The sequence below is a fragment of the Sinohyriopsis cumingii genome, chromosome 10 (assembly GCF_028554795.1).
Source record: "Sinohyriopsis cumingii isolate HCF-2022 chromosome 10, ASM2855479v2, whole genome shotgun sequence".
In the NCBI taxonomy this organism is placed as follows: Eukaryota; Metazoa; Mollusca; class Bivalvia; order Unionida; family Unionidae; genus Sinohyriopsis; species Sinohyriopsis cumingii.
The window spans coordinates 68,049,446-68,186,945 of record NC_142970.1 but is presented as its reverse complement, the minus strand read 5'-3'; the positions used below and the strand labels follow the sequence as shown (position 1 = coordinate 68,186,945).

At 36.8% G+C, this 137,500-nt stretch overlaps 2 protein-coding genes across 4 annotated transcripts; both read right to left on the bottom strand.

Moving 5' to 3' along the window:
* Positions 1-9,830: 9,830 nt before the first annotated feature.
* Positions 9,831-29,012, bottom strand: LOC149790335 (neuronal acetylcholine receptor subunit beta-3-like). The gene is made up of 7 exons (XM_089973449.1): positions 28,916-29,012; positions 25,195-25,346; positions 24,295-24,339; positions 23,927-24,039; positions 14,829-15,067; positions 13,754-14,047; positions 9,831-12,613 (listed from the first exon to the last, which is right to left on the bottom strand). The coding sequence occupies exons 1-7, from the start codon at positions 28,959-28,961 to the stop codon at positions 12,165-12,167; spliced, it is 1,338 nt and encodes a 445-aa protein (XP_089829575.1). The 5' UTR covers positions 28,962-29,012; the 3' UTR covers positions 9,831-12,164.
* A 34,752-nt stretch (positions 29,013-63,764) lies between these two features.
* LOC149790334 (obg-like ATPase 1) lies at positions 63,765-120,282 on the bottom strand. 3 transcript variants are annotated; one of them, XR_016423826.1, is made up of 13 exons: positions 120,113-120,282; positions 117,558-117,678; positions 108,549-108,631; positions 103,949-104,009; positions 101,884-102,011; positions 97,054-97,229; positions 91,029-91,103; positions 88,076-88,173; positions 83,026-83,166; positions 80,689-80,785; positions 68,627-68,749; positions 64,555-65,841; positions 63,765-64,515 (listed from the first exon to the last, which is right to left on the bottom strand). XR_016423826.1 is itself a non-coding variant. In XM_089972383.1 (12 exons), the coding sequence occupies exons 2-12, from the start codon at positions 117,659-117,661 to the stop codon at positions 65,719-65,721; spliced, it is 1,209 nt and encodes a 402-aa protein (XP_089828509.1). In that variant the 5' UTR covers positions 117,662-117,678; positions 120,113-120,282; the 3' UTR covers positions 63,765-65,718. The 3 variants fall into 3 exon arrangements, 1 of the variants encoding a protein (XP_089828509.1); XR_016423827.1 differs by having other exon boundaries at positions 64,596-65,841; XM_089972383.1 differs by having other exon boundaries at positions 63,765-65,841.
* Between the last annotated feature and the right edge of the window lie 17,218 nt (positions 120,283-137,500).

Below are 137,500 nucleotides of genomic sequence, written 5' to 3'. Positions count from 1 at the left end.
GACGTTCATGTCAACTTAAAGTTGATCTTGTTTCAACAGACGCTCATGTCAACTTAAAGGTTAACTTACATTCAGGTACTAGTGTTAATAAAAAAAAAAAAATCAATAAATTTCTCTTGTTGCTCCTGCACATCGCGTTTCATTTTAAGCTTCGGTGGATGAGTGGTTAGCGTGCCAGAATTGCCATCGAAAAGGCTCCGGTTCGAATCCTACCATTGAACAAACCCGGTTAGTCTGCATTAGTGCATCTGTAGGCATGGCACTTTTCTTTAATTACCTCGGCACCAAAACAACAACTTGTATTGCTGTGCCGTACAAGACCAAAAAAAAAAAAGTAAACCAGTTATTTTCATGTTATGATTATTCTGGACATAATTATATTATCAAACGAGAACTGTGGGACAATACTATAGTGTCTATACACCTTTCTTTTCTAATGTTTACTCTATAAATTGAACTCGTGTTACCGATAATTGCCCGATATGACACTTGAGATATTTACCCATTATTCCGTACATCATCGAATAGACAAAGAAGAGCGTAAGACGCCATCGATAACAGACGAGATATTTCTAAATATCGATATTTTGTTTACGAAAGTCAGGTCAGACAAAAGCAATATCTATTACTAAGGGATTTGTTCAAACCTTCTTAGACAATTGGACCACCGCGAAATGCTAAAGTAATTTGATAAACTAATGTTGGTCCACTTTTGGAATAAACGTTTAGGAACCACAAAGCAGCCAATGTAAAGTTCTCTTACGTACTGTGATAACTATTGTATCAGAACAGTACACAGTTCTCAGATTAAGGGTTTCTATTATACATGCACAATGCATCCTTACATACAGAAAGACAAACAGAGATACTAGTTTAGATCACAAATGCGTGAATACACAAAAGTGTAGACATTTTGCCCATTTAAACGCAGTCAACAAGATTAGAAAAATTAAAAAGGCTAGAAACAAAAGACGGAAATAATTTATGGGTATGCCCCTTTCCATCAAAAGATTTCACATAGGTATTGTATTCGTCTTGAAATATGTATGATAAAGATATGATTTAAATGATCTACGTTCCACTGAATAATTGTCGGTATAAACAAATTAGAATCTTTAATAAACAAGGACGCCTGTCTACTTTTGTATATTCATCGTCAAGTTGGAGAATGTGATTCGACTGAACGGCTGGAATCAAAGCAGGTATGATAGCACGTCAGTACCGAGAGTATATCATGACAATATTTCAGATTAGAGGATTTACGAAACTTGTGATCCTAAGCTCTCTGAAGAGGGTTTAACACTGGCAACGACTCGAATTACTCATAGCTTTCTTTTCGATCAAAATCGTAATACTACTACTACTACTACTACTACTACTACTACTACTACTAATAATAATAATACTATTACTACTACTACTACTACTAATAATAATACAGTCTTTAGTTTATGAGGGTGACTCAATTAGTACAACAACCATCTTTCTTTGCGGCCCTTAATTATCTATATATGTAGGGGCAAATATGTAAAATATAGATGGGAAACACACATCATACAAAATAGGTATAATGGATTAGTGTACACACGATCAACAAGAACATTGTGTATATCAGCATGCATGACTGAAAACTTGTACACACACACTGGATAACTCAGAGACATTTTATATCATATATACATGTAGAAATATACTACAATATTGACCATAATTTCCAGTTATAGACATTATCTGGATTGCATCCATTTCAGACCTCTGTGATGAATGGAAGGCACTGATGATGCCCCTTTAACAACTTTAGGTAGACAGTTCCAAATGGTCGGACCTGAGAAAATCAAACTATTTGTATACAATTCAGTTTTCGGCTAGGGATAAAGAAAGGTATTATATATCTTTGAGTGTTACATACTAAAAACTGTATTAATGATATTTGTCCTTTTACTGACTATATCATTTACATAGTTGGGCATATAACCATTATAAACTTTATGCATATTTGTGCCTTTCTTAAACATATTATCTAATAGATATACATGATCTTCAAATATTTCATACATTTGTGAGCATTATCAACCCCCATCATCATCGTCATCAATCCCTTAACCCAAGATGTCGTTGGCGGCACCACAGTTGACTTTACAACCGATTCTCTCCATCTTTCCCTGTTCTCTACTGCCATTCGGGAATCTCCAAATCCCATGCCTGTCCACTCCTTAATGTTGTCTTCCCACCTCTTTTTTCTGTCTGTCTCTTCTTCTTTACCCTCGCACTGTGCCTTGCAAGATTGTTTTTGACAGTCTAGATGGTCTTGAGACATGACCGTACCACTTCAGTTTATACTTTTTGTACAGGGGTCAAGAGGTCTTCATTTTGTCCGATGGCTCGTTGGATCCTGTTGTGGACTTCTTCATTGGTTACATGGTCAATGTATGTGATGCACAAGATCTTGCAATAGCATCTCATATCGAAAATTTGAATCCTTCTTTGTAGATCTGATGTGAGCGTCCATGTTTCACAAGCATACAGAAAGAGTGCTATAACAATCGAGCGCATCAGCCTTATTTTGGAACCAATATTTTTTACAATAGAAAATGCCCTTATTTTGGAATCAACTATGCTGTCATGGATAATGCTTTTGGCTCGTTTTGGAAGTCTTTCCACTTTTAACAATTTCGTTCTGAAGCATTATCCCATGTGATGTTGCAGTAGTCCGGATGATGTTGAATATAAACTTGTGTACAACTGATTTCATGTGGTTTAAGATTGAAAATGTGATATTTTTTTATTATAGAAGCAGCTATTCTTAGCCATCGTTTTGGTAACATTACTGATATGTTCTAACCATTAAACATTAACATTTCTGATATGTTCTAACCATAACACATTAACATTACTGGTATGTTCTATCCATACCACATTACTGATATGTTCTAACCATAACACATTAACATTACTGGTATTTTCTATCCATACCACATTACTGATATGTTCTAACCATAACACATTACTGATATGTTCTAACCATAACACATTAACATTACTGATATGTTCTAACCATAACACATTAACATTACTGGTATGATCTATCCATACCACATTACTGATATGTTCTAACCATAACATATTAACATTACTGATATGTTCTAACCATAACACAATACTGATATGTTCTAACCATAACACATTAACATTACTGATATGTTCTAACCATTACACATTAACATTACTGGTATGTTCTATCCATACCACATTACTGATATGTTCTAACCATAACACATTAACATTACTGGTATGTTCTATCCATACCACATTACTGATATGTTCTAACCATAACATATTAATATTACTGGTATGTTCTATCCATACCACATTACTGATACGTTCTAACCATAACACATTAACATTACTGGTATGTTCTATCCATAACACATTACTGATATGTTCTAACCATAATTCATGAACATTACTGGTATGTTCTATCCATACCACATTACTGATACGTTCTAACCATAACACATTAACATTACTGGTATGTTCTATCCATAACACATTACTGATATGTTTTAGCCATAACACATTAACATTACTGATATGTTCTAACCATAACACATTAACATTACTGATATGTTCTGACCATAACACATTAACATTACTGATATGTTCTAACAATAACACATTAACGTTACTGATATGTTCTAACCATAACATTTTGTTATTAACTTGAAATCCTACAAGTTTATCTTGCGTAACATCTTTCTGTTCCACGTCATTACAATAGAAGTGGAGAACATTATCGTTAATTCTGTTACCTCCTTGTTGAGTACCCATCAGAATCAATTCGGTTTTGTCTAAATTAATAACCATTCCATCATGTTTACATAATTTAGAGAGTATTACAAGACCATTATGTAAGTTGTTCTCAACAGTAGTTTTAAAAGAGCTATTATCATATTAAGTAAGTTTAAATTCTTACTGTATGCAGATACAGATAATTTATAAACATAATAAATAGTAGTGGCATTGATCTATGCTAGAAATCAATAGCCGCATGCCTCTCCGTTTACCATAATAAACAGGTGATAAATACAGTTCCGTTGGGCGGTCAAGTGCATATAAAACCTTACTGATGACTGTTCTAAATATGGAAAACCCACATATAACAGATGTGGTTTTGCTGAAATTAATGATACAAGTCAAAGGCTTCATACCAATGCTCACATACATATTCAAAATAGTCGTCAAATAGTCGTCAAATAGTCGTCAAAAATACGTTGAAATATTCATATTTAAATTATTCTTAAAAACCCATAACTTATCTTCTTCTTTTACACTACAAGACGGTCGCCAAAGAAATCACACAAAGGTGTTACTGTCTCAAAGCTTCAGTATTCTTGGGATTTATATACCATAAATTAGAAATAATTATGACTATGCAAAGTTGGTATATTTCTACACCACTTGACAACTTATTTATGTGAAGAAAACAACACCAGGGCAGAACCTTTTGACTGAATTATTTCCAACCGAAGAGCGCAACTGAAAAGAAAGAAAAGCAATATGGTGCAAAATTCCGAACAGATTCTTTAAAAAACTATAAACAAAAAACATGTGAAATTTACATGTAAATGATATTTTGATACATTACACTCTTTCTAATTCTACTTCTTGTACATATAATTAGGTGGATACTGCATGCTCTTTCTGATTCTACCTCTTGTGTTTTGAATTCGAAGGATACTAAATGCTCTTTCTGATTCTACCTCTTGTGTTTTGAATTAGAAGGATACTAAATGCTCTTTCTGATTCTACCTCTTGTGTATTGAATTCGAAGGATAATAAATGCTCTTTCTGATTCTACCTCTTCTGTAATTCATTAGATGGATACTAAATGCTCTTTCTGATTCTACCTCTTGTGTATTGAATTAGAAGGATACTAAATGCTCTTTTTAATTTTACCTCTTGTGTCTTGAATTAGAAGGATAGTAAATGCTCTTTCTGATTCTACCTCTTGTGTATTGCATTAGATGGATACAGTTATGCTGTTTCTGATTCTACCTCATGTGTATTGAATTAGATGGAAACTAAATGCTGTTTCTGATTCTGCCTCTTGTGTATTGAATTAGATGGAAACTAAATGCTGTTTCTGATTCTACCTCTTGTGTATTGAATTAGATGGAAACTAAATGCTGTTTCTGATTCTAACTCTTGTGTATTGAATTAGATGGATACTAAATGCTCTTTCTAATTCTACCTCTTGTGTATTGAATTAGATGGAAACTAAATGCTGTTTCTGATTCTACCTCTTGTGTATTGAATTAGATGGAAACTAAATGCTGTTTCTGATTCTACCTCTTGTGTATTGAATTAGATGGAAACTAAATGCTGTTTCTGATTCTACCTCTTGTGTACTGAATTAGATGGATACTAAATGCTCTTTCTAATTCTACCTCTTGTGTATTGCATTAGATGGATACAGTTATGCTCTTTCTGATTCTACCTCTTGTGTATTGCATTAGATGGATACAGTTATGCTGTTTCTGATTCTACCTCATGTGTATTGAATTAGATGGAAACTAAATGCTGTTTCTGATTCTGCCTCTTGTGTATTGAATTAGATGGAAACTAAATGCTGTTTCTGATTCTACCTCTTGTGTATTGAATTAGATGGAAACTAAATGCTGTTTCTGATTCTAACTCTTGTGTATTGAATTAGATGGATACTAAATGCTCTTTCTAATTCTACCTCTTGTGTATTGAATTAGATGGATACAGTTATGTATATTCAATTTTCATTGTTTGTTAGTTTTTGTTTATTACTTTTTTGAAAAATTTGGTATACATGTTATTATAATCTAACGTTGTATGTTGGACTTACCTTGTCCAAAATTGCGGTCATTTCTGCTTGACCCAAACTGACTTTTTTTTAAACATTCTGTGTAAACAACTAATACATGGTTAAATTATTCCCTGTATGTATGGAAATAAAATCAGTATTATTTTATTAATGGAAGTAAATAAGTCTATTTGGGTCTAGGTCTACGTCTAGGTTTTGGAACTTCATAAATGATTTTGACATAGTCCAGGTTATGGATTTTATTTTGTAAACATTATGATCATTCTAGAAGGTTAATGCCCAATTGTGACCTTAGGTCAAGTAGGGAACTATATCATTTTGTAACTGAGAGGATTTTTGTCACTCGTACTTTAATATATAGCACTTTGAAGTTGTATTATATGTTGTAGCCAGTTGGGCTGAATTTTCTTTTTTCAAATTATTGAATTCAAGTAATTATTTTCTCTGAAAATATAGAAGTGCTCTGATGAAATTTTTAGAGATATTCACAGGAAATTTATATTGAATTAAATCCTGGAATTATATTACTTTGAGTCAACAAAAGACTATTGACACATTAAAACTAAAAGCTACCACAGATACGTCATCGCCTTCAGTTTTTAGATTATTCCACACTTCTACTGAATTGTATTGAGGACTTTAAATTATTAGGACTTGTTTCTGTAATTCTTAGATTGTATTGAGGACTTTAAATTATTAGGACTTGTTTCTGTAATTCTTAGATTGTATTGAGGACTTTAAATTATTAGGACTTGTTTCTGTAATTCTTAGATTGTATTGAGGACTTTAAATTATTAGGACTTGTTTCTGTAATTCTTAGATTGTATTGAGGACTTTAAATTATTAGGACTTGTTTCTGTAATTCTTAGATTGTATTGAGGACTTTAAATTATTAGGACTTGTTTCTGTAATTCTTAGATTGTATTGAGGACTTTAAATTATTAGGACTTGTTTCTGTAATTCTTAGATTGTATTGAGGACTTTAAATTATTAGGACTTGTTTCTGTAATTCTTAGATTGTATTGAGGACTTTAAATTATTAGGACTTGTTTCTGTAATTCTTAGATTGTATTGAGGACTTTAAATTATTAGGACTTGTTTCTGTAATTCTTAGATTGTATTGAGGACTTTAAATTATTAGGACTTGTTTCTGTAATTCTTAGATTGTATTGAGGACTTTAAATTATTAGGACTTATTTCTGTAATTCTTAGATTGTATTGAGGACTTTAAATTATTAGGACTTATTTCTGTAATTCTTAGATTGTATTGAGGACTTTAAATTATTAGGACTTGTTTCTGTAATTCTTAGATTGTATTGAGGACTTTAAATTATTAGGACTTGTTTCTGTAATTCTTAGATTGTATTGAGGACTTTAAATTATTAGGACTTGTTTCTGTAATTCTTAGATTGTATTGAGGACTTTAAATTATTAGGACTTATTTCTGTAATTCTTAGATTGTATTGAGGACTTTAAATTATTAGGACTTATTTCTGTAATTCTTAGATTGTATTGAGGACTTTAAATTATTAGGACTTGTTTCTGTAATTCTTAGATTGTATTGAGGACTTTAAATTATTAGGACTTGTTTCTGTAATTCTTAGATTGTATTGAGGACTTTAAATTATTAGGACTTGTTTCTGTAATTCTTAGATTGTATTGAGGACTTTAAATTATTAGGACTTGTTTCTGTAATTCTTAGATTGTATTGAGGACTTTAAATTATTAGGACTTATTTCTGTAATTCTTAGATTGTATTGAGGACTTTAAATTATTAGGACTTATTTCTGTAATTCTTAGATTGTATTGGGATTTTATTCACAATGCCATAAGTTCTCTTTTCTCATTTCACTTTTTACTCTAGGGAAATAAATTATTTGTGAAATTTTGCAAAGCCTGTTTTCTTTCACTCTTTTCTGTTACATATTTGACGAGCATAAACTCGTAACATGAAATTGGGAAGAAGCTACAGATCAGTTTCCTTTACAAGGATATCGATGCTTTGTCAGAGCAAAATCAAACGTTAAAGGAAAACTCGGGATTGATAGCCATATATGTATGCGAGTCCCTTTCTATACAATAGCAAACTTTTCAAGAGCGTAGCGTTCCAGAAACACGTTTTCGTTACTCAACACTTCTAATTCTAACATATTGTTCAACCTTATTTTTGGATACGTGTATAATTTCGCAAGGATACTCACTTATCTATTTACTCAGAGGGAGACAGGCAATTATATAAATAGAGCCAAAGTAAATAAGATGTTAAGAGATGAATTTATACTTTGTGGTGATTTTAACGCATGCACATACAGAGAACTCCATTTTCCTAGGTATGCTTTCACTATTGATTCACTTCTTAATTTTAACTATGCGCATGTTTGATGACGGTACAAAATCGTGCCAAAAGGGAGATAAACCATTATGAAGGAAAACTAACTTTTACAGAATTACTGTGCTTATTAGGCTGATAAAGGCGTTAAAAATGCATGTAATCCAGATAAATCTGCTACTACACTAGACTGTGTTTTAGCTGATCAACCAATTTTTTAATATTTATCTTCATTTGATGTGGATAATAGAATCGACTCAATACATCCGTCAATATTAGTCTCCATTAAATATTTATACATATATGATTGCAAGGGCGTGAGGGACGCTGTAATTATTACTCCACATCTGCTGGTGGGAAATAGTTAAATACAATATTGGAGGCCGTACTCACATCTGTTAGTGGGAAATGTTTAAAGACAACGTTGGAGGCCATAATCACATCTGCTAGTGGGAAATATTCCAAGACAACGTTGGAGGCCATAATCACATCTGCTAGTCGGAAATATTTAAAGGCAATATTAGAGGTCATAATCACGTCTGTTGGTGGGAAATACTTAAAGACAACGTTGGAAGCCATGATCACATCTGCTAGTCGGAAATATTTAAAGGCAATATTGGAGGTCATAATCACGTCTGTTGGTGGGAAATACTTAAAGACAATATTGCAGGCCATAATCATATTTGCTAGTGTGAAATACTTAAAGACAACGTTGGAAGCCATGATCACATCTGCTAGTGGGAAATATTTAAAGACAATGTTGGAGGCCATAATCACGTCTGCTTGTGGGAAACGATAACGTTGGAGGCCGTAATCACATATGCAAGTGGGAAATATTTAAAGACAACGTTGGAGGCCGTAATCACATCTGCTAGTGGGAAATAGTTAAAGACAACGTTGGAGGCCATAATCACATCTGCTAGTGGGAAATATTTAAAGACAACGTTGGAGGCCATAATCACATCTGCTAGTGGGAAATAGTTAAAGACAACGTTGGAGGCCATAATCACATCTGCTAGTGGGAAATATTTAAAGACAACGTTGGAGGCCGTAATCACATATGCAAGTGGGAAATATTTAAAGACAACGTTGGAGGCCATAATCACATCTGCTAGTGGGAAATAGTTAAAGACAATGTTGGAGGCCATAATCACGTCTGTTGGTGGGAAATACTTAAAGACAATATTGCAGGCCATAATCACATCTGCTAGTGGGAAATAGTTAAAGACAACGTTGGAGGCCATAATCACATCTGCTAGTGGGAAATATTTAAAGACAACGTTGGAGGCCGTAATCACATATGCAAGTGGGAAATATTTAAAGACAACGTTGGAGGCCATAATCACATCTGCTAGTGGGAAATAGTTAAAGACAATGTTGGAGGCCATAATCACATCTGCTAGTGGGAAATATTTAAAGACAACGTTGGATGCCATAATCACATCTGCTAGTGAGAAATACTTAGAGACAATGATGGAGGTCATAATCAGATCTTCTAGTGGGAAATGTTTAAATATAATATTGGAGGCCATAATCACATCTGCTAGTGGGAAATATTTAAAGGCAATATTAGAGGCCATAATCACCTAACGTAATTTCAGAGGATCAGCGCATAACGACCGAAATTCAATTACAATTATCCAAACAAAACATATAAAATATTTTATTCATAAACTGTTCAGTGGCGACAATCTTTTGCTTTCTCATGACACTGAGTAAATAACAAAGATCATTAAGTAAAAATAAAGCTAATAACAAATAAAAAAATATACATTTCGTTCAGTAAGGATTTCAAAAATTATAAATTCATGAAAAAGAGACGAAATAATAAAAGAACAATTAGTTTTTCTAGATTTAGATTCATAGAGTGGTCAATATATATATATATATATATATATATATATATATATATATATATATATATATATATATATATATATATATATATATATATATAAAGCTTAAAATATTGAATGATTAAATATTGAAATATCTAAAAACACACTGAGACAGTTAACAAATATACAGTTTGGATATTTAAGAAAACAATTTATACATATGAATACAAATCTAGGTTTGAAATATCAAATTAAACAGAAAATACCAACCAAAAGAACAAATCCATTCAAGTCTAAATTACCGAAACATTAAATGACAATTGCTATTATAAACATTTTGAAACTTCACACACCTACAGACCTGAATAGCTATTACAAAAAGAAAGAGATTAATTCTATTTGACATTTGTTTTTAAAATGGATTTTGTAATCTCTATTTATGTTATTCGCTGAATAGCTATTTACAAAACGTCTTTTAGGATTAAGACCTGCCCGGTGGCCTAAGTCGTTAGAGCGTCCGCCTCGGATGTGAGAGGTTGCGGTTCGAAAGCCGGCCGAGTCATGCCAAAGACTTATAAAAATAATACTAACAGCTGCCTCGCTAATAGCCCAGAACTAAGAAATTAGTGTTAGGACTTGTCGGCCTGGTGTCAGGATCATGTGATTGGGAGAGACATGATGCCACGTGTCTGCGGCATGATGTCCCAGTGGCAGACATCACTATAAACTGCTACACTGCATACATCGTAGCAATATCACTCAGATTCTTAGAGCTAAGTTATAACTCCAAGTAACACATGCACCCTATTAACATTATGTCCTAACTGAACAACAATATATTAGATTCATCGTTGAACTGGCGCAAGTCACAACTGGGTGAGTTCAAAATGTCAGACGATTCCATTTATGTCATTAACTATTTCAAGAACTCATTGTTATCTCCAAAGAGAAGAATTCCATATGAGTATGACACTTACAAAGGAATGCAAAGAATTCCATATGAGTATGACACTTACAAAGGAATGCAAATGCGCAACACCAACAATTAGAAAACTATAACGTGATTGAAAAAGAAAAACAGAGATGGGCATTCATTGCATAAATATGGAGCTTTACATAGAGTTAGGTTATTTTTAAAACTGTAAAAGATACATGAATTTGTTTTGTTATATCAAGAACTGTTGTTTAAATCCAACACTGAAATATATAAAAGTCTAAGGCAACAAGAACTGATTCTGAAAAGAATTTGTAAACTGACGAATAACGAGGTATTTGGTAAACGGATGGGAAATCTCCGAAGAAAAATAAATAAAAATAACCAAATTAAAAACCTACAACTATCATGTGTTCAGTGACAAGGAAAGGTAAGAGGAAAATAATTGATTCAGCTTATATTACCTTAAGGTGTACTACAAAAAAAGAACAAAGTTATTTTGTCATGTATGAAGACAAGGGTTATTTAGTTGGTTGAAATATGTTGCATTATGGACAGGTAAAATCTCGATCTGCTGTATACAGTATTAACATCATGAATCGATTGTCATTTCTTTATTCAAGTCTCATTAAAAGTGGGTTTCCTTTGCTTAATTTAGCTTATCTACAATTTGTCCCTTTTATTTCCTATGGAGTAATATGGCTTCCATTACACGTTGCATTGCTTTTTGACCTTGCTGTAGAAGATAATCACAAACTATTTTCTTATCTCTGACATCTGTGATTGCTGAGTTGTATTTCTGTACAGATATTTCAAACTGTCCGTCACAAAGTGTTAATTTTGTCAACTTCGTTGCCTTCCTTTTTCATGATCTACATTCACAGAATCATTCATCAGAAAATAAAAATATTTGTTCATTGGTTAGCATCAAACAGTAATTTCTAACCATTTGTCAAATTTATATTCTGTTTGCACTCCAGTCCGCCAAAGAATCTCCACCCCACAAAAACATAACAGAAAAACTCAAACCCTCCAAAGATAAATGTATGAATATATAACAGCCATCTACACTAAATAATATCTTTCTAATATTAACTAACTTTGCATTCAGATTTGTTTTGTTCGTCAATATTCATGTCAAACGTATGTCTGTATTCGTATAAACGTCAAACGCCTGTTTGATTCAATGTGGCAAAACAAAAAGAAAAATCAGTACTTCGCTCCAAGAATAACAAATATTATTAGCGTCGCTAAAATCACAAGAATCATGAACATATAAAGACAGCATTTGTCCATTATCAGCGCAATTTCTTTCCACGAATATTCCGGAATTGTGCTATCGTCGGAACAAGTTGTATCCATTGACAGTTTCCTCTTTTTCTCAAGGCCTGCATTAGGAATCACTTTCTTCTCGTCAAGCTTCAATACCGTATTGCTAGATGAACACACTGTAACCTCGTCGGTAGGTGTAACTTCGTTTTCCCTGCTAAAGCATGCATTTCCCTTCCAGCACGAGAATTTGACCATCACGTTATGCGTGAACCGGTTGAGCCAGGCGGGAACTTTATCTCCTTCGACGTTGAAGTAGAAGTCAAGGATAAAAATAGTTAGCAAAATAGAGAGCGCGCTGAGGAATAGTATTATGGTCAGGTAGATTGCTGTAAGAGACACAAAAAGGTAATTTAGAATTTTAGCATCAGAAGACAAAAGTTTCAGTCCACGTCCATGTATGTATGTATGCATGTATGTATGTATGTATGTATGTATGTATGTATGTATGTATGTATGTATGTATGTATGTATGTATCTATGCATGTATGTATGTATGTATGTATGCATGTACGTACGTACGTACGTACGCATGCATGCATGCATGCATGTATGACTGACTAACTGACTAACTGACTTTCTTTATTTCCTCTTCAGAAGAGATTTCATTCAGTGAATTTTTTGATAATACAGAAAAGATAGGAACATAGCTTGACATTAATGGACTTACAGTACACTATATATATATATATATATATATATATATATATATATATATATATATATATATATATATATATATATATATATATACGCACATGCATACACACACACACACACACACACACACATATATATATATAAATATATATATATATATATATATAAAGAAACGTAATGAAAACGCAGTATCGTAACACATGAGTGAGAGAACTCATTGCAAACAAGATATATATGCAACATAGATTAAGAACGGAAAATGAAGATATTAAAATTATTCAAATTCGACTGTAACGATTTAAATGGATTATCATGTTCTCTCTCACTTTAAACACATGTAGATAATTTATAAGATCAAAATTAAATGGGTCCATTTCCCTAATTTACTGAAGAAGCATAGTATCATATATCGTTTTCAAGGTCATTTATTCTTCTGTACATTGTGTCTATTCCATCAGCCACCACACTCACGAATGCCTGCCATGACTGATCATCCATAGAATCAAAGATGTCCACTCTCTTGCCCAAAATGATATGAAGTAATGAGTCATTGTCCTGACCAAAAAGCCAGTGCGAGTCTAGAATGTCCATTGCATCTGTTAGTTTTTCAAACATAGTATTACGTTCGTCATTTAGGGCTTGGCAGTATAGTAACATATACTTGGCTGTCTGTCTGTCTGTCTGTAAGTAAGTATGTATGTATGTATGTATGTATGGATGGATGGATGGATGGATGGATGGATGTGTTTGTGTGTATGGATGGATGCATGTTTGCGTGTGTCTGTGTTAAACATATTTAGCATACTTACAGAGAAGAGATGCGGCCTTTGACGTTTTAGGAATGTTATCTGATATAAGTGTGAGGTAGACCGCGTATGCCAATAAAGCCGTCAAGGACATTCCTATTCTCTCTCCAGAGTCCGGAGGTAGTTTGAAAACAATAACAATCAGTGTTGCCATGATGAATACCGGTATAAACGTGTTCAGGATGTGAAACAGAGGGCGCCGTCTTAAAGTTAGGGTGAATTTGAGGCGGGAAAAGCTCTGGGACTCTCTGGTAGTTGAGGTTGCTGTACCAGATACGGACAAAATCTCCCATTCACCTGTTGGAGAAAAAAATTAAGTAATTTATGCACACAGCATGACCAAATTTATATATTTATTTATTTGGCTTGGTGTTATGCTATGCAGTGTAAATCAATGTATAGTATTCAGACTGTATCGACTAATTCACTAAGCAATACCTGTTAAGAAAGTATCCGCAACTAGTACTGTATCATTGTTCTAAATTTATTTTGATTGATTACTTGGATTTACGTCGCGTGCACTCAAAAGGGCACGCGCGATGGGTTTATTTCCGCACAGCGGGATGCTAAATGTTCCTGGGGGAAGGAATTAGTGCCACATCCCACAGGCGTTTATGTGCTCAAGGAGCATCGCTAATTTAGCTGTCAGTTCGTGGGACTATATTTCCCTAACGACCTGAATGAAGGGCTTTCATGAGTGGGCATGGGCCCAACACACAAGAGTTGATTTCAGTTCGTTATTGACTGTACTAGGTGTCGACCCTTTCAGTATGTAACGACCATTGCGATTGGTCAGCAGCGATGACATCACATCGGGACACCAAGCTTTAGGCGGGTGGAAACTGCTCCGCATATCAGCCGTTCTGCTATGTCAGGGAGATTGTCCGAGAGGGCAAGGAACTCGGCAAGCCAGCCGTGGACTCTAAATATTCATATCAGGCAAGGTATTATTGAAAATGAAGTGTAGCGTCAAACGCATTTTTCGTTGAACTGTTAGATATTGGTTTTAAAGAAATGTCTCACAGCATTAACAAAGGTAATCTTAGTTTTTTCTACACACAAAAAAAATTCAACATACCGTTCTCGGAATAGTAAGTTCTATCGACGACCGAACTACTCAGGCTGAGTGAAATTTCATTGGCTGTATAAGCCCACGTACTCAACACTACGCTACAAGTCTGTGTGTCAAGGGGATAGTAAGTGACGTCACAGTCACAATGGGTCTGATAAATTCCACCTGGTGTCCATGTGGCGCTACCGTCACTGGTGATCCGCATGTACGTGTTGGTGTCACTAATCACTGACATATCGCTGACACTATAAAAAAAAAGATAAAAAAATAAACTGTCAGCTCAAATGGTCAAAAGAGGTTTTGCGAAGGCAGATCTTCGGCATCCAGCGTCCGGCATGGTCCGGCATGGTCATAACGACAAGGGATTTCCAATAAAACATTTCCTATTATATGCGGTTAAAAGTTGACAATGGTCCCTATTTGACAGATAAGAAGACTGCGCTGCAGCTGTCTAGACAATTGACACTTCTCCTGAGCAAATGATCCTGTCAACATCGTGCTTTCGATATATATATATATATATATATATATATATAATCACTGAACATATATGCACCCTATTAACATAGAGAATAGTTGTTTTATAATCAGATTTAACATGTTTGGAATTCTCAAGAATATACGAGATAGTTGCAATAATCAGCACTTCTAAAGAGACAAGGATTTATCGTGGATTTCTGGAAATTCGTTTCGGCCAGTAGAGCTTCAGACGCTCTGAGAGCTTCTATCGTAATAAAAATAAAAAATCTCACTCCCCCTCCCCTCTCTCTCTCTCTCTCTCTCTCGTGCTCATCACTGAGTGCCTCCCTCATAAATGGGCATAATCGAACTGTGGTAAATGTTTGCAACATATGTGATGTACAGCTTGCTCGTTTTGTAATACAATTGTAAATTGATTTTATAGAATTCAAAGCATATTTAAGCTGGCATGGTATCTATAAGAGAAACAGATGATGATGCCTAAGCGGAACGCATCTAGGACGTTAAAAAGGCACGAGGGAATTAGACATGGTTTTGTACAACCTAACTACAATAGGAAAAATAAAGTACTGGTATGATTTAACTTGTCCTTGTAGTTAGAATAACTTTTTCATATTGTGTCACCTTGTGTGGCACCCAAGCAAAAATCAAGTTATGTCTGACGTGTATATCCACCAGATGACACACTATGCGGCGTATGATCACATATTACAACTGGCCATATGGATGCGCATCTCTTCTCATGCCAAACTCTGTAACATGGCTTTTATTCTGCTGGATTAGAAGTCATTGTTTACGAACATGGCGTCTTATCCCCCCTCTTCCTCTCTCTCTCTCTCTCTCTCTCTCTCTCTCTCTCTCTCTCTCTCGCCTGAGTGTTTTGCTATGTATAAGAGACCTAGACTGTGGATTATATGTTCAAGAATATTGTAGCAGTAAGCGCTTGATAAAATTGGCCGGAATTAGAATGGATTTCCACTGTCACGTTTCTTACTAACGAGGCAACTTGTGCCCTTTCCCGGTCTTTTGTTAACTTACTTAGCTTGATAAGTGCTTGGAGGGTGAGTGCAGGAGCGAGCTGAGTTGCCGTTTCATGCAGCATTCGGCCGGTAATATATCCCTGAGAAATTTGGAAAGATCGTTTATGGATACTGCCGTCTTATCGCCAGGATAGATAAAATCATCATCAATTGTGTGCATCATGCTTCGCTAATTATTTACGGGATGTATTTTCTGTCCGTCCGTCTGCCTGATTCTCCCTCTTTCGTCTGTCCGTCTTTGCTCTTTTTCAATTAAAATGTAAAGACTCTATTCAATAGAGGAATTTAATGTCTTTTTTAAGATTCAGTCAATCGAATTTATATCCATGTTTACAGAATAGACACCAACTTTTCTCCTTTTTCAAGTTTTCTCTATTTTATCTGTGTTGTTTTTAATTTAGCCAGATTGCAAATGTATATGCCAGACCCTGAGGATAATTATTCGTTTCATAAATGTTGCGAGTGTCAGCCTTGCGAACAATGAGTGTCAAAGCGATATGTACACAGCTGGCTGGTCGGCTTATGTTACGATAGTGTAAGTCGACATCAAAAGGACGGGTGGGAAGCCAGTTGTATATAACATGGCCATAGGAACTTGTTACTGGTACCATATTTGGCTGCTTGCGATTCACAGGTAAGTGGCATGAATTACCGGTGTTGGGCTCGAAGAAACATCAAGTGGGGGTCGTAAATCCACTCTTGACAAACTGACGGGGAGGGGGCAATGTCTGCTAATTATGTAGACCATGGGTAAATCGACATCCACTCGGAATTGAGCAAGGCGTGGCCACCATTGGAATCGCAAGTTTAAATCTAGTGTCTTGAAGCTAAAATGTCAGTAGTCGCTAAACTATCTTGTGGGAATTACATAATGAAGTTATATGCTACTCCGACGTCATTCAAAATTGGCTGGAAACATTGTAATTCTGGGAATTACAAAGGAGCTTCGGACAGGTCAGTGACTCATTCGCTCGATTGTCGCAATCTATTACGGCAAGGTAATTGTACTTCAATTATGTGCAGTATGCATACTTCATTACTAGAATCGTTGGTACGTAGAATGACCATTTGTAGGATTTGATTCATTTGTAGTTTTGGATCTACATGCATATTTTGAGATATGAGCAATGTTTATGTAAATAAGTAATATTGTAATTAGCTATTTCGTTATTTCGTAGTAACCTCGTGCATTTATTCATGTGATATTCTATATCTGCAAATGTTGAATTGAATTATAACTTTGTGCAATGGTTGCAGTGTGCCACATTAGTTGATAGGGATATTTGACTATTTATGTATACTTTGTAGGAGTATGACGTGTAAGGATATATCAGCGCATGGATATGTGGATATCTGTGTATACTTTGTAGAAGTGTAATGTACAGAAATGCGCCTGATTATGTGATATTGTTCTGTATATAAAGATTGAGAATCTATATATACCGATGTGATGAAATATATTGATATATGCATGATAAGCAGTTGATACCATGTGTACCATACCAGAAAGTATGAGTATTTCGATGTGCACGAATGTTTAGTGTGAGACTACATAGCTAGAGGAATATACTAATGTTCTTTTGTGTGTTCGGACAGGAAGCTTTTACGGATCGGAGGAGCTGTAGGAGACAGATAATGGAAATACCCCGCTACAATTGGTCCCAAGTCTCTGGGAGACAAGAAAAGGAGCGAACGGAAACGGAAGAAGTGGAAGGATGAAGGATGTGGTTGTTGGACTGAAGGGGTACTGGGTACCAGTCAAGAAATAATACATTTGAGTAGCAACACAGGACAGGAGGAAAATCTCTCACACTAAGTTAGATGATGAAATAGACCGTTATTTGGTCGAGTGAAAGACGAGTTACATGTTTTTTATATTGAATTTCATTTGAGGAAGGACTAGCTGTTATTGAATGGCATTAAATTAATTGTTTATTTGAATTTCACCTTTTGTGTGTTCAGTAATTTAACTGTTGGCATCGCTGACTGGGGGCTCGGAGCTTTGCATCTATATCACTACTTCAATTTCTAACAAAAACGAGCCAGGTTGGGTCTTCTGTAATATTTAAAGTTAATACTGGGAGCATCCCACCCAATCCGAAGGTAGTCTACGAGACCTTTACAGGAAGAAACTGAAAAATCTAAGCCTTCTACAATAAACCATAACTGACTTAATTTGTCGGTTGGTTTCTACAAGAATTAACGGACACCAAAAATATGAGCGAGAAAAAAAAGAACTTGTCTTGGCGTGATAAGAAGTCAATAATTGCGTAATATTACACATACATTTAATCTGGGTTTGATACAGATCTTCATTCCATACTTTCATATCACACCTACAGTGGTGTCTGCTCTAACGTCCCCGTGTCGACATTTACAGACACGATGGAATTTGTATAAATCCCAAATTGTTTGGAATTTCATTCGTACAATGAAACCTAAATACCTACAAAAGCGTCAAAGTAGGTAATAAATAAAGAAATAGAGAAATAAATACAGAACTGCATTCGAGCTTTGTTCAGAGTAGAGGAAATAATTCGTTAAATATAGTTCAATAATACGTATCCATACCCTATATCAAACTCATTATTCCGTAGAATCATAACCTAAAAAGTAAGCATTTTGTGTATATATCAGCCTCACATGCCGACGCAACGATGAAACGAGACTCAACGCTCGAACCATTCGAACATAAGATTCAACGATTACTTCTCGTCTATGTGTTTATGAAAGAAAGACAGTAATAGTTTCAAAATTTGGTTATGTATATTTGATTTAATTTATATCTAATTTGTTTGCAAGCTTTAAAATCTTTTTATGTTTTTACACTAAGATATAAAGGCGTTTCTATTGTTGTGTCATTTTGGGAATTAACATTATTATGTTTATTCAAATGATTTGGATTCAAAAGGATTAATTCGTTTTCTGGAAATATTTTGAGTGCTCATACAGAATATATTTGAACAAAGACATTTCTTAAAACTTTTATTCCTATTTCCAAAACCGGAGTGATATTTCTTGTTTCTACACAGAACTGTATACTTCAACACAGTACAGGATACAGCATACCTCATCGCCTTCCATCTTGGATTCTTCGTCGGGACTAGAACTTGAATTCATTTGAACATTTCAATATTAGGACTTCTAAAATTTTATTCGTGGATTATTCTTGAAATTGATTCTTAAAACCGTAAGTTCTGTTCTTTTATTTGTACGGTATTTTTCAAGGGAAATTAACAATTTATAAATATTCTGAAAGCTTGATGTTTTCGCTCTTTCTTGTATTGCTGTTTATTCGTCCGGAATTTTGAGTTTTGGCTAGACTATTTCAAATGTTTTAAAATTTGAATTCTCCTAGTTTTCGAAATCTTCAATGAAATCGGCAAGCTTTTTCTAAAATGTAATCAAAAGTGGAAATATTTCTTTCCAGTCCTACTCAGGAATAATTAGATCTTTTCAAGAAAGATGAATTGATTCAACTTGCCAGAAAATACGATCTTTCTGAGGTATAGGCTTCCTTAGCGAAACAAGAAATAATAATTATTTTGGTTCATTATTTGGTAGAATAGAATGTTTTGGATAAAAGTGCTTTGGTTTCGATCAGTAAATCGGTTATCAGACTCTGACATAAAAATGAAGGAGTTATAATTAAAATACAAGATGGAAAGAAGACAGAGGAAAATAAATGTATTTACAAGCAGACAAAAGAAGAGAGAAAGAAAGACAAATTCAGTTACAAGAAAAACAGACTTATTTACAAGCGGAAGAAAAAGAGAAAGAATGCAAACGCAGTAGCAAAAAGAACAAATACATTTACAAGCGGAAGAATGAGAAAAAGAGAAAACAAATGCAGTTACAAAAAGAACAAATTCAAAGGCAATTAGATAAGGAAGAACGAGAGAAGGAGTGGGAATATCAATTTAGAATTAAAACAATGGAGTTGGCAAGTGAAAAGCATATTCAAACTTCAAATCGAAATTTAAATTTTCAGCTTGCAAAGGATATATTAGATTAGTGCCCCCTTTCAGAGAAAAAGAAGGAGACATATTTTACTCGTTTTGAAAAAGTTGCTGACAATTTGAGATGGCCAAAGGAACATTGACCTCAATTATTGCGATGTGTACTGACTGGCCAGGCTAATGATGTCTACAATTCACTGTCAGTTCACCAAAGTGGTAACTATGAGGCGGTTAAGGAATGCATCTTAAAGGGTTGTAAGTTAATCCTTGAAGATTATCTGCAAAAATTCAGAAACTTTAGAAAAGAAGATGGACAAACTCTTGTCGAATTTTTATTGAAAAGAGCAGTTATTTGATAGATGGTGAGTAGCCAAGAAAGTTGAACGAAATTGTGAAAGTCTCAAATAACTTCTATTACTTGAAGATTTCAAAAACTGTGTCCATAGTGACATTAAGTTTTATCTTGACGAGCATCAGATTGAAACCTTGGAAAATGCTACTCAAGCTGCTGATGAGTATTCATTAACTCATAAAGTTCCTTTTGTAAATAAGACTTCTACTCTGTAGTCTTCTGGCAGAAAAGTATTGCAGCCTAATACAAGCCCTTCTAAAACTCAAACTGGCACAACTTCTAAACATCAAACTTCTGATAAGCTTGATTCAAGATCATTGTCTCTTCCTACTTGTACCTATTGCATGAAAATAATGACACGTTATTTTTGATTGCTACAAATTGAAAAATAGGCATCAGAATCAGGACAGACCTATTCCAAATGCTCTGATTTCTAAGAGGTCAAGATCACGGACATGTATTGAAAGCAATATATTTGTTGGGTCTAATAAATGATTTGATTATGGAGAATTATGAACCATTCATATCGAAGAGTTCTATATCAATCGTGGGTGATTCGGCCAATCCTATCCCTATTAATAGTTTAAGGGACACAAGAGCTTCTTACAATCTTTTATTGTCAGGTACTTTGCCTTTTTCTGAGAAGTCTTCTTCTAACGAGAGTGTTCTTATTCAGGGAGTTGAGTGCGGCTTTGTTAATGTTCATCTCCATTGTGTAAATTTGTCTTCAGACTTAGTCTCAGGACCCGTGACAGTCGGAACAGTGACTGTTTTACAGGTTCAGGGCCTTCATATTGAACTAGTCAACGATCTAGCTGGAGACAAACGGTTGTGGTTAATCCACTCGTAACTGACAAGCCTTGCTTGGATCAGAAAGTCGATGAAATTGAATATTGATTCTCTGATGTCCCAGCTTGTGCAGTTACCAGAGCTATGGCAAAGAAATCTCTTGAGAATGATGTTGATGAGGAAAGTATTCCTTTAGCTGACACATGTATTGGTCAGGCATTTGATGAGGTCACTTTTACTCCTTGTTTGGACCAGTCAAAGGGTATTGATCACAGTGACCCTCATTTAACTCCTTATTCTCTTTATCCTAATCAGGGTGACAAATGACAATCACTTGTCGTCGAACAGGAAAAATATCCTGAAATAGCCTGTTTGTCTCAGAGGGCCATTAGTGAAACTGAAGCCACTGAAGTTCCTGTTTGTTAATTCATTACAAATGTAATTCTTATGAGAAAATGGAGACCTCTCAAGGTACTGCTGATGACGAATGGTCAATGAACTATCAAATTGTAGTTCCAAAACCTTACAGACAGTAAAACTTAGTCTGGCCACGAAACTCCTTTAGGGATTAATTAAACTTATCACAAGATATTTACTCACTTTTATTGGCCATAAATCAAACGTGATGTTTGTAAATACTGTAGATCTTGTCATACTTATCAAATGGTAGGAAAACCCGATCAGAAAATACATAAGGCTCATCTACAACCTATTCATGCCTTTGACGAACCATTTAGTAGAATTATGGTAGATTGTGTTGTTTCCTTACTTAAGACCAAGTCAGGAAACCAACACATGTTGACCATTATGTGTGCGTCTAGAATGTTTTCAGAGGCATTTCCTTTGAGGAATATAAAATCTAAAACAATATTAAAAGCTTTGATAAAGTGTTTTACTAAATTTGGCCATCCCAAGTCTGTACAGTCTGATCAAGGTTCAAATTTCATATCTGTAATTTTACAGCAAGATATGTACGAATTAGGCATTCAACAATTCAAATCTTCTTCCTATCACCCTGAGAGCCAATGGGCATTAGAAAGATTCCATCACATTTTGAAAAATATGACTTGATCATATTGATTTGATACGGGTAAAGATTATGATGAAGGCATTCATTTACTATTGTTTGCTGTTAGGGAATCAGTTCGAGAATCTTTAGGCTTCAGTCCCTTTGAACTGGTTCCTTTTTGGACACACTGTGTGTGGACCATTAAAGTTATTGAAACAGAAATTTCGTTCTAATGAAGATTCTGAAATTAATCTTCTTTATTATGTTTCTAATTTTAAGCACAAGTTGTCAAAGGCTTGTGAGGTCGCAAGAGCAATCTGCACAATCATAAATGAAGTCAATATATGATAAAACTTGAAAAGAAAGGAGCTTTCAGACTAGTGGTAGAGTCCAGGATCTCTTGCCCATACCAAAGGTTAAATCTTCACTGAGTGGGACAGGTACAACTAAATTAATTGCATGTTTAACCGGGTTATATCTTGCAATATACTGGAACTTATTTACATCCCAGGAGCACTATTATTATCATTTAACTAGTACATTTTCTTCTTAACTTTGTTAGGGCTGTAATATCTAATCTGAAGAAAAGTTGAAGAATGAGGAAAAGAGATAGAACTCTATTACCTGACTCATAATAAAATGTTCCCATCAATTCAAGTTCGAGTCCCTACGAAGAATCCGAGATGGAAGGCGATGACGTATGCTGTATCCTGTTCAATTTTGTTGTCTACAGTTCCTTGTAGAAACACAAGAAATAATCCTCCGGTTTTGGAAATCCAAATAGTTTTTTAAAAGAAATGTCTTTGTTCAAGAATTCTGTATTAGCACTCAAAATATTTCCAGATAAACGAATTAATCATTTAGAATCCAAATAATCTGAAGAAAAATTAACATATACCTCGAAAACTGGCTACAGTAGAAGGAAAAGACTTAACATCAAGCGTTTTTAAGCCCAGACTACGAGATCTCTCGCTAAGCCTCACTATTAAAACTAAGTAATGCGCAATTTTGGAAATACCTAATTGCGAAAAAGAGGATCACATGATCATGTTTACATATACAAAATCACGTAGCCCCTGTATGTCTTTGATAATAACCGTTCATTTTACTCCGAGAATAAAAGTTGTTTACTTCACTAAAAACTATTTACAAATATCCAACACAGCCTCGATCTCAACTTTATTATTCCCACATTAAAAAAAGAACTTATTCATGTGGCTGCTACTAATTTTGAATTAAAGTTGGGAACCAGGTCAGTATTATGTGTTTACAGAAATGAACAGTCAAAGTCAAAATATTTCCCAGAAAATTACTAGTTCCTAGTAGGCAGAACTACATTATTTTGACATAAAATGAAATTAAAAAATAGAAAGATTTTAAAACATGTAAACAATTAAATCAGATATAAATAAAATAAAATATACATAACAGAAGAAAGAAACCACTTTTTTTAAAGAAAACACAAAACAGCTTACGAATTTTCAACAATGACGGCGGGTCTCCACATGTAGTTTTCATTGCTGAATAAAAACTGGATATTGCTATAGGTTGTGTTGCTAGCCCACGAAAGTCTAGAGTCTGTCCAAATCTAGAATTATATATATATATATATATATATATATATATATATATATATATATATATATATATATATATATATATATATAACAATTATTTTCTTATTCACAAATAGCTAATACGCATACCTACCTACTTACCTACCTACCTACATCCATACATACATACAACCATACATACAACCATACATACATACATACATACATACATACATAACAAATGTGTGAATATTGTTTTCATCACGATGACAAATGAAGAGACTCACCATGTAGAAATATCCAGATACAGAGAGTTGTTGTTCTTTAATATCCTGGAATGAGAAACAAAAATAGACTCACATAGATATTACCTTACACTAAATTCACATCATGTTTATAATCCTAGTTAACATTGCATTTTTAAATTAATAATGGCATCTTTTGCCTTGTTTTCGTTTCCCGAAAGTCCTGAAATCTAAATCCTAGTAAATGTTACCAGGTCTTTCCTTGCATAAGTATCCAGAGTTTGGGTGTGATAAAGCTTTAACTTCCACATTTAATGAACGATTCAATTCCTCAGCTGTCTAACACTCTGCCATTTTGAAAGACCTATAATACAATTACAGAAGATCTTATCAATTTCTCGAAGGTGGGAGTGGTCTTATGCAAGATTTTTAAAAAAATGAAGTTTTCTAAATTTGCGATGGCAAATTATGCATAAAAACTTGTACAGACACTCTTCCAAATGGTGGCTAAGTTGGTCTTTCAAGAAATGAGAACCAGAGAACTCTAAAAACAAAACAACACAAATGATAAATGGGTGGGTTCGTACCTGTGCAATTGATTGCCGACAGGGCTGAACCCCTGACTTCTTGAGGTGCGTAGAGCGGGCTTCAAATAATACACTTATTATACAGGGGTATTCTCATTCGCCAGATAAAAGAGACGCAAACCAGGGGCAACAAAAGTTATAACACTTTTTATGGAAGAAAGCAAGTTTCAGATCCATGTTGTTAGGCATAATTGCAGTGAATGAAGTTACCTTGATGTCCAGAATATCACATATACGAAAAAAGGAAATAACAACAACAACACACACAAAACCAGTGAGAAAAGCTGAGAGATAAACAGAGAACACGATGTGCTTACAAGGCTGATAGACAGACGGCGAGACACGCTGTACTTACCAGGCTGTTAACTGTCAGCAGATTGAGAGTGACCTGCGTACTGACAGTCTGATTCGGTCGTTGTAGCGCATCATAGCCGGTGAAGAGATAATTACGCAGCTCCGTCTCCAATTTAGTGCTGTATGATTGTTGTCCTGACACAAGACTGATCACTGTATAATAATAATAATAATAATAATAATAATAATAATTTTCGAAAAGTTCATCTTGAAAGATTCAGTTTGTTGAGGGGATGAAAAATGTGGCCTTTAATTCGTTCTTTTTTTAACGTCTGATACTTCGTCAGTTCCTCCACTCATTGCTTCAGTAAAAAGTTTACATTTATTTTCTTGTACATAGTAAACCTTGCTTACATTAGTCATAATGATAATTATAAAAAATATCGTCTCATAACTATAACCAGAGACGAATTTTGTTATTCTTCAGTAGCGGTGCCTAAATTCGGAATAAAAACGAAAATGAGTAACAAGATAAATACAAATACTGAAATACTAACAAAACAGAACGAAATACAAAATGAAAAGAAATGACAACAATGTTCGGGTCTGTATGTGGAACCCATGCTCGAAGTACTATACAGCAGTAAAATGTATGACCTTGGAAACACAGTCAAAACGGAGAGTGAGCATGTAAGACTCAGTTGGTTTAACATCATGATTATTCATCCCAAGAATGGGGGCAATATAAATACACGCAAATTGAAAATAAGACAGTTAAGCAAAACCCTCTAGTACATTTTAATATCTCTGACGTTACATCAAAATCAGACAGCTCCGGTGGCCTTAGATAGAGCGCCCGCCCTGAATGCGGGATGCTGCAGGTTCGAACTCCGGCCGAGTCGTTCCAAAGACTTATAAAACAAATGCTACTAACACCTGCCTCACTAGGCGCTCAGCATTAAGAGGGTAGTGTTAGGACTGGTCGGCTTGGTGTCAGGATAATGTGACTGGGAAGGACATCGTGCTACTGGTCTGTGGCATGATGCCGCAGTGCTAGACACCACTATGAACTGCCACACTGCAGACATAGTAACACTATGAATGAATTGTTTTATTAAAGTTAAGTGAAAAATCCATATCACATATTCACACAGGAAATAAATGCGAATGAAAAACGTAAATAAAAAACCGTAACGAAATGTTGAGGTGGCCGCTAGCGCCAAAAAAAGTAAGTTATATCCAACTTTGCATAAGCATGGGGTTGAGAAAAAAAATTAAACAGTGTATGAGAAATAATTTGCAATGCTGCATATTAAATGATGCAATGATACTATTCACAAACTTAATATGCAGTAGTTTTAAATAAATGTGTTAGAAATTTGCCATGCCTATTAAGTATCCAGACCCCCGCCCCCCGCAATCATCAAATTACATTAAAAATGATTAAGCAATGAATTGTACCTTTAACCCTTGCCGGACATCTGGGTGGATGTGATCATGATGGACCTGAGTGCTCAGAAAGCGATCGATTTTCGGTAGGAAATCTCTTGCAACTTTACGTTTCTCCGCCGCCCGCCCCCCCCCCCCCCCCCCCCCCCCGTACAAAGAGGATATTCCATCCGTTACGTAACAACGTAAGAAACGAATATCATAGTCGACTCAAGTACCATGATAGTGTTTGGTAAAAATGTGATTTGTAAAAACGATTTTAAAATACAGGGTTACTTATAATACGTATATTGCCCTTTAGTTCATCATCGGTTAAGTTCTCTTTATTCTTTGTTCCGTTTTCTTTATTTGTTTCATTGGTTTTTTTTGTTTCTTATGTTGTAGTTTTTGTAGATTTAAAAAAAATAATTGGTGCGGTTAATTTTCCATTTCAGATTAGTGGAAGTAAGATTCCCAGAGTCTTACAGAATATATAATGGTTTACAGTCGTTGGATTGCTGTTGTTTTACTTCTTGTGATAGTATCAATATCAATATTATTATTATTATTATTATTATTATTATTATTATTATTATTATTATTATTATGTAGTGATGTTATTAATGATGATTGGATTACGCTGATGTTATGATGATTATGTTGCGGTTGCTGTGATTTCCGTGGTCTTCATTGGCAAATAGTCGCACGTGTAGAGTGCGTACTCAAACTACAATGTATGCATTTAAAGCAGCCATGTTTAGCGTGCTTACTCCAACTATAAATCACGCGTCAAAACAGTCGTACGTGTAGCGTGTCTACTCGAACTACGAAATGCGTATCAAAGTGGAATGTACACGCTTATGTATTATTAGCTATCGCCGCCTTCTCCCGTTACTTTTCCCCTTTCTATTTTCTCCTCACTAAATTCCTCTGCCATTGCTACCTTGAAGAGGACGATCATAACTTCAAAAACAATCCTTAAATTTATTTTGAAGGTATATCTTTCATAATATCATAGAAATACTTCGAATTTCTAAAAATAAATGTAGGAACACTTAAACGCATAACAAGCACGGATCTACGCGGAACGAAAGTCTTGCAATTTTATACGCATACAAGCTTGTAAAGACAGACAGACGTGACGTCTAATTTCATCATTATTTTGTTTATATTTGGATTCAATGATTATGCATTCTTCCTCAATAAACGAAAATAGAAGGTAATCAAATTTCAATCAACTACTGTCCCAGTAAACCCCAATGCTTTTGGTCAAGGGGGTCAGAAATGGGACATATGATCATCGTATTACACTGTTTGGGTGATACGATTACATCGCTATTTATGAGAAATGGGGAATCTTTTTCTACAAATATTAAATCTTTTAGACTGTGAAGGAAAGTTATATATCTCAAAACACGATAAAATAAGATCCAAGCACCGTAATAATATAGCATATGCTGAATGACGTTACATTAATATATGACGTGTTGCGGTTAATCATTTTTAATAATTTATTCGTTTACTTGCCATCGATTTATTTTCTTTCATTTGACGCCGTGCGGTTAATGAGATGATACTGGATAATTAAATGTTTTAGGTCGAAATTGAGGAAAGACTTGGACAGCGATTTGTTCTCTTTAAATTGTACAAACGCCATAGTTGTTTACATCAGGCAGCGAATTTAATCAGATCTGATAGATTTTGATGTAGGCGCATGTTTGCTTTTGATGGTATTTTCACAAGGCCTTTTTGACGTGGTTCATATTTAATGGCTGAATAAGAGTCACTTGCATTTGTTGCCCACCACAAAATATATTTGATAAATTACAGTAAGTCAGAATATGTGTGGAGGAAAGAATTAATATTTTATTGAACGCCTTAATTTTGCTTCTATTATTTGTATCTCAAAAATAAATTTAAGTGTCAAGTCAATCCCTCTTACTTTATTAGTCTCATTTTCGTCCTTATAAAATGACATAATCTATTTGATATCAAGGTTTTCCTCCTAAATTTGTTGGCAAGAGTGGGTGAAGGTTTACTATTGTTTCTGACCTTTGCCTTCACAGATTTATTTAAATCTTGAAAAATAACGAGAGCAAATACATCAAAATATGCTTACCAAATGCTAGAACATGTATAGCATAATACGTTGCTGATAAGTCATTTTAATGATTACTTTTAAGTCCTAAAACCAGTTCGCGCGTTTCTTATGCTATCACAATGATTTACTTATGTCCTATAACTAGTTGTATCTCATAGTATATTTTTTTAACCGTTTTTATTTTCTTTCTTCTGAAGTTAGTTTCACTGATTTCACATAACAATCATAACAGTAAAGATTAAAATATACTTACCAAATACCAGATATGAGATGATAAAATAAACAGCTGATAAATTCATTCTCAATTTGCTGCTCTGGAGTCCTAGTTCTCTAGTTTTAGACTATGCCAGCTAGAGCGTTCCTTGCTTTCCATAGAATCAAATGCATATATCATGTAGCAAGATGTATCATATTACACTAAAGACGACATATCCGTTCCGTGAGGTTTCGAATAGAGATCACGTGGTCTCAAACAAAGTATGTAGAGTACGGCAATTATGTTTAGTCAATGTTATTATCTTGAAGCATTTATTTTGTGGAAAGAAAGAAGACTCGGCGAATATTCGCCTCTAGTGAAATACAACGTTATAGAACATTAATGGAAAAAGTTTGATTGCCTCTTTTACCTGCCAATGAATTTTACAGAGAAAGACACACACACACACACACACACACACACACATATATATATATATATATATATATATATATATATATATATATATATATATATATATATATATATATATATATATATATATATATAAGAGAAATCAAGACAGTACCACGATATGATATGCGGCAGAAAACACATGAATATGTGGTTGATTAAATTAGAAATTATGCTTATTGACCATTTTCAGTAAGATTATTATCTGAATTTTTTTAAACAGTACGTATAAATTTACCATTTCAGACGATAATTACCGCTCCGTTGGCCTGGTGGTAAGAGCGTCCGCCTCGGATGCGGGAGGTCGTGGGTGCGACCCCCGTCCGAGATACCAAAGACTTACAAAAATGGAACTAGCAGCTGCCTCGCTTGGCGCTCAGCATTAAGAGGTTAGTGTTAGAACTGGTCGGCCTGGTGTCAGGATAATGTGACTGGGTGGTACATCATGCTACCCACCCACCCATCCATCCACCTACATCAATCCTAGTTTAAGCCAGTGTTAGGACTGGTTGGCCCGGTGTCAGGATAATGTGACTGGGTGGTACATCATGCAACCCACCTACCCACCCACCTATATCAATCCTAGTTTAAACTGGAGACAACCGAGACAAGTCACACACTTAAGTTATATGCAAAAGATCCGATAACTACTCCTAAACGAGGAACTAACAGGGTGGTGAGGAGGCAACTATTTAATAACACTGTGATATATGAACATGCATAATGTCGAAATATTAACTTTAGTATCATGAGGAGTGTAATCTATTGAAAACAACCCGTACCATGCAGGACGAAATCAGGCTTCGGACAGGGATGAAACCGTGCCGCACGTTCTACCTGACGATTTCGGTCAACTTTCCTTTTCATAATAAGATGGATCGTCTTCTACTGGAAATATATGAGCAGCTAAGTCTGTCTTTTTTATCTTATATATTAGAGTTTCAAAGTATTTATCCTTAATAAGAAATAGAGAATTATTCTCGATGTTATGGAAAAGTCTTTAGATTAAAATGTTGGTACCTCATAGTTTCCAGAATTAAATCGGTCAAAGATGTATGTTTTTCAAAATAACACCTACTCCTAATAAACAAAAAAAACTTAAACACTTATCACTTAGATACCTGAATGTAAGTAAAATAAATGAGTTGTAGACAAAGCTTTTATTTAGCAACGCCACCCCCACCCTACCTAAAATCGCTCTTCCATTAATACACGGTGTACTAAGTTAAACTATGTAGTAAAACGCAGATGTTGCTGAAGAAGAAAATGTTAGTTCTAAGCTGATGCTATAAAATATAAGGCACCTCTTTTAAGTTACCAGGTGTTTAGTATAATTCACTGATCACAGGTCAACTTTAAGTTCTTCCTTAACTGTGATGATATTAAATAGCAGACAAATATCATGTTAAATGACACAGTTGCATTGAAATGCATTCCATATTAATATGAAAACTACAAAACTTGTATTGTCATGTTGGTGTTCTTGAGGACGCTTTCGTACACTAACCTCTCATAAAATTGATGTTCATCCCGTGAACAAATTAGCATAATATATTCTTTATGATTTGTGTTTCTCGTGTGAAAAATGAACATAATTGCTTCCGACAGAAGATTATAAAATGTATGGCAACATGTTTATGAAAAATGAACCAGAAATGCCGAAGTGATAAAAAAATTAATTTATAAATATTGAAATTTTACATATGATTCAGTGCAAACTATTTTGTTGACTCAATCGACAAGTGTCTTATTGCTCAAACAACCAAAACCACACGGAAAAGTACTCGATTAGGTACATATTTATGACTAGCTGTCTGTTTTGACCATTAAATTGTCGGCGAAAGGTAAATAATAGCAGCTGCGCTGGGCCAAGATTTCCAATAAATCATACTTTTATGTAAATAAATTCACGTGCAAGTTAATTTAAAATCAGAGAGTTACTATCATCAGGAAGATTTTAATGAAACTAGTACAGAATCAAGACCAATTTTCAATGTAGATATCTAAATTTTAAACTAGAAAATGTATAATTTTGAATGGATCGTTAAGATGTTCATTTACCTGTATCCAACTTTTTTGCTATGAATGAAGAGGACATATTTTAAAAACAATCTGAAACTCGCCTGCTTCGTACGTCGATGCGTCTGCAGGGAAAGTATAAAACTTAGATAGCTGGAAATAGTCTCTACCGATGTGAAGCTTCCATTCGCGTGTTTTTTGAGGGTCTGTCTGTAAAGTGTAGAAATGTTCGTGTTCCTGTTTAGGAACGATAACAAATGAAAGCAAAACACATGGCACTCATACAGAATGATTTCTATTCTCATCAAGATAGGAATAAACTCTGCCATTTAGTCAGAATCACACAAACTGAAAGTTTTAGGTTTTCTTATCTCCAAGCTTTTTTGTAAAAGCGTCTTGGATATTGTGGTACACACCGTATGTCCGTACATATGTCCATTTAAAAATATCCTCCTCAACCGTTATGGAAATCCAAGAAACTTTGTAGACATGTTGCCTATGTCGTAACTCTGGGGAGGGGTTAGGGGGGTAATTATTGGCTACCGCGCCCTCGGAACCTTGGAGAGGTGTGTGTGTGTGTGTGTGTGTGTGTGTGTTAAAGGTCAAACGTACTAAATGTGAGTATCACGTTCAAATGTTTTTTGACAGAACTGTTTATATTCAGCCATGGCATAAACAATAATATTACATTGGTGACGCATTTTGCACGATGTCCCTGCGCATTGTTGGTGGCTGGAGGTGTGAAAGGACTTTGAAATATACAGTGGAAATCACTGTGATGGTAAACCATTGCTTATCTTTGTCATTACATTAAGGCTGTCACATCTGAAAATCTGTCATTCATACTATTTCTCCTACAAAACGATTTGATGTTTGGAGATAAGTATGTCTGCCTGAAAATGTAATATTATTCACAGGGGTATCTTTGAGGCATGACCAAGTCACTATTGTGTACTTGAAAAATGTTTACAGGATGCTTACAGGAGTGCACTTCGTGTCGCAAACACAAAGTCTTTATGAGTCCGATATACCACTCTGTACCGCAGCAATTTTCAATTCGACGAGGAATAGAGTGTTAACGAGAAATATAAAAGAAACAAAGAAACATGAAATAAACAATGCTCAGTAACCTAACGATAAATGTTTGTTTTGATTATGCGTGTAGTAACTGTATGTTCGTCCGTTGTTAACGGAAGTACTATGCTTGTAGACGTATGTATGTATGTATGTGTGTGTGTGTGTGTGTGTGTGTGTGTGTGTGTGTTATTGCATACAGACCTTAGAACATGTTCAGGATCCGAAAAACGGCGTATGTATGTATGCATGTATGTATGTATGTATGTATGTATGTAAGTATGTATGTATGTATGTATGTATGTATGTATGTATGCATGTATATATGTATGTATGTATGTATGTATGTATGTATGTATGTATGTATGTATGTATGTATGTATGTATGTTGTGGGGTCTAACGCCATTTCTCAGCACACGATAGGCTATGCATGGCGGCCAGTATTAATGGTGAATGAAGAACCCGTGAAAACCCCGGGAAGAACCACTGACCCACGAGAAGCTACTGGCAAGCTTTCTTATATATCCACATTGGCTATGTATGTATGTATGCATGTGTATGTATGTATGTATGTATGTATGTATGTATGTATGTATGTATGTATGTATGTATGTATGTATGTGTGTGTGTGTGTGTGTGCATTACAGGTAGGTAGGTAGGTAGGTAGGCAGGCAAGCAGGTAAGAAGGTAGGTAAGTTAGTAGAGACGTAGGTTGACATGTAGATCTTGCATATACAAGAATATACATAAACAGTGCAATCCAGCAAAATCAGCTAAGAGATTGTTTGGATAGTATTACTCTTCATATGTGCTATGAAACAAAATACAAATAATATTCTCCAACAAAAGTGTTCGAGAATACTTCAAAATGTCCTTTATTCAAAATGTATCGCCATAACATGACATCTTAGTCACGATTCCTTTACAAGAACGTTGACCCGCCGCTAAAAAAAGAATTCATTTATAAAGGATTGTTTTCTAACAACGTACTGTATGTAACACACCTCCATGAGATACGTACCAAATTAAAGTGCGATCTTTGTTGTTAAGCATTCAGTCAAAACAAACAGTTATTATCGCCCTAAACCGTGACATTTCAGATCTCGCAAACGTAATTTCCTTTTTTGTTCATTCCGTTATTTTTTTTCACTATTGACCGACAAAATCATTATTTTGTTCCGTAAATTTTCATACAAAAGTTGATTTTTGGTATCATTATTTTCTCTCAAGTGTTAATAACAAATAATTTCATTATGATAATAAAATCTTCGCATTTTAATATTAAAAAAAATACGGTAAGACTGCTTTCACAACAAGACGGCTTTGATTGGGATATAACATAATGCCTCGTTGTTGGCGCTGATCCTGAACCAGTCTGGAAACCATGTTCTACTAAAATCACATAATCGAAAAGATGAAAACTACGGGCCAAAAAATGAACTCGTCAACACAATATGTAAAAGTGATATCTTAAGCTTCTCTTGAATAAAATATTTTGCACACACACAGATATATATATATATATATATATATATATATATATATATATATATATATATATATATATATATATTGAAAACAGCCTTGATGTATAGCTATATAATCCAAAATGTCATCGAATGAATTTACAATAATCCCAAATAGTCATTTTTACAATAATCCCAAATAGTCATTTAGTCTGAAAATTAAATAGCACTTTGTAATTCCAGTGAATAATTTTAATAAATAACTACTAAGCTCAACTGCCACTCGAACAAGCACACTTAATCCTTTTTGGGGTTTTAAGTCTTCATAAAAGTTGACAAAGCGATGACAAATTTAAAAATACTCGCATCCAGTTCTTAATTGGCCTTTAACTTGTAAAACTGAGGTTACTCCCCCGTGGCATCAGTGCCCTCTATGGCTTGATCAGATGACCAATATGGTGCGTATAATCTCGTACATTTCCGGAAGATGTTTTAAAGTACATTTAAAACGATTTGGGCTTCTGTCGTTATATATGTGTGCAGTTTTGTAACGTAAAACACATGCTTCTTATTGGGGCGCTTGTTTCAACATGTTTCGTGTTTGTAATTACAATAATTACAGTAATGTAATACATGTACTCGGACAATTAGATTCAACCATGCGTTGTTTTTGATGTGCTCATCTGAAATCGTATGGTCCAAATACATAGTGTAGTCATCAAACAGGCACAAACTCTAATGGATTAGACGGGTTCGAGCCTCCTCTGCAGCCTGGAGAGTGCAAAAAAAAAAAAATGTTTTCATAGCCCTGTTGTAATATACCTTTATTTATATCGACGAGCTATAGAAATGCAGCACGTACTCAAGATATGGTAACATGGACCAGAAATAATATTTGAGAAGGCAGATTTAAAATAAAACGTTTGCCTCAAGTGACCTAGCTGTTTGGCAGTAGGCTCTATTCTCTAAAGGCTAAGGCCATAGTGAAAGCCTCGTTTTGGTGGATTAGCGGTTGGGTCTCAGCCTGACTCATTTCCCATCTCAGGGGCTGGGACTATCCGAGACCTTTAAAATAATGTCATGCTCCAGGCAGCCTCTACTAAGTCACATGGTTTCATCATACAGATTAATAATGTACTTATTTATACTGACAGTCCTAATATAAAACCTTTCTGGTCATACAAACAAAACTTTTAAATATTAGTGGTTTGAATCTAATGTGAGCTTCAATGTCTAACCGTCTTTACTCTTTCAAGCGTGTAACCGCAAACCATGTTATTAATGGGTCGCTTACTTAATTGAAAGCAAGGTGTTCACATGATATTGCAGCAATAAAAACAATATGTAACATTTTGTTGGCTAGGTTGTGGGACGATTTTAGTTTATGAAGAAATGTTGAGAAAAGGGTATGATACTTCGCGCAGACATGGTTCTTCAAGGCAAATAATTCACTTATTTATTTAAAACACGCGCTTGATTGAAACTTGGAAGCAAACTCCTGTGTGGAGAAAACTTGGTGAGTATTGTGGCACGCATATGACAGACTTCAGAAGAGACCTCGCGTCCATCCATATTGGAAGTGGAGTCATTCTGAGATATATGCGAGTTTTGGTGGTAATCACAAAGATTGAAACATAAAGAGAGCAGAAAACAGAGCAAGGAAACAGTTTCAAGTCCTTTGTGAGCTTCATTCAAATTAAAATCGTGTACAGAATAGGGATTGCATGTATAGAACTTAATGTAAGCACTGCATAATATAATCCGATTAAATAAGAGGGATTATAGGTATAAAACTTAACGTAACGGCAGCAAATTAAATATATTAGAGATTACAGTTAGCATGTAGAACGCTTGACCTAAACAACAATACGCATTATACTTTTGAGCGAGCTACTCCAGAGAGGGCAGATAACTCCGAGTGAATATGACACACTGATCGTGCTCTATGCAACTGCAGCAATTGAAACACTTCTGGCAACCATACTGTGGGAAAGACGAAAACTTGTCTCGCGGTCAGTTTGGCTCCCCACCCACCACCCGTCGCCGAATCGGCGAGCGGGTGCGGCAGCCTAAGACAGTGCTTGAGGCACGGCTAGAGCAGCAGCAGCATATCGCTCTAACCGATGACGTCTTACATAGAATTATTGAGGAGTATTCATGATCTCAGACTCAGACCTATTCCACCACACCGTCAAATTGGCAAGCGATGGCAACTGCTTGATTTTGCAGAGCGACATGGTTGAGTCAACGAGGATGTGAAGGACTATCGCGCCACTGTCTGAAAAGCACGAGCCTGATACACTAATGTTTCGGCAGTGCTTGATGCTATGGCGCCTTGGATACAAAATATTCTCTCGAGGAACATTAATGGACAACATTTTAGCCTGATCCCAATGGTACAGATGCAAACTGCCATGTCTGGTATAAAAAAAAAACAATGCTAAGGATAAAGGAGATGAGATGACAACCAAAAAGGTGACGGCTTGGTCTATTACCAACACCGTTGTTGTACTGCATAGCGATAAGATCGAGCTTAAACTAGTGACTTGATACTAAGAAATATCGAAAATGACACGCGTGAGGGTTTTGGATGGGAATTTTCCCTCTGTCATGCGCTCGATCTAAGTGTGTTACAGTATCGTCCGTTTCCAGGTACAGCACCAAAGTTACAAACATGAAAAAACAAGGACAGTCGCTGTTTTGAGTGGTATATTCTGTCGGTTCTATACGCAGAAGACAACAAAGACATTTCCAGAGTAAGCAAGTAACGCCAAAACTTAGGTCAGATTGACTTTATAGGCGCTGGCTTTCCTGTCAATGCTAGTGATATTGCGAAGTTTGAGCCAATCAAACGAAATGTGCTCGGTTAATTGTCTTAAGACGGAAAATGACCTATATCCGCTATGTGATAACGAGGAAGTCATGCATCAAACTTTGGACCCCAAGCCGTATGCAGGAAACACAGGAATAAGAAGCAGCACTGTTGCTGCTGCTGCCTAAACGTATTCAGCCTGAACGACCTAATGGGAGACAACCACAGACTGCCGCGATACAAGCGAAAAAAATTACAGCGAGTGTTCTTAACCAAGGACGGCAAGAACACGAAATCTTCCAAACTCACTATAGATAAATGCATGACTTTGTAGAGCTTAACGTTCCTGTCGAAGGCCCTGCCAACAATCCAGATAAAAGCATCACCCCTAACATTACTGACCATGTAGGAGATATAGTCATATGCTGTGACCCAATAAACCAGTTTAATACCGAGGTAATGAGGCTCTGTCTACTTTCATCTAGAGCCTCGAACGTAAATTGGTGGAGAACCAAGAGGTGTTATGGGAATGTTGTTAAGACGACCTACCCGCCGAAGATGAAACCATATTTATCACCATCGATCCGTTCTTCGATTATACTGAGGATGTAAGCGAATTGGAAGATCGCCTGGGTAGTTTGAGTTGTGCATACCTAGCAGTACTGAAAGTCAAAATTCGATGAAGGTACGAAGAATTCTATAAAGTAAATGACCTGAAAATGGACATATTTGAATCCATACTTAGAGGTCAGGAACGGAATATTGCATGTCAGAGTTAAATATGATTCCAAGGGGAAAAGGCTCCATACAAGCTGGGCTCGATTAAACTCTGGCGTAGCATAGACATGAACATATATCGTATGAATGGTGTAGAGAGATGACCGAAGAGAGTTTTTTGTTGTTGTTGTAGGGTTTAACGCCATTTTTCAGCACGCGATAGGTTATACATGGCGGCCAGTATTAATGGTGGAGGAAGAAACCGGGAAATCCCCGGAAAGAACCACCGACCCTCGAGAAGCTACTGGCAAGCTTTCTCACATATCCACATTGGCCGAATCCGAGACTCGAACCCACGCAGACAGAGGTGAGATGGCAGTGATCCGTAACGGTGAGCGCTTTAGACCACTCGGCCACTCGGGGCCCCCCGAAGAGAGTAAGTAATATGACCGCACAAAAAAATATTAAATATACAGGAAGAGATCCCAATTGAAACAAAAGAGGCTGCGTGATCCGACTAAGAATAGATAACAAAACATTCTAGGAAGCGGTAGTACAGGAACCTAGAAGACTAAATATTGCAAGATATCTTTAGTTTTAATGCGGCGTTTCAAAAGGATGCGTGAAGAGCTTCTAAAAATACACTTCTGACCTTGCAGAACAAGATAACTACATCGATGTAGAAAATAAAAGCTGACCCGAATATCTAAAGAAGAAAGAGAAAGAATGAATCAGGAGATACGAGATCGTATCAAGACATAGAAGACGTATACTGCCTGCGGCTAGGGGCTGCTAGCATTAACGGAGGTAACATTTGCATCCAGTTTAACGGGATCAGGGAGACCATCAACATAATCCTCCAGGAAGGTACAACACACTTTCCCGCGCACAGGTAATCATTGTTTACTCGCTTTTTAGGCCGTTGGGATCCAGCATGAATACCATCGTACTTTCATAATTGCGGTCATAGATGAGGTATGCACACCATCAGACCCAACGCCTAAATCAGAACACCACTGCACCCATCCTTCGTGGCCATGGTTGTGAAACGAATGGGTTAAAAAAAAGAAACTGAAGCCACGGGTTGGATGTTAAAACTGCTTGCAAATAAATGCCCCAACGGCTTTGCCAGGACTTATAGGTTCAATCATATCACTCTTGCTGAGGACCGCTAGCAAAGCAATCACCAGAAACCTCGTGATCCTTGTCACCATGATAGGCGTCGCATGTTTCTCCGCTCTCGCTATTAAATATACGAGAAAGCTATGACTTCAGCAGACAAACCCCCCATATCAACACTTCCCACGACAACGGTCCTTTTATTGGCTTCGTGATCTTCTGATTTTTAACAAATGATCTTTTTGCCTAGTGCTTGTACGAGTGCTAGTTTGTGCCATTGCTGTGGCCTACCCAGGCGGATCGAAGACCACTACTTCACGCTTCGTCTTCTGATGCTGTTGCGCTCTGATTCAGATATTTATCATAACACTTGTTCTGGTAACTCAGCTATCCAAGTCCCACACGATTTCTTCCTAAAAGTTGAATTTGAGGCTCAAACCTCCTTAAGGGCTGAAGCTGAACAGCCGCCCGCCATCTACAAAAAGTAGATGCGTGTCGCCAGTATGCTAGATAAATCGACAACGCTATTAAAACTGTCTCTGATTACCATTATGGCGAATATTTGCAACAATCGCTTCCGCCCCAGTAGTAATACCACATGAGGTTGCAGCCACTGGGTGCGGGCTTATCTTCTGCATTGGACGGCAACTGTCCCTGAAGGCCCAGAAAGATGATGAAATCATCATTCTGGATGAAGCAAAGCTCAAGACCATTTTACACCACATATCCCACGTGCTAAGCGACAATAACCGATGATGAATTTAAACTTATCCCCGATGGATTCGATAATATACGGACATGAAACACAAAATAAGGACTGGGTCACACAAGAAATAAACTACGATTGTCACCGCCGAGGTGGCAAAAAGTGAAGTGATAGCCCGAAGAAAAGTGAAAAGACGCAAAGAAATTATAAAAGGTCAAACTGGAAATTCTCAACAAGCAGTGTTTGGTCTGCGAAAACAGCTGAAACAGCGAAAACGGCTTATAAATAGGGCCATCAGAACGGTTGAAACGTTTCCTTTCTTGTTTTGGCTCAAGAAATAAGTATGAGGCCCATCTCCAGCATACCATCACCACATGATGTATTGTGCTCACCGTATCGCCTGCTCTGCGGCAAATATACCTTTGCCCTTTTAATGCCGTTTATATACACTATGGGATTACAAGAGGGTCCAACGGCATATATTCACGCTGCAGCTGCTTTGCCAGAAACACCGGATCAATTGCTAGACATGGCGTGACTTGTGGCATAGAATATAGTGCATTTCCTTGTTTTCGCAACAAAACGTCTTTCTCATCCACCGCCAAACCTGTACGCCCCTCGGGTTGATATATGATTGAGAGAGGATATTGGATATTTCCAAACAGTCTGCTGGTTAGAACGTTTGTATTACTTTCTGGATTATATTATTATTCTGCAGTAAACAGCACCTATTCTATTGAGCAATAAAAGTCTCACGTGTCATCTCATCCTTCCATATCTTTTTTTTTTGCCTACTGCAGCAGGACGTGCGCCACCACGATTAGTCTGAGCAGTTTAACTTGTTGCCCCAATCACTATCACAAACACAGTTCCCATAACAGTAAGTGGTGCAACTGTCAATACAGTCAGCACTGATGCATTAAAAATAAAGTAGCCCATACGTATTTTTTTTCTCACCAATGGGAAGCTTCTTAATCGTAACAGATAAATGCGTTAAACATGTGAAACGTCATGTGAACAAATTACATTCAATCAGAGAGTTATTCATTAACTAGCATTATTCATATGTGCTTGCGGTTACACTCTGGGGCCCTGTGTGGCCGAGTGGTCTAAAGCGCTCTCCGTCACGGATCACTGGCATCTCACCTGTCTGCGTGGGATCGAGTCTCGGACTCGGCCAATGTTGATGTGAGAAAGCTTCTCGTGGGTCGGTGGTTCTTTCTGGGGTTTTCCAGCGTTCTTCCTCCACCATTAATACTGGCCGCCATTTATAGCCTATCTTGTACTGAGAAAAAAAAATGGCGTTAAACCATATAACAACTGTTACACTCTTGACATGGTAAATGGAGATTTTCCTGTAGAAGTTCACAACACGTAAAAAGGTATATTTAGATAAGTTATATTTAGATAACCACCATTATTTAAAATCATCAGTTGTGCTGAGTTCAGTTAGGAACAGCAGTGTATATAAGTATAATATACACCTGCATAATAAAATAATGTAGCCTAATGGGGAATACCTGGAGCAAGACAGCACTTTAAAGGTGTCTGATGTCCCCCGCTTCCCTGAAAAAGGCGCTGAGGCCAAACCACTAAATCACTCGAGACAAAACCAACTTTCTCCAGTTTGACCCCAGCCCCTGAAGGTGCAAGGACCAAATTGTTAGATCACATAAGGCAGAACCCAAAATTACATTTTTGCCGTAAAACCCCAAACCAACTGCTTTATGCAATTTTGGACCAATGAAAAAGTGGTGTGAGCCAGAGATAATTGATTTGCAATAAAGTTTAAAGTCATTTGATAATTAAGGAATTCAATAGATAAGTTCTGAGATGCTACACCATACGTAAAAAGTTTGGGCATTACACTTAAACAAATCTTAAGATGTATGCAAGATGAGAGGGATACAAAAAGAGATAGATACATACATTCACGCTTCAGCTATTTCGCCAAGCTAGAAAGCTAATTTAAGATTTTCAAGCCAAATAAACCAAAAACCATTACACTACTGTATGTTCATTTAAAGGCAGTGTTTTAGTGACGTCACAAGCTATTATTTGTTGTTGCTTACGACTGTTTCGTTGATGCGGCCAATGACCATGTTTAGAGGATTACGCACCACGATTGTGACAAAAAGTCCAGTCAATGTGCCTAATTAATTAATCCACTTGCATTATATTGGGACAATTTATAGATATTTACTTTCTCCCAAATAACTTTCATACATCTTCTCTAACGTAGTACTAAACTCACATTTTTTAAAATCAGTATAAGAATCATTTAATGGGGGGATGGGGAGGAATCGCTGATCTTTCTTCGGGTCACGATTTGTTTGCTGTTAACTCAAGACGATCAGATTTTTCAATATTATAATGCATAATAATAGTTATTTTACAAATCAGAAAAAGAATACCGTTTCAGACGTTCTGTTGCCCAGATATTGTTTCAATAAATATCCCAGCAGTAGTGAAGTGGGGCACTAGAGCGTCAATGGGACTTAGCATTAAAAACACCCCCTGGGCAAATATAGCGTCAAGGGAAATTTAACATGGAGAAAAATCGTGGGCAAATATAGCGTCAAGGGAATTGAACATGGAGAAGAATCGTGGGTAACTCTAGCGTCAAGGGGAATTGAACATGGAGAAAAATCGTGGGCAACTCTAGCGTCAAGGGGAATTGAACATGGGGGAATAAAATGTGGGTCTATCTAGGGACAAGGGGAATTGAACATGGGATTTTTTTTAAAAATTTTTTTTTAAAATTTAAAAAAAGGGGTAGGCAATTTGAAAAGTCATTCTCTTTTCGAGAAATATGGGTGGCCCTGAAAAGGGCCTTTGGCTTTCTTCTGCTTCTTCTTCTATTTCCTCCATTTCCTCATCCAGCCCCTAATCTTTCCCCAAATTCCTTTGTTCTTCCTCTTTTCTTTTTCAGGTAACCAGTCTGGGTGACCCATAGCCCTGAACTTCTCTTGTATCTTGATCCAATTTTGATTGACTTTGTCAAAGGCCTCTTTCTTCTTTATTGTTTCCTTATCCTGTTTTTCTTGACTCCATTTTTCTTTTATCTTTTTCACCTCTTCAGTCATCACTTGTTTCATTATTTCTTCTCCTTTTTTCAACCTGTTCAGTCCCCTCTTCATATGTGACAACTCCGTCTAATACACTATATGTTCTAGGAAGCACCGGACTTGGATGATATAATCCAGTGCTTCCTTTAAACTCCCCACTCTTACATAAGGTGGGTCAATAAATCCTCTTGATTTGTTGACTTCATCTTCTATCATTCCTTCTATTATATGTCTGGCGGTCTTTATATGTTCGACTTGACTGGTTACCAAGTGTTCTTTATCTTCATACTCCCATTCCTTTTGTATCCTTTCTATAGCATATTCTGCATCTATTATCCAGAAATAGATATGCCTCAATTGATTAAATAAATCAGTCACTTGCGTCATCTTGTCTAGATTATTCTTTGTAGAATGGTTTGAACGACGAATACTGTGGGTTCTTATACGAAAAGCGCGGACGTGAAGGAAAACATCCCCCTAAAAAACATAAAATTGATCTTACCTAGATCATGACCAAACATCGCGCGGACGTGAAGGAAAACATCCCCTACTTTTCTCATTTCATGTAATATACTATCCACATAAGTGAAGCAACATTTAACAAACCCCAAATCTACTATTTACACACGCAAATCATTAAAACTAAATCCATAATCTACTATCCACACAATCGTACGTGAGCCGTTACAAAACCCAAACTATACTCTCCACATACGCTAAGAAACAATAAAGAAACCCATAATCTACTATTCACACCAACGTACGTGAGCAGTTACAAACACAAGCACAAACACACAAACACATACACTCGCACTATGAAAAAAGAGTTAGTGTTTATATTCACACTACTCTACCTACACACATTGGCAAATTGATGGTTATTTCTTTTCTAGAGTATTGGGTAGCCCTGAAAAGGGCTGTTGGTTTTTTTTGAACTCCAGATGCACCTATCTAATGATGGCATCTTCCTGGCCTGGCGCCACACACGCATCTTCTTCCCCAGTCTCCTTTCACCTTTATTCTTGGGAGTGCAGAGGCGGGATGATTGGCTTCAGCACCCCAATCCTCTGTCTCTGGTATCTTGTAAGTCATCCTCTCTCCTATTTTCTTTTCCTCCTCTTCCCTCTTTCTTCTCTCCTCCTCTTCCTTCTTTATTCTTGCCTCTTCTACTATGGCTTCCGCGGATAGTTCATTTACTATGCGCCTGGCATATTCCAGGTGCATCTGGAGTTCTAGCAGTTTCACAATTCTGGTGTTCATTCTTCTGGTGGTGTTGATCAATCAACAAGGGTAGCTAGACTGCCGAGCGAGTTTCAATTTATACTGAAAGCGCGGACGTGAAGGAAAACATCCCTCTAAAAACATAAAATTGATCTTACCTAGATCATGACCAAAAAAAAAAACAACGCGCGGACCTAAAAGAAACACTCACTCACTTTTTTATGCTACCCATTCCTATTCTAAAACCTTTTTTCATTAATCACTTCAATAGACTATCCACATACGCAAAGCAATCCAATCCAACTCCAAATCTACTCTCCCCACACCTCAAACACCAAAAAAAACCCAAACATCATATTAATCTACTATCCACACCAACGTACGTGAGCACTTACGAACACACAATCCTATACACAAACACATACCCTCACATTTTTAAAAAAGAGTTAGTGTTTATATTCACACTACTCTACCTACACACATTGGCAAATTGATGGTTATTTCTTTTCTAGAGTATTGGGGTAGCCCTGAAAAGGGCTGTTTTTTTTTGTTTGCTATGGCAAATTTTTTAGTTTCTAAGAATGCGATGTCCTCTGAGGATAGACTTTCTGGCGATAGGTCTACTTCTTCGGAAAGAGAAGAAGAACTCTTTGGTGTCGATACGACAATCGACAAAGCCTCTGTCAGGTTCAGGTTGCTGCTGCTGCTGCTGTTGTTGTTGTTGTTGTTGCTGTTGCTGCTGTCTCTGAAGTCTGAACTTCTCTGTCCATTCTTCTTTCTCCCTGTTCACTTCTCCTCTGAAGAGCTCTTCTATCAGGTCTTCAGTGACTTTTAGCATTCTCACATTCTCTATCTCTTCTGGTTTCGGTATCAGACTGTGTCTGACCCTATGCAAATTCACGTAGGCTTCGTTTAGCTTAGCTAGTTTGGAGCACATCTTCGTAGGAGGATGAGTCGACAATGGATGTTTAGATTGGAAACAACCCGGTTCTTAAAGTCAAAGCGCGGACGTGAAGGAAAACATCCCCTTCACGGTTTTCGAGTCGCAACGTTCAATGAGTGTCATGAGAGGGATAGTAAGAAATTAAAGAGCATCAATCAAACAGTCTTATAGCTAAACAAACCACAAAGGCATTTTTTTCAAAACACAACATTTTTTTATTCAAAAATCACTTAACACTAACCAACAACAACTCTAACATATTTTAAACAATAATCCAACATTATAACATCAAACATTTTTTTCAATTTACAGTCTACTTTAAACAGGGCTGACAACGTTGTGCATGAAATTGTGATTTCCACTGTTGGAAATCATTAGGCCATTGATGGACACTACGTTTCCTAGCTTGAGACAAAAGATAAGCATAATGGTCACAAAACCATCGATCTACTTTCACATCGTTTCTAGAAGAAGAACGAGGATCAAAATGAGTCACTAAATGTTCTAAGGAATAGCCCAGGCTGCGATGATGCAGAAAATACACACAATATTGTCCACACACCAAGGAATCTGTGCCTTGTAATTTCACATTAATGAATCGGGTGGTTTGAGCATTTCTTCTCATAAAGTCGATGATATCGTCTTCCAAAGGGGGCAATCCGTACGAATCGAAATATTCCACACATCCTTCTTAAGGAAAGTAGACGGCTACCCAGTGGGTTCCTGGGAGATGACTGTCGTCCGTGTTGATCACGTAAGCTTGATGGTCTTTAGGTTTGCGATGAGGGAGTTCATCTTTAGCACAGACAACAGGATTCCAAGAAGCCGTATACGAACTGTGGTTCAAAAGGTAATAAAGTTCCCAGGTATCCATGTTTTGTGTGTTGTTTTTTTCTTCTTCTTCACAGGTAATAATAAGTCATCAATTCGATCCTGACTTTTTGCTTGAAAATGTCTGACAAATAACCGTTTCTTCGTTTCGTCTCCTCACTCTGATTCAGGAGAGCTTCGATACGATGGATCTCTTGAGTGGTTAATAGTGGACAGGAATGTTCACGCAAGTCTTTATACCACTGATGCCACACGTCTTCGTCTGAGATGAGACTCCAAGCCTCGTCCAGATACTCGTCCATTTTTTCTTCTTGACTCAACATTAGGCATTTATCGTGTTGAATTTGACTGGGATGATCGTTTTGACATCCATAACACTCTTTCTTGATCAATTCCGTCATTTTTTCGGCCAAGTGTTTGGCAAAACAGCAGACTAAATGGGCTTCTTGTTCTGGCCATCTTGACTTCATCATGATATATTCTTCTTCGTCTTTGTCTTGGGATTCTTCTTCCACAGTTTCCTCACATTCCATCTTTAAAGTTTCTCCACTAGGTAAAGAGGAATAACAGTCTTCCATGGCTTCTAGTAATCTAGAATGACTTCTCTTAAACTGTTGATTTCTATGGTATTGTCAAATTCTGCATACAGGATGACGTTCACTGTGTGCCCTGCTTCCAGTGCACTCGCAAACTGAATTTCCACACGAATCTGGCCAGATTTTATAGGGTGGAAATGTCCCTCGTCGCTGCCTTGGTCTGGAGTGAAATCGAAAGCCCACAAAGCATAGCCTCCTTCATAATCATCGTACGTAATACCGTGACTGGTGTTGGTTCCTAACTGTCCGGTGGCTTCGTACAGGGACAAGTACGATCTCAAGTAATTTTTGTTGGCAAAGTTAGGCTCGAAAGGTCGGGTACACAAGGTCATGCCATGCGACTGACTTCGATCTTGGACACATTGTAATGCTTAAACTCAAAAGGATTTTCGTTGTAGGCTCCGTTGAAGGCTGAATTCTTGACGATACCAAGGATTAAACGCTTGGGTAACTGTCCTTGGAACAGATGATCTTCGATCATGGATCGCTGTTCAGCAGGAATGGTGAACGTTTTCACTTCCACTCTTCGTATCGGATACTTGGCGGTCGTTCTGCTCAACGTCTGACTGATGTCGTTTCCCACTTTAGGCAACACTTCCACACGACGCACGTAGAGTCTGGCTTCTTGAATGATAGTTTTGTAGGGGGTATCACCAGGAGCCATCAAATGGAAAGCGGCACTGCTACGATTCAGTCTCAAGCGGATATCCACCCCGTTCAGCAAATATTTTTCTTGTAACCACATGTCCAAATGCAAACGATCCATCAGTTCTAAACTACGACTTTGATGAATTTTCATTCGTCGTTCTACAAATCCCGTTGGATTTGAATCATTCCCAGCAAGTGCAATGCCGTTGAACTTAGTCGCTTTGTCAGGTTTCCATGCCACGCAAGCATCCAGATGAGTGTTCTTGGCCTCTTTTCCGTACGTCAAGAGATTTTCCAGGTACGCTCGGTAAGGGTAAGTATCCATGCTGCTGCTGACCAGTTTGTTATTCAAGTACAAGTCCACTTGGCGAAACAAGGAATGCATGAAATTGTTGACGGGAGCTACTAAATCATCATTGTCTAGGTTAGTGTTGGGTGGTTCGATCACTTTCACTTTCAAATACAGGTAACTGCTATTCAGATCGATGTAATCTTCGGGCTGTCCTTTGATTTCAAACTCGATGGGAGCGGAGTCTGTCAAAGAGGAGACGGGGTGAAATTCCACCCATTGGGATTCTTGCATGGTCATCATGGTGGGGGGCATGGCAAACAGGTCCAGTTCCGACTTGGAACAAGCACATGACTCTCGGTGCATCATTTCTTTTTCTGTGTCTCAATAATCGAAAACGTCTAAGTCTCGAACGGTTCTTCTTTTCTTGGCCTTTCTCGCTTGAAGTCTGGTGAAAGGGTGTTTTCTTCGTCGTCTCTTTCTGCCTTGTCCTTGCTGAATGCCTGACTCGGTAGCGTGCAGGGCATTTATAGGTGTGTCTCGGCGGCCCAAAAGGTCTTTGCCCGTTTGCAGCAAGACATTTTTGCCTGCCCTCATGAAGGCTTCTTTAGGGTTTTGTTTGTCGATGATGACATTTTGGAGAAATTCTTTGTTTTGCGTCAGTGCCGCATCTTTCAAGGCGTGCAATCCGCGTGTCACCATCGGTTTCAACACCGGGGCCACCGAACGAAAGGCCGATTTTAACATATCTCCTAAACCGTGTCCTCGCTGTCGTGCAACCCCTCGGTACACTGGATACATGACTTACGAGTCGTAAGAAAACCGTTTTCGAAAATGGAGTTTCACCGTGACTTTTCCTTTGGTGAATGGAATATTTTGTCCCAAATCTCCTTTTATAGCAATGTTGACCGTGTCCAAATACGACTTGCTGACGGGTAAATAATGAGGATGGACAAATTCGCGGTGGACGTGGTAAGTGTTCCCACCTTCCTCGTCATTGGTTGTGGTACTATCCACTTTGAAAGGAATGACACGCAGTAACGGTATGGAGGTGTGTCCCACCACGTTGTACTCCACCACATCGGAATACACAAACATCAAATTCAGTCCTTGATTCAGTTCTACTGGGGCACGAAATAGCTTGGCAAAAGACTCGTTGTCGTAAACGATGGGTAATTCCTTTTTGTTGATCATGGTCATTCTCATGTTCACGTCTCCGCCCAACATGTCAAACAATTCAGGACAAAATAAGAAAGACAGGATTTTACCCCCTCAGGAAATTTCATCAGGAAGCGACGAGCTGCTTTGTGGTACTCCAGGGTGACACTTTTTCTGACATTCTCCAAAGCTCTCAAAAAAACGGCATTAAACCTGGTGGCTATGGTGCTGACTAAATGTTGACCACTAAAATAATAGCTTGGGGGAATGAACAAGTGATAGATGGTGTACTTTTGAGTTTTTGTGGCAGGGGTTTTATTGTCATATTTGACACTCTTATCCAACTCCTGTTGCAATTGCTCGTCATAAACGTCCACATCAAAAAGTTTTGATTGGGAAGGACATTGAGGACTTGGGTCGGGTGAATGATTTCCACTAAAGCCACTTCCCAATGGGCTTCGTGATCTAAGGGGATGGCTTGAGGTAATTTAGCCGTGTAACAGCACAACGTGTTCTTGGGAAACACCTCCATGGAACTGTCACTGGGTAAGGTTAAGTAAAATTGGTTTTGGTGACTCATAATTCCAGAGTTCTGTGGCTGTCCGAGGGGTTATTACTGGACGTCAGAGGCGTGTTTCCGCCCAAAATGGGGTTCTGGTTGTGGTTGTTGTTGTGGTTGGAGTGGTGACTGGCACTGGCACTGGACACAAGGTTCCCGTGGTTCCCGTTCGAAGAGAATTTCAGGGAGGGATTGGGAAGCAGGTAACCGATGCAACTGCTCAATAAAATGGTCCACAATTGTTTGTCTCCTTGTTGCAAACTCAAATTGGCAATGGCTGCCCCGATGACACAATACACCACGAATATTTGGCAGAAAAAGACGATTTGCGTTTTAGGCACACGTTCTCCACACCACACCCACAAAGGTTGTTTTTGTAAATCTTGCACAGAAGAACTAGGTGAAGGAGGAGTGGTCGACGTAGCTGCGTCTGTGTGAAAGGGCATGATGGTCACTTCTTTTTATAGTCGATGACTTGCGAAACGTCGATCCAAGAATCAAAACTGGGTGGATATCCTTTCCAACGTACTTTGACTTCTTTGACACGTCGTTTGCCCACTTTACGGGTTCTGCATTCGAGAATGCTTTCGATGTCGTACACGTCGTCTTCTTTTTTGGTCACACGTTGTAACTCGGGCAAATAAAACGTTCCTTTGAGCACTTCTCCGTTCATGTCTTCCAATTTATAGACGGCAGGATGACGGCCATGCACTCGTCCAGTGACGCGAAACAATTCGGTCGTCCAGTTAGGTAAGTAACCTTTGTCGAAAGTGCGTTTGGTTTTGCCAATGCGCACCCAATCTCCTACGGCCAAGTCTCCACTTTTCTTGGGGACAGCCCTCGTCGGGGACGTACCAAACAGGCGCTCAAACACCAACACTTCGTTGTCGGGAATCACGTCTTGCGGGGCACGTCCGATGCTTCGATGGTAAGATTGGTTGTACGCTTGTACCAGGTGCGGTAAGATGTCGATGTACTTCAGAGTGTGGTGATGCGTAAAATATTTCCACATGCGTTCTTTCAAAGTGCGTTGAAAACGTTCCACGATGCTGGCTTTGGTTTCGGGATTCTCGGTGGTAAAAAAATGAATATCACGTTTCTTTAATTCTTTTTGGAAAGCTTGGTTCAGAAATTCGGTGCCTTTGTCCGTTTGCCATCGAAGAGGGTGACGACCGCTTTGTTTCAACACCCATTGCAGGGCTCGCACTAACTCGCTGCTCGATTTGGAAGTCAAGGGCACGACCCAGGCAAATTTGGAAAAGACGTCGATGACACAAAACAAATATTTGTAGCCACGATTGTAACTGGCCAAATGAGAGACATCGGCTAAATCGGCTTGCCATTGATGATCGATGCCTTCCACTCAGGTGCGACTTCTGGCAAACTTGCGTCGAATGGGTTTGTGTAAAGTGTAGGTAGCTTGTTCTTGTAACCATCGTTGCACTTGAGGTAAACGGAGACTTTTCAATCGACTTTTGGCAGCACGACACAATTTTTGAACTCCTGTGTAACCTGCAGGATGGGAGGGATCGTAGTAAATGCTGGCTAAGACTTTTTCCATTTTTATTTTTTGTGTTGGTTGGTGTGTTAATAAGTCACCCACTCTTCGATGATGCTACTTTGGGTGGGTCGAAAGGGTGGTTTAGAAACGGATTTACGTGTCCGATGGGCTACGGGAGTAGAAGTCGAAGGTAGTGGTGGTGGTGGTGGAGGTGGCAATGGAATGGCTTTGGTTTTCTTTTCTTTTTTCACTTCTGGTTTCCCTTCTTTCTTTTTCACTTCTGTCGAAGGAGGAGTGGACATCATCTTTTTAACCCAAGCTTTCATTTCTTCTCGTTGGGGTGTGGGGGACGGGGTCAACAAGGATGCTGCAATCTTACTCGAAATGGGAGCTGCTGACGGTGTTTGAAACACTTCTCGCATCTCTTCTTCCTCAGGCCTTCGTGGGGTAGCATCTCTGGTGATTCCTGGGGATGGTAGTAGTGGTGGTGGTGGTGGTGGTAATGATGATGGTGCTGGACTTTTCATCAAGGTCTTAAAATCTTTCAGAGTGGGTAGAGCTGTTTCGTCTAAAGCTTTCTGGTGAAAGAGTTGCAGTCGTTGCAAGAGTTGACCGTAATTTTGCGATTTTTCTGTTTCGGACAAATCTTGGCGATCCATCAAGGACTGCAATTCGTGTTGTAACTGGGACATCTCGCTCAAATTGGGATTGGGAAGTAAATGCGGGGTGCGTTGTTCTTGCCACCGATGGTATTCCATCCATCGTTTGTAAGGCACTAAAGCTAGTTTTCGTCCTTCCATGGGGTTGTCAGGGGTCGATTCTGAGATCTTGGGACTTCCGAGGACCTTTCTGTCTTGCTCCCACCAGTCCTCCCAACATGGTTCCCAAGACTCCTTTCAGTATGGGGCCTAACAAGAGGGGTAAAATACCTCCACGCTGGACCAACATCTTCTTCTTTTGACGAATGGGAATTTTCTTTTGAACCATTTGGCGAAGAACGTGACGATGTTTGCTTAAGCATTGTTTCTGATGTTTGGACAAAGGGATTGTGCCTTTCAAGACGTTCAAACAACATTCGCACACGGTATCGATGACCTCTTTGGAGGCCGATTGAATGAGTTTTTTTTCGTAGAGGTGGAGAAGCTTTGGACAGGACAGATAACATGTCTCCATGTTTGACTAAACGTGGTGGTAGTCCTTTTCTTTTCTTTCCTTGGGGTTTTCTGGAGGGTGACATCTTTGAGTCTTCAGGAGCACAAAAAAAACACTGATACCCCCGACTTGGTCACACACCTTTTTTATACTGGAACGCGTCGCCACTGATTGTCTTTACGTTGTATTAGTTTGAGGACAGGCATGACACGTCGTGGAGGGGTACGCAACGGACTAAATCGAGCCAGTTCTTGCTTGGACAAATCCAGTAAACTTTGTAACGTGCCCGATCTTTCATGGACTTTGATTTTGGGAGAAGGTACTTTGTGAGCAGCAGCCACTGCCACTAAATTGGAGGGTCCTGCCACTGGGGAAATTCTTTTTGGGGTCATCAACGGAGAAGTTGTTGGTGTGATCAACCTCTCCAAGTACTCTTCAGTTCTTGGTGTCATTAATGGAGAAGTGGATGAACGTGAGGCTGCCGGAGACGCAGTCACCGCCGTGGCAGGTCGTGGTTTGCGAGTTTAAGGTTGCGTCCTGGCCGAAGAAGAAGTACCTCTCTTGCGACTAGTTGTTTTCTTCTGTGGGCTTTTCTTTTTCTGGGGACTTTTTCTCTGTTTCTTTCTCTGGGGGCTTCTTTTCTTTTTCCGGGGTGGTGTCTGGTCAGAGGAGGGTCCCGCCACTGGAGAAGTTCTTCTTCTTCTTGGGGACCTGGTCTTTTTCTTTTTCTTCTTGGGGCTTCGTTGGACTTTTTTCTTGGGGATAACTTTGGGGGCATTAGGATCCCATCTTAAGAGAGAGCGAATGATGACCCCTCCTAGAGTACCGCTCCCTCCAGGTTTCAAAATGATTTGTTTTTTGGTTTGAGCGTCGATGCGGGGATCGGTCAATTGGACCAAAGCGACTTTGTTTCGATCGAAAAAGCGTTTGGTTTGATGAGGAATCTGAATGATTCCTTGGAGTATTTGACGTGCCGTCACCGTAAACCATCGTAAGACTTCTTTGAGACTAGCTTCTAAGACACGAACTCGTATTTGTGGATTTTTTTCTCGACTGATGCCATACAAGGCACGAATCAATTTGACGGGAAGATGCGACTGAAGGGACGTCATGTTCACACTGTGTGTGAGACAGACGAAAAGGGTCTGAGGTTTTTATAGATTTTTTTATGTGGAGTGAAATTAAGTCGAGGACGGAGACGTGTACAGGACAGGCCCTCCGTCTTGGCACCAGTGGTGAAACAAGTGGGTACGAAATCGCAAATCCTCGGGGGTTGTCGGTTTCAAATCGACGAGTAAATAGGCGTGTGGTGTTTGAGTGGCATCGTCGTACGCCTGAGTCAGCCAAGGCGTTCCTAACTGTTTGGCTAAGACTTGCACTTGCGATTTATCTCGAGGGCTTTTAAACAAGACCACGTAATGCGCATTGAGACTGATGGTGCGATGGGCTTTACTTTGTTGAAACAAATTTTGGGTGATGTAAACGACACTGGCATTACGGTGATGCCCTTTGCGCGTCAACCACAGTTTAATTTCTTCTTCGTCTTCTCCTAACATATCGTCAAAAATGACCAAATGGGTTTGACGGGAGTCAGAGACGATGCCGTCGTCTTCTTTAGGAATGCCTTCCACAAACACGATGGAATCGCCTTGACTTTCTCGCAAGAGGCTGTACGCCGATTGCCACTCTTTGTAACACCACACGATCCGTTGAGGTGGCCGATCGATCAAATGATGTTTATGTTCGATCAAACGTTTGACGAATTCGGTTTTGCCTGAACCGCTAGGTCCAGCAATGAGCATGTTAAAGGGATGGCGAAGATACAAAGCCTCCCAACTGGCACGATCTAAGTGTTCGTTGATGACTTTGACAGTAGAGGAAGAGGGAGCAGAGACAGCAGAGGTAGCCATAGTGTGAGGAATGTCACTTGTGACACGAAAACAAACAAGACAAGAGTTTATATACTTTTTTCAGAACACGTTTATTGAATGTTTTTTCAAACATGAATACGAAAGACAAAAATACATAAAAGCCAAAGGCTTAAGTACAAGAATAAAAGGCACATGATAACCATTAACGTGGAATAAAAACAAGTGTCTGTACAACAACAACATGTTTTGGGTAATGAATCTTGTCGTCGGGATGCTCGTCTGTCCAGGCTCCTAAACGGTCTCCTTCGATGTCAGGGTGCTGTTGACTCGGGTGATGGATGTAAATGCAACTGTCCGTGTCAAAGTACAGGACGCGTTCTCCTAACAGTTCTAAAGCTTCGTACAATTTTAAGCGAGCATGGGCTGTCACGTAAGCCGCAATGATGACATTTCCAAAAGGGTCGTCTTGTACAAAGTCCAGATCTTCTTCGTAATTGACCAAGATCAAATCCTCGCGAACGACGTCCACGTGTTTCATGTATTTGGTTTCGTCGTGAATCATCTGGAAGTAGCGGGAAGGTTTTGTAGAATATTCCGTCTTGGGTAAACACGGTCGTTGTGCCATTTTTCCCCACAAGCAATTTAACATCACTTTGGCAAACGATCGCCTGCCTTCGTTTTTCTCGATGTGGTCTAAAGTGATGCCTTTTTGTTCATAGTATTTCTCTTTGAATTGTATTTGGTCTTCGGGAGTGTGACACCAGGAAGGATAGCCGCTGGCTTCTTGTTTCAGTTTCAAAAAGGCATCCACGTAGTCAGCGAAAATGCCTTTCTGACTGGGTGTCACCCTTGTGGTATTGTTGTGTCTTGGGAAAGTGGCAAATTTCGTACACTTCTAACAGTTGGTATCCCATGTCCAGAGCTTTGAACAATTCTACGCTGACCCAGGTTCCCGTCAAGGCCCGTTCTTCCTGGGTGTGCTGACAAGGTTGGTCTTGCTTGCACGTTTCGGCACAAGTAAGGCACAATGGAAACATCAGTTTGCCTTGGCAATGATGAGGTAAGACGGGATAGTATAGGTTCGTGGGCGGCAAAACTTTATACTTGATCAAGCCTTCGTATTGTCGAATGTTTTTCAGGTCGATGTGTTCCGTTAAAAATTGCGGGTGCCCTACAGGAAAGCGACAATATTTGCACACGTAGGGATACAGCGAACACACGTCCAAGTATTTGATTTCTTCTCCTTTCTCTTCGTCGGCTTGGTACAGCAAACAGGTGGCATTGGTCCTTCCTCCGTACAAACTATCCCTCGGGTTCAGTGGGTCCATGAACTGGTAACTTTCCACGAGGCGTTTAAACTCGGGATCGGTTTTCATACGGTGATCGTACTCGTGTTCCCACATTTCCACCACTTGGTATCCTTCCTGTTCCAACTTTAGGCGCCGCTGACAAGTGTCCTGGTACAAGTCTTCCATGGTTCGTTGTAAAAACTGATTTTTAGTGCTACGATCAGGGTAACAGACGGGACATCTGTGAAATAAGCAACCGTTAAACTCGTAAACGATCTTGGGGTTTTCTAAGTCCCAGCCATCGACCGAATACGTTCCGATGGTCTTTTCGCCCCCTCCGTTGCGGGCATGCTGAATCCACTTGTCTTCCTTGTCGCACAAGTAATGTAACCAACGTAGGGCTTTGACCGAGTATTGACGTTTGACAAAGTTGGTCGTTTGAGGGCTGATGACAGCCACGGTGTTTTCAGGCATGAATCGTTGTCGATACACTAAGGAACACGCTTTGGCAATGGTGCAAGCTTCTTTCATAGGATCGACCCCTCCGTGTTCCATGAATAGTTCTCGAAATTTTCCACAGTAACGCCGTAAAATGTCCACATCGGAACGACAATACTTTAGCATTTCTTCCTGAAAGTCGAAAGGGTCCGAGGCGTGAGCCTGGTACCAAGCGTAGAAAGCTTCTCGTTGTTCGGTACGCATGTTGTCGGGGTCGTAATAGTGAGCCTCAGGTAAATGGGGTAGAACGGCGTGTTGATTGGCTTCCGTATTGAAAAAGTGTGGAAAGTACCCTTTAGCCATTTCTGTCATTCCAAACGTTTTAGGCATTCGACTCAAAGGCATGGCCAAGTAGCTCATCGAATCTTTAAACTGTACTTGTCCCACTTGCATGAAAATGATTTTGGCTCCGCTCAAAGTCACTTTAGGACGCTCGGTGCCTTGTTCCGTATAGTATCTCAAAAGAAACTGTCCATCGTATCCGGAGAAATTGTGAGCCATCACCGTGGCATGACGATGACAATCTCCGTAAAGTTCGATGTCCTCTTGGCTCCACGTCTTGTCGATGGGGTCTAAGACCCATTGTGCAAAATCGGCTAGCGTGTTCGGTCCCCGAAAGATTTTTTCACGTCCTCCAGGAATCTTGCTGCAGTGAGGGCAATGACTGAAAATAGGTTCTTGAATGCACTTCTCGCACGCGCGATGAGCCACGCAGAAATTAGGAATGTGAATGCCAGTCTCTTGCATGCATTCGAAATCGAAAAAGATGAAATTGCCCTTCTTCTTGTGACCGTCCTCTTTCTCTGGTGGGGGTTGGTATTTTTGTACGTAGCATTGGCGTTCCAAGTCCACGATGTGGTGACAAATGTGACATTTTTTCTTTCCTCGACATACGTGTGCCTTGGCATTATTGGTAAGTATGCCTTGTCCACAGGTAGGGCACAATCTCAGGAGTTGACAAGCACATTTCTTCTGTGAACCTTGCGTCTTCAGATGTTGTTGGTAACAGGTAGGGCTGACAAACGTGCGCAGACAAGTTGAACAAGGCACTGGTCCTTCGCTCAGACAGGGTGAAGAGGCCAAACATCCTGAGCATTTCATTCCACAACGCTTGTGTTGCTCTCGATTTTTATAACCATGGTCACATTTCTCACAGTAATAACTGTATCCCAGGAATCCGGTGATACTGGTAATGGTATTGAAATGTTCATCGTGATAATAGACATGAATGTATTTTCCGTCCTTAAAATCTTGGCCTCGAAACAACAGAGGTCCGCGCACTTCTTGAGGGTGCACTTTCAAGGTGTATCGTGGAGCTAGGGCATCTTGCAATTTTTGCATCTCACGAATACCACAGGGTGTGTCTTTGGATAGGCCAGCTTGTTGCAACAGGAGTTCTGCTTCGTTTCGCTGTTTGGCTCGGTCCGATTGTTGAATAGTTTTCCAGGCTCTTTTCCATTCTGCCGTGTCGTTCTTGTTGGCATAGGTTCGTCCCACCACGATGGCTCGAGCTAAACACATCTGGTCTTGAGTGTTGTGAATTTGGACAAGGCTACGCTTAATGCTGCGAAGCTCGTTCACCAATAACATCTTTTTGCGTCCAGTCCCCTGAGGAGGAGAGACGTGGGTCATGTCCAGTGTGGCTTTACCATCGGTGATGTCAAACTGATCATTAGATTGTTGTACGTGTTGAATCTTGTCCATGACTTTGGAAGCGGTCAATTCTGCAGGGGTGCTAAACTCGATCCAAACAGGGGATTTCAAACCGTCGTGTTGTATGGAAAGTCTCAAGCGATCGTCTTCTTTGGGTTGACATTGTCGCTTGAGTGCGGTGAGCAAAGAATCCCACACCCCAGTGATAAACACTTCTGCTTTCTCTAACGGCACTTCAGCCTTGAAATCTTTAAACTTCACTGTGTATTTGTAAGCCGTGGTTCTAAATTTTCTAGAGGAGCGCTTTTCCGTCTCTCGAATGGAATAGTATTTTTCAGGGTTGACTAAGGGTGGTGAACTTGGTTTAGAGGGTTCGGATTCTGGTTCACTCATGTCCTCTTCAAAATCACTGGCATGAATTTGTGCCAAGATTTCAGCCCTGGTACGAGGCGATAGATCACGTTTCTGCCTCTTACTTTCTTCTTCTTTCTTCTCAAATGAATAGGATCGTTTCATCTTGAGTGCAAAACGTCAAATGACTCAAGTGTAAACACCATAGACTAATTTATAGTCATGGCAGGCCAGCGTATATAAAAGGGTGTGTGTCTTGTCCTTTCACTATTCATTTCACTCTCAAGCCGAGCACAACGATGGAAGAGACTAGCCAAATCAAACGTTTCGTCAGAGCTTTGCGAAGGATCATTAGAAAATTCTCTTCAGACCAGCCGACGGACTACTCTCCTTCCTTTCGAGATAAAAGTCAAGATACTTGCTGTATCTGTCAGAAGAAAGGGCATTGGTCTTCAGAGTGTCCAGACCGTCGAAAAAGAAAAAAAAAAAAAAAAAACAGGGGCTAAAAAAGACAAAAGTCAAGATACCTGTTATTATTGTGAAGAAAAAGGACATTGGTCTCCAGATTGCCCAAAAAAGAAACAAGAGGAGTCAGAAGAAAAGAGGAATTCTTCAGAAGAGAGGGATTCTTCGGAAGAAGAGAGGGATTTTTCAGAGGAAGAAAGCAGACAGGTGAAGAAAAAGAAACAGGAGAAAAGAAGAAGGGAAGAAAGTGAGGAGGAAGAAGAGGAAAAGAGTGTGACGGTGAAGAAACAGAGAGACTAAAGAAGGAGACACAAGAAGTCAATGAACTTTTTATTAAAATGTTGTGTTGTGAATTGGATTGTAACAATGGATAAAAGAATAAATTAATTATATAAGGTAAGTGTCTTTGAGTTTTGATTTTAAAATAAGAAGCTACACTCACGCACTCATACAAAGACACATACTATAGGGGGTAAAATGGGCTGTTTTTTTTTTTTTTGAGTTATTGGCAAATTGAAATTGTATTTCTTTTCGAGAAATGTGGGTGGCCCTGAAAAGGGCCTTTTTATTTTGGTGTAGGGGTGAGTTCAAGCAATCAACTTTAACTGCCTTAAGCCTTTGCCACGGCCAAGGCCTACTTCTGGACTGCGTAATATTGATGACGATGATGATTGGGTTGAAATCACTAAGGGTGGTACGGTAGGCTTAGTCACAGGGTTGACGTGTTTAGCTCGGGAAGGTCGTATTCTCTTCGGTCGTAATAAAGAAGTCTGATACATTTGTTTCAGACTTCTTAACTCCGCTAAAATGTCCAACAGTACCGTGACCGTTTGATTTTCACCCTCTTGTTTCTTTGCTGCTACTTCTTCTTGCTGTTGTTGCTGTTGTTTTTTTCTTACCTCTTTTTCTTGCTGCTGTTGCTGTAGGAGAAAAGCTTGTTCCGCTTCCTTTTTGTCGTTGTATACATTTCTCCAATTCTTCTTTCTGTCTCTGTCTAAAATTTTCCACTTGCGGTAATGAAGAAGGTAACGAAGGTTCCGGAACAAATTCTTGCGAGGTAAGAAAATCCACAAAATCCCAATTCACCTCTTCTGAAAGTAAGTCCGGGTTCCCTTGGACGGTCTCCCCTGCTAGTGCACCCCAATGGATCGTTTTCTGAGTTTCCGTCGTGTTGAATCACTGTTGCATAGACTGACTGCACACAAGCGCTAGCGAATCTATATAGACCACGTGACGTCACAGACTGCTCTCTTCGGATTGGATGCGGGCTGACAGAATTTTGTAACGCGTGTTTGGATTGGTCAACAAACTCAATCCGTTTCAATCCTTCCTGTACCTATAAATAAGCGCAGTTCACTGCATTGATTCACCTGTTCTCGTCGCTTCAAGATGTGGACCACAGTCGAATCCACCCTTGTGTCTTCCATGATGTTTAGGACGGACATGCTCATGTATGTCCGGTCCAAGTGGACCGTTGTCGACAAGTCAGACACCAGTCTGTGGATACGAAGAGTGTACGTAGAAAGACAAGGTTGCCTCAAGAGGACACTGATTTATGGCCCTCGAGTAAGACGCAGCTTGAGGACAAGAAGATGCCGCAGATGCCCTTTATGTTAAGGGTATATTAACATAAACCCAAAGGCCCTTTTCAGGGCCACCCATATTTCTCGAAAAGAGAATTACTTTTCAATTGCCTACCCCTTTTTTTTAAAATTAAAAAAAATAAAAAAAAAATAAAAAAAAATCCCATGTTCAATTCCCCTTGTCCCTAGATAGACTCACATTTTATTCCCCCATGTTCAATTCCCCTTGACGCTAGAGTTGCCCACGATTTTTCTCCATGTTCAATTCCCCTTGACGCTAGAGTTACCCACGATTCTTCTCCATGTTCAATTCCCTTGACGCTATATTTGCCCACGATTTTTCTCCATGTTAAATTTCCCTTGACGCTATATTTGCCCAGGGGGTGTTTTTAATGCTAAGTCCCACTGACGCTCTAGTGCCCCACTTCACTACTCCCAGTAGATTCTACCCGTGAAAATTAAATGGTTGGTCCCAATACTCCAAATAACCAACCTGTTTTGAATCCATGGACTTTAAGCTAATTGGCAAGGTCGCACCTTTCACAAAACGTCTAAAAAATTAATTGAGTACTGAACTCAAAACTTTGTCCCACTGTATAACCGTTTGTTGCGGACCCTATCTCAGTGCAAAGGACAGCCCAATTAATTTTTGGGAGAAGGAGTATGGATTATCCTTCGCACAAAGATTCTGAAAAGCTCCATTATTGAATCGTATGCAAATCGTGTGAGCTAAGCAATCAATGCTGGCATTGACACTGGATGCAGGGCTCAGTATGTGAGACTTGCGTACGTAGGACTGATTTAAAAATATTTTTTGATTATACTAAAAAAAGGAAAGAGAAAACTTCAAGTAGTATCCCTATACAATTTACATTTAATTTTTCTCAACAATCTGCTCTGGGAACGAATACTTCTTATGCTATTACGTGTTAATGATTACATGACTACTATGCCAACAATCAAAGTACAAAATACTTGAATGTTTTTAGATAACATGAATTTCATCATGGCACGAAATTAGGAATGGGGAGCACAATAATGTACACCGAATAACAGGCATATCTGACGGTGGAAGAAAACGCTATTTGGACAAATTCAAAGGGTCTTGAAGTCATAATGTTCCTAGTCAAAACGGTTACGAGGTTTTTCTAAATAAAATTTCTAACGTTTTAATAATGCCAACACCAACCCAATTTCATGTGAGATCGGCATTATGCAAAATATAAAGGACTTTCTGGCACTGTGAAACTTGGTCGGAGGAAGTCATCTAATTTTATGCAAAAGTGGTGTTATATCATGGTCGATAGACAGGAATGGTACATCATTCCAACATAAAATGCGTGTGCAACAATGTTAGATGAAGTGCAACAACTCGATCATATCCATTTATAAATGTCAAATTTCATGTATCATTGAGGTCCTGGTCTATTGCTCTTCTTTCTCCAGGTCATATCCAATACAACGAAGTTTGCATTTGAGTCATGTGATTATTCACTGAAAATACGACACAAGTTTTAACACTATATAAATAAAACGCGACGTCTTGCCTCAATCTATCGTGTTCATTCAGAACAATAGAAATAATGATGCAAGCAAAACGGAATTTTCAATTCGTCTATGCCACATTAATGTGTGTATTCCTGTGTTGCTCAATCAAAACACGGTTCGGAATCTGTGTAATTTAACATAATTATTTGCCAACACCTGCTAGTTGATTTATTTCTCAGAAAGGACAGTTATCATACCGAACAATTCACTAAAATTGTTATTTTATGAGACAGTCATCCAAATGAGACAGTCATCCTCTGATTGGGAGCGAGCATCATCCCAGAAAAAAGCTTTAAGTAAAGGCAATGTATGACATCAACTCCTTCATCTAGACCTCTAAACATTTCATTTTTTGACTGTATGAATCACAATCATATTTCTTTTATCATATCAATGTTCGACATTTTTGTGAAGACTAGAGTAATTAATAACTGTTAGATACACCATGGGCAAGGGATGATGTACAATGGAAGTTACACGACATTATTGTGAAGTCTAGAGTAGTTAATAATTGTTAGATACACGATGGGCAACGGATGACGTACAATGGAAGTTAAGCCATAATGATTAAATTGCCTTATAACCAGGTTCCACATTCATAAAACTAGCAATTACTAAGCTTCAAAAATTTTTTCCATCTGTGAAACATTTTGTTTTTAGTCTCATATAAGGTCAGCATTTGAATGTTAAGCCCCAAAGTATCAACTTGCTTTAAAGCGCAGGTTTAACACAAACAATCAGTATGTGAACTTTGAGTGGAGTGGAGTTTTACTCAAAAGCTGACACATTTCAATCGTGCAGGAAAAGGGAGATTAAAATATTGGCAATGACAGAGAAAATGAGAATATTTTTGCCTTAAAATTTGGGCTTTTCTTTTAAAATGTTTAAAGTGACCAACAATCCAAAAATTGGATGTAAATGTTCATGTTGTAATACAATTAAAGCTACACAGGTGTCCTATTTGTTCTCGGCAATAATTAATAATTATTAAGAAACACATTCACAAGCAATTATGTATTTATTCAAACCTTGTTACTGGCTATTCAGTTGGCTATTTAAACATTCACTACACGATAGCTTACTCACATATGCTGAGCCTGTATGAGAGGCATACTGACAATACAGTAGAACCCCTCTTGAAAAACCACCCCTTCTGCCAAAAACCATGATCTCGCAAAAGAGGTTTACTCACAAAACAGGACGTCAGTGTCTAACCACTAAATCTGAATACTAAGAATTTAGGGTCTCATGGCAGTAGTCTTTCAAGACAGGTTTTACTGTGAAAGATGATTAATAAACAAGTTTTCATGTAAAAGACAAACTGTTCAAATATAGCATAAACCTTCACATTATATCAAAGATCATGCATTGCTCGTTTTCTAGTGTTGCTAAAGTCCTCATAAAAGAAGTCACCACTTTTCAAAAGATGCATACTGCACTGGTAATCTGTGTCCTGGGTAATCCATGAAAAGATCCATACTACACTGGTAATCTGTGTTCTGGGTAATCCAACAAAAGACCCATACTGTACTGGTGGTAATCTGTGTTCTGGGTAATCCATCAAAAGACCCATTCTGTACTAGTGGAAATCTGTGTTCTGGGTAATACAACAAAAGACCCATATGGCACTGGCAATCTGTGTTCTAGGTAATCCATCAAAAGACCCATACTACACTGGTAATCTGTGTTCTGGGTAATCCATCTAAAGACCCATACTGTACTGGTGGTAATCTGTGTTCTGGGTAATCCATCAAAAGACCCATACTGCACTGGTAATCTGTGTTCTGGGTAATCCAACGAAAGACCCATACTGCACTGGTGGTAATCTGTGTTCTGGGTAATCCAACAAAAGACCCATACTGTACTGGTAATCTGTGTCCTGTGTAATCCATAAAAAGATCCATACTGTACTGGTAATCTGTTCTGGGTAATCCATCAAAAGACCCATACTGTACTGGTGGTATTTTGTGTTCTGGGTAATCCATCAAAAGACCCATAGTGCACTGGAAATCTGTGTTCTGGGTAATCCAACAAAAGACCCATACTGTACTGGTGGTAATTTGTGTTCTGGGTAATCCAACAAAAGACCCATACTGTACTGGTAATCTATAAAAAGATCCATACTGCACTGGTAATCTGTGTTCTGGGTAATCCATACTGTACTGGTGATAATCTGTATTCTGGGTAATCCATCAAAAGACCCATACTGCACTGGCAATGTGTTCTGGGTAATCCATCAAAAGACCCATACTATACTGGTAATCTGTTTTCTGGGTAATCCATAAAAAGACCCATACTGCACTGGTAATCTGTGTTCTGGGTAATCCATAAAAAGACCCATACTGTACTAGTGGTAATTTGTGTTCTGGGTAATCAATAAAAAGACCCATACTGTACTGGTGGTAATCTGTGTTCTGGGTAACCCAACAAAAGACCCATAATGCACTGGCAATTTGTGTTTTGGGTAATGCATCAAAAGACCCATACAGCACTAGTAATCTGTGTTCTGGGTAATCCAACAAAAGACCCATACTGTACTGGTGGTAATCTGTTTTCTGGGTAATCCAACAAAAAAAACATACTGCATTGGTAATCTGTGTTTTGTGTAATCCATAAAACGATCCATACTGCACTGGTAATCTGTGTTCTGGGTAATCCATCAAAAGACAAATCCATTAATAGACCCATAAATGCACTAGCAATCTGCGTTCTGGCAATCCATCAATAAACCTATAAATGCAATGGCAATCTGTGTTCTGGCAATCCATCAATAGACCCATAAATGCAATGGCAATCTGTGTTCTGGCAATCCATCAATAGACCCATAAATGCAATGGCAATCTGTGTTCTGTATAAATGCAATGGCAATCTGTGTTCTGGCAATCCATTATCAGGTCCATATTGCAATGGCAGACGAGGTCCAATGCTGTTCATTTTACATATGAATTAAAAATTAATGTATCAGGGTAACACATATTCATAGTTGGGTGCACATTTAACACAGGAAAGTAAATCAGTGACCTAGTTTTAATGCAATACACATATTCATCTTAAAATGCAATTACAGCAAAACTTTTTTTGTTAAAAGCTGAAAGATGCTTGAATTCAACAGAGCTAGGTCACTGCCACCTTATTTTGTCATCACAGTGAATTCACACCACAAGAGTAAGTCAGATATTGGGGCAATAATATGAGATGAAACCTGGAAAGGAGGATAACACACTGAAAGGTGCAAGGGTCATGCACTGAGTGAATCTAAAATTCACCTTACATCAAGAAAAAGTACACATCATACACTTGATGAAACTGTTTTATTTGTGTTTTATATCCACAAAATATCTTTTCATTTCTGTCTCTCTCTCTTTCCTTATTTCTACCATGTGTAAATGTATTGTTGTCAATACCTATCAAACTATAAACCCAATAAAAGTGACAGGAGGTTACAAAGAGGATGTGTAAGGGTGGAGGTATGATAAAAATCAAATTTCAGATTCAGACAGTACAAGGAATAAAATATATAATGTCCTGGTTCAAAACTTCTCAACTGTGACCTTTAAATTCACAAGGATAGAGGGCAGACTCAGACTCCACAAATGTTATTCACAAGATACCCGATTTTTTTTCTTCTTCAGCTTTCTATTTTATCTAGCAAGAAAATAAAAGACTTTAGCAATAAGCCTAATCCCTAAAAATGTAACACCGATCAAGGGTATGTAGAGATACAAACGTGATGTACAGATACAATAACAAAGGCAGCATAATTCCGTGTCATATTAGCAAAGCATAATGTGTTTCAAATAAATTTTAACTGTTTCCAAACAGGTCTTCTATATCATGGATTTTAACAGACAATGTGACTGTTTATAAACAGGCAGGCCTTCATGAATTTTAACAGACAAGTGACTGTTTATATACAGGCCTTCATGAATGTTAACAGACAAGTGGCTGTTTATGAACAGGCCTTCATGAATTTTAACAGACAAGTGACTGTTTATGTACAGGCCTTCATAAATTTTAACAGACAAGTGACTGTTTATGAACAGGCCTTCATGAATTTTAACAGTAAGTGACTTTATGAACAGACCTTCATGAATTTTAACAGTAAGTGACTGTTTTTGAACAGGCCTTCATGAATTTTAACAGACAAGTGACTGTTTATGAACAGGCCTTCATGAATTTTAACAGACAAGTGACTGTTTATGAACAGGCCTTCTGTATGTGTGTGAAAAGAACATGTGTACAAATTTGATAATAAAACACACTGATACCTATTTATGAACAGGACTTCTGTTTTATTCAATTTAAAAGATTGGTGACTGTTTATGAAATGGAGCCTTGTATGGAAATGAAAAGGCCAAATATACAAATCTCATAATTCTTGGCACGGTAACAAGATGGAGTCTGCTAAAACAAAAAAAAACAAAAAAAAACAACTGATCTGAAATTTACATGAAAGATTTAGAATATCATGATCTCTTTCTTACCTTGCAACACTCTCACATTTTATGTGACCAATTATAAAAAACAGCTTGCAACATTAAAACCCTAGCTTTCAATGGCTATGGTTTCACAGTATATGACCCCATATTAGTGCAGAAAAAATGTTGATCATGCAGTCTCTTTTGGAAACACATAATCTGACTGGACATTTGTGGTCTGGATAACTTGTATATTTATGCATATTGAATTATGTATCTAGGGACATTACACTGATCCAATGTATCAGGGGACAATCAAATGGTCCATTGTATCGGGTCATTCCAATGGTCTGGTTTATCATGGGACAATCCTTTAGTCCACTGTATCAGGGGTCATTCCAATGGTCCACTGTATCAGGAAACATTTTACTTCTCAATTTGATCAAATATTCTAGAGAAAAGACATCCATAAAACTGATATTTTGTTTAAGAATACAGCGACCCCTATCTGTAATACCAATTTAATTTTGTGTGCAACAAGTAATACAGATTGGTTATATGTGCAACAAGAAGGCACTATTTTCTATTAAATAGCAAATAATTAAACTGTACCAGCTGAATAGTAATGTCTAAAATAAACAAAGCCAAACAAGTTAATATTGTGCAAGATTTTTAACATGTTATATGAGAGATCATGGAGTATTTGGGACAGACTGCCAACCATTTTTGTTAATTTTAGCCAGACACCATAGGTAAAAAGGTTACAGTGACTTTTTCAATACTCTGGTACAATAAAATATAATCACTAACATTTCATAAAAGATCTGTAATCATTTCTTTTTGGCAGCAGCAGCACCAGCAGTCAATCCTGCTCCTGCATTGAATTTAACAAAGACAATGTCTCCATCATCCACAACATATTCTTTCCCTTTCTGCTTGTATTTTCCAGCCGCCTAAGAGAGAGAAAATACATCAAATTAAAAACAACAAAGATATCATCTTCAAATATGCTATGATAGAGGGTCCCAACTCTTCTACAAGTCTATAAAGTATATGGTTATATGTTCATTAAATTATATAAGTATAAATACTATTTTTTTTAGTCATTTTGTGAATGAATGCACATAGCAACAATTTTCCATTTGATCTGGAATGAATAGATTTTGGTATTTTTGTCGATTCTACAAAATTTCTTGATTATGGACTTGATTTATATGTGACAATTCCACATGAAATATGTCGACTGAAGAAGTGAGGGAGAAGCATGTTGACATCTGCAAATGTGTTTCTGTTTCTGTCAATGAATGTTTGAAAACATATGGGGAAAATATGAGGTCTTTCAATTGCAATTATCAAAAAGATGCTATGGAATTTAATGCTTATTTCATTTTGAGTGCAGTAAGGATGATGTAATTGCACTTATATTCAAAATGACAGTACAATTTTGAAATGTGTAGTCAAGATTGAGAACCTGTGACATGGCTCATGTAATTCAGATTTCCATTACTAAGAAAGTACATTTTGAGGAAATTCAGGATGTAAAACCATAAGTATATTTTTTTTGCCATTCTTATTACCATCTAAACAAGACAGTTTTTTGTAAGGACCCTTTCTGGTGTCTACTGTATAGCTAGCCTAAATCCGAAACATTTATCAAAAAAAGTTAACGTGGAATGTACCAAAGCAGCTGGTATGTGGCGGTCCACGAAACATTTGCTTTACTTCATTCAGGAACAAACTTTATTGAGAAACAAATTTCATCAACCAAAACGTAAAGCACCTACTACACAAGTGTACATGATTTGTTTACAAATCAAAAGTTCTGGCATCTGCATCCATTGTTTGTTTACAATAGAAAGTAGTTCCTTTATGCACATGAATACAATATGAAGGTGTGCAATATTGTAAAATATTGAACGATTCTAACAATGTAAAATTAACGGAGAAATAAATGAGCATATAATAATAAATTTTGTTGCATGCGCTTTACTAGATACATGTCATCATGAAAAGGATCCACTTGCCAAATATGATGAAACTGAAGTGCAAAAGTTTCATAAAAAAACTGGGGTCATCACTCAGTAATGTTTCTTTTTCCAAAATAGCTAATTTTAGAATAAAGCCTGTTACCAAATTTGGCTAGAATTCATTTAATTCTTCTACAATTTAGCAGAATGAAATTGTGATTGAAGGAGAAAGTTTTAAGTTAATAAGGAGCCATAACAACATCAAATTTTGTTGGAACATGGTGAGAATCGTACTTAACAGATATCTTGCTGATGTAAAAGCTTTACCAAATTTGCTTTGAATCCACAGAATATCTGAATCCTTGAACTTAAACAAGACCATGATGCAAATGACGGGAGAAGTTCTAAGTCAGGAGCCATAATTTTTGTAAAGAAAATGGTGAATATCAAGTATGAACTAGGACTTCTTAATGTTATAGCTCATATCAAGTTTGGTTAATATCCATGAAGTCCTCCTGAACTTTATTGTGCCATGGAAGGAAAAAAGGTGGGATATGATGCGATGGAAGGACGAGCAACAATCTCAACCAATCTTATGCAAGATCACATCTTTATTACGCGTCACTGTCAAAGATTATTAAACTCTTCCTTGATTTTCATCGTATAAGCTTATTGTCCCCAATTCTGATCAAAATCACACTTGATGTGTGGCCTTTGGGGACACAATAAGCTCAAGCAAGTGACTCCAATCACCTCCTTAATATGCCTGAAATTTGCTCTTTACTGAACTCATCAGAAATCTTTTTTAACTCATGTTCCAATAATGTTCAGAACTGGATTACAAACATAACATCCAAAGATATAAACAACAATTGCTGATGGGCAATGGATAATGAACTAATGGTCAGATAGTGGATAAAAGGAAGAATGTCAACCCTAACATGATTTTCTCAGTATGGCAGTCAATGTTTTTCATATGTTGGACTGGTTTTCAGTAAAGCATAAAAAATATTATGTACTGCTATTGTCAAGCTGGAAAACATGCATTTGAAAATCTGGAAGCATGATTCAAGACTGATGCAGTGATAGTAAACATGTTCAATTCAATTTTTTAAAAAATTTGACCTCAACCATAATTATCTCCAGCACAGTTTCACAACCTGCATTTACAAACCCTACGAAGCTCTATTAAGCCTTTGTGTAATCATTAAAATAAATATTAAATTTCATGTGGGCCATGGCCACAGGAATCATCTTTCCCATCATGTGACATACTAAAATTAAAACATGATGTCCACTAAAGGTAGCTGTTGCCCTTCTTCACTATTAAAATTATTTAAGAGGTTTACTGTCCCTTTTGTCCTCACATGTTGCTTGTTGGATGCCATTTAAAAAATAAAATAAAATAAGCAACAACTTGATCATGCATACATTTTACATCACCAAAAAGTTACAGTCCCAAAGCATCTTAAGCTACTCCAGTAAAGTAAGTTTGGTTTCCTGAGCAAATTCCAATGATACTAATATGCAGACTGGATCTGAATGAAACATAGACAAGTCAGAATCTGGATTTTACCACAAACAATTGTATTTCCATAATTTGTGCTTTTATTCCGTAAGCCTGTAGTTTAATTGTCTTTTCCCTACGACATACTGCAAAAACCTAAGGACTGGCAGGTACGAAAAGGCTAAAAGTGACCTAGGATATTAGAAAAGACAGATAAATGGTAAAGCGCATAAAAGTTAACAAGTTTCATTAATATAATCTGACCTTGCATGCATTCTCTGATCCATGTTCCTTGAAGTCATCAAAGCTCATCACCTCTGCCATGATGAAACCCTTCTCCATATCTGAATGAATTCTACCAGCAGCCTGTGGAGCTTTGGTTCCAACCTAAATAATAGAAATTAAAGCGAATGAATAATCATAATGGTAAGCTACTAAAAAGAACTAACGAGCAACATTAAAGTAGTCTGCACCTGTATAAATATATGGCTGAGAAGATGAAGATACGATCTCACCTACCAAAAATTTTCACTGGTGAATCCAGCGAAGCTAATGGGCTGTGTTGATTTGTCTAGTTGGGTCTGGTGGCTGTCTGTGCTGTTGCCACTGACCATACCAGATCCAATGTTTGTGTCTGCGATGCTAAATCTCTGAGGTAAAAACTCAAGAAGGTTGGATCTGCATGCCAACCAAATCTTCCATAATGTTTCAGATCAAAACATTGCATTCAAAAGTGAAAGTCGGAGAAATGTACCTAATCTCGTGAATCATAATCCTCATGAGCAACCCTCGAAAATTGTAGCCATAAGTAGCTCGCAAATTTGTTTTGACAAGTTGCTAGCCAAAGAATGATGACAACGGGAGGACTATGACAACTGTCAACATCGAATATATAATTGATTCTGGTAAACCAAAAAAAATCACGACATTACACATTTGTCTTTGTTTTAATAATAATAAATACTTTGGTTTTATTACTTTTTTTTTAAACATAATAATTGCAGCTTTAATAAAAACATTTTACCTAACCTATAATACAGCCACTGCAAGCTTGAACTTATGTCTGCCCACGAGACATTTGCCTTGAGCCGTGAAGTACCTATTATTACAAGTTTTAAAGAAAATATCTTGAGATATCTCAGTGTATGCAGAGCATATAGCCCACTTCAACCACAAAGCACGGGCTTGAGGGAGTGATGCATTGTTTTCCGACCTTGATTGGGAGGAAGTGATATTTGCGCATATCACGACGTGTTTATGTCTCAAATAGTATTGAGGGTGCAGACATGAGGCCACTCTGATCTGGCAAGATGTCAGAGTACACCAAGCATATGATCACCTTCAGCCAGGAATAAAGGGCGCGAAGTGTGAAATCCTGTGTTCTGTCTGAGATTGCTCAAAACTTCATAGCAATAAGCCACGTGAGAAGAGACATTGCTTGTGCCACGACTTGTCTCTACGTCTCAAATAGTGATTAAGAATGCAGAAAGGATCTCTCATGGCTGCCTTTCTATTCTTCTCTATGGAAAAGATTGGACGTATGACGACTCGTCAGTTACCTATGGACGGCAAATGATTCTTGGCAACTAGGTCTGGTTGTGTAAGGAGGACTATCGAAAAATCTGAACTGAACAGAAGATAGTTTGGGTCGACTGAAAGGACATGTAGCTCACTGATCCTGCCTGTGTAAGCTAAAGCTTACAAGAAGCATGTCTTTTATGATATTAACTTTAGCGAAGCATGAGTGAGAGGTTCAAGTTAGAACCCAAGACAAATTAAAATTTGGAAATGTTATGGATTTTGGTTGTTTAAGATTCAATTGTCAGAGAGATCTTTTTCATGCCCAATGTCGCATTTGCCATGATGTCAGAATGTGCCCGAGGTCACTGATCCCTGAGGGCGTGAACAGAATCTTGTGTGGCTATGGTTTTTGACCTGGTTACAGAAGAAAGCGAGCAGGGACACTGGTTGACTACCAATAGATGGTATCTTGAGAACAACCAAACCTTCCAATCTGAACTGCAAAGAATTCCAGTGAACATAAAGGGGGATGCAGCCCACTTACCCTGCATGCTGAAGCTAAAGCTATCAGTAAACATGGTCTGTATGACAGTGACATTAGTGATGTGTGGGCTAGAGGTTCAAATCTATCCATGTTTAAAAAAAACATGATTGGATCCCTTTGGAGACAAATGAGGGATACTGGTCAAGCTCTATCCCACACAAACAGGTTGCCATGATGCCAGAATTTTTCCAATATCATAGGGCAGTATCCTTTGGTAATGATTGGGGTCCAAATGTTTCTTCTCCAAGAACAGAGCCAGAAAAGTCAGCCACATGAGGGATAGAGGCACGCATATGGGTGATATAGATGGTTACTCTTGAGATTCTTGGCACAAATCAAGGTTAAAATTGTCTGACTCGCAAGGCTGTACTGGTAAAGGCTGAGCATCTAGAAGAGGACGGCTGGCCGAAATCTTCCTGGGTGTATTATCGTTACGAAAATTAGATCATTGATACACGGCTTGTGCCCTCAAAGAGGGGCTATCAGAGTCACCTTGCCATTCTGACCCCATAACTGTAGCATCACAGGAGTGGTGGCACAGGCCAACGACCTCTCCCAGATGGCTCACATCTAATGGCTCAAGCTGCTGTGTCTTGAACTGTGGGGAAGAAGATGGGTAGCTGCTGATTCCACCTCGTCAACAAATGGTTGATCATTGGATGCCCTTGAAGTGTGTGAATCCGAGTGACGACCAACTGATGGATGGGACATTTCGTGTGAAGGACATGACCCAATCTGGATTGATCCTTGGTGAAGCTACTGATGCAGGCAGAAGGTGTCTGAATTATATGTTGTAATGGGGACTGTTGCAACCACATAGAAAAATGCCAAATCAGAACAACCGACATATGTTTGAGGATTTAGGTCACCACCACAATGTTGTCAGATCGAAAGAGGACCATTTTGACCCCAGGATCAATCTATACAGAAATGAAAGTTATAGATGACAGCCTTCCTTTATGGTATATTGATGTGTAGAGGCCATTTCACAGGTGTCACTAACTGTAGTGAAGGTCAGTAACAGGTTGGACTCCCTAGTGAGTGAAAGACCAAGGGAAGAATGACAAATTGATAACCAAGTGGCAGTAAACGTGGAAACTAGGCATAGATGGGATGGATAGGGACATGGTAGTATAGATCTGTCAGATCGAGACTAACGGTGCACTCACCTCATCTGACAAGGAGGCGAATGACATCACCTTCCCGGTCTTGAATATGGTGAGCAGACTCCAGCTGATGATGGGCCTCCACCTGCTGCATGCATGCCAAAGCAAGTTTTGAGTAACTCATTGGGGAATGTGTCCTTAGCACAAGCTCCGAAGTCTTATATGAGGGACCATATCCTGTTATCGAAAGGCATCCATCTACCGATCTACCGGTTTATTGTGTGGAGGGGCAAGGGGGTTGAAAGAAAACCGAAGCCCCCCCAACTGACCTGGATCCCCCCCCCCCCCCCCCGAGGGAAGGAGGTCAAGTGAGCTCAAATCGGTTACATAGAGCCAAAGTACTATTGCATCATAGGGATCAATGTGGGTGCACACACGAATATTGATGATTCATCACACTTACTGTGCACTGGGTTATCATCTGGCTCGGCTTCAAGCTGAGCATTAAGTCAAGTGGGTGGCCTTGATGACTCCGCTCGGTCATGTGCAAGACAAAGGCTCTAGCTTGAGTATAAGCTGTGAGTACTCTAACATCTGGCATTGCCGGCAAAGATAGCAATGCTGCCCTTTCCAGCACCACCTGCATCACCATCTTCTCCCACAATGTCAGCATTGCCACACAGCCAGTATCCCTGGCCTTTCCTGTACTGTTGGCATCGCCTCACTACCAGCCTTTCCAGCACCGCTGCTGCATACATGTCAGTATGACACACACCTGTGGCGGCTGTTCCAGAGCCGTGGCTGGACAGGCAGATTTCTCAGTAGTACAGCAGAGCATGTGTTTTCTGACCAAACACTGCATATTTAGCTCCTTCCCTTCAATGCCAAACAGGGCAATCTTTGTGCATGTGCATATCATGTGTGTAGTAAACATTCCTCTGAAACAACACAAGATGTGAGAAAACAAAGCATAGATTAGCAAATTAGTATGTGACTAACTAGCTAATAGTATAAATCAACTAACTTGGCAACCCATACTACATAATATATATGCTGCGCATAGCAGAAACAATGTATACACAACAAAGCATGAGTGTTGGCTGACTTCCATGCGTTGAAATTGCATATAGATCAATTAAATAAATAATCTGTGGAAATGACATAAACCAAAGCTGAATCTAGTAAAGGGCTGAAATTACTAGGCTGCTAAAACACAGCTTAACGAACAGGTCTGTAAACGTGTTATATCATAAATGTATATCCTATATTAAGCTTGAGCACAATGAATAGTTAATAAAGAAGGGACAATGTGTACATACTATAAACCAAACCAGAGTCATGGCAGGCTACCATGCTCTGATACAAGAAACACACCTATGTAGAGACTAGTAATATGTTGAAATTACTTGGTCACTGAAACAAAACACTTTTTTTTAACCACATGTTATAGACACAGTGTAACAGAAACCATGTATACATAACATAAACAGAACAGGAGTCATGGTAAACTCCATGCTATGAAGTGGCCTGTAGAACGTTTAATTGATATATACGATGGCGACACAATACACATAAACCAAACCAGAAACTAATAATGTGTGAAATTATTAGGTCGTTAAAAACTAACAGATCAGTGAAGTGTCATCAGAAACCTATGGCCCTGTTTAAAACTTATGTTGCATGTCTGGTTAATAATAATTCCGTCATAACAGCATGAAATACTTATAAACTGAGCATAATTATCAAGCAGCACTTCAGAATTTGCTATTAGGAGCTCTGTAGTGGTTGGAGTAAGCAAATAAAGCCAAATGTATGCTAACCCATAATGACCTTTTGTATGGTCAATGATAGCGTGGTGCGATGGTGGTCCTACAAGATGAAGTCCCAACAAGTGATAACTCTCTCAAAATATTGGCAGAAATTGTAAAAAAAAAGTATACGACCTGCAGCAGATCGACAAATCTGCATTATAAATGCAAAATGAACATTGGATGGGTCCATAGGAACACAAAAACAGGCTGGATTGTTGAAGGCTATTGCCCTGCGTGTTTCTCAGAAAACAGTGAAGCTAAACACACTAGTGACACGTTGTGGTATCAAGGAAGGTAATGGGCAAGACTTACTGCCCTTTGTCTATCTAAAAATAGACAATAAGACGATTTTCATCTTTTAGTAGGGCTGGGTTTGCTAGGTAGCAGGCTAATATTCCTAACATAATGTGATAGGGGAATGTATTCAAAAGAGACATGGTCTATCAAGATGAAAATCAACTAGTCACTATGTCATTGTAAATAACTCAGCCTTATAAAATGTTCAGGAAAGCGGGGTCTCGATGAATGAAAGGGTTATGTTCATTTACTGCAACAACAAAAAAACTTTTTGATGCAAGTAATATACTTTTTAAAAAAATGGATGCACCTTTGAATAAGGCGCCTGAGCAATTCACTGACTCAGAATGAATGCAGTACATGGTGAACAAAACATAAATGACATCTTGTCATCATACTCAACTCATAGGGAAGTCTTTTTATTTCTGTAATAATTTCTGACCTGAGCTTCTGACACCATGCAGTGCAACAAAACTTGTGGCAGACAAATTCTCTGTGATTGATTCTTGCCTTCTGCAAGCAAATCCATACTTAAACAAACTCTTAGCATCTGGAACATATTGTAATCTGATACTACTGAGGCTTAATTTTAGCTATGGTGTAGAACAGACAAACATTTGATTGACAAGGATCAATCCTGGACTGGTGGTCAGTATATTGCCTACAAAATTTGCAGATTTCCAGTGATATTTTAAAACACCAACCTCTCACTATGGTTCAACTTCCACTTGCTTCGGTGTACTTTTGAGTCAAGTCATATGTTTTAAAGATTAAAAAACACATTTTCTTTATTTAATGGAACAAAGTTAGAAATGTTAAAGGTCCAATGGGCTAGTGCTGCTTTTATAGGACTGGTACGTGGCTAAATAAAATCGGTCCTGGATCTTGGACTGTCGCAATATCCAGGCTCTGATGAATATGGAAATGAATGATCAGGACTTATATGGCATAGCTGCCAACCCTCCAATAAAAAAATACTGACTTCTTGTGACAAAAATACTAATTTTCAGGAACAAATACTGATTTTTAACATTTTAATGCATATGTGACTATTTACAACATATACAACCATCAGTAAAGTAGGACAGTGCTTTACATAATTATTTAATGTCAAATATGCATATGTTGTATCATATTTCATATCGGATGCCCATTCAGAAGGTGCAAGAGTGCAACACACTCACAGACTTTTTATAGTAGCCTTTTCCACACCTTATCTTTTTCCAGTCATTATCAATTTAAATGTATCAACCTTCACTGATGATCTCAATTCTGTGTGATTTTCTTATTGAACTGTTTTCATTCTAGCATATGAGTAATCCTTTGCGATTTTACTGTCTGGAAAACATGTGCAAAATAAATCACATGTAACTGAAAGAGGAAGGTTAGTTTCCAAAAGAAATTTAATAAACCGAATTTAGATCAAATTACAGCAAGGTTCTCTCTGGTATTTATATACATTGTAAGTTCAGACTGAGTTGTGTATGATGAAGCAGCAAGCTGGTGTTTATTAGCTTCTTCGTACTCTTTATTTCATAGGCGCCCAATAGTGAAATCACGTTACACAACTTGCAAAACGTAGTTTTCTCCTTTACTAGATGGTTTCACAAATCTAAACAAGACCGCACAATTGTCCTTCTAGTTCTGTTTTTTTTGTTGTTTTTCCTGGAGAAAATTCTGAATATTCTGCTTTCATATTCAACATGATTAGAACTTGAATATTAAGAAAATGAGATACAGTGACAGCAGTTAACTGTTTGTGAAATCCAATATGGCAGATAAAGACAGGCATTGTAGCCTCAATTTCGAATGAACCAATCATATTGTAGAACTGTATTCCTATGTACATGCGATACATTTCTATCAGAATGGAACCAAGTGCCCGTTCTAAACTGAAAACTGCAGAGAATTTTTTTAATATTTTAAAAAAAAATAGAAAACGTATTTTTTGCCAAAAAAACATACACCCGTATTCAGGTCCAAAATACAGGACAAATACGGAAAAAATGGGACAGTTTGCAGCTATGATATGATACACACACACACATATATATATATATATATATATATATATATATATATATATATATATATATATATATATATATATATATGGATATAAGTGATCAATTTTGAAATGGTACAGAAGCACACAACTCTAAAAGCTAGTCAATAATTAAATGTTACAAGTGAGGGCATGTGTGGTTCTTGATGATTAGTAGTTGCTGTGGGTCTTTTAATGCCACTTCTGAGCAAAGATTGGCAAATCTGCACTTAACTGATAAGGTCTGAAAGAATCCCACCACAAAAATGTATGATAACAATAATAATAATATAAATGTTATTAATCAAGTATCCTACTTCTTGACAACATAATCCAACAAAGGGACATAACCATGGGGCAACAATGGTATAGAGAGAAAAGGGAAGTATGGATATTATTCCAGGTGAAATGTTTCAGGTTATGTGAATATTAGAAAACCAAACAATGTTTTACTTGTTGACCCCATGGCCAATAGCAGTATACCAAACAATCAAATTCCAGAACTGATGTCTTCCACTATTGAGGAAGTATAGCTTTGTATAGGAAAAAAGGGAGATCACAGAAGTGACACGAGTAAATGAGGTACTATGTAATGAAAGACACAACTGAGATGTAGAATATTAACCTATAAAAAAAAAACTTGGAAAGTCTCACCAATATAAAGGAATATACAAAATGTGGGACCAACACTAAGCAGGTTTAACTATAAAATTTCCTTTCTCTTTTAAAACATTACCCAACATCAACAATGGATAAACAGGTAAGAGAAAGAGAAATTGCTGACCATCAGCATCTGCCTACAACACTCTGTAAAAGCCTGTTTTCTGTAGTGAAAGCCAGCTGAGTCTTTAAAACAAAGGAATGTAGTTCGTTCAGTTTGGACAATGGACAAAGTCTCAAACTTTGAAGAGTTGGGCCATGTCAAAACTCAGTATGTTCCACCTTGTGGTATGGTTAGGGGAGGTAATCTGTAGGAGTTGTTTCCCATTGACTACACACTACAATGACAGAGAACCACACACACTCAATCTACAGGAGGGATAAATTCCAGAGGTAGCATTGGTAATTCCTAACATTAATGAGATTCAGATAAATAACGGTGGTGGATGTCACAATCATAAGCTATAAATCTGCTATACGATGGCTGACCATAAAACTCTGTCAGATCTCATCAATATCAATTTGCACACCATATCTGGTTGAAATCCAATAATAACACTGGTCAACAGTGAAATCATTACTGACTTGAAAAGGCCCTAATCTGTAGTATTTTGGTGTGCCGAACACGAATATAACCGTGAAAAATTTGTATTGGCTCTCGTTTTGAAGATATTCATATACCTCATTTTCTATGTTTCACTGTGTAAATTTCTCCAGTAGGACTGCAGCAACATCCGGAATAATGATGTAACATTGCATAATACCATCATGCTCACATCATCCACAGTTGATTGCATCATTTTCTGATGCAATGCAATACTAATGCCATGTGGCTGCTGAAGTAAGTTGACGTCAGCAGTGTACTATACATGTGTAGGCCTATTATACTAATGCCAGGCGGCTGCTGAAGCTGACGTAAGCAGTGTACTATATAAAGCCCAATCAGATAGGTTCAGCATTTAAAATATTTTAGACGTTGTGCGAGACAGTTCAAGCTACTGTTACATAAAACTTATTATTTTATCCATTTACGTACAATAAAGAACAGTAATGCCTCGAAAGTGTGTTAATACCGCGGACAATTTTTGCTATATTTGTGGGGAAGTGACATTTGCCAACCAGAAGAAAAGTATCAATTCTCAAGTCAAGAAGGCATATCATCTTTACTTCGGATGCAAGGTTGGTGACCAAGACAAGCCTTGGGCTCCGCATATATGCTGTGCTACATGTACAACACAGCTTTCACAGTGGTTGAATTGCAAAAGGTCATCAATGCCGTTTGCAGTCCCAATGGTGTGGAGAGAGCCAAGCAACCACCTAAATGACTGTTACTTCTGCTTGGTTCCTCCTCTTTCCGGCGGAATAACGAAGCGAAAGAAGTCGAGAATAGTCTACCCAAACATTCCGTCTGCATTGAGACCAGTTCCACATGGTGAGGGACTTCCTATTCCAGAACCTCCAGCAGAATATTCTCTTGATTCATCTGACGAAGACAAAGGTGAGTCGACCTGTTCTTCTCCTGGTCCATCAGCATGCAGTGATCCAGATTTTCACTGTGGTGCATCATCAACCCCACACAGAATAACACAGGAAGAACTAAATGACCTGATTCGTGATTTGGACTTATCAAAGAACAAGGCAGAATTGCTAGGATCAAGACTCCAACAATGGAATCTTCTAGAAGATGTCACAATTACTGCATATCGAAAGCGCCACCAGCAATTGGAGCCTTTCTTCAGAAAGGAAAGTAATCTGATATTCTGTTCCGATATTGAGGGCCTCATGAATGCTTTAAAAATCACTCATGACCCACAAGAATGGAGACTATTTGTGGACTCTTCGAAACTGAGTCTCAAGGCTGTGCTTTTGCACAATGGAAACATTCTTCCATCTATTCCAGTAGCGTATGCTGTCCACATGAAAGAGACATACGATAACTTAAGGCAGCTACTGAATTCCATTGAGTATAACAAGTACAGCTGGCACCTCTGTGGTGATTTGAAGGTAGTTGCCCTTTTAATGGGACTGCAGCAAGGATATACAAAATACATGTGTTTCTTATGCGAGTGGGATAGCCGAGCAAGGGAAATGCACTACATGAGGAAGGAATGGACTCACAGGCAGAATGTAGCCATTGGAGAGAAGAATATCCAACACCCAGCTCTGGTTGAGGCTCAGAAAATCTTGCTACCACCCCTTCACATCAAACTAGGTTTGATGAAGAACTTCGTGAAAGCCATTGACCGGACTTTGCCAGCATTCCGATACCTGCATGAAAAATTCCCTCGACTCAGGGAAGCAAAGATTAAAGAGGGAGTTTTTGTGGGTCCTCAGATTCGAGAGCTTTTCAAAGATGACCGGTTCAACAACTTGCTGGAAGGTGACGCGAAACAAGCATGGAATGCTTTTCGCCTAGTTTCTACAAACTTCCTCGGAAATGTTAGGGCAGAAAACTATAAGGAACTAGTAGAAGACATGTTGATGAAGTATAAGAAACTTGGCTGCAATATGTCTCTAAAGATTCACTTCCTTCATTCCCATTTGGATTTCTTTCCTAGCAACTGTGGTATTGTTAGTGATGAACACGGCGAACGTTTTCATCAAGATATCGCAACAATGGAACAAAGATACCAGGGAAAATGGTCCACTACAATGCTGGCTGACTACTGCTGGACACTCTCAGAGATGCTCCCGAACAGCTGTACAAGAGACAGGCGAAGAAATCTAAGATGTAGTCAATGACTTGATTTTTTATAGGTAGGCTATTACAGTTGACCTTTTACTATTGGAATGCATTTCGTTATGTAAACATTAATTTCTTGCAGATTACAAAAAAACTAGAGCCAATTTTGCAATTTGACTGTCATATTCGTGTTCAGCACATAAAAATTGATAAGAATTGACTAATTTTATTTCAGTAACATGACTTTTGTAAAAATTTGTTGTCCAGTGTAATGATCATCATTAATTTGCATAAATGAAAGTCCTATGGACAGAAGAAGGAATGGGCCCCAAACACAATCTAGGATCATACAATATTTATTACAATATGATAGAATCAAACGTGTAACCAAAACGTATCCTGCATCCTGGCCAATACCATAGCAACTCCACACCTTGCAGGTGGGCCAAGAAATTTTCATCAAACAATTCCTGTTATGTGGGGTGGGTGGGGGGAGAATTTATTTGCTATGTAATTGATACCTACCCTAAGGTTCCAACCTAGAACTTATATGGTCATTAGAAATACAAAAGAGAATACCTGAAGCAAAATGTTTCACCATTATAATTCTTGACCCCATGGCCCCACCCTGAGGAATTATACGTGACCAGGAGTCAACATATATGACGATGTTATATTCCAAACACATTGTGCACTGAAGAGATTATGGAAATGCAAGTGATGAAAACTAAAAATGTGCCAATTAGTAGAATTCTCAACTCCATGTGCAGAACCCTGGTCCAGGTGTGTACTAAACCAAATCCATGTACATGACCCTGGTCCAGGTGTGTACTAAACCAAAGCTATGTACAAGACCCTGGTCCAGGTGTGAACTAAATCAAAGCTATGTACATGACTTTGGTAAAGGTGTGTACTAAACCAAAGCTATGTACATGACTCTGGTCTAGGTGTGTACTAAACCAATGCTATGTACATGACAATATTATATTTTGAAGGTGAGGTAAGCTGAGCATGGAGTTACTCAGACAAAAATGCTAAACAAAAATTTGAATCAAGACTGTGCAGACAAATACATACATGGACAATCCAAATACTAGATGCCACATCTCTGAGGCATGAAAAATATTAAACTTTTATCAGCATATTAGAGAATTTTGACTTTCAAACTGGCACAAATATTATTTGCCTTACTGTCTTATAATTTTGGAATGCCATGTCACACCTACATGAAATGATGGACACATAAATGCATAAATTACACCTTATACCTTCCTATTCCAAAATTCAGAATGATCAAGAAAATTCTCACACTTGTAAATGTAAGCATATCAAAAGATCACATGTGTAGATGTTAATGATTTTCTTGCATTCTACTGCCTATAAAAACTTCTTCACCATCCATGTTTTGTTCCCATGGAATAGACCACAGTTCTAAACGTCTTGATCACATAAACTATACATAAATACTACCCTCATCTCAATAATATTCTAAATGTTTATGGACTTTATCATGAATGACATGAATATAAAATAATGATTTTGTTATTCAGTGCTGAAAATGGCATAATATTCTAGCTTTAGTTTCAAGATAGCACTTTTCCAATCGATACAGAATTAAAGTCCAAACAAATAACTCTTTAAGTCTTGTCACCAAATATACCTGTATAGTCCAAGCCTTTACTTCATCTTTTCCTGCAGTGAAGAAGTATGCTAAGTTGAGGGCCTTGTATCCAATCACAATTATCTTATCTAGGACACTGAAAATAGAAATTGCCATAATTATCTTTACTAGTACACTGAAAACAGAAATTGCCATAATTATCTTTACTAGTACACTGAAAACAGAAATTGCCATAATTATCTTCTCTAGTACACTGAGAATATGACTTGCTGTAATCATTTTCTCTAGGACATTGAGAATAGAAACTGCCATAATTATCTTTTCTAGGACACTGAGAACAGAAATTTCCATAATTATCTTTTCTAGGATACTGAGAATAGAAATTGCTGTAATTATTTTCTCTAGGACACAGAGTAGAAATTACCATAATTATCTTTTCCAGGGCCATGAGAACTGAAATTATTTCTTAATTTGCAATATCAATCTTGCAATTTTCTTTTCTTTAAAAGCAATAGCTGTCTGTAGCCCTTTCAAACTAACAATATCCTATGGTACTTGTCTTGTCCAAATTGGTCAGACCTGTCAACTCACTGGAAAGGCAAAACAGGCTTTTGTATATAGGTCATCTCCGTAACAGAACTGCCAACACTAACAAGACCTTCTTAGTAATACAGTCAATTTTTTTCTGTAAGATGGACCAGTTTTCATTAGTATGCAACAAAATATCATGCACTGCTATTATCAAGCTAGGAAACTATTTAAAAAGTCTAGAACTGTGATTCATGACTGATGCAGTGATGGTAAAATTTGCATTGAACTCAAAGATTTGTAAAGTTTAGTTGAATCTTAATAAACTCCTTTAACAAACTGCAATTTCATATGACCTGTGGAACATATGACAAAATCATAAAAAAATATTTGCATGTTGTTCTCTTCCAAATTTATGTTCCACACAAGATTACTGCTAACTCTAATCCCTACTATAAATTACATCATCACGGACTTTCACTTGGATACAGCTATTCACATTTTAAAAGTCATATCTGATCATTAAGTTGTTGTTCAACTTTCCAAGATCAAGAGATTCAACTTTCCAAGATCAAGAGATTCAGTTTGCCAAGATCAAGAGATTCAACTTGCCAAGATCAATAGATTCAGCTTGCCAAGATCAAGAGATACAACTTGCCCAGATCAAGAGATACAGCTTGCCAAGATCAAGAGATTTAGCTTGCCAAGATCAAGAGATTCAGATTGCCAAGATCAAGAGATACAGCTTGCCAATATCAAGAGATTCAACATGCCAAGATCAAGAGATTCAGCTTGCCAAGATCAAGAGATACATCTTGCCAATATCAAGGGATTCAGCTTGCCAAGATCAAGAGATTCAGCTTGCCAAGATCAAGAGATTCAGCTTGCCAAGATCAAGAGATTCAGCTTGTCAAGCTCAAGAGATACAGCTTGCCAAGATCAAGATATTCAGCTTGCCAAGATCAAGAGATTCAACTTGCCAAGATCAAGAGATTCAGCTTAAGCAAGATGCCTATAAATAATCAAAAGAAAATGTATATAGGTATTCTTTGCGACCCAGGAACCTAAATTTGGTCTGCCTTTACAGACAAATTTTAAATATTAGATGACCATTTAACCTAATATTAAAGGATTTAACTCTCTTTTCAAAGAAAAACCTTTTTTCTTCAGAGATATTTAAAAAACCAATGTAATAGATGATGATACTGTACCATGCTGGTCACCATGGCACAAAGAGCAACGTCCTTTTCTACTGGTGTAACACAACTACTTTTCCCCATAACCCAGGAAACGAATGTCATCAACCCTCTAAGCTAATGATAAAAACTGTCCTGTGTTTGAATCTGACATATTGACACCATTGAGTTAAACTGCCAATGTGAACGAAGGATGAGTCCAAGCCATATTTGATACATATGATATTCTTAACTGAAACAATGCCTTCCTCATGAAGCAAAAGTTTAGTTAGCACAGTCAAAGTGGTCATTGTAGATATGTATCAGTGACTGTTCAAGGCAGGGAGAAACCAACGTTGGTTAGGAAATACTTGACCACTGACTGCAGAAGGTACACAACTACTACATACAAGACATTTATGTAGGAAATGTGCCCTGTACAAATTAGATTGGCCATTGTGAACAGGACACTTCATATTATAATGGTTATACAAGAACATACAAGATTCCATACAAATTTCATAAAATGTTCAAGTGCTTAGGTGATTTATGAGGCTAAACTTAATAATTTACTAATAACAGTAAACAAAAAAATCCAACAAAAATGTGCAATTCTTCCATCAAGTGTTCAAAGTAACTGTAAAAGTGCATCATTTAAGGATAAATATGGTACCTCTGTGTTTCATTTTCCTTCAAAAATTTCTCCTTCTCCTCAGGTGACATATCCAGGAGTTTGGATTCCAGAGCGGCACTGAACAGGATGACACTGGCTCCGTGATCAAAGGTATCAATCCATTCCTTGATCTTACCTAACCTGTAACAAGTGAATATAACAGATGAATAAAATAACAAACATCAATAACACTTGTACAAGTGTTTTGCACACAGTCAATTGTGAAAAACAAATAACCAATCTGTCAATGTGCCTCTGCTGCTTGAAATATCAAAAACCGTATCTTCTCACATGGCTAGTAGCATAGTTCTTTACATAATGCAGATCAGTCACTGAACAATGTTACATCTGTGAATCAGAATAATGCATGTAGTCACTGAACAATGTTACATCTGGGCATTAGAATAGTGTAGTCACTGAACAACGATACATATGGGCATTAGAATAGTGCAGTCAATGAACAATGTTACATCAGTGAATCAGAATAATGCATGCAGTCACTGAACAATGTAACTTCTGGAATTTAGAATAATGTAGTCATTGAACAATGTTACATCTGGGCATTAGAACTGTGCAGTCACTGAACAACAATACATCTGGGCATTAGAATAGTGAAGTCACTGAACAATGATACATCTGGGCATGGGAACTGTGCAGTCAATGAACAACGATACATCTGGGATTTAGAACAGTGTAGTCACTGAACAAATGTTACATCTGGGCATTAGAACTGTGCAGTCAATGAACAACGATACATCTGGGATTTAGAATAGTGTAGTCACTGAACAATATTACATCTGGGCATTAGAATAGTGTAGTCACTGAATAATGTTACATCTGGGCATTAGAACTGTGCAGTCAATGAACTATGATACATCTGGGATTTAGAATGGTGTAGTCACTGAACAATGTTACATCTGGGCATTAGAACTGTGCAGTCAATGAACGATACATCTGGGCATTAGAATAGTGTAGTCACTGAACAATGTCACATCTGGGCATTAGAACTGTGCAGTCAATGAACAATGATACATCTGGGATTTAGAATAGTGTAGTCACTGAACAATGTTACATCTGGGCATTAGAACTGTGCAGTCAATGAACAACGATACATCTGGGCATTAGAATAGTGTAGTCAATGAACAACGGTACATCTGGGCATTAGAATAGTGTAGTCATTGAACAAATGTTACATCTGGGCATTAGAACTGTGCAGTCAATGAACAACGATACATCTGGGCATTAGAATAGTGTAGTCATTGAACAAATGTTACATCTGGGCATTAGAACTGTGCAGTCAATGAACAACGGTACATCTGGGCATTAGAATAGTGTAGTCACTGAACAAGTGTTACATCTGGGCATTAGAGTAGTGTAGTCATTGAACAAATGTTACATCTGGGCATTAGAATAGTGTAGTCAATGAACAACGGTACATCTGGGCATTAGAATAGTGTAGTCATTGAACAAATGTTACATCTGGGCATTAGAACTGTGCAGTCAATGAACAACGATACATATGGGCATTAGAATAGTGTAGTCACTGAACAAATGTTACATTTAGGCATTAGAGTAGTGTAGTCAATGAACAATGTTACATATGGGACTTAGAATTGTTTAGTCAATTAACAACGTTCATTTTACACTATCTACACAACACTATTTAAAAAGTCCAAAATATTTTAGAGTTAATTTTTCAGCTCTTGTAGCTTGTTAAGCTGTTTTCAAGAGTTCTAAGTTCTGCAATCATGTCCACAACATCTTTCCTCAAACTATTTGATGTTATAAAGAAAACGTTTCTTATGGATCTCTGCTTTCAATGCATAGTCAGCAGCTGCAGCCATCTTTTTTATTTAAATCTTTAAAACTAAAACTGTTTATAAATTCCTTCAGTTTGCAGGAAAACCAAGTCTTTTCAAGGTACCTAGACAATTTTTATATTAGCACAGTTTGTTTACCAAAATCTGTAACATCCATATATGTTAACAGACCTCAATCTCATCTTGGAGAGTCTACAGTCTGCATCAAACACTATAATGAAGAATGTACTAGGCGACTTTTTGCAAAAGAGTAATAATACCTTTTCTTAAAGTAGTCCAAATTTTAGGAAATCTACTGGGTACCCATGGATCCTAAAAACTGGTTAACTGGGTACCGATCAAGGGAAATCTGTATTCAATGTCAACCTCAACTGTCTTGTTGTAGGTTCATACATGCCAACCCCCAAGATAGGTATAAGCGTAAGTATTACTAAAGTACGTGCCAAAAAGTGCAGTCTGTGCAAAAAAATGAGCAATCTATATACATGGTTCCCATGCTTTTCTAAATTTAAATGTCCAGGTCTTTTCCAGGATGAAATTTATTGAATGGAATTCAAGATAATTTGGATTATAAAACACTCATTTTCCAAATCTGAAGCTGTTTCTCTTTCAATACTCTCCAAAACATGTCAGAATAAGTCACACAACACAAATCTGACTATATTCCTACAAATTGGCATTTAAAGCCATTTCAAAGTACAGAATACAAATTCTAACTTTATTTGTGCTGATCTGCATTATGTAGCAATGTGGAAACAACATAAGGAGCAGAAGTTATTTTGTTTCCTTTCCATAGTTTTTACTTTTATTCCATTAGTCCAACTTTTATGGATCATTTTTTGTAGGATTTATGGCACAATCGTGAAGGCTGTCAATTCTGGAGTTCTACTGGTCCTGGGCTTGAGAGTCACCAACTTGTCCAAGTACTGGGTAGCTAGTACAGTGGTACTTTTTTGTCATGGCATCTATGTGTTTCCTACATCTTCAGTATAGACACAATACACAGTAGGTGATTTCAAAGAAAACTGTCTCATTGGCACATCTCAATGACACAACTAACTTGCATTTCTCAGTAATTTTTATCCAACTGTACATCAAGTACTTTCAGAAAGACTGAAAATAATGTTATCATGCATGCAGTGAAATACAGATACTTTGCTTAATAATGTACAGAAACAAATGATTAGGATTTTTTAAATAAATCACGTCAGCACACTTGTTTTGGTTACATAATCCAAAGGTTCTGGGTTTGACGCCTTCCCACGTCAGCCAGAGTTTCCTCCCTATGAAAGGAATATGGTTCCCCTTTCCTTGGCATGACACAACCAGTAACATGATAAAAACCTCATTAGTACCAAAACGTCTATATACATGATTCAAATTCATGAATTTCTACTGAATTCCCCCTACACCTAAAATACTACAAATTTATTTTTGTGGGCACAAATTTTCATGATTTTATAAACAGTTCCAATTTGATCTTATTTAAACTGTTGGACTGGGGAAAGAGTTCTGCTGTTTCTCAGAAGGATCTTTATTCACTGTTTTTTTAAATTTATGGTATCTGGCACGTCCATGAAAATCGGTACCCAGTGAAATATAGCAAATTCACAGTATTGTTCCAAAAGGAAAATAACTCCTTGTGCAATAATAGTTCCGAATTTTGTTTGTGTGCATTAACATTCAAATACCATGGAACCATTTAACTAAATTTTACTTAATATTTATTTTCTCAAGCCCATAAGTACAATGTAACAACTGTTCATCCAGGTTATAAACTTGTCTGCATCTATTTTTTAATAATTAAATACCATGAATGTGTTTAACAAACATGATTTTGGTCCTCCATAAAACAAACTGAAAAACAATGTGCAGTGGGGTTTGGGGGTCCTTCCCTAATGGATTCTAAAGGGGCAATTCCCCTGATCTGGGGGTCCAGGGTTCCAAAGGTGCCCAGCCAAAACTGCATTGTACACTCATACAAAACTGATCCTGATGTACTTGAATGTCAAAATATATTGCAAAGCTGTTACTTCATTCCCAAAAAATCATTTGAAGAAATAACAAACTGGCCTAATCTTTCAACAATACATGAAGAGTTTCAAAATCATCAACTCCAATAATTTTAGTGCTGAAATTTATAACATGTACATGTTCACACAGTAATTCATTACAATAATTTGTCAATTATTGCAGCAAATATTAAATTACACTTTTTTCATAAAAGAATCTGTAAAATAAAACACCAAAATAAATTAAATGTATACAAATAATCACATAAATTCACTTCTATTTTCACCCACTGGAGACAACCTGTTTATAATACCGACACGTCATTCTTATACTCTTTGCAGCCTTGATAAGATTTCTATTGCTTTCCATTTTGTCACCATTTACATTTCTTGGCTCAGTATTCCAATCTTTCTTGCAAATATCACAAAATGCCAGTCCTCTGGCATTCATTCTTTTACAAACTCACCATCTACAATTCCATCAACTTGCCACTTGAGCCATTCCTATTTCCACACATTTTTCAAACCATTATATACAATTTTTGTGTCCTGTTCTCTCTCAAAAATTCCAGGCACCATGTTAAGTGAGCATGCTTCTTTCTTTATATTTCAATTTGTTTCCATTACACGAAGATTCACCGGATGAATAGGAACTTTGACCAATAATAATACTCATTACAACAATCACAGGTTAAATATAGAACTTATACTTTGCAAAAGGGCCCCAAGTGGCCGAATGCACTCACTGTTACGGATCACTCCCATCTCATCTCTGTCTTTGTGGGTTCGAGTCTCAGGCTCTGCCAATGTGGGTATGTAAGAAAGCTTGCCTGTAGCTTCTTGTGGGTCAGTGTTTATTTCTGGGGTTTTCCTGGTTTCTTCCTCCACCATTAATACTAGTCACCATGTTTAGCCTATCTTGTGCTGAAAAATGGGATTAAACCATATAACAACAACAATACTTTGAGAATGGGACCAAACAAACTGATTTTTAAAACCTAGATGGGGGATGATATAATAAACTGGATTACATGGAGAATCCATTTTTTCTCGTCAGCACAAAAGTAGAATTCTGCTTTAAAATGGAGAAAATCATATCTGATTTAATCATGTCACTTACCCCACCATTAATACTGGCCGCCATGTATAGCCTATCGTGCTGAAAAATGGCGTTAAACCACTCAACAACAACAACAACAACAACAACATGTCACTTACCATTTATTCTTTTTCCTTATGTAATCTTTCTCTGACAAATTAACTAAATATATCACTGGTTTTGCTGTCAGGAATAAATGTTGGTTCAAGATGTCTATCTGAAGAAGAAAAAAGATGAAAGAAATTAAAAAGTGTAAAAGGAAATCATTTGATGCTCACTAATTGTCCGATCTTTCAATTCCACTGCATAAAGTATACAGTCACACTGACCATGCGCGATTACAGCACTGGGTGAACATGGATATTTTGTGCAAAATTTCATCAACATGAATAAAAAATCAATTGACAATGATATATGCATGCAAGAATAGTTTTATCTGCAAATACACCCGTATGTGACTTGCAGAAACTTTAGTACATAATTGTACACAACCCTAAACATTAACAAAATCATGTAGCACAAAACCGACACATGCCCAAAACATCTCTGCATTAATAACAATGTTTTTCTTCTTAATACAGGTCCTATAGCAACCTAAAAATTGTACACTACATGTAAGAGATTAACAGCAATCCCATTTTTGTCAAGTTACACCATCACACATTTATACATTCAGGAAAATGCTTAAAAATTTCCTGGAGTGAGAAAACAATTATTTTTAAAAGAAACTTTTTCAAACCTAAAATTAAATACATACATTCGATAACTGACAACACAACTGAAGAAGACTTTTTCACCAAACCAAAATGATTAGCATTATAAATTTTAGTAGGTGAAAAAAGTTTAAAGGTAACTTGTGAAGCCACCCATATTTCAAAAGCCATCATGTACGATACTAAAATAGCATATTTTTAACCTCGTGTCCTTTATAAAAGGCCACATCTTTCTTTCATAAAGCCAGCTTTTTAAGGTAGAAGAGATGGTCTTGCAAGTGGAGGACAACTGTATCACATTTTACAAGAAGGCCACCATACCACATTTTACAAGTGGAGGACCACTGTACCAAATTTTGCAAGTGGAGGACCACTGTACCACATTTTACAAGTGGAGAACTACTGTACCACATTTTACAAGTGGAGGACCACTGTACCACATTTTACAAGTGGAGAACCACTTTACCACATTTTGCAAGTGGAGGACCACTGTACCACATTTTACAAGGGGAGGACCACTGTACCACATTTTACAAGTGGAGGACTACTGTACCACATTTTACAAGTGGAGGACCACTGTACCACATTTTACAAGTGGAGGACCACTGTACCACATTTTACAAGGGGAGGACCACTGTACCACAAGTGGAGGACTACTGTGCCACATTTTACAAGTGGAGGACAACTGTACCACATTTTACATGTGGAGGACTACTGTACTAAATTTTACACTAAAATCATTCGGCAGATGCAATTTACATCATAATCCTTTTTTGGATCGTATGAGTACAAGTTCCACACTAAGATGCCAATTTTAATATATGACTAATCTGGATTACAGCCTTTAAAAACTGATCAGCGTAATACATTACACATGTAATCAACCAGTGTTAATGGTACAGATCTGAAAAAAATTGCAGTTAAGTTGACAAGGCAAAAAACTTGGACATTTAGTAGGCATTACAATTTCTGTCCACCCTATAACCATGAATGAAGATACCGGTAATGCTTTAACAATAAAAAAAACTATTATCAGAAAAAATGAATATTAAGGCCCTGTGTAAAGGAATCTGAGGCCCTCTGTAAATGAAACTTAAGACCTTCTGTAAGTAAATCTGAGGCTCTCTGCAAATGAATATTAAGGCCCTCTGTAAGTAAATCTGAAGCCCTCTGCAGATGAATATTAAGGCTCTCTGTAAATGAATATTAAGATCCTAGGTGAATCCGAGGCCCTCTGTAAATGAATATTAAGATCCTAGGCCCTCTGTAAATGAATATTAAGATCCTAGGTGAATCCGAGGCCCTCTGTAAATGAATATTAAGATCCTAGGTGAATCCGAGGCCCTCTGTAAATGAATATTAAGACCCTCTGTAAGTGAATCTGAGGTCCTCTGTAACTGAATATTAAGGCCCTCTGTACGTGAATTTAAGGTCATGCAAATACACAGACTTAGAGAATTCCATATAGTGAATTTTAATGACTGGCCTGAGGTTTAAGTAGATGACAGTACTGCCTGACAGATCCTGGCATAATAAAGGATTTTAAAATGAACCAATTTACCTGCTTTAATTCAAGTCTTCAGGTTTTATTATCTTCCCACTCATGGATTTCTGTTCTCTTTCCATGTTGGTTAAATTATAAGGGACTGGTGACCCAAGATTTAAGTGGCCATTAAAATTTTAAAACATTCTGGCAGCTAAATTTTTGTAGGTACTTGGATTAAAGACAAGAAAGTATGCACACATCATTTAGCATGGCTGCATACATCCTGTATTTTTGCTAAAATGAAGTATTTATATCAAAGACTTTATTTCCATGTAAGTGGTTGTGAAACTGCATACTTAGGGAACAATATAAAGGTTCAAAGTAAAATGATTTCTCTCATTTCTATACATCTGTGATACACTTTGCCCACGTAAGACAGCAGTGTAAAATATAATTTTTGGACACAAGATGGAACTCATCCTGTCTTTGATCAAATGGCAGTCATTACAATCCCAACCCCCTGTATTATGATTCTATTCATACATTTTTATACAAAAATGAAAACGATTACCCATCGTGCATGCATACTGGTATTTATATAGATATTCATCCTGTGAAATTCAAATTTTAGGCACAAAACCTGACCTAGTCTCATTCCTTGGTGCAATTTCTCATTCCAACAAATGCCTTCTGCATACGATGAATTCTATTAGACTCACATGCTAAAAGCTTTATAAAGAACTCTTTATGCATAATACTTCAGACTTATATAAAATAATTATTAGTTCATGATGATTTTGCTGGCATTACCACTTCCAGAAAATGTCATCACATCTTGCTATTTGAACCAAGAGTTCAGACAAAGCTAGGTACCTCTTTTGCATCCCAGGTTAACTGTCGTACCCATTTACCATCATTCAAGGCATCTCTAACTTTGATCAAGCAATCCTGAAAATAAATAAATCAATCAAATAAACAGATCCAAGGCACAATGAGTATGACATTCCTAAAATCATGATGATCGTTAAGTAACTAATAATAATTAATAATTCCATTATGTTACAACAATATGTGTAATTTTCCATTCTGGAAATGCCAATTTATAGATGTTACTACAATATGTGTAATTTTTCATTCTGGACTTGCCAATTTATAGATGTTACTAAAATGTGTAATTTTCCATTCTGGAAATGCCAATTTATATATGTTACTACAATATGTGCAATTTTCCATTCTGGAAATGCCAATTTATAGATGTTACTACAATATGTGTAATTTTCCATTCTGGAAATGCCAATTAATGTATGTTACTACAATATGTTAGTTTTTCATTCTGGACTTGCCAATTTATATATTTTAAGTCAGTATGTGGAATCCTTGATTTGAAAATGGGTGACTGAAAGGATACTTTATCCATTCATTATATGTAACACCAATTGACTTGTCAGTCTGTGTTGTGCATTTTGTTTTTATATTTAATGTAACTTTAACAATTTTAGTCATATCGCTATGATGTCTGCAGTGTGGAAGTGTATAGTACTGGGGCGTCATGCAACAGACATGTGTCATCATATCCCATCCAATCACATTATCCCGACACCAGGCCGACCACTCCCGATGAAATCCAAGTCTTGATGAAAACAGACTCAAGTTCAATGATTCTGGGAGCGCAAACACAAGGGAAATTCCCAGATTCTAGTTGGTTAAGAAGTATGTACCCAAATGGACAAAATTCTGGGATGTACAGAGGTCTGACTTTCCCAGTTCGTGAAAAGGCCTGGACGATCTAGTGGTAAAGGGAGATAATTCCACATTGGAGTAGAATACAATTTACCATGCGTTTCTTTAATATGCTGGCGATGTAGATGATGCCGCCAAGAACAGGGAGATGGCAGAATTAATAGTGTGAGTGAAAGTGTAGGGGTTGACGAAGGCAGAAGGGAAGAACGGTGAGTTGATAATGGTGTGGCGGTAAACATGGAAACTAGCAATAGATGGGGTGTACAGGTCATGGAAGTATACATGTCAGATCGTGATTAATGGCATACTTGCCTCATCTAATGGAGAGGCAGAATGACATTGCCTTCCTCATCTTAAATAGGGTATGGAGACTCTAGTTGATGATGGGCCTCCACCTGCTGTTTGCATGCCAAAAGCAAGTTTGGAGTAACTGGGGAACCAGGGAATGTAATTGGGGAATGTGTCCTTAGCACAAGCTCTTGTGTCTTTTATGAGTGATCGTATCATCTGTTATGAAAAAGCATCAATCTCCCAATCTGACAGTGTATCATGGGCGATAGGGTTGCTGATGAATGCAACCTGAAGCCCCTCGGACTGACCTCGATCTGAGGAAACAGGGAGGTCCAGTGAACTCAAATCGGTTTTATACAGCCACTGTACTATTGCATGATAAGGGTCAATGTGGGTGTATAAGTCATGCCGGGTGGCCATGACGACTCTGCTCGATCATATCTGTGCAAGACATGAGCATAAGCTTTTAGTACTCTAATATCTAGCATTGCTGGTCAAGACAGCAGTGCTTGCATCACTGTACTGCCAGCCTTTCCAGCACTGCCGTCATCACTGACATATCAGAAACCTATGGCAATGTTTAAAACTTCTTCTGCATCCTTGGTTTATAATTAAAGCATAACCCTTTCAAAACAGTATTAAATACTAAAATATTAAGCATAATTATCCAGCAGCACTTCAGAATTTCACTATAAGAGCTCTGTGTGATTTGGACTTTTAACGTAGCTTTAACAATTTTTCAGTCATATCGCTGCAGTGTCTGCAGTGTAGCAGTTTATAGTGATGTCTAGCACTGAGGCATCATGCCACAGAAATGCATAGCTGCCAACCTTCCAGGCTCACAATGAGTGAAAATAGGGATACAAATTCGTGAATTTGGAAAAGAATTCGTAAAAAATACCATGACAATAACTCCATCCACTCTGACCGTCAATACTACACTATTTCAAGTTCGCAATATAAAACTAAAACACTACATATAAGCAGAAATATTTATTTATCAAGACATGATACTGTGGCAGACTTGAACTTCCTCAACTGCTTGATCGTAAATTTGTTTTCTAAACAGTTCAGACTTCTTGCCGGCTGGTTGATCTTGGTGACTAAAATTACTGCCAAATTTTCTACAGCTAAGGAGGCCCTAAAGTCTTATTTTTCCTCACTACAGAAAATACACTTTCTCTGTCACTGTTGCTGTGATGAATACACAGGAGCTGCAGCACTTTTGGTCCTTCCACATGAAAATTTGGAATCGATTTTCGAGTCCGGCAACATTTGTCAGAACAAATGTTTAGCATGGTCTTCGGCTGATAAAGGTAGATTGTGTTCGACATGAAAACTCACAAATAATGCTTCAGTGTTGGTAGCCTGCATTTCTTCCACCAACTGTTTAAAATATTCCAGAGTTGAAATCTGCGAATTCATAATTTTCCTAACTTATTTGTGTTTTTTGCAACCGATATACTTCCTCACATAGTCTCTGCGATGGCACACTGAGTGCAAAAAGCATGATGAATATCAATATTTAATGGCAGAATGCACGGCCAATTTTTTATATATTCCAAATTAAACTTCACTTTTTGAGTAATACATTTCTTTTTCCTTGGTGGTGAAGACATTTTCAAAATCGTACATTCGATGCTGAACCGTAACTCAAATCAGTGTTGGTGACGCATGCGCGGAGCAGAATTCCGGTTAGGCCCCAGTTTCTCTTAAAAGCATTTGTAAAACTACTCTTATACATATAGATTAAAATAGGCTAAAACGCTTGCTACCGGGGGCCATCTGTACTAATCGGCTGTAGATGTAATATCGCAATCAGCAGTACCGGACCGTTTCGGCAACTGCAAATATCACGACTACCGCTTAACGGGAAATCAGTTATTTTATTAAAGATTTAAAATAATTGAGGATTGGAGAACTTTTGGCTTGCGGCGTGAATCCATGAATCGCTGAATAAGTCGTGAAATTCACACCAAATGCGTGAGGGTTGGCAGCTATGGAAATGTAGCATGATGTCCCACCCAGACACATGATCCTGATAACAGGCTGACCAGTCCTAACACTAAAATCTTAATGCTGAGAGCCAAGCAAGGCAGCTGTTAGAAACATTTTTAAGTCTTTAGTATGACTAAGATGGGGATTGAACCCACAACCTCTCACATCCGAGGCAGACTCTCTAACTACTAGGCCACCGAAGCGGTCCTATAACAGCTATGTAACAGACAGAGTAAGCAAATAAAGTCAAATATAAACTAACCCAAAGTAACCTTGTGTACGGTCAATGATAGCGTGGTAGGATGGTTGTCCTAAAAGATGAAGTCCAGACAAGTGAAAAATATTTCAGAATACTGGCAGATATTGTAAAATAAAGCATACAACCTGTAGTAGATCAATAAATCCACACTACAGATGCAAAATGAACACTGGATGGGTCCAAAGGAACACAAAAAAAAGGGACTGGATGTGGCTCAGCTAAAAACTGGTGATACCTGGTGGCATCAAGGGAAGGTAATGAGCTAGAGTTACTGCCTTTTGTAAGCAAATAAAGTCAAATGTACACTAAAATTCCAAGTTAATATGACATTCTGCTCAGGAATACCAATGACAAGATGTTCAAGGTGGCTGTACTGCAGCCTTACTGGATATACGTTCAGCACCATTCAAGAATTTTCAACCTACCTCAACTTCATAAGACAATTTTGATAAAAATTCCATCATTTAAGGACACTTACATTGATTTAAATTTTGATAAAAGACCTTCAAAACTGTATATTGTTGTATAAACAATGACTGACTTTTCTGTAAAATCAACTTTTCTTATAGTTCAATAAACCAGTAACCAAACCTGTACTGATACATGGGCTCTTATCATTTCTTAATATATGATAAAAGGGGACGACAATTTCCCACTCCTCGTGCGTTCCATTTAAGATCTGAAACCAATGCTTCAAGCTACATGTCACTGTGAATAGTTTCACACCAAAGTTCAGCTCAGAGATTCAAAAAATTTTGATCTGGGTTTCCTCTGAATATTTTAACCCAATTTTCACAGCTGGACATTTAGGATAGTCTGGGTTTAGAGCAATTACATAAAAAAAAAGTTGGAAACTGGCACCACCATAAGATAGCTTAAAGGCGGGCCAAGCAAATTTAAACTAGGTTATATCAATAGGAAATTATATATTTTCTCAAAAATGGTAAGTATTATCATCGCCGTCTTTAATCCACTAACAGACTAGATGAAACTCAGCATAGACGAAACCTGACCTGGTACACGTCATTTAGGTTAATAGTCACAAGACTTCACAAATCTCAAACAACAACATCGGAAGTACAATAGTCACCTGACATCAACAACAGACTCCTTTTTAATGTTGTTGTACAAAATTTCAATCATATTAAATTAAAGTCTGATACCTTTTGTAAAAACTAGAAAGAACATAATTCTCAACATATTTATTTTGAGAACAACTACAAGAAACTTGGCCAGCCTGATTCATCATGCAAAGTAGTCTGGTTCCCTGCCTTGTATGCTCTCTGGCTGAGAGAGCACATGTCCACATGCTAGTCATGTGATACAACAAAACTATGGAAGTTGGTCTTGGAATGGATATAGAATTTTGTGTTCTTTCATTTTTGCATTTTTATTACAACCAGTATAGTTGCATGTAATATTTTTTTAACAATATTTGAAAATGACGGTTGTGAGATTCTGTGTTCTCATGCAACTAGCAATCAAAATCATCAATACCAGCTCAAATTTCATCAATGCATTAGTTTTATTGTCTTTCAGCAGATTAAAGACATAATGATTTTAATATTTGTAAATTCTGAGAAAATAATTTTCATATCGATTTCATGCAGGTATAACTCTATTTCATAATGTTTCAGTTTGCTAGCCCATCCACTAAGCGGCTATGCTTTAATGTTACCATGCTGGATTTCTGTTTTGCTAGACTGGTTTTCATACCTTCCATAAATAAAAAAGCATACAGATATTGAGCTGTCTGTGAAACAAAATGTCTACTAGATGAATATAATTCACTGAGTGATTTAATTATCTCAACAAATATATTTATGGCAAGCAACCAAACAATCCATACTGAAACCTCTGAATATTCTGGTTGAAATCGATAAATGTAACTCATGATCAGTTCAGTGACAACTCAATCATGTAATTGTTTGGTACATCAAGTTGTGGAGGAAAATTCCTGAGTTTTTCCAGACTTTCCTCAATATCTGCAAAATTCAAGGACTCTTCATAGTCGGCATTTTTTAAAATCATTTCTCTCGACTTTTTCCCAGTAGCGTGGGAACCCTGTGAATACCTCATTGTGATTTGACCATTCATTTGGTAGTCATATCTTTAAGGTGGCAATTATGTCAGTAATATTGGATGACCAATGGGCTCCATTTTAATATAGACAACATCATGTGAAAACGAAACTAGACACAATGTCTGATTACTACCCATGGATTATGATAATGGCACAATGACTAACAGATGACAGCAAAAGCAAACTGTACATCCAACTCTCGTGTAACATAAATTACTAGATGGAAAAATTTTTCATAATTTATTTTTTAAGCAAAATTTCAAATTCAGGGCTTTCATTGGCCTTGGTAATAGATCAAGTACATTCAAAGCCTTCAAATGAGGTGTTCATTTCTCCATTACTTACAATGACCCATAATGACCGTGTGAGCCCTGTTCATGAGTAGCGATTACATATTTGTTTTAATGGACAGATGACAGACAACAGATCATACCATAAGCTCAAATAATCTAGATCTGTGAAGCTCAGAAAAAAATGTTTTTTTAAATTTAGTATAATTTTTAAATTTTCTGAATATATCTTCTTACTAGTTCTGCCTTTTTAGTTTTGTCTCCACCTCTAAGGATAGACTTTTCAACTCCATCCACGTGCTTATTCAGATATTCCATGTCTTTCAGCCTGATTTCGCTGTGGATAATCTCCAGATCACGTACTGGATCAACATCCCCCTCAACGTGGATTATTTCCTCATCAGAAAAAGCCCCTACAAGAAATATAAGGCACATACTGTACAAACAAACCATGCTACAATGGCTTACAAACATTTCTAGTATACCTTTATTATACATTTTTTATTATATTTCATGAAAATGATTGGCACATAGAATGCCATGTCTGGGAACATAATACACCACTCCCTCGATAACTCGCACACATTGGGGTCCAGAAACATCGACCGCACTATAAGTGAGGCGCGAGTTATTGAGGGACCTATAAAATAAGCCCAAAGCCAATAAAGTGATTGACGACATAACGGAAAAATAAGGGGGGGGGTAGGCAGATTATGCTGTTGAATACTCACTTTATAATCGTTCTGAGATTAACTGTTAATAAATATCTTTTCATAACGGTGTACTTTATTATTTTCTCATAGGATAACATTAATTTCAGGATAAATTACAGTATATTGAGGCGATCATCAAAAACATTATTCCATGTGGTTTCCGTTCGTTTAACATGTGTACCACTTCACAAATTGTGTACTACGTCACTAATTTTTATGCTGAATTGGATACATTCTAGTTTTATTGTTTGGATACATTCTAGTTTTATTGTTTGATCCAAATTAGGCCTTTTTTATATGCAAAAGATTGACTCTATTCGAGAAACAGGGTCGAATGAACGATAGATAGATTTGAATGTGATAGAAGTAAAATGGAAAACAAAAAAAACAAGGGTTAATCAGTACTAACATATTTAATTGGTCTACAAATTTAAAACAACGTAAATTAGAACAAGTTAATACTTGCCATTTGTGCCACGCTTGACAAATATCAATTCACTTTCTGAAAAAATCAGTTAATTTTTTTTTGTTTGTTACTCCTTGGTTTCTCTGCCGCCGAGCAAAATCCCATAGATTTATCAACTGCATGAGCTTTATGTAGTCAGCATTTTGGGTCTCCAGCCACCTTATGGCAATATCAAAATATTTGATTGTTTCCTGTGCAAAGGGGTGGGGTGCAACATCTGCGTCTGCATCACTTGTGTTACTCCAGTTAGAATCGTCTTCTGCTGCAAATTTGTTCGCTATAGAAATAATTATAGTTTCATCTGACATGTATTCGGCTGTGGGGCAATTATTGTCAGCACAAATCCACTCCTCCATATCATCAAGAGAAACGCCCATCTCAGGACCATGAGTCTGTATGAGTTTCTCCCAAACAGCCTTGGCATTAATGACATCAGTTTCACTGAAACATTCTTAGTCACTATCATCGTCGTTGTCTCTGTTACTGTTTTGCTTTATGTCAAAGGCAGCTCCAAGACCATTAATCCAGCACCCGAGGTCTCTTGTAATCGATTTTTTTTTCAATGCAACAAACACTTCCCCAAGTTGTTGATCAAAACAAAGCCGGCATGTACATGTAATTAGGTTCTCACAGAAGTACTCACAGGTTTCGATGTGACGGTTGATTGACTCTTTTCATGTTTTCAATGAACAGAATATGTTGTGATTATAATGTTTACACTGAAATGGAATTAATGGATTAGAACGTGACTTTCACACAGGAAGACGTTTAATTCATTCTCTGTTGCCAACTGTTAGCATTTACCAGAAGTTTTCATTGATCGCTATTTCACCAGACTGTTTATTTACAGTATAATGACAACTATTTATCACAAAAACTTACATAATATATGATATCTTTAAACAGAGGTCTCGCTAGGATTTTAAAACTGGGTCTTTCTGCCTCTGAATTCAATCACTAAGTATCAGTACATTTTCTCACTCGGCCGCCAGTCAAAGCCTTTGAACTAGCCGCCTAGCTGTGGCATCATGTTCATTTTTTATTTTTTAAATGTACTCTTATAAAATGGCAACAGTACATCAAAGAATCTTTCAGTCACTGAATTCTGTCATTGTAAATATCAGCACAGTTAACTGATCAACACGTTTTCCCACGAAGCAGGTGGCTGAAACAGGACCGGCAAATCTTTGAATTTTCCCGCGCACCTATTACATGCATATGGAGACTCCTGCCTCAGTGATTTTCTGCGTCCCAGATCAAAAATTGGCGTCCAAATACACGAAATTAAGCGTTTTCGAGATCTCTGAAATTAATTCTTCTTTAGAACTTGCAAATTTCAAAATATGGATTATATTTTTACGGGCATTAATCACCATTTTCGATGACAAAATGATCAATGTATCAAGGTTTAATTTATCAATTCTTATCGCAATCTTTTCATGTTCAGCATATTTTAAAGATATTTTAAATACATTTTCTCTGAAAAAAAATCGGGAGCCAAGACGGACACCGCATTATAAACGGGATCGTGAGTTATCCGGGCGCGAGCTATCGAGGGAGCAGTGTATCATGTCTCCATTTTTCAACCTTGTCTCCCTGCTTTTTTTTGCTTCCTCCATTTGTAAAATTCCAACTGATTTATCTTTTTGCTCAATTCATCCACTTTTGAATACCAAATTAAGGATGAAATAAATGAAATCCTGGCCAAGAAAAAACAAAAAAAGAAATCTATGGCAGTTGCAGTTAAGTGCTGTACATATTAGGTATGGGTAAGTAGACATCAAGAGTTAGGGCAAGTGGACATCAGAGTTTGGAATTTGAAAAGTATGCTGCTACGACTGAATTGGATGCTTCTTTGACCTTGTCTCCCTGTTTTTTTGTTTCCTCCATTTGTAAAATTCCAACTGATTTATCTTTTTGCTCAATTCATCCACTTTTGAATACCAAATTAAGGATGAAATATATGAAATCCTGGCCAAAAAAACAAAAATGAAATCTATGGCAGTTGCAGTTAAGTGCTGTACATATTAGGTATGGGCAAGTGGACATCAGAGTTAGGGCAAGCGGACCTCAGAGTTTGGAATTTGAAGAGTATGCTGCTACGACAGAACTGGATGCTTTTTAGAGAAAGACAGACACTTGGATGGTTCGTTGTTATCGGCTTAATGCCAGGAAGGACCTGGAAAAACTCAGGAAAGAAATAATTGACCCACTGGAAGGCTTTCTCACATACACATGTTGGCCGAACCTAAGGCTCGAAGTTATCCAGACAGGTGAGATGTTAGTGATCTGTAATGATGAGCACCTTCAATCACTCTGTCACCTAGGGACCTGAAGACAGATCGGACATTCTTTAAGGAAACTACTGCTAAATACAACTAATGGATTGAGAGGACAAAGAGATTAATAACAATGTAGCATTTACAAACAGCAATCTGAAGTAATGACAATAAAACAAAGAGGTCTGGCAAAAGTCATCATTCCCCCATTCCCACTTAAATCAATAGGATTTGTGCAGGTACACTTTCTTCTACTGGAACACTCCTCATGGCATTCAATGTAAAGAAGTATTTACGGTTAATGCCAATGAGGAAGAGAACACTCAAATATTCTGAGGAAGAGCACCTTCCACGCAGCCAGAGGGAAGGTGCTGTTTGTATTAACACACTGATGAGCTGGATAAAAACCATAATGGAAACAGCTCTTCAACTGACTTACAATGTATCTGGCAAATTCATGAAATCAAGAAAGTAGTCAATTATCAACCCACAGTATAAACACAACTGGTTTTCTCCATGACTGTGACGCTAAAATGCTAAACTAAAACGAATAATCAAAATCCTCTGATCCCAATGTAATCATGAAAAGCGGCAATAATACCGATAATCTTGAAAGCCTCGTTGTTGACTAAGGAGATAAGAAGCCATTAGAAACCGTTTTCCTCTTTAGTTGGGTTTCTGGTCACAGAAATGAGACATAAAGTTGTATTTCTCATCATATGAAATTTCTGGCACTTTCAGTAATGGACTACACAAGGATCAACATAACATCCCCCATACAACAATAAATGAAGTTGTTGCAGATTAAACATCATTTTTCAGCACACGATAGGCTATACATGGTGGCCATTATAACTGGTGAAGGAAGAACCTGGGAAAATCCTGACAAGTAACACTGCCAGCTATTGGGAAGTATATTCACATATCATCAATGGCTGAACCTGAAACTAGAACCCACACAGACAGGGCCTCACATTAAATGTATAAAAAGGTGATTTAGCAATTATAAATAATTCATTAATTAACTAGAACAGACAGATTATCTGATACATATATAGTGTCCCATTGTAATTTTTGCAATTCTGCTATATCAATGATGATATTTTCCATCAATGACAGTTTTAAAACTTTTCCAGCAACCGAAGAGGCTCAGTTACCATGACATTCTGTTCAAAGTACAAATCTTCTCAGGCAATCTTTACCAAGGTGGATTTACACTTTTGATCTTGTGTATGCAGGGTTTAATTGGTTACATGGTGCAGATTCTAAGTTCTTAAAATGTAAAGATAAAGAACTACAAAAAAACTTCAGGAAGATAAAGAATTCAAAATAAATGCAAACCCGAGCACGGATAAACAACTGTCAATTTACAATAAAATTACAAGATACTTTAAGACTTAATTTGTGTGAGGCACACAGCTAGTCTGTTTTGCTCCAAATGACACAAGTTTCTTGTCTTACTGAATTTTCTTAATAGCCTCATCATTCTTCCCACTACTGTACAAGTTTTATTTATGCAAACAGATCAACAGCCTATGATGCTGGCCAGTTGGTTTTCTCATCATGGAAATATCTGAACAAAGAAAGTATTTAGCAAGCAATTACTTACTGATACAATGAAAGATGGCATCACAAGCATTGATGTTTGACAAGAATGAATTTCCCAGACCCTTTCCCTCATGTGCCCCTTTCACAAGTCCAGCAATATCAACAACATTCAGAAAGGCTGGTACTTTGCTGAAAAGAAAGGAAACATATTCAATGGAATGCAGTGCCAGCAAGGATAGGTGTTCAATGGAATGTAGTGTCAGGAAGTACAAGTATTCAATGGAATGCAGCATCAGGAAGGACAAGTATTAAATGGAATGCAGCATCTTGCATGGTGCATGTAAAACAATAATCCTAGAATATGTGTACAAACTTTACGCATAAACTGAGCAGTGTATTTTTACGTAGACAATTCAACTAAAGATGCATAACAATCATTTTAAATGCATTCAAGTTATGGAAAACAATTTTGTTTCAAACACTGGGTCTAAGGTTTTGAGTGTATTAATACTGCCATAAGCACCATTCATGCTGTATTACAGTAAGTGCTAGTAAATGCTGTAACTCACTTGTCACAGGGACAAATATTTGAATTTTTTTCCCCCTCAGCCCTGTTGGTAATATTGTATCCAGGTTTCAGCCAAGAACAGATCTAGATACATGCATATGACAATCAAAGTTAAAACACTGAACCTTAACATTGTTGAAACAGTTTCCAATGGAAACCACACAGAACCGTAACACTCTTGCCGACAGTTTCCAATGGCAACTGCACAGAACCATAACACTGTTGATACGGTTTCCAATGGAAAAGTGATATCCATGTATTCTTTCAAAGGCAAGATAAAAATTAGCAGCAATATTTCCAAACATGATCAAGGATCTCACAAAAAAAACCAATATTTTGCTTGAAAAACATGCTGAAATAATCCACACAAAATCTTTTCTTCTGGGACCATTACAGACATTGGCAAGCTGCTATTGGAAAAATGACAGTGATTCCATATGCTCTTTCATTTGTGACAAAATCCCATCTTCATCTCCCAATAATATTCTGTGTAATCTTGCAATAAATCTAATTTTCTAATTCGACACAATGCAATGAATTTCATAAAAGATACATGTGATTATACAAAAGAATAAAGTTAAGGTAAAAAAACAAACATGTCCACTTATAAATTAGTGCACTAAATATTGTGAACTCAGTCATTTATGTATCTCATTTTTATGGTATGACTACACATGGCAGCTCAGAAAGAACAACTCACATTTTATCAAATTAGATCAGTGGCAAACAAGAGGATTTACATCTTTCATGCCTAAATCTATCTTGCTTGGTAACTTCTATAGAATTCATAGCCCCATTTAACCAGACTTGCATGTGACTCATTGAGACATATAGTGAGCTATGTCTGGAAAAGTTGCTGACTGGCCAAGAGACTACTCGAGTCTAGTCATCTTTTTATCATATAAATATATCTACTGTATATGCTTCCTTACAAGTTGAGTGGGACTTTAAACTTAGGCTCTAATCGGATGCAACATAATGTGATGACAGATCTGGGTTTATGCAGTTACGGCTTTGCAGAACAAACAATAACAGTGTCTGGACCCAACTTATAGTAAGCACAGACTGTACAATCCCTAATAAATGCCGGGGGGCTGGGAGAGGTTATATTTTTCATATGGGGTGCATTTATAAGAGCACAAAAAGTCTTTCAACTTGCCACCATACTAATGAAAGCTAACATTTTTTATAATAACCACATGTACATCTAGAGGTCTTTCTGCCACTGAATTCTGTCATTCTGTACATCAGCAATGTTAACATGATCAATTGATTAACACATTTTCCCAATCAGCAGCTTGCTGAAGTAGGACTGAACTTGCCACCTGCTATCATGTCAAGTTTAACTCTACATGTATGCCTGTGGCCTTTGTAATTTATACATTGATATATACATTGTAACAGTGTGATCAAATCAGACTGCGGCAGCATTTTGTTGTAATCATGGATCTGACGCAGACATGTATTGGAAAGTACAGGGATTACACCGCATATTATGCTTTTCCACCAATACATTCCTCTACATTCGATGTCAGTTGAAACTACGTAAAATACAAACCTTAGTGGCTGGAAATGTTCACACAAGAAATCAAATCTTGCATCTGGAACAGGAACACGACCTAAAACATATTGAAGATAAAAAATATTTACATCACAGCTTTTGAAAAATTTGTGGAAAAACTATAAAATCTGTTCAAACTTTATTTTACTCAACACCTGCATAACTAAAGTACTTATTATGTGTATGTAGGACATATTTCAAAGACAATGATATATGGCATCACGGAGCGTGGTAAACAATGGAAATGGTGTGTATGAAATCTCAAGAATGCTTATATATGCCCCTGATAAATAACAAATATAATCAACAATATGTACACCTTGGGAGAATTAACAACAATAAAACGATTGCATTTAAAATAAACAGTATGTACTTCTCTGTACAATTATCAGCAATAAAACGCTTGCATTTAAAATAAACAGTATGTACTTCTCTCTACAATTATCAACAATAAAACGCTTGTATTTTAAATAAACAGTATGTACTTCTCTGTACAATTATCAACAATAAAATGCTTGTATTTTAAATAAACAGGATGTACTTCTCTGTACAATTATCAACAATAAAACGCTTGTATTTTAAATAAACAGGATGTGATTTTCTTGTAAATAGAATCAAAAGCAAATAATACTTGCTCTTATTGTAAACATAATCAAAGGTATGTGCTTTTCATATAAACAGAATAAACGGAATGTGCTTTTCTCCCACTCTATCCCAGTATAGTTTGGGGAATAAGAAACCCTCATACCAAAAAAATAAATACAAAAACTGGCTGTGTGATTCTGATTAGTGTTCAGTGCTTCAGCATAATGACATTCATGCACCACACGGAGAGATGAACCTGTTTTATTTCTTTGTTAAATGAATCAATTTTATTTGACAAAAATTTAGCAGCAGGGATCATCCAGGGCTTCGCCAATGTCACAAATTTCGATTTTCATTCCTTATTGGCGACAAAATATACAATATTGGGATTTATTTTCGTGACAACCATTTTGGCTACTTAATTTGTACATACACTCGAGCGGAGACATTCAAAGGGACCAAGTAAAGAAGCCACAAGCTTGGATAAATAATGCACTGGAATCTATGTTACATAAACAAATCCTTTGTTCGTATTGACAAACTCATCTTTACAGTGCACGGTTACATCATAATCCGCTTATGATGACATCTGGCCTGAGTACTGTATGCTGTGATACACTCAGTCGAGGCCAATAAATCATCCCTTCATCCATGATGATATTGATTTTCAGGTGAGGGGCTGATATCACATATTAAAAGCTGCAATTATCTGCATCCAAATATGACTGCACATATCGATGTATATTTTATACACTTACCGGTATTTCTCATAGCTGTGCAGCTACCATCGGCTGAAGAGTTCTTTTAGGTGACATGTAGATTATACTTCCTGAGCAAATTATATGTTTGGTGACTTGTAAATCCACATGGAATAGCACAACCATATGTCCTGTGGCCATTTTGAATTTCGTGCTTGATATGGCTGTTACCAATTACTGGTATGTGTCTAAAGTGTAGGTGGGTTTGTTCCACAATGATTTGCATGCAGCAAAATTGCATATTTTAATGAACAGGTGACATCAGACCCACAACATCATAAATCAGTATGAACACAGATTTGTGGGATTGATTTATCGGACTACACTCAGTCATGCTACCAGACTATACCTACAATCGACCGACCTCTGAAGACGTGAACAGAAACAGCTACAATTAATTGAACGACTGCTAATCCTCGTTTAAAAAAAAATATAGCAATAAAAAAGTTTTGCTGAAACTTCAGAGAAAACTGATTACTTCTGAAGTACCGACTGCTGTATATAAAAACAAAGCAAATTTGAAAAAAATCTCAATCAAAATTATATACCGCCAACAGTGCAAGTTTATCATGGGTAAACATAAGTTAAACGTTGCATGTCATCCAAAGAGTAAGTTAACAAAATTAATAGCATTTGGATTTAACACAATTTCATCAAACACGGTCACTGAACAGTACATTTAACCTGACAGTCCAACATCATCTACACGTAGTGATGGTATTAACGCTTCAAGTGCAACACCACATCACGATGAACAGGTCAAAAGTTCCCAAAAATTTCTCAATATCTGGTAGCTGAGATATGATACAAAGTAAAAGCAGATGTTCTGTGATATATGTATCAAGTCACAATTCATCAACAACTAGTTATGATGTTTTTTGAAGGAGTGTGTCACCACACAGGAATCCAGGTGGGGTAAATAATATGTTAGTTTTGCTCATTGCCCTTTTACTTTTGCTATCAATCCCGTGTTACAAATCCAGGGAACTAAACTACGCAACAAGAAATACCAAAACAAACAAGTCTTGCATAATTGAAAATAATTTATTTCTCAAAATGCAGGAGTGAAAAAATTAAATTAACTTGCAGCCTGGTGAATGAATTCCTATTTCCTGAAAGTTCTTTCAATTCCAATAGTTCTAAGAAATCCGAATACGCTCCAACTAAAAATGCCCCTTCTGTGTTGAAGTTTCAAATGTACAGAACGATTTACAAAGAACTGAAATAGTCGTTGAATAAATTTAGTTATGACTGATCAATTATTCTAGCGTGTCAAGCAAAAAATAAATCTTTTCAAAAACCAGGTTAGGAGATTGAATCCAAAAACATGCAGATTGAACCTAGCATCGAGAAGTATTTTACGGCATATTTACACTAAATATTCACCGATTTTTCGGATCCAACACATGCAAAATTCTCAAAAGACACGCTGTTTCTACTTGTGGAGTTCATTGTTCCCCCACAACGTGTCCCCATTTCACATTCTGGTCAGCTGTGCCCAAACTGCACAATAGTTAAAGATTAGACTCGAGCCTCTTTGACATACATCTTTGTAAAACTTTACATGACTATGACTTGTTGCAGATGCTGAAAGATTATCATAGTCATGTAAAGTTTTGTCTGTTTTATTTGTTTGTCTATGTTTTGAATTTGCCTTTGAAAAAGACTCATTAAGAGTCAAAAGTGCTTAGGCTAGCTAGATACTAGTTTTGCACTGTTCGTAGTTTATTACATTTATATATGTAAAGAATACAAAACATATGGCGAATGACAATCCTTTTATGTACACTGGATCCAGCAAGGGATCATGAGTGTCAGGGGTTGATTAAGATAAATGCAATAAACTGACAACGAACAGTGCAAAACTAGTATCTAACTAGCCTGAGCACTTTCGAGTCTTTAATGAGAAAAATGGTTCTGTTTTATGTGTGTTTATATATATTACAAGATAGACAGGAAAGACGATTTTTTAGCTTTTAGTTGGGCTGGATTAGTGTGGTAGCAGGCAGATATTTCTAACGTAATGTGATTGGGGAATGTATCTGAAGGAGAAACAAAGCTTCTTATTCACAAATTACCTATTTCACTCGGTTATCTTACTATCTCTAATCACCTTTGTGAATGAATAGACTAATTTAAGATAGTTGATTATTACTTATTTATACGCATTGTTACTTGCTATATTTACAGTTGTATTGGGTTTGTTGTTGTTACTGTAGGGTTTAACACCATTTTTCAGCACAGGATAGGTTATACATCAGGCCAGTATAAATGGTGGAGGAAGAACCATGGGGTAACCCCAGAGGGAACCACTGACCCATGAGAAGATACTGGGAAGCAGTCTCACATACCCACACCTAAGACTTGAACCTACACCTCTCACTGCACCCCCTCCCCCATTGGGTTTAACAATACATCAGCACATTCTGGCCATGGGGTGTCAACTTAAGTAATTCTTGTTGTTTAATGCCATTTCTTACCGCAAGATAGGCTATGCACAGCAGCCAGTATAACTACAAATGGTGGAGGAAGAACCATGGGGTAACCCCAGAAAGAACCACCAACCCACGAGAAGATACTAGGAAGCAGTCTCACATAGCCACATTGGCCGCACCTAAGACTTGAACCCAAACAGACAGAGGTGAGATGGCAATGATATGTAATAATGAGCACTTTAGACAACTCTTCCCGCCCCCCCCCCCCCCCCGTTGGGTTTAACAATGCATCAGCACATTCTGGCCATGGGGTGTCAACTTAGGTAATTCTTGTTGTTTTGAGTTTAATGCCATTTCTTACCGCAAAATAGGCTATGCACAGCAGCCTGTAAAACTGGTGGAGAAAAAACCCAGTCAGTTCCTGGATTAAGCAGTCAGTTCCCATATTCAGGCATTTCAATATGTTGTTAATTTAGATACGATGATGCACTGAGGTGTATCCATATCCTACTATCATGCTAGGTAATAAAAATGGCTGCTGATGGGTAATGACTAATGATAAACTACCACATTTTGTTACATGGGAAAAAACTGCATAAGTAGCTTCACAAAAATTAGCTTTCCCCCAAGGTTAAAATGTTATAAAAGTCCTTCACCAAGGATTCCAGGATTAGTGCATACTGCAATGCAAATGATATTTATTGTCACATAATCAAGTTAAAATCTGAAATAAGAAACAGAAAACAAGTTTCTGAAAATCTGTGTTCTTTGCAAACCACTAGCCTTTTAAAGCAATATCAAATCATTCTGCTTCCTTACTTTCATTTGGGTCTATGGTGCAAAAGGGAAAATTCTCAGCTGCAGCTTGACTCTTTGTGAGGACATTGAAGAAAGTGGACTTCCTGAAATGAAATAGCACAAATTTAATTTAATCAGACAATAAACAATAAAATATTTTATACCCTTAGATGTTGTCTAGTATCAAATGATTGGTGTCACAAGGTGTCATTAGAGATAACAAAGGTGGTGCAGCCCTTGGGCCATTGAAAGTGCCCTCATTGCGGCTCTCAGGGTGGTTTGAGTTAGAGACCCCTGGTCTAAGTCGATGTGTTTTTGCCAGTCAAGTCTGTCTAAAGGGGTGACTTGTCATCGAAGTCAGAGTTGCACTTTGGAAAAATAAAGAAGCCCAGCTGGACATATAAATGTGACATTTTTTTAAAGAACAAATCTAAAATACAATAATATTACTGAGTGGAACCAATAATCTGAAAGCTTACAATCTGTCCCAATTAAATCCACTAAAATACATAGTGATTGACATTTTATATGTATCTGTATGATAAATCCATGAATTTATAGGTCACGTAGCGGTATAAAAATAATACAGAATGATCTCATTCATAATATCCTGTTAATTCCACGCATCATACAAATAAAACAAACTGAAGTTAATTCCACATTTTTTTAATTTCAAAGTGTCCTATAAATGTCATTATAATAACAATAATAAGTCTTTTTTTTAAACAGAGTGACTCAGTTTAATACAACTAATCTCCACTGAGGTCCTCTAAAAAGGAAAAATGTCATTCAGTATAAAGTAAAAAACTCATCTGATAAAGTTCTGAAATTCTCCATTGTCATCTAGTCTCTGTAAATGGTTGTTGACTAGTCATCGTAAATATCGCCCTATTCCTCTGCTTCACTGCCATATGTGGGTGCTTAGGTAGAGACAGAGCTTGGGCTCTGTAATTAATACCTTGATCATAGTCTGAAATCTATTAAAGGTTCTAACTGAACACGTTTTAATTATGTGGCAACATCATAGGGAGTTTAAATAACCACCCTCTATCTTATCACTAAGCAAATATCAAACTCGCAGCTCAGTCAAAGAGGGTTCTGCCTCTGCAAGCTGATAAAGGTCAGAAAATGTAAATCAACCTGTCAATCAACAAGTACATGTATATGTACTAAAGTCATGGCTTGATCGGGCAACATACTCCAGCAGAACACGTGGGAAATAAACACTTAAGGAAAGCATAGCTGCCAACCTTCCAGGCTCACAATTAGTGAAAATAGGGATAAAAAGTCGTGAATTTGGACAAGAATTCGTGAAAAATACCATGACAATAACTCCATCCACTCTGACCACTCCATCCACTGGTACCTGGACGTTTCGCCCCATGGACGTTTCGGCCCAGGACATTTCGCCCCACATTAATGGAAATATCGGACATTTATAGAAATTCATCAGCATTACACCACGTTCTTCATTTTACTTTAAAAGGAACAAAAATATAATTAAGTGTCCCTTGTGATCTGATTTCTTTGGCATTATTCTAAATAGTTAAAGAGGCAGCCTGCTCCAGTCGGGAGAAGTACAATTAAATAAAGTGTGAACCCTCACTCGAGTACAGCCTGTCTCAGTATAATGGTAATGCGAGAAACGACACACATCATCAATCATACAAAACAATATGGTTTATTTGTCGTTTAAATATAATACACCGTTTATTCGCCCAAATTCCAAATTAAATTTAAAATAAAAATCCCAAATTAAATTTAAAATAATAAAACAATGACAAATTATCATTGGATGGATTGTATCCAATAGGAAAATATAATAATAAAACATGGATAATTTGATTTAGTGGCTGTCCCTTCCTCTAGCCAAGGTCAACTTGAAATTATGGGGAGGGATTTTGAGTAAGGTGACAAAAACCGGACTAGGATGAACAACCCTATAGATTACACTAGGGAAATACATAAACACCCCGACAAAATTTTGAAATTTTTTGTTCAAAAATCTTTTATAAAGTAAACAAACGACATACCTTTGGGGAAAACATACACATATACAACAACTTTATTTTTTTATAAGTAGGGGTGCATCTGTCTGGTGCCATAAAGAAAAAAATGTTCTGGCATTCACTATTGCTCCCAGCAAGTGTTTAGGACTTAATTACAGCCAGGTAACTTCTTTCATCTTCATATTTAAATAATCTACTAAATGTGGTATCAAGGTATTTAAGCTGCAGCCAGGGTTTTGAGTAAGTCGTGTAAGCTTTTATGAAAAGGAAATTACAATTTAGCACAGATGTTATGGCGTTCACTAATAACAAAAACAATGACATATAAATAAACGTTTGATCTTAGTATATCAAAATCTGAGTTTTAGGATAAAAATTATGATTCTTCAAGTGCATTGTCCAACAGATCGTTTTTTTAGAAGCTCGTGCACGTGTTTGCATGGAATTTTATCAGTGGCTCTATAAATTGCAGTCTTTCCATTTCTCGGTACTAGTTGTTTTAATATCACGTAAATAAATAGATCGAACAATGTCTTCGTGCATTTACTGCAGAAAACCAGTTACCCGTCGTCAGCAAGCCATAGATTGTGATATTTGTGGCCTATGGCAACATAAAGCATGTGGAAATACTGGTAAGTTTATTTATTTATTTATTTCTATATCATATTACGATCATTCCGTAACTGAACTGGCTTAACAAAATAAATACATTTTTTATAATAATTTTATGTATCTAGTGACCTTTTCTCGCATGTTATTGTTCTTGTTTCAGTATATCCAATGTCTTTCAAAATAAATGTTATCATAAGACGTCGATAGAATTAACTAAATGATACTAAGAAATGGTTTCTATTTACAGGTTTATCAAGCTACAAGTATGGTATCCTTAGACGTAAAAAGATATCTTTTCAGTTTGTGTGCGACCTGTGCAGTTCTAAACCTGAGGTAAGATTTCATTACAAACAAAATATTTTAAGAATAAAGACATGCTACAGTAGCTGGTTCCCATTCGCATTCGATGTACTTAAGCTACGGTTAAATACAAATTGCGAACAAAACATGGATCGCTGCCTACATTCTCCCTATCACAAATGCTGGAAGATTAGTAAAAATAATTTTTCTTGTATCAAATATTTCGTTGTTTTTCTTGGGCTACACGACGTTCCATTCTAGTAATCGTTCTTATGTGCACTTTTATAATGTTTTAATATTAATACTGTTTACAGGCAGATGGCTACGATGTCGAAATGGACTTAAGCGGCATACCAAATACATCAGACAGATTTGAAATGTATACCGGTACAGCACGGGGGCAGATGGAGAGCACGAGAAATTCTATGTCGATTTCTATCAATAAAGATATTTTGACAAGGTGAATGTTATTTTATTTATTAGAATCGTACGGGTGCTTGCATACGTCTTTATGTGCAAATACCATATTCGGTATAGTTAAACTTGGTTTTCTATATATTTGCTTGTATGTTTTCAACATTTTCTGACAAGTTCAGACATATTTCTAATTACAGGCTGGATAGAAGTCAACAAGTGAACGAGTTTATGGTCAACAATGATGCTGCATCAACACTTGCAGCCAATATCTCTTCATCTGACGTTGAGCGCCCACACAGATCTTTGACACCAGAAGAAGAAGAAGCGTAAGTTAAAAATCGAAGCGGACAAGAAAGCACAGAAAATCGCAACAATTTATTTCAGTAATATTGATGTACATAAATCATTATAGAGTCTATCTTCTAATCAAAGAATGATCATCTTTTACTCAATCTTGTTAGGTATCTTGTAAACATGTGTTATTTTACTGATGCATATTTTTTGTTCATGTAAAATATTCGTTTTTTGATAATCACGATTTTTCTCCTTTCTTTAGGTCAGTTAGGAATAAAACTGTTTATGGAGAAGTGCCAGTGGATTCTGAGGATCGTATAACCTTTGAAGTAGTAGCCACAGGATCCACTCGAGGAAAAAGGAAATTAATATCTAGTGCTGGATATAGTTTTGTCATTTGCAGAATTACAACGAAGAATTGATCCAGAGGCAGTGAATGTGCAGTCATTCCTACGATATGTGGAAGACAGCTGGATTCACAATGACATATGGACTGTTGACTCCTGGTCAGTTTATGACAGAAGCATCCGAACCAATAATGATGTGGAAGGGTGGCATAATCGTATGAACAGGAGAGCAAGAAAGGGAAATTTGCCTTTCTATCTCCTCGTAACTTTACTTTAAAAGGAAGCCAGAGAAATTGGATCTGTAGTTCGTCTATTGCAAGAGGGGAAGATAAGACGGCATCAAAAGAAACAGACAACAAAAGTTCAGGGTCGCCTTATCAAGTTATGGGAGAAGTATGGAAACCACCAAATCAGCATGAACACCTTGCTTAAATGCTGTGCCAAATTGTACGGCCCGTGTTAGACATAGCAACAGTAAAGCTGGACGGAGTATTGCTTTCCAAAACTGGACATATTTTATATACACGTGCCTTTTGCGTTGTCCATATGTTGCAAACATTATACTTCAGTAGAGATAATATGTATATTTGTATTTCAGTTTCGTATAGTAGTAGCTGATGTTTTACTTGCATGCATTTTAAAAAAAAAATAAAATCATAGTTACTGTTTAGAAGTATACTTTTGCACATCATAATTTGACACCTATACCTTGTCATGAGATGTAATTTTGATTAGTGATGTGTGTTGATTGAAAAATGCAAATACATGCTTCATATTTCAAAAATATAAATCTCTGAAACCATTTTTATATCTCTTTATTGTTAATTACAATTAACATTCCTCGCCCCCTGTGTTTTCCTTGCTCGTGATATGTCGGGCTATTCTGTGCATAGCTTTGAAAAGATGTAATGTATAATGATTGGGGTATAGAAATGAAATACATTAATTTGGATTGTTTCTGTCAGCAGTTCAGTCGAGTAATTTGGACCCGATTTATAGCTAGTTTTACAAAATTCAAAGTAACAATGCCAATAAATGGCAGGAGATAAAAAGCCAATTAACCAGAGCTTGAAAAAAATGAGTAAAGTTCAACATTTAAAAAAAAAGCTATTTTGCGGGCAACCACAAGTCTTTAATCATCGTAGTTTTTATGTTTCGCGAAAGGAATAAACCTAACTCCATATATACGAGCTTGATATTGACTGTTAGAATTACAAAGCCCCCTTTTAAGTTGTGTCTAATTTACGCTCGCTGATTGGGTAAACGAACAGCATGATTGATAAGTGGTGATATGCCAATTTCCTACAAACGGTAAAAGTGGTTTTCATTAGTTTATGTAACAGCGAAAATAAAAATACTGCCGTATAGAAAATGATCACTGTAAACGATACATTAATTTTCTGATCAGTCTTATTACATAAATGAAAAAGAAAAAGGAAAATATTGTCTGATATAACGGCACGCTGAATGTAATTGAAATGGATGAGAGTGATGGGATTATGGGGCATGAAATTAAATCTCAACGGTAGGCCCCTAAAGTAAAATGAAGACAATGGTGTAATGCTTGTGAATTTCTATAATATCCAATATTTCCATTGATGGGGGGCGAAATGTCCTGGGCCGAAACGTCCATATACCATGTGGGGCGAAATGTCCATTGAAATGGGGCGAAATGTCCTGGGCCGAAACGTCCATAATCCCATCCACTCTGACCATCAATACTACACTATATCAAGTTCGCAATATAAAACTAAAACACTACATATATGCAGGAAGATTTATTTATCAAGACATGATAATGTTGCAGACTTGAACTTCCTCAACTGCTTGATCGTAAATTTGTTTTCTAAACAGTTCAGACTTCTTGCCGGCTGGTTGATCTTGGCGACTAAAATTACTGACAAATTTTCTGCAGCTAAGGAGGCCCTAAAGTCTTATTTTTCCTCACTAGAGAAAATACACTTTCGCTGTCACTGTTGCTGTGAGGAATGCACATGAGCTGCAGCACTTCTGGTCCTTCCACATGAAAATTTGGAATCGATTTTCGAGTCCGGCAACATTTGTCAGAACAAATGTTTAGCATGGTCTCCAGCTAATAAAGGTAGATTGTGTTCGACAAGAAAACTCACAAATAATGCTTCTGCGTTGGTAGCCTGCATTTCTTCCGCCAATTGTTTAAAATATTCCGGAGCTGAAATCTGTGAATTTTTAATTTTCCCAACTTCTACGCGTTTTTTGCAACCGACGTACTTCCTCACATCGTCTCTGCAATGGCACACTGAGTGCAAAAAGCATGATGAATATCAATGTTTAATGGCAGAATGCACGGCCAATTTTTGATATATTCCAAATTAAACTTCACTTTTTGAGTAATACATTTCTTTTTCCTTGGTGGTGAAGACATTTTCAAAATCGTACATTAGATGCTGAACCGTAACTCAAATCAGTGTTGGTGATGCATGCGCGGAGCAAAATTCCGGTTAGGCCCCAGTTTCTCTCAAAAGCATTTGTAAAACTACTCTTATACATAAAGATTAAAATAGGTTAAAATGCATGCTACCGGGCCAACTGTACTAATCGGCTGTACATCTACTAATATCGCGACCAGCACTACCGGACCGTTTCAACAACTATGAATATCATGACAAGCGCTTAACGGGAAATCGGTTATTTTATTAAAGATTTAAAATAATTGAGGATTGGAGAATTCATGAATTTTTGGCTTGCGGCATGAATCCGTGAATCGCTGAAAAAGTCGTGAAATTCACACCAAATTCGTGAGGGTTGGCAGCTATGGGAAAGGGTCAATATAATGTCAATCAATTTTTTTTTATTGCAACAGTATTTGTACAGTAAAATAGAAATATTAATACAAATTCAGGTTGTTAGGACTCGTACAAAAATGGAAGCAATAAACTCATAAGCAATTACCCATAATATAAACAATACTGACAGATACTTCACTTTGTGGTGGGTAGTATTTAATTTACCCATAATATTTTTAACTCTAAATAACTTTAGATACAAGTAGAATACCGTCACAAAATGGATAAACACAGTGCATACCACATACACATTTCAGAATGGAACAGGGCTGAGCAAAAAAAATTTTAAACCACTAGTCCAGGACAAGTGGTTTCAGAAAATTCACTAACTCCATCTTTCTCTTCACTTGTCACACCTTATTTTTCACTGGTCCCAAAATGGTAATAACTTACCGAGATTTGATGAGACATATGTGCTTAATCCATAGAAGAAAAAAAACAAAACGATAAACAACATAATTATTTCTTACAAGAATTTAATTTTTCAAAAACATTGGTTGTTATACACTTGGCTTCTTCAGGTTCATGTATATATGTTTTAGCTGATGGATTTGAAAATATGTCGATGTATGTCTGCCACCTGCACCAGTACTAAGTGGCGATATTCATAGTTGTCGAAACGGTCCGGTACTGCTGGTCGCGATATTAGTAGATGTACAGCCGATTAGTACAGTTGATAGCTGTGTCTGGGTTAAAGTCCTCAAGCTCTGGTCCATTTGCGGAAATGTTCATTAGCATTTGTAAACTCTTTTGGTTTAAGGAATTTCTTAAAGAAGTTTTGATTAAGTTCATTGAACTAAATCCTCGTTCACACTCAGAAATAGCTACCGCACATTCAGTATCCGTCTTACGTTTTATCCCTCCATTTTCAAACACATTTACCTTCGCCGAATCGCCGTTATTACATTACTTGCGAAAATAATTTAGCAAACTCATTTCATCCACAGAGTAACTATCAACTTGCTTGACAACTACTTCTAAAGTGATCATAACATCAATTTTCTCTTTTAAATATGAACTGAAACAGCTCATTAATTAGCGTAAATGTTTTGCTTCAAACACAATATTGCACGTGGAAGTTAATCATCTGTATAATCAATTATAAATTAAAGAATCATACTGTCATTTAATCAGTTCATAAAGGAAACCAATACTGATTTCGGTAAAGTACCTTTCATTAATTACACTGACTCGCTGGATTAAAATCATAGTGAGCCGCTCGTTATGATCTAGATTGAGTAAACTCATTGCAACAAACCGCTTACAACACTGCTAATTGATCATACTGCCTTTCTTTTGTTTGACGTGTTTTGATTTGCTGATAATTTGGTTGCTTAACCTAATATGCAGTCAAGCGGTAAAAGGATGTAAGTGTGTACACGAAGAAGGGAGAATCAAGTATTCAGTACGCCCAGAGGGCAAGATTGGCCAAATAAAGGCAAATATAGTGGTTAAAGCATGAAAATAAGGACTAGCCTGACTTTTTAAAAAAGCACTTGTCCCAGACTAGCGACTTGGAAAGTTTTACTTGCTTGACTTCAACAATGACTAGTCCAGGACGTCGGGCTATGGGATTTACTCAGCCCTGATGGAAACAGCATTCTTCTGTACTGCAAGCATTTTGAGTTTTCAACATTAAATCTTGCTAAACAAATATTTTGTATGTCACAGTTATAAAATGACCCCTACTCTGCATGAACAAAATGTTCAGCAAGAAAGGTCAACTTCTAAGCAAGTATATATGGTGGTTCTTATTTCTGCTCAAAAATACTCTCTAGATTGGCCTCCCTTTCATTGTTGGCTGCATTTTTAAATAAGGAAGCAATATTTCTTTATTTCCGGAATGATCGTTTCCGTAGCCTTTGATCAATCTACTCCTTATTTTAAAACCATCTAATACAGATGTGGATGTGAGGCAGATAAGACACTGACAAAAAGACATTTCAATGCAGATATTTTCTCATTTGAAACTAATCTCAACATCATGAAAATTAAATATTTAAACAAATTGATTTCGTGAACACCTAAATGTACACTTGAAAAAATCCCCATTACATGACTTTTAAAGTGTCTTTATAGGATCTTGTCAAGTTTCTAATCTTGATTGCAAAATATGTTATAAAGAAATCACGTCTATTATAAAAACTGTTTTATCATACTCTGCATTTCTTTATTTTAAATCTTAATATTTACTGGATATATTTTGACAAAATAAATAAAAATTACCCGACATTTGGCAATCCTACAATTCCAATCTTCAGGTTGGTACCCATTCTTCCAATAAGGGGTGGTGGCTTGTTGGAGGCATCATCCTTCTTCTTTGGTGGCATTTTATACTCGACTGTTTCTGTAATAATTCAACAGGATGAATATAAATGTAAATTAGGAATGCCTTCAATCAGAGCATAACCAGACAAAATTTACTTTTTAATGCCTTCAATCAGTGCATAACCAAACAAAATTTACATATCTAAATCAAAAATATAAATAACGATAAAATAATATCACGGATAGATGCTTATCAGAGCTGCTGAATCCATGGGGCAAGCATAATGCAATCGGAGCCAAGCAATGCTGAAGTGGGTTAAAATATAAGTGTGTTTCTTTATTGAAATCAATAAAAATATAATAATATTAAATAAATTCATTAGGTAAATCTATTTATTAAAGAGACTTATTACCACTGAAATCAAATCTGGCATTCTTGGTTGTCCAGTGCATTCAACCAAATGAAATGTATGTCAATGGAACAAGTTCATCTGCTTGCGTCAGAATTTGAATCCATTAGGAAAAGACATCCAAGTAAGTACAATCTTAGTAAAGCAATTAGTACTTTGTGGAAAAGTGTCTATGGGGCTGCCAAGTGTACAAGATATTCCTAAATACATGCCCTCTAGTTTCACTGTCAGTTGTCTGGATAATACTAAAGCTGTACCGATGTCACTTTTTACAGATTATGCCAATAATGCGTAGAGCCAATTATTGAAATTGCTGATACTGATTGTTTCAACAACTAGTGAAAGCACTAGCATCTGATTGACAAGTAAACCATGCCCTATTTTTATTATAACTAACATGGGTGCGGATTAATGTTAACAGTTCAAATGTGGTCTTAAGCTACCATACATGTGATAAATATTTCCTACAATTTATATCCCACCTTTTTATTGTTAACTTGTACATGCAAATAAAACTTTTTACTAAATAACATATTTATTCCAAATTAGTTTTTGGGAGGCACATATGCTATGTGACATGTTTCTTCATTCCTTCTTTAAATTTAATGATGGTAATCAATGCTTATATATCTGGTACAGTAATGCCAGGTCAAGTTGACTAGTGTAAGTTTCATTGGTGGGAATGGAGTTCATAATTTGCTTATCGAGAAAAAATCTAAAGCATTCAGTGATCACTCCTGGGATTTAGGAAGCAGTTCACTAACAAGCAAAGCAAGTAAAGTACAGCAAAAATAAATTTCTGAACTCCTGGTTGGCAGAAATGTACTTTGTGAAGCTAGCCATAATAAAAAAAAGGGGGGGGGGCATTTAATTCTTGAATGTGTGAAATCGATGGTTGCATTATACGTCACTTATATTACACTGCAAAGTATGATCATATGGTTTAAGTATTAAAATGTCATTATGTAAATAAAGTTTCTGCTGGACTGAATGTTGGACTATTAGTGACTAAATTATCAACAAAAAAAAAAAAAAAGAAAGCTAAACAAAGCTGGTATGATTAATTAGCATTGCGTTGAGCGGTTTTGTCATGATTAATCGAACCAGATCCCCTGAATGCTTATATTAATCCATCAAGTCAATGTAATTAAATAAAAGAACTTTACTAGTGTTGGCTTCCTGTATGATCTGATTAAATGAAAATAATTATTTAAATTTTAACTGAGTAAAGAGAGGATTAACCAAAAATGATTTTTGGCCTCCATAAAAAAAAAAAAAATATGAAAGAAAATCAAAAGGGGAGTTTGGAGGTCCTCCCCAACATGGTCTCATGGGACAGTGACCCCAATCTGGGAGTCTACGGAGCCAAAGCCCGCCCCCTATATATATTGACTAACATTTTCAATAGCATCACACTTAAACTAAGCTAAAGTTTGTTTCTTTAACAAAATAAATAAAAAGTGATAAGATAGCTTGTTTCGTTCAAGATAGTTATCCTTTAAACCGGTTTTAGTATACTCTGCTTCCATCGCACAACATCCACCTTAAATGTACCTCAAGAAAACTTAAAAACATGTAGATTTGCTTCTGTCAGAAACTAAATTTATCAGAAAAAGACACCACAGTAATTAGAAATGAAACGTATAAATCAATGACATTAAATAGGTAGAAAAGCGTCGACATGGGCTGCCAAGTGTGCGAGATATTCCTGAATATTTGATTCTCGTTCCGATGTTAGTCAAACTAGGAACACGCTACACAGTGCCGTTATTTTGGCAGTAAGAGGGCGCCCCAAAACATAACTATCAGGGTCGATATCTTACACTGAAGGAATACTGCTACAATAATCAGGATTACTCATGAGGTAACAACATTACACAATCACTTTAAAGCTAATTTTCTTGATTGTATATACTAAATTCCTACAACATTATGTTTCTTGTTACGCATCTAAGAGCTCATACAATCGTGGAAACGAAAGAGTCTTCAATGCAGGTAGTATTTTGTTATCCATGCGTCAAATACACTTTCCCAGGAACTTGATAAAGTGAAAGACAGCCACTAAGCCAGACAGCAAACCGGTAAGTGCATATGAAGAATTACCTGTAATATCAAAGATTAAGGGCCAATATGCAAAGAAGCACGCGGATCTCACATCCACAACTGCAAATGCTTATCAATGTGTCAGTTACTGCTAGATTGCACAATGTTGAACCAGACCGGTGCCTCTCTTTGGAAACGTGGTTTACCCAATATGGCGAAACCCCTATGACTAACGCACCAATCAGGAGGAGAGAACAAAACCAAGAGGCGTATGAATTAAATCACTGCTCTTCTTCCGTAAAGTTGTTATTCTCACTATCATTTGACAACAAGATAATAATAATAATAATAATAATAATAGTTATAATAACGAGAACAACAACAATAATAATAATCATGTTAAAGGTTTGTGCAACGGAGACTTGAAATTATGTCTGTACTATTTAGCAACGTGTAACCGGTTTAAAAATTAGTTTTGTGAGTTTCAGTACAGGAACTATGATCATTATGCTATAGAAAAGTTGTTTTATGGACGGTCATCTATTAAAACCGATACACTAATTTGATTTTAATTAAGTGATAGTATTCGCCATTTAGACGGCAGGAGGGAGGGTGAACAGACCACTTGCTTGAAAGTTCATTTATGAAAAAAACCTTGAAGCGAAAAAATAAAAATTAAAAAAAAATACATGATCAATAAAGTCACACCGAAGCCTCTAACCAAAACCGAGAGTTTCTTTAATTGGGTTAGCTAATTTTGTTAATTTAGCTTTGTCGTTCGTGTTTTCAAATTTTTATACGTGTTCGTTTACCCGTCGGACACTCGTATTTGGTCGCACCATACCTGCTGTTGTAGTGTGTGAGTCTCTTGTGTGAGTAACTGAATCGTTATTAAATAAACAATGGAATCTCGCACAGCTAGATTAGCTTAAGAGCGACTAGAGTCAATTAAAAAATATATTCCTGTTCGTGATGCTGTCAATCAGCAACTACAAGCACGTCAGGAGTGTCAAGTGGAATTTGCAGAAGGTGCAGAACAATTATTTAAACCGGTTATGAAGGCTACCGACGGAGTTAAAGAGGCTACCAACGATCTTCTTCCTACGTTGGATCAACTTGAAGAATAGCAGAAAGAACAAAAAAAAAAAAAAAAAAAAAAAATAATAAAAAAGCAATAAAGATTCTACGATAACTTCCATCTAAAATAGATGCGGCTTAACCACAATTACAAAAAGAAATACAAGTACTTGAGAATATTGATGTAATGGATCTTGCTAAGCCAAAACTAAAACCACCAACCCGATTTACTAAACAAGGTCTTAGATAACTTCAAGAAAATGCTGTAAATGTTTCCGCTACATGATATCAAAATCGGGATAAATTATTATATCCAAACACCGCCTGTGTTCCATAAAAAAAATGGATTCCTTTTATGTTTCGAGAGTCCCATGATATATCCAAAATCAGTATTAAAAAAATATAAGGATACATTTGAAGAATTTGAGAAACAAGTCGAAAAGATTTTAAAAAAACGTCCTTACTCTGAGTTTTGCCATTCAGCCCACCTCGTATCGAGGAAGAAGAAGCAAATGGAAGTGGTGTTGTTTTAGGTACCGAGGGGAGTGGTCTTATCATGCCATGTCTCAACAAATGTCCTTGCAGATGCTGAACGATTATAAATTCTGAAAATGAACCGGTGATAACTCCCCAGAAATTAATAATGAAACAGCTGATATTTGTGAACGATTATTTGCAGGCGGTATCATAGGCATTAATGTTTTCGGTCTCTTATTGATGAAATCGTTGATGATTATCACAGTGATTGAGGGTATACAATTAGATAAGTGAAAAGAAAAAAGATGATTATACATAACGCTCAACGTGGACATGTAATGGTCAGGGTGATAACTTCGCGATTACCAACATATAAAGTTACATACGGAGATAGACTCGGTGATTTTGTTCAGGGTTTATTTAGAAGGATAGCCCCAAAAGCAATACTGACTGAAAAAAATTATCAATGAAAGCTTTTGACTTTTGACGTTGTTCGTGATAAAGGTATTGGCGCTGTTGGTGATGTTGCCGGTAAAGCAATTCCACCAATCAATGATAGAGTAGCACGAATAATACGAAGAAAACCTCAGCCAGTAAAATTATTCAGCACTGAAGTTATGCCTGCAAATGTTAGCAAAATAATCAATCAAGCTGCACATCAAAAGCTAGCAGAGTTGGCTGGTGTACCACAATCAGAAAAAGAAAAGGGAATAACTTCAAGTTTAATAGCAGGGTGTTGTCTTCGTGTTAGACAAAAACAATAATACAATGTTTAAACGTGTATCTGATAAAGCATTTGACATGGATGCGCCAGTTCTCAAAGATGAATCTGTGCGCGATTATTAGTATTATTCTTCTGACGCACGTATACCTAACGCACGTGGACAAATCGAATCACAAGTTTAAGATATAAGTAGATATTTTGTACCTGGTCAAGCGTTTATTGAAGCAGAAGGCAGACCTTTGAAAGTCGATGATACAGCATACGTAATTTTAGAACGACCTGGTTTTGTTAACAATGGTGTTATAACATTATTTAACAGTGCTATATACATGATTGACGGAACAAATATTGAATCATGTCTCGAAAATGTCGATAGTGCTACGACGATATTGGGTTTGGCAAGATATTCTGATAATTACTAGAGGTCAGTTGGTCCGTCAATAATGTTTGCAAAGGATACCACTGATCACCCCGTGAGCAATAACGTGACAATGAATGCAGTTGGAACTGAAGTTGCATCGATGAATGAAAATTTCATCATGGGATTCTCAGCGCGCAGATCAATGTTAAATGGAGAAGAAACTTTTGTCATGTGTGATCCCACTATCACATATATTTGGATTCTGTAGAAATGTTAGAAAAATTATATCTGGCGCTAAACACACAGTGGTACTTGTAAGAAAAGCCACCGACAATGATGCAATCTTTCGACCCAACGCAATCGATGCTGGTAAAATAATACTAACGAAACTGTCGCTGTGACTCCATCGATCGAAGAAGAACAACGATTGTTATCTTTAATGGGTCAAGGGGGTAAATTAACTATGTCATGGTTGACAATGACTACATATAGCGTTCAAAGTAATGCTGATGGTTTATTCACATGACAGATATCGTCACAACAGGTGGTGTCAGCACCATGACATATATTCATCACAGTTCACGAAAATGTTAGAGTAGATTTACAAGAAAGAAATCTAATTGTGTTTGACACACTTGGGGTTACTGCAGTTGCTTTGAGGATAAATGGACATCAATAACCTTCTGAAGAAGTTTTGCTAAATTTTGATGAAAATCGTGTTGTACGTGCTTATCATCGTTTGATGATATTTATGGGACATGATCAGAATGTTGATTTTGGTTTGCAGATTTCGCAGCGGGATTTCACAACATTATATCCAATCTATTACTTTTCACCGGAACATTAGGATTTGTTCAGACAATTGATATACACGTCCGAGCTCGTATAGCTCGACTGCCGCTGATGTTTATAGAGCAATTGCAGATATTCTTTCAGACAAAACAATTATCCTTGAGAATTATGGATGCTTCAGCAAAAACATAAAATTAAATCGATCATGATATTTATAATGTCATATCATCATGTTAGTGTCAGTCTGACTCCTGGTCAGATTAAAAAGCTTCAATCAAAATCAGCAAAAAAAAAAAAAAATACAAAAAAAAACTGCGGCATACATATATCACTAATAAAAGAACAAATCGAAGGTGGTCAAAATAAACTATCATTGTCAGAACGTCAACTCAGGCATTCAACGACGCCAAACAATCATAAAAGGCTTTAATCATTCTACGACCGCCATTAAAGATTCAAGCGAGACTGGCGGTATATTGCCACTTCTTGCAGCTATACCAGCATTAATAGCCGCCGAGGCTCTAGCTGTTGCAAACGCATCTGCCTTGGTGTTGTTCGAGCTGCTGCTGGAATGGCATCCAAGAAAGCAACAGGAAAAGTAATAAAGACTTCTAAAATAGGGTAAGGGTCTAAGATTAGCAGAAATTTTGATTTGCTTGATGCTGATAAAAATTAAATATTAAAAAAAATTCAGTGGTGTTTTTATGCGCGATCAATTACCAAAACATCCAAACAATATTGAAACCGGTATCATTAATCTTGATAAAAGTTCTGGTCCAGGTACTCACTGAGTTGCATACGCTTTTGATCCACGTGGAATTGTTTATTTTGATTCGAAAGGATTGGCACCACCAAAATAATTTTTAAAATTTGTCGGCACAGTGCAAAACACTCACCTTCTAAACACTCCCGTCCGGTATTCAACATTACCAACACAAACAATCACTGATCCGCTAATATGTGGCCGTGAAGTAACTGCTGTACTTGACGCTGTATCATCATCAACACCACTTCATAATGCCGTGCACGAGTATACAAGTATATGGTATAGCCGTGCACCGACGTTTTAAACAGATCTTAAAGTATATAAGAGTAGATATTTACGGAGGATCTACTCCGAGTAAGACTCAGGGCAAACCTCAAGGCGAAGTATCTAAATATGTAAGCTTTGGCGAGGTCAAGGATGAACTCGCTAATCGTTTGAGTCTTGCAAATGGGGACCAAAATGAAGTAGTTGTTTTTCAGGATAAACAAGGACGATTAAAGACAAGAAATATCCCGTTGACATATAGTATTCTGCGGATTCCAGGTGCAACCGAAGATAACTTAGTAGTTTTTACTAAGAATGGTTAAATTAAAAAATCAGAGGAATCAGTTCTATCAATCATGGGAGAAATTGCTAGATGTATCAGAAGAATTGGGGATCTCAATATGAGTAAACATCCAAGTATTCACGTGAGAGAACCAAAATCAGATGCTGATGTGGTAACAAAAAGATATGTAGACATCAACAACAACACGATCAGAACTGAGATCAATGATACAGGTGATACAATGACTGGTTCTCTCAATATAACTAAGATTACAATCACTGGTCTTGGAGAACCAGAATCAAGCGATGACGCTGCAACGAAGAAATATGCCGATGATAGCAGCATTACGATGATGAACTCGTTAATGACAATCAGTGATGGAATGACCACATTTAGATCTGATTATAATACACACAGAAACGAGTTTGTAAAGTTTCGTAGAAACAAATAGAACCATTAACGATTTTTGTTTGGAAATTCAGCGGTTATTGATATTAAACTCTCTGACAAAAAAGTTACCGATAGTGTAGTATATACGGTAGCATCTGGATCAACATTATAGTCAACACTGAATAAATCCATTAAACATCGCACTGAAGTTACCGGGTTATACAGATTATCAGTACTTGGTACTACGAAATTTACGATATCTACCACAATACCACGGCATTATCTAATTAACGAGTTCACTGGATGTGTGTTAGTTATGTTGGATAAAAAGAACGAGGGAAATTTCGTGGTGAACCTGAAAAAGGCAATCCCGTTTTGTATTATTGGTGTCTTAAATTAGTTGCTAAACTACAACCTACTTAAAATATAATGAACTCCCCAATCGAAGTTCAACGCTTTAGATACAGTCAAGCACGTGAATGGCAAACAGAACTAAAAAATATTGTTAACGAGTATACAAAGAAAGTAAAAATAAATATCGAAGACATAATTGTGTAATCGGCATCCGCTGTTATCTCTGGAACAGGCGTATTGCTATCAATGCAATCACCAGCAATTATAACAATTTGTGTCTCAGCTGCAACAACAATTGCTGGTGTTCTTAATATCATCGCAGAAATATATATACGTGTGCAAACACAAAACTACACGAGTATACAATAAAGTTGCATGCAGCGACGCTGGCATACCCAAACTTTTCTTCGTTGATTCATCAGGTCTTAGTGATGGAATATTATCAAATTCTGAATTTATAGAAATGATTAAGATTTATAACGAAGCAATGACTGTCAGAATCTACGTCCGATTTAGAAAATCGGGATTTAAAATCCTGGTTTAAATCAGTGGTTATAAATAATGTCCACACCGAACGAGTTAGTACAACAGATTCTCGTTAATAGAACTCCGTTAAAAACATCGTTGTTATCAGCAAGCTCAATAAATCCTGAATTTAGCGTCAAATTTCCAACTGCAATTCCAGCGAAAAAATGTCACTTGTACAATTACGATGATAAAACACTTCCTAAATTATAAATGACAATATATGATTTTGAAGACAAAACATATATTCCAATTATCGACGAAGACATATATATCAAAATGTTTTCTGACGAAATTAAACCTGAACACCACTTGTACTTGGTGACCTGCGAAATTTATTTTTCATTATCACAAAATACTATAATGACGGTGTAAAACTACAGATCATTACAACGATACAACATCTAAATGAAGTTGCATCAGGTCTTGATTATGTGAACTGGATTACGGCTGAAGAAGTATTGTTTGATGAGGATCTGGGAAAACGCGGAGACCGTTCATATACACTAAAACAAGTAGTTCTCAATCATTATAAAATAACTAAGGCAGATTTTCTAAAAAAATATACCAGCATTTAGAACCGACGAACTAAAAAAAATAAATCGATGATCTTATCAATGAAAACTTTTCAAACATTGTCGAGTTATGGTGAAAAATAGCCCCACCAGCAGCTATTCTCAAACATAACAATGATCCATTCGGCCGCAGTCGTCATATTTCACCAGGATTTGTTAATATGACCTCAACGATCAAAGCCAATCTTTTATGTGATGCAACTGATGGCAGCTATCAAAAAGATCTTTAAAAACCCTACTCAGGCACAACAAGGATATATTTTATACACATTTACATCTCAACTATCTCTTGGATATTTGATCGTACAAGAACCCATTGAACTAATCTACTTGCGATGTCACAATCCGCTATTATCAATGATGCATTTCAAACTTACTGACCAATCTGGACATTTACTTGATTTACTAAATGTAATTTTGAATTTGAATGTGTATGTAAGATCATTGATCTTCACGCTACTGATTGATTTTCAATCCTGATTCATAATCAGAGGAAATAGCATATCCTTAACAAGCCAAGGCAATATTTTTTAAAATGATTCTCGTTCAGATTTCAGGTGAATGATTCTCAAAACAATAAAAATCAGTCATATTTTATAATTGATGGGGTAAAATGCTACAAAAAATATTCAAAATCAGTCAAATTTTATAATTGTTGGGATAAAATGGTACACAAAATAATAAAAATCAGATTTTATAATTGATGGGGTAAAATGATACTTAAAATAATAAAAATCTCATCGAAAACAGAACAAATAAAAAATTGCATAATAATAATAGTAATAACAACAACAACAACAATAATAATAATAATAATAATAATAATAATAATAATAACAATAATAATTTCACCCATGACTTTGTCAAGGAAGAAATAAATATATTATAACAGAATATATTTTGTTAATGACCATCAGTTAGATTGATTTCATCAAATTGATTGGTATATTACCGAAATTAAATCAGATTATTAAACAATTACTTCAAATTGGTGGGTATATTGCTAATAATTTTTCAGATTATCAAGCAATTTGATCAAATTGATGGGCATGTTACCTACATTAAATCAGATTATCAAACAATTTCGTCACTCTGATTGGGTAAATAATGCTCAAAGTTATAAATAAATCTCATCAACAAAAAAACAACAGAAAAAACAAACATAAGAATAATGACACCCTTGAATTTGTAAAGAAACAAAGAAATATATTATAACAGAATTTCTTTTTAATGATTCTTGTCAAGATTTCAGGTAAATGGTACTTATCAAAATTAGTCAAATTTTGTAACTTGATGGGGTATGATTTTTAAAATCATGAAGATAAGTCAGATTTTATAATTTGGTGTGGTAAATTGTACTCGAAATTGTGAAAGTTATACTGAAAAACAGACCATTAGAATAAATATTATTATCGGAATAAATATTATTATCAGAATTCTTCACTGATCCTCGAATTTGATGGGGTAAATGTTTCTCGAAATAGTCGAAGTCAGTCAGAGTTTATGATTTGATGAGGGTAAATGGTACTTAAAAATTGTAAAAATCCTTCTGAAAACAGTAAATTACATAATAAATATTAATATCAGAATAAACAAAATATTATTTTCAGAATCAGAATAATTGTTATCACAAATAAATATGAATACATTGACAAATTTAAGCATAAATATTATAATTTGAGTCAGCAGAATAAATATCATTATCAGAATAAATATTATAATCTAAAATAAAATAAATATTATCAGAAATAAAAATTGTATCGAATGAGAATAACTATTGTCAGGTATTAAAAAAAAATTGAATTAGATAAAATATTATAATCTGAATCAGAAAAAAATATTATCAGAATAATATTACTATCAGAATAATATTTGTCTTCACTGATTATTGAATGTATTGCGGTAAATGTTACTAAATAACCAAAAATAATATTAAAGGACTGATTTCACAATTTGTTGTGACATTATCTGATTTTCAAAAGAATATTATAAGACTGAATCTGAATAAATATTATTATCACAATAAAAATAAATCAGTTTGAATAAATATTATTTTTATCAGAATAAAAATCCATTGACAAAGTCACGGATGAATATTATAAGCAGAGTAAATACTGTAATCATTATTACTATAATCATTAATAAATAATTATTATCAGAATTGTCATTGTTTACATCAGAATCCGTTACCCAAGAAAAAGCTGAAACGTTCGCTGTTGCCATAACTTTCACTTTCGCCATCCACTTCAGTGACATTTTCACAATCACTACGGTCCCTGGTGTGAGGGCTTTTATGCTCAGAATCTGACATTATGAAACAGAGATTGGTGAATCAGTTTAATTAACATATATTCTGCTGGTAGTATATATATATATATATATATATATATATATATATATATATATGTTCAAATGTTCGTTGTCGTAGTTATTCAAAATTACAAACAATTTTCTCAGGATTTAGTTCATCACATATTTTTTATACCGTCATGTTTAGTTCTTTAATTGCATAAACAATATCATTAATATTTTCATAGTTCATTATACAATAAATATATATTTAAATTATATCCCTCAACCAGGACGATATACAATTGTGTAGTATAGCGCAAATACAACCCATAAATTAATAAATAAATGTTTTACTGACCTATTAACTACCACGAATGTACTTCCAGACAGACACCACAACGAATTCTGGGCGCCTTTTATAGTCATTAACGCATGGGCAAAATGTTCCAGAATAACTAATTTAGTTCCAGCATAATTGACAGAATTTCCAGAATAATATAATAAGTGACTGAGATTGTAGAATAATAGAATTCCAAACAGACTGAATTCCAAAACTGACAGAGTTTCCAAACTAATTGAGTTTCAAAACTGACTGAATTTCCAAACTAATCAAATTTCAAACTAATTGAATTTAAAAAAACGACATACTTTCCAGATTAACTCAATCACGGGATTTTCTGGAACATGCTGTGTAGGGTTGATGACTAGAAAAGGCACCCATAAATTTTTTTTCACAGTCAGTCTGTAAGTGTATTCGTGGGAGTGAACAGGTAAGTAAAACCTTCCTTGAACTGCGTTATGTTAATAGCCACACATCCATTTAAATTATTGTATATTAGTATTGAATAATGACACAAAATATAAACTAATCGCGTTAATTAGTCATTAAATATTACGCAGTAGCAGGCTGGGTAACTACTTAATTATTCTACCGGAGAGAGCTTAGTTTGAAAGAGTTTTCTTTCTTGATATGTTTGTATCTAATACAATCGGGAGATACATAAATATTATTCTTTGTTTATATGTTTTCGAAAACGCCGATCTGGTAATATTATCTGTGACACGTTTTACAGAACGCATTAGAATATCGAAATGTTTGCCAGCTGCGTTAATTGATTGAAATATTATTTCTCTTCTAGTCTTTGTATTTACGGATTTAATAGCTCTCAGAAATTAGCTCTGTTTACCAGTATCACCACATGCAGAATTCTGACTTTGTGTAATAGCTCCTAAATTGCCCAAGGAATTATCGTTCTGATCTGAATTAATATGATCGAACACAAGACCCTCTTCGATTAATTCGTGAAAACAATTGTAAACGAACCAGTGACAGAATAAAGTTTATTTCCCTTAGTATTGAGCATGAGATAGCCAGTATTAGTGACATTACCGACTGATGTTTTTAGTCGACAGTTCCAGATTACACTATGGCGAGATGCCTCGAAATTCCTGATGAAATAATGTTTTATAAATTCATTTTGCTCCATTTTGTATAAAACTATATTTTTCTAAATAGTTATTTTGAAAATCTGACCAAATAATCTTCAGCAATTTTATGACCTTGTCATTATCGTCGGTGTTATTTTTTATCATAATATTGTTTCAGCTCTGTAACTTTTACCAGAACATTGCACACACAACTGTTTTCTTATCTAACCCCGACACCACACTTGAAACACGGTTTTGGTCATAGACTTCAGCTGAGCACGATTTGTGATATGTGCGTAGTTCTGTAAATTTCAGGTATTTTGTTTAGAATTAGGTCAAACCAATGCAGTATTTCCTTGTGTTGCATGTTTTTAATTCTATTTATGTTTGTGGCTGGTTGTCTGCATTTGAGATTGGGTAAATTTACCCCTCCATTTTTCTCTGTATATAGATTTGCTTTTTCAAGTTGGTTGATTTCGTTAGTCCATATATAGTTTATTATTAACTTTTCAATATCATTGATATATTTTAAAGTCTATTATGCCCAATTCATCCCATAAGCTACTATAAAAGTATGTTGTGGCAATTTGTATTCTTTCTAGCACATTGATATATCTGTAATCCAATTGCTTATATGCGTTTTTTTTAATTATATCTATTTATGATATATAAGTACCTTATGTGTTTGCTAATTTTGCCAAAATAGAGTCAAGGTGCTCTTAGATTAATTTAAATCTTTGTCTGGGGGTAGAATGGGGTGGTTTCCTTTCTAATTTCCTATTAATAAAATTTATGTTTTGCTATGATTGATTTGAGAATCTAGGTGTTACTGGATGGTTCATATTCTTTTATTCAGTAATTCTTGATATGAATTGGAAACTTTTATAAAGTTTGTGTAGTCATCTGCATGTTGCAACATTTTACATTATTTGTAGATTGGGTATTTTTACTCCCTTACTATGGGAATTTACACAAATTTTTTTATTTTGAAAAGAGATAGACGACTGAGAACATAAATGCTGTTCATCTGAAATCTTGCACAAGTGAGACTTATTCATACACTCTGTACCCTTGGGGGAATCTCAGATGTTCAGTTATTGGAGAAGAGAACACTACCAACTTACACTCAGTAAGTAAGAATGCTGGTGGATATGGTGTCACTGTACAAATAGTAAAGCATTGTCTGGGAGGCAGCAAGATATGAAAATACAAATTATATGAACACGGCAGTATAAAATGTCATCATAGCTACCAAACAGTTAATCACAACATGGTGATGTTTATTGTCGTGGAACCCTCTCCATCCTCCACCTATAATTAAGGTGGCTAGTTTTGAGAGGAACCCTTTGTCCAAACTCTTTGAAGGCTTTTATGTCTGTTTGTTTCACCTGTTATTCTGCTGTTTTGTGTACTGTTGAAAAAAATCAAAAAGAATTTTGAAAAAAATTTACATTTAATTTTTTTCACAATGTTTAAATGAAGAGTCATCTTTAATGCAATTAGTTCAATCATCTGCATATAATAATATTTTTAAGTATATCAATAGATTCCGGATTTGTATACCCTGTTTATTGTTATTATTATTATTGTTTATGCTTAATGCCTCTATTGATATTGCATACAGGAGCATTGACAACGGGCATCCCTGTCTCACTGATTTTTCTATTGAGAAGTCCATTGTCAAAGCTTCATTAATGTAAATTTTTGAAGTAATTTTATTATAGATGGTTTAGATCCAATTACAAATTTTCATCAAGCCCACAATTATATTTTTAAAAAATTCAATGAAGCCAATGCTTGATTCAATCAAAGTCGTTTTCCTGGTCGAAAAGTAGCATGGCTCCCTTCTCCCCTCTGCTTGCTATTAATTTTATTATTGCTTTTATTGAGAGAGTATTGTGTAAGATATTTCTCTCCACTCCCCACAACTTTGATTAGTATGCACAATTCAACCTCTACATGCTTTAAGCCTAGTTGTAATAACTTTACTGAATATTTTATAATCAGTGTTTTGGAGGGTTATCAAATGACAATTCTTTATTTCGTGGTGCTCTCCTGTTCCTTTGTAGATTAATGTAATGTTATCCTCCCTCATAGTGTTGGACATTTCATCCTTAAATAGGATATTATTACAGAGAAATTCAAGAATATTAACCAATTTATTGGGGAACTTTATATAAAGTCAGTTGTCAAAGCCATCTGACCCAGAGGATTACCCCCCTTGATAGGTCATTTATAGATTTTAACACTTCGTCATAGGTGATAAAATTATCGCACGTTTTTGGCATGGTCTAGTGTTTTTCTTCTAAATTTGTGCTTTGAATATAATATTTGATGATTTTTGGATCGATATATTGGTATTTGTATATTTCTTTATGCAATTTCTTATCTCATTTAATATATCATGTTTCTCTGTGTCTTGTCTATATTCTTGTCATTTTCCCTTTTTATCTCTAATCGTTTATATATAAATATATCCCTCCCCTTTGTGTTAATGTCATTAATTTTGCCCGCTCTTATCTTGGCCATTTGCGTCATATAGTTGTCGGTCTCCTTAATTTGCTATTAGCTATTATGTCATCTTCTTCACGTCTATTTTTTGTCCACGTTTTATGTTTCTTTATATTTTTCTTTGATCCAGGCTCTCTTTATATTTTTGTTTTGCACTGTAATTGAGTGCCTTGATTTGTTCTTTCAAACTTCCCAGTGGTGTACTATATCTATATTTATTTCATCTCTAAATTGGTCTAGTTTGTGGTGAATAAGATTCACATAATCTAGATTATTCGAGCATCATTCAGTTTCCATGCCCCATTCCCCCAGGGAGTCAAATTAGTTGTCTTGATTTGTAGACTGACCGATTTATGGTCAGCTACCTTATCACCCAAGATATTACAGTCTACCATATTTACTTTATTTCCCCTGTGGTGTAAAATGTATTTAATCTACAACCTCTATTGACAGAGTTCTTTTCACTTTAGCGGTAATTTTGGCATAAAAGTTTGCAGAGTAAAATGGGAAGTTTGTTTTACCACTGTAAGATGAGGGTTGTGTTCCATGTTTATATCCTTGTCGTTGGAGATGTTTTTCTTGATGTGCTATTTCCAGATAAAGTGCTGGATTTGTACTCTGTTGGTGCATGTCCTTATGTACCTCATCTCTTACATGTCTGGTGTTGGTAACACCCATGGTATCATGATTTAACTAGAAATCCAACTACATAAATGGGGGAACTTTCTTAGCCTCATCCTCGGTCATTTACAGGATTTTTATAACTGTGTAGTTGATTGGGAAATCCCTAAATGTCACCATTCTTACTGTGAGGACTTTCACCCCCATATATTTATTCTATCTTGATTCTGGGTTCTTTTGTAGACACTGCCATGAGTAGTCCAGAGAAATGAATTTCAAAGGATTTTTACTCCACTTTCACAAAGGGCAGTGGGGTTTGAATTCCAATTTTCCTACCCTTGACTAGGAAAATACCATTTGTAAATAGTCGAATGTGGCATCGCACAAACAGAAAGTATATACCTCTTCCTCCATTTTGTAACCCCAGAATATTGCTGACCTTCTCTCTTGGGCTATTTGGTGCTGCATCACCTCAGCAGGGCTTGGATGGTCATCTGGGATTCCTGCAAGATTCAGAATATGACAATCTGGTTCGCTGTAATAGGTTGGGTCAGAAATCCACGAACATTTTCATATCCAGTCATTTTCAGTTCATATATATGACTGTCGAGGTGAAAATATCTGCCATTCTAAGTGACCTGCATAGCGTGTGGGAGAAATTTATAAAAATATTAGTTATGCCGAAGATTTGCAGTGTAATGTATGTAGACCTTTCAAAACAATTGTAGCATGTTTAATAATAATAATAATAATAATAATAATAATAATACTAATAATAATAATAATAATAATAATAATAATAATAATAAGCTGATTAAATATTTGTAATAATAAACTACCACTTCAATATTGTTGTTATTTTCCTTTATTATTATCTTTATTGTAATGACTTATATCGTCATAATCATAAGTAATAACAGCATCAATATTTTAAAAAAATATGATCTAGTTTAATTATTTAGAGAATAGACTAAACAAAAAGGTCTACAATTACTTCAGACAAAAGTTTTTAAAAATTATCAGGTGTACATTTGAGATGGTTGTGGACATCAGGTCACGTCACTTTAGTCCATTTTACTGAATTATATATCCACTGGAAATTTGTAAGGACATACTTTAATTGAAATTGTGAAATTGAAAAAATAATTTCATGAATTTAGTCAAGTACAGACATAGGAACAAGCCACTGAGCTGCATGAAGTTTGGAACTGAAGTTTGTGCAACTGTACTAGAGGTAAATAAGGTCTATGTGTACTTTACAAACTTTTCGGTTTACTTTCACTACGTTAGTTTCGAACACTAAACTTTTTAAATACATGTTTCTTGAACTTTACATTTGCAGTTTTGTTACACCTTACTGAAAACTGGTCAAATTTACTGAGACACTTTTGTTATGGCTGCCAAGCCTTCAGTCAGGTTGGGGGTGTTCATTTTAGTGTTCATATTCAATAATATATTTGCAAAATATTCTTATTTCCCACGTTTGCATCTCATATTTGATGGGAAATGTTTCCTTCAGGTGAAGTATTACATAGTGTATTAAGAAAATGCTCATAATTGATGTGAACTAAATCATAGAAGTCATATATGGTCAAGCATTTTATCTGAACATATCATTTCAGAGATATTTAGCTGGACATTTACAAATATTATAATCAGAGACAAGTCTATTATTTTTGCAAATTGTTGTTCCAAGAAATAAAAATGACAAAATTGTTGCTACTAAGAAAAATATACGAACATCAGTCATTTCTAACATTTATAACCAAATGTATAATTAACCTGTTTGTGCATGGTAGATGACACATGTATTGAGGTATGCTGGGGAGCAGGGGCTGTGATTTTCTTTTGATATGGGATAATGGATATATTAGGTTTTGTTTGCTATAAATCAGAAGTAGAACCGTTTTTTATATAGCTATTTTGGAGCAGGAATTTTTCTTAAAAAACATCCAAGCTCCACCATTGGAATAATAAAGGTTCAGCCGCTAAGCAACAAAGTCCTTTTGTCATCACAATGACTTGAGTATTTGCTCCAGTAGCACATTGGAAGAGCATCTGTTAGAAGACAGACGGCCCCAGGTTCAAATCCTGGCTGTAGCTATTTCAAAGTCACCAGTGCAATGAAAAAGGATGAGTTAAACTTGTTAATTAAGTTGAAGACAGGAACCATACTCATTTTAACACAGTTCTTGTTACAAGTGCAGCAATTTGAATGATGGGAAAGTGTCTGAAAATAGCTGAACACATTAGATTACGATACTTTCTTTGCTTCCTGCAGATCCAGCCCTCTTAGAAACATGGAACAAAAACTTTTTCAGTCTATTTTGACATAACGAAGCAAATCTTACAAGTTATCTCCCTTTTCTACCCACTAGTTGCCAGTATCCAATTTTAACCATTTCTTCCACTTAAGCTTTTTGAGCTTGGATATTCTCCATACAAGCCATCTGTTGTTTAGCAAGTTGAGACAGGGTATCACTTACTGTTAGTATCATCATAAAATGGCTACTGAAAGACAGATGAATAAAGAGTATTGCGCCATGGGCTCGGACGATCTAGGGTATGCGGGAGATCACCTAGCACGTTCATAAAGGAAAGAATAAAAGAATGGAGGGCCAAAAAAACAGCTAAAACAGAGATGCCAGGATAGCAGCGGAGAGAGAGCTGGAACTGGCCATGATAGCTTCGGACAGACAGCTGGAGCTGGCCAGGATAGCACTGTCTGCAAAAGAAAGAGAGATAGCTCATGCTCTCGAAATGTAAACATTAAGAGTACAAGCTAGGACAACCAATATGGACAACTCCAGTACGAGTTCTGGAGGGAGCGTACGACCGATTTTAGACCACCGAATGGTACAGATAAGTATGCCGTGGCTTAGTGACAAAGAAGAGTCCACTGACGATTTCCTCGTGCAATTTGAGAAACTCTCTTGCGTTCATAACATTCCCAAGCAACATTGGGCAATTAATGTCTTTGCCTTTTTGCAAGGTGCAGCTCGCAAAGTGTACCATAACTTAGCTGCAGTAGAAGCTGACAGCTACAACGACCTCAAGAAAGCCCTTCTTTGCCATTATTGGGTGACCACCCAAACATACCATAAACCTTTTTCGGGACTCGACAAAATAGGCAACGAAAACATACTCTCAATTACACACCCGTGTTCGTGGGTTATTTGAGAAATGGTTAAAGCTGGCAGAAGTCAAACATTTGTACTACGGGCTATGCGAGATTATACTTAAGGAGAATTTCTGAGTTGACAGTATTATTAGCAGAGAGAGAAGGAGAGAGAGAAATAGAGAGAGAGAGAGAGAGAGAGAGAGAGAGAGAGAGAGAGAGAGCACAGGACTTTCGAAGAGATCGCCAGCAGGGCAGAGAGATTCGAGCAGGCACGCTCGAAGAGGGGAGGTTCCGGGGGTACGGACCGACGCTGACCCACTGAGTCACACCATGAGGTTGAGGAAGAGCTGGCTGTCCATAACCGTCAGGGCGACGGGAAGGTTGGAGGGGGATCTACAGGTAAGGATGCCACCCATAGACCAGGGCAGGCCTCACCCACGAAAACGGGGCAGTTTGCAAGGGACTGTACCAGGAACAGGCAGACCCATGTGAATGCTGTCGCTAGGAAGGAGTGCGAGCCAGAAGCAAGCTGTAAACAACAAACCTCGTGTCCTCAACTGTCAGTGGAGAAGGTGCCACCCTCTGGTACGACAATATGTGTAGCGTTCCCACCCTTGTCGACAAGAAGTATATTAAGCAAGAGGAATACACAGGGGAGGTAACTGAGGTCCAGTACATGAACAGCGTGTGTGATTCATTGCCAGTGGCTGTCATTGACCTTGATACACTGTACATGAAGGGGAAAATTTAAGCTGCGTGCTTGGATGGACTATCACATGATGTCATACCGGGATGTCGTTATGTGTTGCCAAAACCGAACCCCGACACTTGCACACTGACGCCGGTGAGTTCTGTGGAAATCAGGCCCAAGAGCCGACAGATGAAAC

What these genes read in the sequence shown, in the direction of transcription:
- LOC149790334 (XM_089972383.1), bottom strand. Translation starts at nt 117,661, where the DNA reads ATGCCACCAAAGAAGAAGGATGATGCCTCCAACAAGCCACCACCCCTT. An exon ending in TGCCATCTTTCATTGTATCA is followed by an intron (nt 97,230 to 101,883) that starts GTAAGTAATTGC and finishes TATTTCTTGTAG; the next exon opens with GGGCTTTTTCTGATGAGGAA. An exon ending in TAACCTGGGATGCAAAAGAG is followed by an intron (nt 88,174 to 91,028) that starts GTACCTAGCTTT and finishes TTTCTTCTTCAG; the next exon opens with ATAGACATCTTGAACCAACA.
- LOC149790335 (XM_089973449.1), bottom strand. Translation starts at nt 28,961, where the DNA reads ATGAATTTATCAGCTGTTTATTTTATCATCTCATATCTGGTATTTG. An exon ending in TGCTGACAGTTAACAGCCTG is followed by an intron (nt 24,340 to 25,194) that starts GTAAGTACAGCG and finishes TTCTCATTCCAG; the next exon opens with GATATTAAAGAACAACAACT. An exon ending in GCCGTCATTGTTGAAAATTC is followed by an intron (nt 15,068 to 23,926) that starts GTAAGCTGTTTT and finishes TTTTTTTTATAG; the next exon opens with TGTCAGCGATATGTCAGTGA.